Genomic DNA, 144,179 nt, shown 5'->3' with positions numbered 1-144,179 from the left:
CCATGGCCAACAACGCCGTCGCGGTAAAACTCCCAGAGTTTTGGGAAGCACAGGCCGATGTGTGGTTCGTGCAGGCCGAAGCGCAATTTCAGCTTCGAGGCATAATGGCAGACGAGACCCGTTACTACCACGTGGTCGCCGCCCTCGGGCCCGGCACTGCCGCCCGAGTCGTGTCCATCCTGCGGCACCCGCCGGTCGACCACAAGTATGGGGCGCTCAAACGTCTCCTCATCGCCACGTTCGGCCTCACGGAGATCGAACGGGCCAACCGCCTCCTGGACCTTCCCGAACTCGGCGACACACGACCATCCGTGCGGATGAATTATATGCTGTCGCTGCTGGGTGACCAAGCCCCGGATTTCTTATTCGGGTGCTTTTCCTACGCCAGCTACCTCTACAGGTACGCCTCGCACTGGCCGGTTCCAACATAAGGGAACCCCGCGCCCTGGCCGTAGAGGCCGACAAGTTCTTCACGGCTTGTGACACGCGGTCGAGTTACGGTGCTGCCGCCGTGGATCCCGAGGCAGATGCTACAGCGTCCCTCGTGGCCGCTGCCGCACCCCCACCACCACCACCGCCGCCGAGAAAACCGCGGCCGCCGCGGCCACCGCTGCCCCCGCCGCCGCAAGCCGGGTGCTATTTCCATGCCAGGTTCGGCCACAAGGCTCGGACGTGTCGCCCGCCATGCTCTTTTCACAAGTCGGGAAACGACCAGGCGGGCGCTCATTAGCGGCCCTGAGCGTCGGCCATTCCGACAGCCTCCTATTCATTATGGACACCTTGTCCAGGCGCCGTTTCCTCTGCGATACAGGAGCGCAGTTAAGCGTCATCCCCGCCTCCACATCCGACAAGCAAACCGTGGGCCAGGGCCCCGCGTTGCTTGCCGCCAACGGTACACCCATCCGCACATTCAGGAAGCGCTGCCTCTCCCTGCGGTTCAGAGGGCAGCGCTTTCAATGGTTGTTCGTGACCGCCAGCGTGCCAATGGCATTGCTTGGTGCGGACTTCCTATGTGCGAATGGGTTGTTGGTCGACATGAAGCGCAGACGGCTCATCCAGGCCGAAACCTTTAGCTCGCTCGCTTGTTTGCTGAGCGGCTCGTTGAGCGGCTCACTGAGCAGCTCACCGAGCGGCTTGCCAAGCGGCTTGCTGGAGGGTTCCATCCCGGCGAGTTTCGTTTGCACGCTTCCGGCAGCGGACGACTTTACCCGCCTCCTTGCCAGTTTTCCGGTCCTCACACGGCCCACCTTCTCAGCGGTGGCCGTTAAACATGGGGTGGAGCACCACATCCCCACGGTCGGGCTGCCGGTCTATGCCCGGGCACGCCAACTCGAGCCCACGAAGCTTGCGGTGGCGAAAGCGGAGTTCGCCACACTGGAGCGGCTGGGGATCGTGCGGCGCTCCAACAGCGCTTGGGCTTCTCCGCTGCACATCGTGCCAAAGCCCGGCGGGGGATGGCGGCCGTGCGGGGACTACCGCCGGCTCAACGATGCCACCACCCTCGACCGCTACCCGGTCCCACACATTCAGGACTTTTCCGCCCGGTTGGCCAACACGACCGTGTTTTCTAAGGTGGACCTCTTTCGGGGCTACCATCAGGTCCCCGTCCAACCAGACGACGTCCCGGAGACGGCCGTCATCACCCCTTTCGGCCTCTTCAAATTCCTCAGGATGCCCTTCGGGTTGAAGAATGCGGCTCAGGCGTTCCAGTGGCTCATGATAGCGTCTTGCGCGACTTACCTTTCCTGTTTGTCTACCTGGACGACATCCTAGTCACGAGCACGTCCCGGGAGGAGCACCTGCTCCACCTCCGCACGCTTTTCGAATGCCTGGGCCAGCATGGCCTAATCATCAACCCCGCCAAGTGCCGTTTCAGCATCGCCACCATCGACTTCTTGGGGCACCCCATCACAGAGCATGGGGCCGTCCCTTTACCGACCAAGGTGGAGGCGTTCAGGGATTTCCCGTGGCCCCGCACGATCAAGGGGCTCCAGGAGTTCCTGGGCATGGTTAACTTTTACCACCGCTTCGTACCCCAAGTCGCCCAGCTCCTCCGCCCCTTGCACGAGGCCCTTCGGGCCAAGCAGGGGCAAAGGTGACATCGCATGGTCGGAGCCGATGGCCGCGGCGTTTGCGGGCGCAAAGCTGGCTCTGGCCGACGCCACCATGCTGGCGCACCCGGCGCCCGATGCACCGATCACCCGATGCACCGATCGCCCTCACCACCGACGCGTCGGACTACGCGGTGGGTGCGGTGCACGAGCAATGGGTGCGTGGTGCTTGGCAACCGCTGGCGTTTTTCAGCCGGCAGCTTCGCCCGCACGAACGCCGGTACAGCACCTTCGACCGCGAGGTGCTCGGGCTCCACCTGGCGGTCCGACACTTCCACCATCTGCTGGAGGGCCGCCCGTTTACGGCCTTCGTTGACCACAAGCCCCTTGTGTTCGCGATGGCCAAGGTCGCCGAGCCATGGTCGGCACGGCAGCAGCGCCACCTCTCTGCCGTGTCCGAGTACACGACGGACATCTGTCACGTGGCGGGTAAGGACAACCCGGTGGCGGATTGCCTTTCCCAGTCCGTCGTGCACGCGGTCCACCTCGGGGTCGATTATGCCCGGATGGCGAAGGCCCAGACCGCCGACTCCGGCATCCAGGCCTTGCGGACCGCCGTCACGGGCCTCCACGTCACCGAGGTGCCGTTCGACGCCGCGGGCACGGCTCTCCTATGCGACGTCTCCCTCGGCCGGCCTCGCCCCATTGTGCCCGCTGGCTGGCAGCGCCCGGTGTTCGACGCCATCCACGGCCTGTCCCACCCTGGCACGAGGGCATCCCAGAAACTCATCGGGCGAAGTTCGTCTGGCATGGCCTCAGGAAGGACATCCGCGACTGGGCCAGGACGTGCCTCGCGTGCCAGCGTGCAAAGGTCCACTGCCACACCCAGGCACCGTTAGCCCCATTTACAGTGCCCGAGCGGCAGTTCGACCACGTGCACGTCGACTTGGTGGGACCTCTGCCCCCACGCGAGGGTTCACCCACCTCCTCACCATGGTCGACCGCACCACACGGTGGCCGGAGGCCGTTCCATTGATGGCGACGTCTGCGGCTGAGGTGGCGCAAGCCTTTATCGCCACTTGGGTTGCCCGGTTCGGTTCCCCCTCGGACATCTCGTCCGACCGCGGTCCCCAGTTCACCTCGGAGCTCTGGGCCGTGGTGGCGCAAGGACTCAGGGTGAAGCTACACCACACCACGGCCTACCACCCCCAGGCCAATGGCCTGTGCGAGCGCTTTCATCGCTCCATGAAGGCTGCGCTCCAGGCCAGCCTCCGCGACGGCGGCTAGGTCGACAGGCTCCCCTGGGTCCTGCTGGGCCTCAGGACGGCGCCCAAGGACGACCTGCGCGCGTCCTCGGCGGAGCTGGTCTTCGGAGCAACCACTGCGGGTACCGGGTGAATTTATCCCCGACTCCATGGCTCCTTGATCCACGGCGCAACAGCGGTCCGCCCTTCAGGAGACCGCCCGGAGGTTCGCCCTGGTGCCAACGGCACACCACGGTTGCCCGCCTTCCCACGTCGCCCCAGAGCTTCGCACGGCAAAGTACATGTTCATCCTGCACGACGCCCACCGGGCACCGCTACGGCCCTCGTACGACGGGCCCTTCCGCGTGCTGGAGACCGGGGTCAAATTTTTCACGGTCGACATCGGCGGTGCCCCGGATCGCATTTCCGTGGACCGCCTCAAGCCGGCCCACCTCGATCCGGACCACCCCCCGCCAGCAGCTCTGCCTCCGCGTCGGGGCCGCCCCCCGACGGTCGGACCCCCGGCACCCCCGCCAGCAGCTCTGCGTCAAGGCCGCCCCCTGGCGGTCGGACCCCCGGCACCCCCCAGCCCCACCGGCCCGCTACCCCCCAGCCCTGCACCCATCGCCAGGGGGCGTTTCGGCCGGGTCATCCGGCTTCCCCGCAAACGCACCCTTCAGGTGCGTGGGAATTCTGGGGGGGCGCATGTGGTGGGCACAAGGGGTAATAATTCCGCGCACCAGTGGGTGGCGCGAGCGCCCAGGTGGGGACCGATGGTACATGCCCCGCCCTTCGACCGAGCGGCCACGCCCGGGGACTAGGCGTGGCCTCGGCACATATATGCGTGCTCTAAGCTCGAGCCCGCTCAGTGCTGCAGTTCGAGCTTTCGTAATAAAGACTCTTTTGGTTTTATCAAACGCATTGTGGCCTACCTCTTTGGCAAGCAAGTTGTGTGCGCAGCACCACACTTCACACCCCTGTTTGTTTGTTTATTTGTGAACAGAATATCTCAAAAGGTTGTGGACAGATTGGGACGAAACGTGGTGGACAAGTTGGGTATGTGACAAGGAAGAATTGATTCCGTTTTGGTGAAGATTTGAATCCGGATCCAGATCAGAGAATTTTCTAAAGTGATTACCATTGACAGTGACTTCACTATTGAGTGATTGGGCTACAACGATATATAGCACGATATCTCAAAAGGTGGACGGATTTGGACGAAAAGTGGTGGACAGGTTGGGTGTGTAACAGGCATGAATCGATTCGATTTTGGTGACGATCTGAATACGGATCCGGATAGGAGAATTATTTAATTTTTAAAGTGATTCTTCACAATTGAGTGATAGGGCCAAAAACGATATTTGGCATATTTCAAAAAGTTGTGGATGGATTATGACAAAACTAGGTGGATGAGTTGGTTAGGTGATAAGAACAAGCCGATTAGATCTTGGTTCAGGTCCGGATCCCGATCCGACCTATCAGTGGGATACAAAACATAAACTGTTCAGCCTGGCGGAGGTGTGCTCTCTACCGAGTGCCCTTATAGTTTTGTTTAGTTTACTTCTACCACAACTTTATAGGACGTCGGAGCTCTCATCTCACATCACGTGATCATCCCAATTTGTATCTCTGGTAGTGTTCTTAGATTAAGCGAAAAATCTTAGCACCTGCACCCCTCTTGCATGCCAGGAACTCGTGCATTCATCATACGTATGTTCTTTCACACCCAAGCAATTCTTTTTATCAAGCAGTTTATTTAGTACGAATGGAATTAGGGATTATGGTCAACATGTATTATATAGGATTACTAATATTATACAGCATAATCTCCTGAAATTCATTATGTTTTGTCTGTATATTTTTGCTGCAGAAGCGACCAGCAGTGCAACCCCATTGATCACCAGCAATTCTGCAAAATCATCAAATACAACTAATATTCCAAAAGGTGCGTCTCGGTTGTTTCAGAAGGTGGATCTGAGTCCTCTCAGGGTTCACAAAGTATACACCTCCGTTTTGGTGAAGGATCACGATTCATGGACCAAGCTGTGAAGTTTTGTTGTTGTTCTCAAAGTTTTGTTCTGAGGGCTCTTTTTAGGATTGTCTCTGAGCCCCAGACAGATTCCAACTGTTGTTTGCTTGTCATAATATCCCCAGGGATTGGATTTAACATCTCTGTAAGGTTATATGGGGGATATGAACAATCCTGCTTACATGTTCACCAGAAGAGAGTTTGCACCCATGTCGTCGGATATTGTGTGCATTGATGAAGATCAGTCTTGTGTCATTACACAGGCCTTGGTTTTGGTTCAGATTGGGAAGAGCAATCAGTATCCTGTCGACGCTTGTGCTGGTGCTCCTGGCTCTCCACATCTCTGGCTTCACGTGTTTGCGATGTGCTACTTGTTTTCCTGCCAATATTTTGTTTCTTTGGTGGCATGGTTTTTTCATCTATTGAGAAAACATTCGTAGTACGTACTGGTTAATTCTTGCCGATCCGGGCTGTGCCATTCCACCAGCACTCTCCGGGCTGTGCCATTCCACCAGCACTCTCCGGGCTGTGCCATTCCACCAGCACTCTCTGGGCTGTGCCATTCTACCAGCACTCTCGGTGCTGTGCCATTCTACTGTGCCATTCTACCGGCACTGTCCAGGCTGTGCCATTCTACCAGCACTGTCCAGGCTGTGCCATTCTACCAGCACTGTCCGGGCTGCGCCATTCTACCAGCACTCTCCGTGCTGTGCCATTCTACTGTGCCGTTCTACCAGCACTGTCCAGGCTGTGCCATTCTACCAGCACTGTCCGGGCTGTGCCATTCTAACAGCACTGTCTGGGCTGTGCCATTCTACCGGCACTGTGCAGGCTGTGCCATTCTACCAGCACTCTCCGTGCTGTGCCATTCTACTGTGCCGTTCTCCCGGCACTGTCCAGGCTGTGCCATTCTACCAGCACTGTCCAGGCTGTGCCATTCTACCAGCACTGTCCGGTCTGCGCCATTCTACCAGCACTCTCCGTGCTGTGCCATTCTACTGTGCCGTTCTACCGGCACTGTCCAGGCTGTGCCATTCTACCAGCACTGTCTGGGCTGTGCCATTCTAACAGCACTGTCCGGGCTGTGCCATTCTAACAGCACTGTCCGGGCTGTGCCATTCTACCGGCACTGTGCAGGCTGTGCCATTCTACCAGCACTGTCCGGTCTGCGCCATTCTACTGTGCCGTTCTACCGGCACTGTCCAGGCTGTGCCATTCTACCAGCACTGTCCAGGCTGTGCCATTCTACCAGCACTGTCCGGGCTGCGCCATTCTACCAGCACTCTCCGTGCTGTGCCATTCTACTGTGCCATTCTACCGGCACTGTCCAGGCTGTGCCATTCTACCAGCACTGTCCGGGCTGTGCCATTCTAACAGCACTGTCTGGGCTGTGCCATTCTACCGGCACTGTGCAGGCTGTGCCATTCTACCAGCACTCTCCGTGCTGTGCCATTCTACTGTGCCGTTCTACCGGCACTGTCCAGGCTGTGCCATTCTACCAGCACTGTCCGGGCTGTGCCATTCTAACAGCACTGTCCGGGCTGTGCCATTCTACCGGCACTGTGCAGGCTGTGCCATTCTACCAGCACTGTCCGGTCTGCGCCATTCTACTGTGCCGTTCTACCGGCACTGTCCAGGCTGTGCCATTCTACCAGCACTGTCCAGGCTGTGCCATTCTACCAGCACTGTCCGGGCTGCGCCATTCTACCAGCACTCTCCGTGCTGTGCCATTCTACTGTGCCATTCTACCGGCACTGTCCAGGCTGTGCCATTCTACCAGCACTGTCCGGGCTGTGCCATTCTAACAGCACTGTCTGGGCTGTGCCATTCTACCGGCACTGTGCAGGCTGTGCCATTCTACCAGCACTGTCCGGTCTGCGCCATTCTACTGTGCCGTTCTACCGGCACTGTCCAGGCTGTGCCATTCTACCAGCACTGTCCGGGCTGTGCCATTCTACTGTGCCATTCTACCGGCACTGTCCAGGCTGTGCCATTCTACCAGCACTGTCCGGGCTGTGCCATTCTAACAGCACTGTCTGGGCTGTGCCATTCTACCGGCACTGTGCAGGCTGTGCCATTCTACCAGCACTGTCCGGTCTGCGCCATTCTACTGTGCCGTTCTACCGGCACTGTCCAGACATCAACGAACTTAAGGAAAAGGTGGCATCTGGAACCAAAGAGGAAATGGAGTGGCCGTCGGAGACCTCTGGGAACGAGGTTGAGCAAACAGTGCTGGTCCGAAAGAGACTGGTTGAAAAACAACACGGAGACTCGGAGATCCGGAGTTTAATTGGTAAAGCCATTACAGAGGAAGAGTCTGGGAAGATACCTGTTGGTTACTTCATGAAAGGGGAAATACTCAAGAGAAAATGGAGACTACTGGAGGTGCCAGCAAACGATGAGTGGAAGGTTCATTACCAAATTGTGGTGCCACCACCGTACCGGAAGGAGATATTGAGTTTGGCGCATGAGACACGTTTGGCCGGGCACCTTGGAGTGAACAAGACCTGTGACAGAATATTGGTACATTTTTTCTGGCCAGGATTGCGACGTGATGTAGCGGATTTCTGTAAATCTTGCCATTCTTGCCAGCTGGTTGGAAATCCTCATCAGAAAGTCCCATCCGCACCTTTAAAACCAATTCCAGCTTTTGAAGAGTCATTCAGCCGAGTCATTATTGACTGTGTAGGCCCTTTACCTAAAACTAAGGCTGGACATTAGTAGTATTGTTGACCATCATGTGCGCTTCCACAAGGTTCCCAGAGGCAGTGCCTCTTAGAAAAATTACTGCGGCAGTTATTGCGAAGGCCTTGATTACATTTTTCACTTTGGCTGGCCGACCTAAGGTCATATAATCTGTTCAGGCTTCCAATTTCATGTCGACGCTTTTTCAGCAAGTGGTACACCTGTTGGGAGTGGAACAAGTAATATGAAGTACTTACCATCCCGAGAGCCAAGGGGCCTTGGAAAAGTTTCACCAGACATTGAAGAATATGATCAGAACGTATTGTTTTGAATGTGACAAGGATTGGGATGAGGGAATACCCTTATTGTTGTTTGCTACGAGGGAATCTGTTCAGGAGTCATTGGGATTCAGTCCTTTTGAACTTGTGTTTGGACACGCAGTGCAAGGACCATTGAAATTAGTGAAAGAACAGTGGCTACAGGAGGAGTCACAGTCAAGAGTGGTAGAGTATGTGTCAACGGTTAGGCACAGATTGGCAAAGGCTTGTGAAGTTGCAAGAAGAAACTTGAAAGTGACACAGGAAAAAATGAAAGTGAGACGTGACAAGAAATCTCAGATAAGAAATTTCAGTCCTGAGGACCGAGTGTTAGTGTTGCTTCCTGTTCCAGGTCAGCCACTACAAGTGAGGTATTTTGGTCCCTATGCAGTCGAAAGGAGCGTTAATGAAACAGATTACGTGGTGACAACTCCCGACCGACAGAAAAAGCGGCCGCTGTGTCATGTCAACCGACTGAAGAAATATCATGAGAGGAAGCCTGTGGAAGAAATGGTTCCTGTCTCACCTGTCTCACCTGTAGTCGGGGTGCAAGAGAATCCTGAGGTTGAGGCCGGTGTGAAGTTTGATAACATTGATGACCAGGCTTGTCCCAGATTGACGAACACAGAAGTGTTGAGTAATTTAGATGAGAAATTAGGTCATTTGACGAGGGAACAACAAGGACAACTATCCAGCCTAATTTTTGAGTTTGCACATTTGTTCACAGATGTACCTGGTCGTACTGACCTGGTATATCATGATATTGAGGTGGGGGAAGCCACTCCTGTGAAACAACACCCATATCGGATGAACCCTGTGAAGATGGAGTATCTTCGGAAGGAGGTTCAGTATATGTTGGAGAATGACATCATCGAACCAAGCAGCAGTGAATGGAGCTCACCATGTGTGTTGGTTCCAAAACCTGATGGCAGTTTTCGCTGTTGTACGGATTTAAAACGGGTTAATGCAGTGACCAAGACCGACTCATATCCCATCCCGAGGATTGATGACTGTATTGATAGAATAGGCCCAGCTAAATTTGTAACTAAGTTTGACTTGCTGAAGGGTATTGGCAGATTCCTCTTACTGATAGAGCCAAGGAAATCTCGGCTTTAGTCACACCAAATGGGTTGTATCAGTTCAAGGTTCTTCCCTTTGGATTGAAAAACGGGCCTGCTACATTTCAACGGCTGATTAATAAGCTTATTGTAGACCTTGAAGGGGTGGAGGCTTATCTGGATGATGTCATCATCCACACTATGACAATGGAAGATCATATTAAACAAATCCATGCATTTTTCAAGAAACTGACCGAGGCAGGGTTGACCATCAACTTATCTCAGAGTGAGTTTGTAAAGGCACAGGTGGTGTTCCTCGGCCATGTAGTAGGTCAGGGTCAGGTGCAACCGGTGACAGCCAAGATAGAAGCCATTGATCGCTTCCAAGTTCCAAAAGGGAAGAAGGAGCTTATGAGATTCTTGGGTTTGGCTGGTTGGCACCGGCGGTTCTGCAGGAATTTTTCTGATGTGGTAGCCCCTTTAACGAATTTGCTGAGGAAAGAGACCAAATTTGTTTGGGATGACAAATGTCAGGCTGCCTTTGCCCATGTCAAAGCAATATTAATGAGCCCTCCTGTCCTAGCCGCCCCGGATTTTCAAGCACCTTTCAAGTTGGTTGGTTCAACTTTTTCTTTTTTTTTTTTTGTATACTGAATCGAGTCTCGTGAAAGAGCTAACATTTACTTCACAAACAAATCAACCAGACAAACAAAATATATAAAAAGAGGGAGCGGAAAACAAGATGGGGAGAGAAGGGGAAGCACACAAACACAACATTTGAGAGCAGGGAGATGTGCGGAAGGGAGAGGGCTTGGGGGGAGGAGGCGTGGGAAGGGGGGGGGGGGGAGGGAGAAGTATAAAACACAAGGACACCAAGGACTTCCAGGACAGAAGTTGGTATTTCAAAAAAGTGGAATTGGGGTGAAATTAGCGGGGGTCGAAAAGATCAAGGTTTTGGATGGGGGAAGATATGAGATGGTGGTGAACAGCTGTTTTAAAGACCTGGAGGGTGGAGTGGGATTGAAGAGAGTGAGGGAGTTTGTTCCAGAGGCGGGAGAAAAGAGGAATGAAGGAGTGAAGGTGAGCAGAGAGTGTTGATTTTGGCAGTTTGACCATAAGAGGGTTGCAGGCAGATCTTGTGCGACCTGTAGGAATATTTGCGGGACAGAGCCCAGAGAGAGCTGGGGGGGCAAGGCCAGAGAGGAGTCGGTAGAAGACGGAAAGACCACCAACCTGCCTGCGGTGAGTGAGTGAGAGGCCCTTGGAGTTAGCTTCATCGCGGGAGATTCCAATGATTCTGAATGCTTTGGTTTCAACAGCGTGAAGACGAGCTAGGTGTGAGGCAGGAGCACCAGCCCAGAGGGGAGAGCAGTATTCCATTGAGCTGCGGATGAAAGCCTTGTATGTGGTGAGGAGCTCAGGTGTGCCAAGGAAGGACTTCGCACGACGGAGGATGCCCAGTCGGCGACTGGCTTTGGAGGCCAGATTTGAAATGTGGTTTTCCCAGGAAAGATCATGGCAGATAGTGAGACCCAAAAGCTTGAGTGACAGAACTTCTTGGAGAGGATTATTCAGAAAGTGGATGGGAGGGTTGTCCAGTCGGTCTTTTCGGAGAGACATCGTAAGAGTGTGAGATTTGTCAGGATTGAAAGACATGTTCCACTTGTTTGCCCAGTCTGTGATTTTGTCCAGGTCTGCAGAGAGTGAGGAGGCTGCAGACTGCCGATCTGAGGGATGAAGAATGGAGCGACAGAGAGTAGAGTCATTAGCAAAGAGATACAGAGGATTTTCAAGAGAGTCAGAGAGATCATTGATGAAGACCAGAAAAAGCACAGGGCCCAGAACACTGCCTTGTGGAACTCCAGCCTGAACAGGAAGAGGAGATGAGAGAAACCCATTCAGGGCCACACGTTGACTACGACTAGAGAGGAAGTCCGCCAGCCATGCGTGGAGATTTCCATGGATACCAAAAGAGGAGAGTTTGGTGAGCAGAGCGGGGTGCCAGACCGTATCGAAGGCACGTGATATGTCAAGGGAGACTGCTCTAATTTCCTGTTTGGCATTGAGGACCTCCATCCATTGTTGAGAAAGCAGAAGCAGCATGTCCAGAGTAGAGTGTCCAGGTCTGAAACCAAATTGATGATCAGAGATCAAGCCATTGGAGAAGAGGAAAGATTTCATATCTGAAGCAATGATGGATTCCATGACTTTGCTGATAATTGGGAGAAGGCTGATTGATCTGTCGTTGCTGGGATCTGTTTTTGCACCTTTTTTGTGCAAAGCGGTGATGTTGGCAGATTTCCAAGCAGATAGAAGATGACCTTGAGAAAAAGAGAGGGTGAAGAGAACAGAGAGAGGGAGTGAAAGAGCGGAAGAACAGGATTTTAGGACCCGTGGGTTGATGCCGTCAGGTCCAGTTGCAGAATCCGAGTCGAGGGTTGACAGAAACTTTTCCACCTTGTCAGGAGGAAAGGACACAGAGTCCAGGAGCAGCTGGGTACGACTGGGTACGGTGGGTACAGAGAGGGATGGGTTTGGGACACAAGATTTAGAGGCAAACACAGAGTTGAGGCATTCAGCTTTTTCACGTGCTGAGTCAGCCGTGTGGCCATTTGAGGTGAGGGAGGGGATGGAGGGGGAACAAACACCAGAAACAGATTTAACCAGACGCCACCACGATTTGGAAGAGGGAGACAGATAAGAGAGTTCGGTCCTGAGAACGGAGAGATATTGTTTCCTGGCTCTCCTGAGGGTGGACACACACTTGTTTCGGGCTTTGTGAAAGGAAATGAGATTTCCTTCCGTTGGATTTGCTTTCCAGGATACGAAAGCAAGTTGTTTCTGGGCAATAGCCTCACCACAAGATTCCGTGTACCATGGACGGGAGGAAGGGTATGACAACAGAAGACGAGATGGGATAAATCTGTGCATGAGAGAGAGCAGTTTGCTTTGGAAGAATTCCCAGGAAGAATTTATGTCCGAGGCAGTAGAGATGGGAGACCAGTCCAGATGATTGATGGCTGCTTGAAGACCGTGCCAGTTGGCCTGAGTGAAATGCCAGACTCGTCGACGCTGAGGAGGCTCTCTGAGAATGGTCAGAGAGATGTCCACTTTAACAAGCACATGATCAGAAGAGCCAATTGGAGCAGAAGAAGAGCAGCAGACATTTTCGGGGAAGTTAGTCATAACCAAGTCCAGAAGAGAAGATGCTCTGTTGACTGAAATCCGGGTCGGGAAATTGACAGATTGTGTCAGTCCCAGTGAGTCACAGAAGTCCTTTGCTAAAGAGCCATGGCTGGTGAGAGAGGTACCCACACCCAGCCAACTGGCATGGTGACAGTTGAAATCACCACATATGAGGAAGAGAGAGTTGGGATGGGTAGATAGAAGTTGGTCCATATTCTCAGACAGCGAGATGTAGATGGAGTCATCACTGTTTGGTGGACGGTACAACACACATATGAACAAAAGGTGGGAGCGAAGGGGAAGCCGTAGCCAAAGGTATTCCTGGGGGTGAGGTGGAGAGAGGGCAGTGCAGGGCGAGTGAGGAAGAGAGTTTTTTATAAAGATAGCAACCCCACCTCCAGGACGAGGCTCAGGTCTATCATACCAGAGGAGGGAGTAACCTGGGAGAGATACCAAGGAATCAGAGACATCATGAAGGAGGAAAGTTTCTGTTAAGCAGATCACGTCTGGTTTGTCAGAAGCAACCTGTATGGAGAGATCAGACAAGTTTGAGCGAAGGCCCCGGATGTTTGAGGTCCATACTGTTAAGGAAGAGGAAGGGGGAGCATCGGATACAGAACAAGGGGGGGGGGGAGCGGTAGGGTTAGATGTGGAAGAGGAGGAAGAGGTAGGGAGAGCTGTTGAAGGTGTGTCGGAGATTACAGAATAGCTTGGAGAAAGGGAAGAATTGGGCAGACAAAAGGTTTTATGGTGATTGGGAGAGGCGCAGTGAGGTGTTATTTGATGAGGGGGAAGAGCGAGGCAGAAGGTTGAGGGAGATGAAGGTGAAAGTTGGAAGGGGGAAGAAGCGGGGAGGACGCTTTGAGGAGGAGGGGTGAGAGGGGAGTCTAGGAGGGGAGGAGCGAGGGAGAGTCTCGGAGGGGAGGGTGTGGGGGGAGATTTGAAAGGAATGGGTGATTGGGAAGATTTGGAGGGGAGGGGCAAGGGGGAAGATTTGAAAGAGATGGGTGATGGGGATGTTTTGGAGGGGAGGGGCAAGGGGGTAGATTTAGAGGGGAGGGGTGATGGGAAATGGGATTTTCGGGTGATGGGATTTTGAAAAATGTACGATTAATGGGAAACGAACATTTATTGCAAAATGAGTTTCTTGAGACATTCGAGTCAAAAATACGTTTGAGGACGCTGGAGGGAGGATGGAGTGCTGGAGAGTTTACAGAATGAATGAAAGATGCACTATAAGAGATGGAATTTTTTTTTGGGATGAATAGATTTGGTGAGCAAGTCGAAAGCATCCTTTTATAGAAGAAGAAGAAAAAGGTGTTATTGTAGCGACCCATGGGTCCCCCAAAGCTCGAGACCAGCAACATAATCTCCTTGCCCAAGCCGGTGACGTAACCGGCGGACAAACCGCGGCGCCGAGGTTATAATTGTTTACACCTGTCGGTCACATGACCACCAAAGCGTGCCTTGCCTGAGAGACGTGGCTTTGGTTCTGACGTATGCTTTTTGTCTTGGATTATATGTATGCGAACCTGATAAACGGGCTTTCAGAGTTCCCGAGTTGATTATACAATAAACATCTTCTCGGATGAGTTTGTGTCTTGTCCGTCACTTCGTCCGTCTCAAGCAGGAGCGCTGCTCCTTCACTGGTGACCCCGAGTTTACGACACGCGATGGACACGGCAGTGTCCCTCAAGCTGCCCACTTTCTGGGAAGCACATGCCGCCGTCTGGTTCGCTCAGGCGGACTCCCAGTTCGCCCTGCGTGGCATTACGGAGGACACCACGAAATACCATTACGTGGTCGCCGCGCTCGGCTCCGTGACCGCCGCCCGCTGCCTGAGCCTCCTCCAGAGCCCGCCCGCTGACGGCAAGTACGACGCCATCAAGGCACTTCTTCTGGGCGCTTTCGCCCTCTCCCCGGCTGAACGCGCACGACGCCTGCTCGACCTTCCTGAGCTCGGCGATACGCGCCCTTCCGAACGTATGGACTACATGCTCGCCTTGCTCGGCGAGCACCCCTCGGATTTCCTTTTCCGAGAGCTTTTTCTCCGCCAGCTCCCGGCCCAGGTCCGGGTCGCCCTGGCAAGCATGACCATCGCGAACCCCCGCGACCTCGCCAGGGAGGCCGACAAGATCAATTCGGCAAGCCAGCTCGTCGGAGCGGCGAGCCAACTCGTTGGGGTGGCTGCCGGGAGCCCGCCCACCGCCCAGTCAGCGCCCGTGGCGCACTTTCCCGCACGACGCCCGCGACGCAGCTTCGTTCCCGGAGGCCGCCGGGCCGGCGCGACTGGCAGCGGCGACGCCGCGTCGCCCGGTCCCGACGCGTCGACCGGAGCCCCCGCCAGACCCGGCCTGGTGTTATTTCCATGCCAGGTTCGGGCGGCGGGCCTGATCATGTCAACCCCCGTGCACGTTCAGCAAGTCGGGAAACGGTCGGGCCGGCGCTCACTACCAGCCATGAGCGCCGGCCGTTCCGGAAACCTGCTATTCATCGCGGACCAAGCGTCGGGGCGGCGTTTTCTCTGCGACACCGGCGCTCAGCTGAGCGTCATTCCCGCTTCGGCGGAGGACAGGCGGGCCGCCATTTGCGGCCCCTCCTTAATCGCGGCCAACGGCTCCGCCATCCGCACCTTCGGCCCACGCACCGTAGCCGTCCGCTTCGGCAGCCAGCTCTTTCGCTGGGAGTTCCTGACGGCGGACGTCCCCATGGCTTTGCTCGGTGCCGATTTCCTTTGCGCCCATGGGCTGCTGGTCGACGTTAAATGTCGGCGTCTCGTCAACGCCGAAACTTTCAGCTCGCTGGCGTGCGCCTTGAGCCGTTCCGCGCCCACCGAGCTTTCCTGCATCCTCCCGTTGGCAGACGACTTTGCGCGTCTGCTCGCGGAGTTCCCGGCCCTCACGCGACCGACGTTTTTGGCCGTCGCGGTGCGTCACGGCATCGAGCATCATATTCCCACTACGGGCCCGCCGGTGTACGCCCGAGCTCGCCGTCTCGACCCAGCCAAACTCGCTGTCGCCAAGGCCGAGTTCGCCGCGCTGGAGCGCTTCGGCATCGTGCGGCGCTCCGACAACGCCTGGGCCTCGCCACTACACATCGTCCCAAAACCAGGGGGCGGCTGGCGCCCATGTGGCGACTACCGCCGCCTTAACGACACTACCACCCCCAACAGGTATCCGATCCCGCACATCCAAGACTTCTCCGCCCGTCTGGCAGGACGGGTCATGTTTTCAAAAATCGATCTCATACGGGGATATCACCAGGTACCTGTCAGGGCGGCCGACGTCCCTAAAACGGTTGTCATCACACCTTTCGGCCTCTTCGAATTCCTACGGATGCCCTTCAGCCTCAAAAATGTGGCACAGGCGTTCCAGCGCCTGATGGACGGCGTGCTGCGCGACCTGCCGTTCCTCTTCGTTTACCTGGACGACATCCTCGTCGCCAGCACGTCCCGGGCCGAGCACCTCCTCCACCTCCGAACACTGTTCGGGTGCCTCAGCGAGCACGGCCTCATCGTCAACCCGGCCAAATGCCACTTCGGCACGACGGCCGTTGATTTTTTGGGCCACCACATCACCAAGAACGGGGCCGTGCCACTACCGGCCAAAGTCGAGGCCATCGCCGCTTTCCCGCGCCCCCGCTCCGTCAAGGCGCTGCAGGAGTTCCTCGGGATGGTGAACTTTTATCACCGCTTCGTGCCCCGCGCTGCTCAACTCATGCGGCCCCTCTACGAAGCCCTCCGGGGCAAGCCGGCCAAGCACGACATCGTCTGGTCCGCAGCAATGGACGCGGCCTTCCAAAGCTCAAAGCGGGCCCTCGACGACGCAACACTGCTCCCTCACCCGGTGCTCAACGCTCCCATCGCCCTCACCACGGATGCCTCCGACTACGCGGTGGGCGCCGTACATGAGCAATGGGTGAACGGGGTTTGGCAGCCACTCGCTTTTTTCAGCCGGCAGCTCCGGCCGAACGAGCTCAAATATAGCACGTTTGACCGTGAGCTCCTCGGTCTACACCTGGCCATTCGCCATTTCCACCACCTCCTGGAGGGCCGACCCTTCACGGCGTTCGTCAACCACAAGCCGTTGGTTTACGCAATGGCCAAGGTCACGGAGCCGTGGTCGGCCCGCCAACAGCGCCACCTCTCCGCCGTGTCGGAGTTTACCACGGACATCCGGCACGTCGCCGGCAAAAACAACGCCGTGGCCGACTGTCTTTCTCGGGCCAGCGCGAGCGCGGTCCACCTCGGCGTGGACTTCGCGCTTATGGCGGCAGACCAAACCACCGAAACCACGGTGCAAGCCCTCCGGGCGGCGGACACGGGCCTCCGCCTGGCCGACATCCCCTTCGCGGACACTGTCCTGCTCTGCGAAGTCTCCCACGGCCAGCCTCGCCCCATCGTGCCCATTGCCTGGCAACGCCGCATCTTCGCCTCCCTCCATGGCCTTTCCCACCCAGGCCGGAAAGCTTCCCAGAAGCTGGTGTCAGCGCGATTCGTCTGGCACGGCCTTCGACGGGACGTCCGTGATTGGACCAGCACCTGCACAGCCTGCCAACAGGTCAAGGTCCACCGACACACCCAGGCCCCGCTGGCACCTTTCACCGTGCCCGAACGACGTTTCGACCACGTCAACGTGGATCTGGTGGGCCCGCTCCCCCCATCACGGGGGTTCACACACCTGCTCACTATGGTGGACAGGACCACCAGGTGGCCGGAGGCCGTTCCCCTCGTCTCCACCACCACCGCCGACGTGGCGCAGGCTTTCATCGCCACCTGGGTCGCCCGCTTCGGTGCACCGGCGGACATCCCGTCGGACCGCGGACCGCAGTTCACCTCCGAGCTGTGGGGCGCGGTCGCCCGCAACCTGGGCGTCAAGCTCCACCGTACTACGGCCTACCACCCCCAAGCCAACGGGTTGTGCGAGCGATTCCACCGCTCCATGAAGGCCGCGCTCATGGCCTGCCATCAAGACGGCGGTTGGGCCGACCGGCTGCCGTGGGTCCTTTTGGGCCTCCGCACGGCCCCCAAGGAGGACCTCCGGGCATCCACCGCCGAGCTTGTCTACGGCCAGGCGCTACGCGTCCCGGGCGAATTCATGCCCGACGCTACCAGTCCCTGGTCCGCAGCTCACCAGCGCTCGGACCTCCAGGAGGCCGCCCGACGGTTTGCCCCCGTGCCAACATCCCACCACGGTGACCCCCAGTCCTACGTCCCCCCAGCGCTTCGCACAGCGGAGTACGTTTTTGTGCGTCATGACGCACATCGGGGGCCACTCCGGCCGCCGTACGATGGGCCCTTCCGGGTCCTGCGACGGGACGACAAGTCGTTCGTCATCGACATCGGCGGCAGGTCGGACCGGATTGCGGTGGACCGCCTCAAGCCGGCACACGTGGACATCGACCAACCGCCACGGTTGGCCCTTCCGCCGCGGCGAGGCCGCCCCCCGTCCATGGTGCCCCCCACTCGACCGCCCACCACCACACCGGACCCCCCCCCCCCCCCACGACCCGCCAGGGGTCGCTTCGGCCGGGTCATCAGGACCCCCCTCAAATTGACCCTGCCGGTGCAAGTCGATATTGGGGGGACGTGTGTTGCGGCTACCGCTGGGTTTACACAATCGCCTTGCACCTACCAAGGACGCGGAGCGATCACCATGCCGGGCTCGTCCAGGATGCCCGGGCAGGCCCGCGCTCAACTTGCCAGGCCTCGGCCGGGACGCCCGGGCATGCCCGGGCACGCCCGGCCACGCCCGCTCTCGACTTGCCACCCGCGTCCGTGACGCCAGGGCATGCCCGCCCTCGACTTGCCAGGACGCCCGGCCACGCCCCCTCTCGCCTTTCCCGGGCAAACGCTCCGGGATAATGTGTGTATATATATATTGCTGCCCGATAAACGGGCTTTGGAGAGTACCTGAGTTGTTTTGTGACAATAATGAAACTTGGACGAATTCCAGCTTTTTGTCGCGTCCATTCTTCCGATTACGTGGGAGCACAGCTCCTTCAATACTATAACAAAATACTGTGTTAAATCATGATTGTATTGAGATATTATTAAACCAGCTCATTATCCTAATCTGTCCACTTCCGGATTCGGGCGAAGGTTCGTATTGAGTCAATTTCAAAATAATAATTTTATTGAGGAATTTATGAAACCTCCTTCCTACCTTACAATATCCGCTGGGACCCAAAACATTCCACATGGGGTTTGGTGAGGCTAGCCCCAAAAATAAGGGATGGGGAGGCTAGCCCCAATTTGGGGATGAATGGACACTCCTGTTTTATAATATAGAGACCGCTACATTTGTCAAAATTCCCCAACTATGCCAACACTGCTATGAGGGATTTTCATAGTTCTTTAACAATAATAAAATCGACCTGATTTATGAATATGGTGATTAAAACAATTAGATGAACAAAACTAGCATGTGGATTTGACTCTGGATGAACAACTAATGATGAAAATAATGATGAAAAGCCGTTTTTATTTCAGGGACAAACGGTTACGAAACACCAATTTACATTGGGGTGTCGATTTTGGTGCTGATGATTGCTGCAACAGTCTTGGTGGTGGTGAGAACGCAGAGAAAGAAGAGGCCACCGGAGCGATTCAACAGTGAGCCTGGAAATGGCACAATAGAAGGTGAAAAACTACAAAATGGTAAAATATGTGGTGAAATCTGAATTTATTTTACAGTAATAAATCTTGATTGTCATGAAATGAGTTTCTCTATTTTTTATTTGTTTGTTCAACATTACTTCTGGGACTGTGTTCAACGAAGAGATACTTTAGTCACTATTTTGCTTCAGCATTTTTTAGTATTTGGTGGAAGATCATGATGTCCTGAAAAATACTAATAAAGACAGGAATTGATGAGGAAAGTTAATCTTGAATCAGAGATTTTGTTGATTAAGAAGGATTTTACAATCAGATATAGAGCAGGATCACCTTGGCGACAGGGCCATATAGTCAGGTTCACTATGTTTTTTCATTCAAAATTTTTGGAGACTATCAAAATTATACATTTTTGGAATATTCAGAGCATGAGGAATCCAAAAATTAATGTTGGCATTTGCGTAGACACCTTTTGACCTCCTTTAGAGGAGCACATTGAACATGTGCGTGTACAGAGTAGGGTGTGGTGCCAAGCCACCGTGATGTGGCAACGTCTGTTCGACCCACTCAAACATGGCTATTATCAGAATGACCATGGCGAGATACTACCTACCACCACGAAGGTTCCACCTGCACCACAGGCCATTGTAGAGTTGGTCAGATGTCAGTCTAAAGCCCATTGCCCAATCCAGAGGTGTTCATGCAGGAGACACAACTTGGCTTGCACAGACCTTTGTTTGTGTGGAAGTGACTGTGAAAATGACACTCAGGACAGTGATGAAGATCTGTAAAAGCATATTCCTGAACGGTGTAGACCTAGTAGATCCTGTGTATAGGACTTATAGTTCAATCTGATACTAACAAGGCTGCTTTCTTGCTTTATAAACTTATACCTATAACTTCAAAGGACTTGCAATATCATGTATTATGTAATAGTTATATCACAAATATAAAGACAATGGTTTTCAATTACCTTTGTTTGTTGCTTTTCTATAATCCTGAGCACTATTTTGAGGCCTTTATTGGATTCCTTGACCCAGAAAACATAGGATTAGCATATTTAATTAAGTTTCTAGGTTGATTAGAAGCTGACATAGCGCAAAATATGTATTTTATGGCAGCCATTTTGAAAATCCAAAATGGCGGCCATGCAGGTGTCTGTGCAAATACCAACATTGATTATCGGATTCTCCATGCTCTGATGATTCCAAAAATGTACAGGTTTGCTAATCTCCCAAAATTTTGAACGAAATTATATTTGTTAACATAGTGAACCTGATTGATAACCGAAGGCAGATTTTTGAGCAGGACTCGAAAAAATTTCAGTCGGCCAATGAGATACTTTCAAAAGCTTGAAAAATCCAATTATACTCAAAATATATGTTGCTGAATAAATCTCCTTCGTTTGTTCAGACTAGGATAGACTTTATAGATCAGACTAGGTAACAAAAAGCAAAAAGGAAAATATATTCATTAAATGACAAATAAAAATGTTTTAACTGTTTTTTGTTTAAAAGTTATCAAGAGGAGTGGATCATTAAGAAAACCCGAGGCTATAAAATATATACATTCTCAAATCTGGTCAGCAACTATGATGATTGCAATTTTTGCAACACATTAATCACAATGCCCGCATTTGTTTGTAGTTTCTGCGTAATCTCTTTCAAAGGACAATGGGCTTAGATTGTTTAGCCTACACACCAACATAAAAGACAACAGGCTTACATAGAGGACAACATGCCTGCATAGAGGACAACAGGCTTTCATAGAGGACAACAAGCCGGCATAGAGGACAACAGGCCTGCATAAAGGACCACAGGCTTTCATAGACAACAGGCCTGCATATTGACAACAGGCCTGCATAGAGGACAACAGGCCTGCATAGAGGACAACAGGCCTGCATAGAGGACAACAGGCCTGCATAGAGGACAACAGGCCTGCATAGAGGACAACAGGCCGGCATAGAGGACAACAGGCCGACATAGAGGACAACAGGCCTACATAGAGGACAACAGGCCTACATAGAGGACAACAGGCCTACAAAAAGGACAACAGCCTTACATGGAGGACAACAGCCTTACATAGAGAACAACAGCCTTACATAGCGGACAACAGCCTTACATAGAGGACAACAGCCTTACATAGCAGACAACAGGCTTACACGGACTACAACAGGCTTACATGGAGGACAACAGCCTTACATAGAGGACAAGAGGCTTACATAGAGGACAACGGGCCTGCATAGAGGACAACAGGCCTGCATAGAGGACAACAGGCCTGCATAGAGGACAACAGGCCTGCATAGAGGACAACAGGCCTACAAAAAGGACAACAGCCTTACATGGAGGACAACAGCCTTACATGGAGGACAACAGCCTTACATAGCGGACAACAGCCTTACATAGAGGACAACAGCCTTACATAGCAGACAACAGCCTTACATGGAGGACAACAGGCTTACATAGACAACAGGCCTGCATATTGACAACAGGCCTGCATAGAGGACAACAGGCCTGCATAGAGGACAACAGGCCTGCATAGAGGACAACAGGCCTGCATAGAGGACAACAGGCCTGCATAGAGGACAACAGGCCGACATAGAGGACAACAGCCTTACATAGAGGACAACAGCCTTACATAGCAGACAACAGCCTTACATGGAGGACAACAGGCTTACATAGAGGACAACAGGCTTACATAGAGGACAACAGCCTTACATAGAGGACAACAGCCTTACATAGAGGACAACAGGCTTACATAGAGGACAACAGGCTTACATGGAGGAAAACAGGCTTACATGGAGGAAAACAGGCTTACATGGAGGAAAACAGGCTTACATGGAGGAAAACAGGCTTACATGGAGGACTCCCCAAATTTGTCAATTTTTCTGCAAAAATACTTCTGGAATAAGGATGCTTCACACTCTGGAAAGATGATTCACATTTGCCACAAATTACCACCAATTAATGTTTGCTCCTTCCGGATCACCTGATAAATGCCCAATGCTTCTGGTGAAAATTGCTGAAACAGCTCAGAAAGAACGCAGTCCCACAATGCCATGATGATGCACGTGAGTTGATCATCGGAAAACTCAAAATTCCTTTTTTCTCCATTGTCGACACGACATTCATCTAGAGATGCTGTGGAGTTCTCTTACAATACCGGTTCTCTTTTTTCTTACTATCTTACATCTCCAACACCATACAAGTTGAAGAAATGAGTGAAATAAGTCATGACAAGCAGAGCAAGTTGGTGAAATTTTTAACATGTCCAGGGTGTCCATAAAGTCATTTTGCAACTTTTAACTTTTATAACCTTTGATGCACATATAATAGAAACCAACTATAAATAACGCATGAAAGCATAGTTCATTAACTTTTTATTCAATACAGTGCAAAGTTTTAGGTTTCAACCTCACCGCCATCTTTGGTAATATATTGTTCAATCCGATTTTCTAACTTATTGAAAATATTCTCCAGTTGCTGCTGAGTAATTTCATGAATTGCATTTGTGATCGTAGCCCTAAGTTCATCCAAAGAATGTGGTTTTGATCAGTAAACAACAGTTTTACATAGCCCCATAAAATATAGTCCAATGGGGACAGGTCAGGCAAACGAGGTGGCTAAGCATTTGGTCGAAGTAATTGGTCCACATCTACCGATCCACTTGTTTAGGAAGAGATCATTCAAGACCCGTCTCACATTCGAAGCGTCGTGCCAGGGCGCCCAGTCTTTCAGGTAGAAGGTGATGTATGAAATATTTAATCATCGTAGTTCGGGAACCAAATGCGTTGTGGTGGTTGACTTCACCACTGATTTAGAAATTGTCAACTCTTTAAGAAATCCAGAAGAATTGGGGAATTAAAAAACAGCAATAACAACATCATTCTTAAGAACATTAACCTGAACAAAGTTTGATGAATTGTGCTTCCATATGGCATTTATAATTGGTTTCTATCATGTGTGCATCAAAAGTTATAAAAGTTCAAAGTTATACAAGGACTTTATGGACACCCTGTAATTTATTTATTTATTTATTTGGCTTCTCAAGTGAACCATACCAAAGGGTGTCAATAAAAAGAGAGATTAAAAGAAAACAGGCATGTGGAATTCAGCCAAAGAAGATTAGAAGAATGAGAGAAAAAAATGAACAGACTGAATAAGTGAGTAATGTTTTGTTAAAAAATTTTACTTCACACGTAAAGCACAATATAAATGGGAGAATAGAGAAAAATGAAATAAAAAGAGTAAAATAAAACACTGGATGGGAACACAAAGTGCAAAACACCTTTCCTCGAGTTGTAGAGGCATGCAGTCTAGGCCTAAGACAAAGGAAGACAAAAAGTTGACATTTCAGAACAAGGTATTTAAGAATGAGACACGAAGAATGGGATTTTTCAAAAAATTACCCATCACCAAATTTTTTAATGTAAAATTGATGTAAAATACTGTGTGCCAATTTCTCAATGCAGTCTCGAGACCCCTTTTTTACTTTAAAGGGGTGTTCATTATGTTTTACATCCTACAGTTAATTAATCAATTTTAATAATATACTAATAAAGTTCAGAGGTAAGTTTGTACTATATTTCTGAACATTGATATGACCCTGAACATTGAACATTGATATGACCCTGAACATTGAACATTGATATAACATTGATATGACCCTGAACATTGATATGACCCTGAACATTGAACATTGATAAGACCCTGAACATTGAACATTGATATAACATTGATATGACCCTGAACATTGAACATTGATATAACATTGATATGACCCTGAACATTGAACATTGATAAGACCCTGAACATTGAACATTGATAAGACCCTGAACATTGATATAACATTGATATGACCCTGAACATTGAACATTGATATAACATTGATATGACCCTGAACATTGAACATTGATATAACATTGATATGACCCTGAACATTGAACATTGATATGACCCTGAACATTGAACATTGATAAGACCCTGAACATTGAACATTGATATAACATTGATATGACCCTGAACATTGAACATTGATATAACATTGATATGACCCTGAACATTGAACATTGATATAACATTGATATGACCCTGAACATTGAACATTGAACATTGATATAACATTGATATGACCCTGAACATTGAACATTGATATAACATTGCTATGACCCTGAACATTGAACATTGATAAGACCCTGAACATTGAACATTGATATAACATTGATATGCACGTCTTAAATAACCCAAAGTGAAATTCATAGACTGTGAAGTGTTTCGTAGGTTTGACCAAAATTTTGGGTACCCAAGCCTACCCAGAGTTATGGCTTTTCTTGGACAATATTTTCCCCCCATATCCTGAATTTTTGAACCAGTTTCTCACAATGGTTTTCACAAAGGTTTGAATACTTCAACACCAGAATGACTTGAACCCATTGGAACGCAGCCAAATAGTACGATGAGAAAGTGTATCTGTGGTGGACAATTCTACAGTCAATATAAACATTCCCTTTTACTGCAACCTTCTCGAGTATTCTCTGTTGAAGGGTCGCTTGGCTAGTTTCCATGGACAACAACAACGACAAAACAACAACCAATGTCACTGATATTGAAATACCGTACAATGAATGTAGCAGATGAACCATATGTGTTCAATTGTGTTTTCCTTGTGTTCGGTACTCTCTATATTGAAATAATCTGCATCAGTGATACACTCTGGTACATGTAAACTACAGGTGTAAAGTTATTTCCTGACATGCCTGACACACTAATACTGTGATCTTTACCTCCTGTTTTCCAGGCAACCTCGAACCAGATACCGAACTTACGTATGCAAGGTAACCACTTCCCTCTCACTCATTATTTGTGATGTTTTGACCAAAGTTTGAGAACAATCCACTCGTGATGTGGATTGTTCTAAAAAAAAAACAACAACAGATGTTTGTGAATTATTGTATAAAAAGTGAAAAACAAATATTTAAAAGGATATTTACCCAAATGATCATATTTAGGACTGATGAGTCTGGTGTAGCATTGTTGCTTTAGATTTCCCGGACGTCTTCGGCATATTTGACAATCTTATCCAAAGAAAATGTCTTATGTTTTCATTCTACTTTGTATTGTCGATTCTTTCACATGAAAACTTTTCTCATGAGATCACATCTTCCATACTTGAACAGCATCCATTGCTTTTCCAATCTTTCTTCTTCTTTCCGCTTCTCATTCTGGAGATAACCCTGTAGTCTGGTCTGTTAGGGGAAAAATTGTGCAGATTTGTCTACAAGCATGACATTTGGCACACTTGTAGTTTTTGACATGCTGAATTCAAATCTGCCGGGAGCCAAAGCCAATTCTCAATGGGAGCGCCATATTTGACACTTCAAAATGGCCGCCACTCAAAAACTGACTTTTCCGTTACTAGCCAACCAAAAGTCGCATAATTACAATTAAAAGCACTTTTCTAGGGTTTTGGACCTCACTGATTCTAAATCGGATGTCTGTTTGACAGTAGCCTTGACAGGAAATTTAACTTTTTTTTTTTTTTTATGTTTGCCAATTTTTTTAAATTTTAATTTTTTAATTTTAATGTTATTTTATTTATTTTATTTCAGGTGCCTGTCGTTCTCCTGTGGGAATAGAAGAATAGAATAGAAGAATAGAGAATAGAAGTCCTAGCTGTACTGGTGGTGGATGGCAAGGATGGATGCCATCAACTGGGAGCTTTGCTGTGTCTGCCAAGAAGAAAAGGATGAACGGTTGCAGACGCCAACGGAAGAGGGCCTTGCTTCAATTGAGAAAGATCTGAATGGTTTTAAAGCCATTGGTGTCATGCCTTCTTGTTTGAAAGTGTCATGGGCTCAGCTTGATGAGGGCCAGGGCATTGCTAAGACGCTTCAGACACACAATGCCAAATATCACAAAGTTTGCAGAACCTACTGCAGTAACTCTCGCCTGAGAAGGTTCACTGAAAAAGAGGATTCTAGTGACCAAAACTCACCTAAGAAACTACGGTCCAGTTTTGCAGTGTCTTCTGCTCCTCAGAAGTCTCCTTGTTGCATAATATGTGAGGGACAGGACCAAAAGAATCTACGTAAAGTTGAAACATTTAATGTAGACACAAACTTAAAGACCTGGGCTCAGAGCACCAACAATTTCAATCTTCTGGGCAAACTGATTGCCCACGCAGCTGATGCCCACGCTGGTGACACTTACTATCATGTACAGTGTTACTTGCACCTGAGAGACTCAGCTCGTGCTGAGGATCGCAGATCATCTGCAGGTCCTCCTGCCCCTCACTTCAATTCAGTTGCCATTGCGCAAATTGTTGCTTTAGTCGAGGACTCTGACTCAGTCTTCAAACTGTCTGCTTTGCGACAGTTATATAGAACACTTGTGGAGCAACAGGGAATTCCCTGTTCTGATACCAGGGAACCACATGCCACACGGTTCAAGGAGTATCTTCTGAAGCTGCTTCCTGAGTCGACAGAGTTCTCCCAGGGCAAGGAAGTCTATATCTCTAGCAACCAGAACGTTGGAGATCTAATAGCTGAAGCCCATAAGTCCCAGATAGGTCAGGATGATGCTTTGTTGTTGATGTGAGCAGCAGTAATACTTCGGAAATGCTGTCTCCAGAGGCAAGAACCATTTACTGGTTCTTTTGCCTCTGATTCCCTGACATCTCCCATCCCTGGACAGCTGAGAAGCTTCCTCAACATCCTGCTCCAGGGCCCCTCAATCTTGCGTGAACAGAGCAATGAGGAGTTGCAGGCGCAGGTACAAGGCAGGGCAAGAGTTGCAAGCGCCATTGCCCAGCAGATTATTTATAATACCTGCAGTGGTTCACATCATGCCACAAAGTCCAGCAACATCCGTCACAACAAAGAACATGAGACCCCTTTCCCTTTGTACCAGGGCCTCAAGCTGCATGGTGAGGGTAGGCGGAAGAAAGAGATCAATAATGCCAATGCCTTTGGGGTTTCTGTGTCTTACAGTCGTGTCTTGGAGATCAGGTGATCCATGGCACGAGCACACGTCAAACAGTTTGTCCAGGATAGAGTTGTGCTGCCCACAAACATCCGTAGTGGGGTCTCCGTGACCTTTGATGTAGACAACTTGGATAGCAGCAACCAAGGTAACTTCTCCCATGATGAGTTCCATGGGACAGCAATCAGCGTGACAAACCACCTGTCTTGGGACAACCAAGGAGTACAGCGACCCTCTATCGAGCTGGATCCTACAGACACTACTGTACCACAACTTCCTGAATCCTACACAGTGGTTCAGCCAGCTGAATTCTCAAGCAATGATTTGCATGTACCATGTACTCCAGATCTCAATTCTCGGCCATCTCATAATCTGCTACATGGAGCCAAATTCAAGGATGAGTCCTGGATGGCACATGTGTCCACAGTGCTGAAACAGGACACATTGCCAGAAGGTGAAGTCATCACCTGGTCAGGCTACAACTCCCGACTCATGAGTGATGACTCTGCGAAGCCTAAGGCATTGATAGGGGTTCTACCTCTGTTCCCTGACAAAGCAGCCACACCTTCTATGATGAAACATGCAATGCATCTCACAATGCAAGGCACAGAGGCCCTCAACCCTGGTCAACCTCCTGTGCTTGGTGGTGACCAGCCTCTGTATGCCATCGCTAAGCAGCTGCAGTGGTCATTCCCTGACACAATGGGGGAAGATAAGCTGGTCCTGATGATGGGCGCTCTACACATAGAGGACAAAATGCACCAGATGATTGGTAAGTTGCTGCGGGACTCTGGGTTGAGCAACATTCTTACTCAGGCCCAGGTCCTCACATCTGGCCGTGCCCAGTCTGTGCTTCATGAGCATCATATAAAGCGCACTCGCTATGCTCACCAGGTCTCTGTCATGGGTCTGTATCTCGTCAGACAGAAGTCATACTCCAATTACTGCTCTGGTGTTGAGGGACCACCTGAGTCTCTAGAGATCTGGGCTCAAAGGTCCAGAACTCACAATCCCATGTTCATGAAATAAAATAAAAATAAAAAAATTTAAATAAAAAAATTAAAATTTAAAAAAATTGTCAAACATAAAAATAAAAAAAATGTAAAATTTCCTGTCAAGGCTACTGTCAAACAGACATAAGATTTAGAATCAGTGAGGTCCAAAACCCTAGAAAAGTGCTTTTAATTGTAATTATGTGACTTTTGGTTGGCTAGTAACGGAAAAGTCAGTTTTTGAGTGGCGGCCATTTTGAAGTGTCAAATATGGCGCTCCCATTGAGAATTGGCTTTGGCTCCCGGCAGATTTGAATTCAGCAGGTCACAAACTACAAGTGTGCCAAGTTTCATGCTTGTAGACAAATTTGCACAATCCCCCCTTAAAATCCCCCTAACAGACCAGGCTACTGGAGATTAGTGAATAATAATTTGAAGTGCGGTATTCTCGCATATGCCTGGTTACTAGTTGCTCCATTTACAAAGGTGTAGCAATTCACCTGCCATTGATCAGAGCTGGAATTCAGAGCTTTATCATATTAGCTGCTCTTTTCAAAAGTAGTCATGGCATCCCAAACTTCTATAGGTGAATGTTAGCAGTTGAACAGTCTTGCTCGATGAATGACGAAGCTCGGGGCGTGGTCTGCCGGTCACCATAGTTTCCACTCCCTCTCCCCACTCTGGGGGTGTGGCCTTGTTCCTTAGTCAGTTGGTGGGCCGGGGTTATTTGCCTGTCAGTTACGAACCTTTAGAGGCGGGGTTTAATTGTCCCATCGGGAATGTTCGGCACTATGTCGGTTGTTGTGGTCAATGGAGCTGATTGCATGGCTGGCCGAGTGAATGTAAAAACATAAGGGAAAATCACAGGAGGCAATTACATACTGGGAATTATCCTTAAGCCCTATTTAACTAACACAAAACCACCCTCCATATCACCACATAAACACTCTTAAGCTAACTATTTCCCTGCTTTCCCTACATCGACATGGGCTTCCTACTCGCACACGGCCCATGCTAATACTGCACAATCCTATCTGTAATAGGGTATGTCATCACCTACCCAAATGTCATCACCATGCACCAAAAAAACATTTCCTTCTCTGTTCTTATTCGTTGTTCTTATTCGTTTATTCGTTGTTCTTATCCGTTCGTTCGTTCTTCAACCACGTGTTTCTCCCCCATTTCCTCAGATAGTTTTCACTGTTAAACTTTAAAATGTTTAAACTTTCCCCTGAAGTACTGTATTCTGTCGTATAATATAACACCTTTTTCTTCTTCTTCTTTAAAAGGTTGCTTTCGACTTGCTCACCAAATCTATTCATCCCAAAAAAAAATTCCATCTCTTACTCACCTCATCTCTTACTCATCTCTTACTCACAGTGCCTCTTTCATACATTCCCTAAACTCACGTGCACTCCACCCCCGCTCCAGCGTCCTTAAACGTATTTTCAACTCAAAGGTCACAAGAAACTCATTTTGCAATAAATGTTCGTTTCCCATTAATCGTACACTTTCCAAAATGCAATCTCATCCCTTCCCTCCAAATCTTCCCCATCACCCCTCCCCTCCAAAACTTCTCTATCACCCCTCCCCTCCAAATCTTTCCCATCACCCATCCCTTTCAAATCTTCCCCCTTGCCCCTCCCCTCCAAATCCTCCCCATCACCCATCCCTTTCAAATCTCCCCCCTTGCCCCTTCCCTCCTAAACTCCCCCCACACCCTTCCCCTCCAAGACTCCTCCTCGCCCCTCCCCTCCTAGACTCACCCCTCCCCTCCAAATCTCCCATCCCTTTCAAATCCCTCCCCTTGTCCCTTCCCTCCTAAACTCCCCCCTAACCCCTCCCCTTCAAATCTCCCCACGCTCATTTCTTCTCCATTTCCCCCCTCTCACCCTTCCTCCTCAAAGCATCCTCCCCACTTGTTCCCCCTTCCAACTCTCACCTCCATCTCCCCCAACCTTCTGCCTCGCTCTTCCCCCTCCTCAAATAACACCTCATTGTGCCTCACCCAATCACCATCAAACCTTTTGTCCGCCCCATCCTTCCCTTTCTCCGAGCTATTCTGAAATCTCTGACACACTTTCAACAGGTCTCCCTACCTCTTCCTCCTTTTCCACATCTTAACCTACCCCTCCTCCCCCCTGTTCTGAATCCGATGCTCTCCCTTCCTCTTCATTAACGGTATGGACCTCAAACATCCAGGGCCTTCGTTCAAACTTAACTGATCTCTCCATACAGGTTGCTTCTGACAAACCAGACGTCATCTGCTTAACAGAAACTTTCCTCCTTCATGATGTCTCTGATTCCTTAGTATCTCTCCCGGGTTACTCCCTCCTCCGGTATGATAGACCTGAGCCTCGTCCTGGAGGTGGGGTTGCTATCTTTATCAAAAACTCTCTTTCTCACTCGCCCTGCACAGCCCTCTCTCCACCTCACCCCCAGGAATACCTCTGGCTACGGCTTCCCCTTCGCTCCCACCTCTTGTTCATATGTGTGTTGTACCGTCCACCAAACAGTGATGACTCCATCTACATCTCGCTGTCTGATAATATGGACCAACTTCTATATACCCATCCCAACTCTCTTTTCCTCATATGTGGTGATTTCAATTGTCACCATGCCAGTTGGCTGGGTGTGGGTACCACTCTCACCAGCCATGGCTCCTCAGCAAAGGACTTCTGCGACTCACTGGGACTGACACAATCTGTCAATTTCCCAACCCGGATCTCAGTCAACGGAGCATCTTCTCTTCTGGACTTGGTTATGACTAACTTCCCTGAAAATGTCTGCTGCTCTTCTTCTGCTCCAATTGGCTCATCTGATCACGTGCTTGTTAAAGTGGACATCTCTCTGACCATTCTCAGGGAGCCTCCTCAGCGGCGACGAGTCTGGCATTTCACTCAGGCCAACTGGCACGGTCTTCAAGCAGCCATCAATCATCTGGACTGGTCTCCCATCTCTACCACCTCTGACATCAACTCATCCTGGGAATTCTTCCAAAGTAAATTGCTCTCTCGCATGCACAGATTTATCCCATCTCGTCTTCAGTTGTCATACCCTTCCTCCCATCCATGGTACACAGAATCTTGTGGTGAGGCTGTTGCCCAGAAACAACTTGCCTTTGTCTCCTGAAAAGCAAATCCAATGGAAGGAAATCTAATTTCCTTTCACAAAGCCCAAAACAAGTGTGTCCACCCTCAGGAGAGCCAGGAAACAATATCTCTCCATTTTCAAGACCGAACTCTCTTATCTGTCTTCCTCTTCCAAATCCTGGTGGCGTCTCGTCAAATCTGTTTCTGGTGTTTGTTCCCCCTCCATCCCCTCCCTTACCTCAAACGGCTACACAGCTGACTCCACATGTAAAAAAGCTGAATGCCTCAACTCTGTGTTTGCCTCTAAATCTTGTGTCCCAAACCCATCCCTCTCTGTACCCACCGTACCCAGTCATACCCAGCTGCTCCTGGACTCTGTGTCATTTTCTCCTGACAAGGTGGAAAAGTTTCTGTCAACCCTCGACTCTGATTCTGCAACTGGACCTGACGGCATCAGCCCACGGGTCCTAAAATCCTGTTCTTCTGCTCTTTTACTCCCTCTCTCTATTCTCTTCACCCTCTCTTTTGCTCAAGGTCATCTGCCATCTGCTTGGACATCAGCCAACATCACCGCTTTACACAAAAAAGGTGCAAAAACAGATCCTAGCAACTACAGACCAATCAGCCTTCTCCCAATTTTCAGCAAAGTCATGGAATCCATCATTGCTTCGGATATGAAATCTTTCCTCTTCTCCAATGGCTTGATCTCTGATCATCAATTTGGTTTCAGACCAGGTCACTCTACTCTGGACATGCTGCTTCTGCTGTCTCAACAATGGATGGAGGTCCTCAATGCCAAACAGGAAATTAGACCTGTCTCCCTCGACATATCACATGCCTTCGATACGGTCTGGCACCCCGCTCTGCTCACCAAACCCTCCTCCTTTGGTATCCATGGAAATCTCCACGCATGGCTGACGCACTTCCTCTCTAGTCGTAGTCAACGTGTGGCCCTGAATGGGTTTCTCTCATCTCCTCTTCCTATTCAGGCTGTACTTCCCCAAGGCAATGTTCTGGGCCTTGTGCTTTTTCTGGTCTTCATCAATGGATCTCTCCGACTCTCTTGAAAATCCTGTCTATCTCTTTGCTGATGACTCCACTCTCTGCCGCTCCATTCCTCATCCATCAGATTGGCAGTCTGCAGCCTCCTCACTCTCTGCAGACCAGGACAAAATCACAGACTGGGCAAACAAGTGGAACATGTCTTTCAATCCTGACAAATCTCACACTCTTACGATGTCTCTCCGAAAAGACCGACTGGACAACCCTCCCATCCACTTTCTGAATAATCCTCTCCAAGAAGTTCTGTCACTCATGCTTTTGGGTCTCACTATCTGCCATGATCTTTCCTGGGAAAACCACATTTCAAATCTGGCCTCCAAACCCAGTCGCCGACTGGGCATCCTCCGTCGTGCGAAGTCCTTCCTTGGCACACCTGAGCTCCTCACCACATACAAGGCTTTCATCCGCAGCTCAATGGAATACTGCTCTCCCCTCTGGGCTGGTGCTCCTGCCTCACACCTAGCTCGTCTTCACGCTGTTGAAACCAAAGCGTTCAGAATCATTGGAATCTCCCGCAATGAAGCTAACTCCGAGGGCCTTTCACTTACTCACCGCAGGCAGGTTGGTGGTCTTTCTGTCTTCTACCGACTCCTCTCCGGCCTTGCTCCTCCAGCTCTCTCTGGGCACTGTCCCCCAAATATTCCTACAGGTCGCACAAGATCTGCCTGCAACCCTCTTATGGTTAAACTTCCAAAATCAAGACTCTCTGCTCACCTTCACTCCTTCATTCCTCTTTTCTGCCACCTCTGGAACAAACTCCCTCACTCTCTTCAATCCCACTCCTCCCTCCAGGTCTTTAAAACAGCTGTTCACCACCATCTCTTATCTTCCCCCATCCAAAACCTTGATCTTTTCAACCCCCGCTAATTTCACCCCAAATCCACTTTTTTGAAATACCAACTTCTTTCCTGGAAGTCCTTGGTGTCCTTGTGTTTATACTTATCCCACCTCCGCCCCCCCCCCCCTTCCCACGCCGCCTCCCCCCAAGCCCTCTCCCTCCCTAACATTCCCGATGTCCCTGCTCTCAAATGCTGTGTGATTATGTGCTTTCCCTTCCCTCTATATCTTGTCTCCCGCTCCCCTTTTTATATACTTTGTTTGTTTGTCTGTTTGATTTGTTTGTGTGATAAATGTTGGCTCTTTCACGAGCCTCGATTATGTATTCAAAATAATCTATCTATAATGCCAGTAATCTCTGTGTGTCTGTCTGTGACCGCTGTTTCTCGACAACCACGGGTCCGATATACTTGAAACTTGCCAGGTATATTGCTGGGGACCCGAGGATGTGCCTTTTCAAGGTTTCATATTAATCGGACAAGTAGTTAGCGAGCTATGTCCAAAAAACGATTCAACCAATCAGAGAGCAGCGAGCTATCACGTGTGCCGAACGTGGCGAACAGACTCTGCCTCGGACGGCACATTTTAGAGCGTATTCATGTATTTCACGTTGGCAAACTATGTTGGCGTTAAACGATGTTTTAAAACTAATTAAAACTAATTTGCGATTCTTTCGCTTTCCTGCGCGTTTGTGCACGCTATGGCGATTTCTTTACCAAACTCCGCAAGCCGTTCGCTTTGGACCAAACCATTTCATGTAAATAGAGGGGGGGGATTGTCACCGTACTCGCAAGCCGTTCGCTTTGGACCAAACCATTTCATGTAAATAGAGGGGGGGGGGGATTGTCACCGTACTCGCAAGCCGTTCGCTTTGGACCAAACCATTTCATGTAAATAGAGGGGGGGGATTGTCACCGTACTCGCAAGCCGTTCGCTTTGGCTTTGCGAATGGACCAAACCATTTCATGTAAATAGAGGGGGGGGATATAATTTTAGATATATATATAGTACGGGCATGCCCTAGTTTTTAAAAAACCCACAAACATAATAGTACATTATACTAGCTTGAGTACATTATTTATTTGTACATTATTTGAGTACCAGCTTGCTGGGATGAATGATCCCGGTGTGTACCCAGATTTAGAATAGGTACACCGTATCCCTGCGCATCGTAAGAGGCGACTAAGGGTTGGCGTCAGGAAGGGCATCCGGCCATAAAAACATTGCCTCAAAACAGGGAACCATGAGGTCATGGGGCCCGCAAGGCTAACCCCCGCTCTAGCGGGGAAAAATGGCCTCAAAACGATCATTCATTCATTCATACTAGCATGGTATAGTATACATTTAAAGAGGTTGTGCACAACACAAATATAATTTTTTGTGTAAATTTAATTGTTCACTTCCCCTTCCCCTTCACAAAATCTACTTCCTTCCTGTGCTCTGCAGTGTGTATATTCCACCAAGAAATGGAGCACCAGTGGAGAATAAAAAAGGTGAGACAGATTCATAACTATTCATCATTACTTGATAACATTAATTACAGTTCCCTCAATTTTGAAATGGTTTTTTTTTTTTAGCTCACCTGGAACGTAGTTGCAGGGAGCTTAGGCGATGGCGCATCGTCCGTCTGTCAGTCCGTAAACACTTACAACTTCTTATCCGAAACCGCTGATGGGATTGTGGCCAAACGTGGCAAAAATGATATTTGTTGTGTTGCAACTCAAGTTTGTTCACAGCATGAAAAAAATCGGGGTTTAAGGGGGTCTACCAGGGGTCAAAGTAGGTCCAGGTTTGACCCCCCAAAATAGGTATTTGCTTTCTTCTCAGAAACTACACATACAATTCTGATGAAACTTGACCCCAATCTTCCGTTTATCACCTGTGATGTACCAACGTTTGTTCCCGGCATTTAAAAAATCGGGGTCTGGGGTAGTATGTTTTACATCCTCCCCCCCCCCCCTCCCCTTCCCACGCCTCCTGCCCCCAAGCCCTCTCCCTCCCACACTTCTCCCTGCTCTCAAATGTTGTGGTTGTGTGCTTCCCCTTCTCTCCCCTTCTCTCCCCATCTTGTCTTCCGCTCCCTCTTTTTGTATATTTTGTTTGTCTGGTTGATTTGTTTGTGAAATAAATGTTAGCTCTTTCACGAGCCTCGATTCAGTATACAAAAAAAAAAAGAAAAAAAAAGTAGTGTATTGGGGTCCCCCCAAATATGTATTGTTTTGTTTGTTTGTTTAAAGTCTTATGATTACGTTAGTATTATTGTACATGCTGCCCTGTCTTCTAGCAACCATTGAAATTGGTTTAAAATACTGTGAATCTGTTTAAAATACCTTTAGTCGGTGTAGTATAGTGCTTTATTCTACCAGGTGAGCGTCCAGGAGTATTGACCATATTTTAATTCTGCTGTAGCCAATATTTAGCTGGCTATCCTGTCCAACATCTGTTGTGCAATCATTTGAGAAGTTACGTGAAACTTTTCAAGCGTAATACTGTTTTGCTAATTTTTCTTTCATTCAAAATTTTTTGTGTTTTCTTGAAAGATTTTATTTATCTATGAGTTTAACCAGCCTTGCCAATTGATCTTGGACAACCTTGTAGGACATTCACACGAGTCCTCTCTGAGTTTCTATGTCAAGCTTCAATGTGAACCCATGTACTCAAGTTTTGACTCATCTCATTATTATCTTTCTTCTTTTGTTGGCTGAACCCATAATGATTACACTTCTAAAGGTTATTGTGTCAATTGTTTTTTTTCCAGAAGGTGGAATGGATGGCATCTACTCAGTAGTTACGTATGAACCTAAGAGCGAGACAAACCTTTAGTCTGGAGTGAATAAACTTGATCATCAAAGTTTCAAACAATGACATTTCCTCATTTGAATTACTGGGGTTTGCTTGTTGCACTTTGGATCCTCGTTGATCGTAGCACTCTCCTCGAGCCCCTGAAGACCAAATGAATCGGTTGAGTCCTTAAGATAACAGGAACTTGGTGCTACGAGCATATTTTACATTCCATTGTTTATGAATTTAAATATTGGATTTACCTGGTAATCAAAATGTCCTAACTGTCCCATCCGCACACTGCTGTATAATTTGTGTTTAAGGAGTCCCCTTTGGAGAATAATTAAAAGACTACAAACAGATAAGTTGATTTCAGGGTAAAATCTGGACAAAGCACAAACTTTTGCTTGAGCAGTTGCGTGATTTGTGTTCTTCATATTTGAAATATTGAATACAGACAATCATGGCTGTTTGTTGAAGTCTAAAATGAAGGTTGTAATTCCAGATCTTTGACACAAAACACCATAAGACCTTCCTCCATGTTACAGGTATAAATACACATTTTGCAGTAATCTCCTCATAGTTCTTGCATCAGATTGAAACTTGTGCAGAATTATAATCACAAAGAACAGGTCGAACACCTGCACCAACTTTCTCTGGGCAGATATTTTCCTTCGTGGTTAGGAAAAAAACACAACTTCTTGACTCCCACTTATACAGATCAAGGAGCGCACGTGGTGTGACACCTGCATCAAATATCAGGCATTTAAAAATTAAAATTAAGGGTTGTTTTAATGATAATTTCATTATTAATCACTGAGCATATTGTCAAGAAGGAAAATTGCCATACACTTGAGGATGTGCACCTCCTGTATAATTTGTAATAAATAATGTAATATAGAGAATCTCTCATTCGACGTCAGCTGAGCAATTTCTTGAAAAGATCTTCTGTTGCAATTTATTTATTTAACCATCATGTTATGAGGTATAATCGACGTGTAAACAAATTAGAAGCATTAATACTGTTCTGCAAGCTTTTATGTAACTTTGCACGTTTTCCGTCGTGATTTGTGTTCTTCATGCATCAGGTTTATTGATGTCGATTGATAGGAAGAAATCGGTGTTATTGAAGTAGGAAGAATAAATTGTGAAGTTGAATATTCGTTTTGCATTCTGCGCTAAACACTGGACCGTCTGCACCAGTTCTGCAACTGTTCCAATAATACTGTATGTATGAGAGTTTTAAAAGAATAAAGAAGACTGAAAACACAAGAGCATTGCTTTTTATTTATTTTATTTTTTTACAAAATCTTTACGAGTGGAAGAGCTAGGAGACAAATAGCAGAGCAAGTTCATCGTACTCAATTATAATGATTTATACAGTTGGAGGGGTTGGCAGGATGGCCCAGATGTATGGTACACACACTCACCTCTAAGCTTTCCAGCCTGGGTTCAAATCCCAACCGAGCTCATTTAAACTGTCATCCCAGTGTTTCATCGGAAGGGCGATTCATCAATGTATGGGCTGTCCCAATTGTATGTGCAGATGACGTCCTATCAAATTGATAAATCTGTTGTCAGTTTCTTCTCTACTTCATGATAATTTTCTCCTACACTAACCTCCAACGAAGCTAGCGTACGACTTGATAAGAGGACATTTCCAACTACAGGTTTGACGGTCAATAACAAAAACAAGAAGACGTCATGCAGAGCACGATACTTGCAAAATACCCCCCATTTTTCCATTGATACAGCAAATTGTCCATTTCATGAAGATTAAAATTTACAATCTTGATCAAAGCTCGGGTCAACAGGATGAAAAGTGACGATTTTTCAGATGAAAAATGATGATTTTTGAAGGTTGACCTTGAGTTGACTTTTGACCTTTTGACCTCAAAAATAGTTAGTTTCCATATTTAGTGACTCAATGTGGAAATGCTGTTCAATTTTCAAGCCAATCGGATGAAAATTGAGGATATTAAAAATTTGGCCTATGTTGACCTTTTGGCCTATGTTGACCTCAAAAATAGATGGTGGTTGAATTCAGTGACCATATATATAAATCCTCTTAGAAGTTCAAGTCAATCAAATGAAAATTGGTGATTTTAGAAATTTGGCCTATGTTGACCTTTTGTCCTGTGTTTACCAAAAATATAATAAGTGGTTGAATTCAGTGACCAGATATGCAAGTCCTCTTCAAATTTCAAGTCAATCAGATGAAAATTGAGGATTTTAGAAATGTGGCCCATGTTGACCTTTTGACCAATGTTGACATCAATTCATTATACTTGGTAGTTGAACTCAGTGACGAGATATGCAAGTCCTCTTCAAATTTCAAGTCAATTGGATGAAAATTGAGGATTTTAGAAATTTGGCCTATGTTGACCTTTTGGCCTATGTTGACCTTTTGGCCTACGTTCACCTAAAATATAATTTGTGGTTGAATTCAGTGACCAGATATACAAGTCCTCTTCAAATTTCAAGTCAATTGGATGAAAATTGAGGATTTTAGAAATTTGGCCTATGTTGACCTTTTGGCCTATGTTGACCTCAATAATACTTGGTGGTTGAATTCTGTGACCAGATATCCAAGTCCTCTTCAAATTTCAAGTCAATTGGATGAAAATTGAGGATTTTAGAAATTTGGCCGATGTTGACCTAAAAAATAGTTGGTGGTTGAATTCAGTGACCATATATGTAAATCCTCTTAGAATTTCAAGTCAATCAAATGAAAATTGGTGATTTTAGAAATTCGGCCTATGTTGACCTTTTGGCCTATGTTTATCTAAAATATAATTTGTGGTTGAATTCAGTGACCAGATATGCAAGTCCTCTTCAAATTTCAAGTCAATTGGATGAAAATTGAGGATTTTAGAAATGTGGCCTATGTTGACCTTTTGGCCTATGTTGACCTCAAATATAATTGGTGGTTTAATTCAGTGACCACATATGCAAGTCCTCTTCAAATTCCAAGTCAATCGGATGAAAATTGAGGATTTTAGAAATTTGGCCAATGTTGACCTTTTGGCCTATTTTGACCTTTTTGCTGATGTTGACCTTTTTGCCGATGTTGACCTCAAAAATACTTGGTGGTTGAATTCAGTGACCAGATATGCAAGTCCTCTTGAAATTTCAAGTCAATTGGATGAAAATTGAGGATTTTAGAAATTTGGCCTATGTTGACGTTTTGGCCTACGTTGACCTCAAGAATACTTGGTGGTTGAATTCAGTGACCAGATATGCAAGTTCTCTTCAAATTTCAAGTCAATCGGATGAAAATTTAGGATTTTAGAATTTTGGCCTATGTTGACCTTTTGGCCCATGTTTACCTTTTGGCCAATGTTGACCTCAAAAATACTTGCTGGTTGAATTCATTGACCAGATATGCAAGTCCTCTTCAAATTTAAAGCCAATTGGATGATAATTGAGGATTTTAGAAATTTGGCCAATGTTGACCTTTTCACCTTTAGACCTCAAAAATAATTGGTGCTTGAATTGAGTAACCAGATATGCAAATCCTGTTCAAATTTAAAGTCAATGGAATGAAAATTGAGGATTTTAGAAATTTCACCCACGTTGTTGACCATTGGCCTATGTTGACCTATTGGCCTATGTTGACCTATTGGCCTATGTTAAACTCACAAATAATTGGTCGTTGAATTAAGTAACCAGATATGCAAATCCTGTTCAAATTTCAAGTCAATCGGATAAAAATTGATGATTTTAGAAATAGCACAAAGTTGTTGACCTTTGGCACATGTTGACCTTTTGAACTCAAAATCAATAGGCTTCTTCCTTATGACCAACTCAACCATTTGGTGAAGTTTCGTGAAGATCGGTTTAAAATTGTGACCTGTCGGCGAATGGCATACAAATAGACAAAAGACAGAATATCGCACATGACCAACCAATCAATATACTTGAAAAATCTTCGATTTTCACAACAATGTATTCCTGAAAAGAAAATTTTGCAATTATTGTTCTTCCTCAAATGACTGTCATCATGTTCTGTTACAATATAAGCATACTGGTCCATTGTAACGATTTAATCCAAAATGTGTAAAGAATATAAATTGACCAACTGAGGTCTTGTATTAGGGATACTAGAATCCTCCGCTCCCTACGGCAGCCACCAGGGGGATCGTGTTATTATCTTTATGATTATTAACGCTTAATACCATGGCAAAGTATCCACCCGACGGGAGATGTTGTTCCAAGCGTGCAACACGTTTTTCTGACTCATGCCTTTATTTGGGCGGTGTATAGGCAACAGACCGCTGCTTCGATCGCTCCCGAAAAAAAAAACCCAGGTTATATATAAAGTAAAAACATGCGCATTGCTTATGTGCATATAAAATACATTGTGATTATATAGCTAGGATAATTCCAATTGCACCCACTTTACCCCCCAAAGGAAGAAAGTCCAAGATGAGTGAAAAAAAACTTCAGGGTGCCCTCATTAATCCCTGAAAGTTTCAGCTTCCGAGGTCAAATCCTCTCAGAGGAGCTAGTATTTATACACACATACAGATGTTGGACAGAAGACAGTCTAAAACTCTCGTCGCTCATTTGTCATTTGTCTGATTCTTGCAGTATTAAACTAGAACGTCACTCGGTGGAGCGCATACCTCCATCAGGCTGAACCATTTACGTTTTGTATCCGACTGATAGGTCGCATCTGGATCCCACATGAACCAAAATCAAATCAGCTTGTTCTTGTCACACAAGCAACTCGTCCACTAAGTTTTGTCAAACTCTGTCCACAAATTTTTGAGACATCGTGCTATATATCGGTTTTAGCCCCATCACTCAAAGTTGAAGAATCACTTAAAAGTTCACAGAACCAGATCCAGCTCCGGATCTTCATGAAAATCTAATCATTTTGTCCTTTTCACGTACCCAACCTCTCCAACAAATTTCGTCCGAATCTGTACACAACTTTTTGAGATATGTTGTTCACAAAGAAACAAACTGACAGACAGACAGACAGGGGATAAAACATAACCTCCATCCACCTTCGTCCTTCGATGGTGGAGGTGATAAGTATCTGGTAGCATGCACGACCTTTGGCATTATCTAGTACTAGAAATCAGAAGGCATCAAATTAATGATATTCTATAGGGCAGCCAGATGCAGATTTTTCAAAATATGGAGTTGATTTTGTTGCAACTCTTGCATATTGCTTAGCGCATCCTGGTGTTGGCTTAGCGGTTAGGGTGCCGGCTGGGATCCTAGGATCCTGGGTTTGAATCCCAGTCAATCGCTGAATTCACACCAGGAGTGTTGACCCAGCCTGTCATCCCTCTGAGGTCAGCAAATTGAGGACCAGTTCACTGGTAATTCCCTGCGTGTCACAAGAGGTGACTAACAGGGTTGGCGGCAGGAAGGGCATCCGGCTGTAAAACATTGCTTCAAAAAGGGGACCACGGTGCCCAAAAAAGTCCAACCCCTGCTCTGCGGGAAAAAATGGTCTTTTAAGGTGTTTTTTTTTCTTGCATATTGCTTAGCAAAGGTAGTCTTCTCCACAGCTCCCGATCCATATCCTCGATGTTGTCCATGTCAGAATTATGTGATGTCCAGGGAAGAAGATGTAGAACAAGAAGATGTAGTAGATGTAGAACAAGAAGAACAAGAAGATGTAGAACCTTTCCAGGCATGGGTGGTTCTGGAAATGTGGCATGTGGCACCTCTTCCTGCACCAATTGTGTTCCATACTCCAAAATACCTTTCTGGTTTACAAGAAACCCTCTCAACTATTGCAGCAAGGTATTTTGTAGTAAGGAAAACGTTGATAAAACTTTTTGTCCCTCTCCCCTCCGACAAGGTCAGAGACTGGGACATTAAATTTTTCCATCTGACCGACAAACCGTCTGTCCGTGTGACCATCCATGTACTTTTGTGTACGCGATATTTCAAAAACCGTTGACCATTTAGCTTTCATGTTGCAGATATCTATTCCTCATGACATTATCTCAACCTGATTAGATCACAGCTGGGATTGGCTGAATTATTTTGCCATGGCAACTATATCTCAGTTACTTGGCATGTGTACGCATAGGACCTAGAGTATCAGCTCCTTGTATTCTTATGAATGAAACCTATACTTTTCTCCATCGCATTATTATTAGTCCAAGTTGGACTTTGTCTGAAACTGGGGCTTATGGATTGGGACTCATCTATCCGTCCGTGCGAGTGTCCGCAACTATATCTCGGAGATGTATGACTGACTTTGTTCATACTTGGTACAAAGACAATACATGACGGTATAGATATGCACATCATTTGTTTCGCGATGAGATCAAAGATGGCCGACTGGCGGCCATTTTAGTTGAAATAAACCCGCTGTTGAACACGTCCTCAACCATTTCCCGAACATGCATTTACCGATGTTGTTCAAACTTTGCACACAGATAAATGAATGGCGGCTTACATATGCACGTCATTGTTTTTGAGATCAGATCCAAGATGGCCGACTGGTGGCCATTTTGTTACTTAAACGTATCCCCAACCATTTTTCGGACATCCATGGTCCGATTTTCTTCAATCTTGGCACAGAGACAATACGTATGAGATTATACATGTGCAGAAGATATTGTTTTGTAATCTGAGCAAAGATGGCCGACTGGCGGCCTTTAACTCCAAACAGCAAAATTACTAAAACCACGGGGGCTATGACATTTTATGTCTTTTTCTTGTTTTAAAGAAAGTTTTCTGCATAGTTATTTTCGTACAACAAGTCTCCTACTGCTACCTTTAATGGCCGCAATTATTTCCATCTTCCTGTTTGGTCAGCCAGGGAAACATGTTTTCCATGCCCGGCATTCAACTGAACATTGCAGAAATTTCAAATTTTAAGTTCCATGTAGTCTGGAATTTCAACTGGAATTTATCTATAACTCAAAGAGTATGGCACTTGAAGACCTTTGGGGGGGAGAGATTATATAGTAAGACCTTTGGGGGAAGAAAAACTCATGTTAAAGTTAAAATACAGAGCAGATCATTTATTTGAAATCACAAGACAATCAGAAAATCCATGTGTAAAACACAATAGCGAGAATTCGGTCTGGCACTTTGAACACTGGAAAAGTAAAAGGTAACACACAAGTGAAGGAAGAGGTCCACCAACCTTTCAGCTGGTAAATGATATGAATAGCAACCAAATTCAATCTTAAATCCATACCGGCTGGGTGACACAAGTTCTTCAATAATTTGAACGCTTCTGTACCCACCACGGCCAAAAAGAAACTCGCCTTCAGCTCTTCCTCAATCCTGTTCGCCGCCAAAAATGCGTCGCATCTGTCCGTGTCGTCCTCGAACAACTCCGCTTTTTCGTCGAAAGGCGCAATATTCCCTATTACCGCCATATCCTGATTACGCCTTCTCCTGTCTGATCACCTTATGGCTTATATCCTCGTCGCCAGTTTGTAATATACTGAACTAACGCCTTCACGTCGACGTTTCAGTATAGGATCCGGGCCGAGTGAAGGAGACAGACACTGTCGACTGATGCCATTGCAGGACTGCTTTATGATGCGCATGCGCCACCCCTCACTGCGTCATCACGTCGTTCAACACAATACTGCAATGGACACTTGTGGAAGACTAACGATAGTCAATAACGATGTGAGGAGAATGAATCAACACCCTCGAGCTGCCCCTCCCTGCCGTAGGTCTTGATGAGAAATGTCAAACGTGAAAATAACATTGTGTGGGGGATACCCCCATCGAGGCTGGGTTGTTCATAATTCACTGTCACGTTACCAATGGGATTATTGACGGTATGGGTGTTGCGGGCGTTCGGTTATTGGAGCCACGCCCCTTTAAGAGGATCGGGCCGAAGTGACGGGGGGGGGGGGTTATTTAGAGGAGTTCCGGTTTGGTTACGAGAGGTTTCTTGGAATAAAGCAGTCTTGAGCTATTCAAGAAGTTTCAGCCTTTTGTTGCCCGTAACTCATACAGTGGTGACCCCGACGTGATCTTGGACGTTTCCGTAGCTTTCAACGAACATGGCGACAAGCGCAGTTTCGATCAAACTGCCGGAGTTTTGGGAACGACAGGCTACAGTTTGGTTCGCACAAGCTGAGGCCCAATTCGCCATTCGGAGCATTTCCACTGACGACACTAAATATTATTATGTCGTGTCCGCACTCAGCGGCTCCACCGCAACCAGGGTGGTGAGCCTTCTCCAGGATCCTCCGGAGGGCGGCAAGTACGAGACGCTAAAGGCGCTGCTACTTGATACCTTCGAGCTCACTGAGGCTGAGCACGCCCGTCAGCTCCTTTCTCTACCCGGTCTGGGCGACTCCAAGCCGTCAGAGCTGATGGACCAGAATAGCGAGAAAATGAGGGAGGAAATGAGGGCCATATGAGGTCGTTGCGAATATGGAATTTGGCCTCCATATCCGCTTGTAAATATTCCCCTATTTTCTCCAATACTCCCCAACTTTCCCCAATCCCCCATTCCCTAGTCCCATTGCATGTAAACAACAATCAGTAGAGCCGACCTTCCCCTTATTCCCCCATTAAATGTCGTGCCCAGGTCCACCGCACCACACGTAGACAACTTTCGGACATCTTGCTAGTTATTCTTAGTCTATGTCAGTTAAGGCCTCGTTTCCATTAATTATGACTCTTCGTTGCACCAGAATGTGATTATATGGCACCAGTAGTGAGTTTAGGACCTTTCCCATACCTCCTTCCATCTTCTTCAACAACTATAACTACAACAACAGAGGAGATGGGGGCGTCGCGGCGGCGCGGGGGAGGATGCGTCCTCACACCGGCTCGATTAGCGCCATTGACCACGCGCTCCACGGGGTTACCACGGAGGGGCTGGCTGTCAGCTCCTCCTCAAGGGCGGAGCCTGGTAACCCCCCGCACCCAATCAGAAGGGCGGACCGATTCCATCTGGGGCGGCGCTAGCGAGCCGAGGGCGTGTCACTCCCCGCCGGATATACGCGGCCACGTAGCGGACGTGACGTGAGATGCGCCCCCAGCTGAAGAGAAAGAAGGACCTGCGAGCGCTGAGTCAGATGCGCCCCGCCTGAGAAAGAACGTTGCCTGCGATCGCTGAGAGAGAAAGACCCGCCTGAGAAAGAACGTCCCCCCCGAGCGCTGTGACCTCCCCGCATCTTTGGACCGGACTGTACCCTGCCTTGAGCCAAGAGTGCACCTTGAGCCATCGCTACTTGCCTTTCCTTGCCATCAATCCCCGTGTGAGTCAGCCGTTGTCCCGTTTACCTGTCGTCTGTCCGGGGTTAAGATAAGCCTGTGTCTAAGTGCCCATCTTTTCTGTGCTTTACCTCTAGCCCCTGTAATCTAACCTTTTCCGTACGAATATAATTGAGAATCGAAACATTGGTGTCTGTCATTATAATCCAGCCGTGTGTCTTCTTTTTCCTTATTGATCCAGCGTAGCGCGGCTCCGTCAACGTTCGAGTACAATCGGGTAATTTGTGCGGACACGACGGCCATTCCGCTCGGCCCACCTTAACATCAAAGTCGTGTCTGTAACAATTGGTGTCGAGGAGTGAGATTCGGACCCGGGACTAAATTAGTTAGGCCCAAATTTTGGGAGGGAGCGCGTTTACTGCGCTCGACGAAATCGATCCGGAGCGCGGTTACTGCGCTCGACGAAATTATAACGGCGAAATTTTGAATTTGTTTTACGGAATAAAACACGAATTTTGAAAGTCGCGCTATGGCGGATCAAGTCAGCTGGGGTCCGGTAGGGGAGAGTGAAGCAGGGTCGGTCCAGGACCAAATTGAGGGACATGAGGAGAGCGAAGCAGCGAGGGTAGCAGACGCGCAAAATGGCGCCTCGCTGGTCACCGCGCCCGCGACCGAAGTAGCGCCGCCGGTGGATTTGAACTTGTTTTTTATGCAAATGAAGGCCCTTATGGCCCAGAATAGTGAGCGATTGGAGAACCAAATGGGGGTAATGGGGAACCGGATGGATGCTCAGAGTAACCAATTGGGGGTAATGAGGGACGAAGCGAGGGGTACCGGTGAGAAGTTAGACAAGAAAATTGGGAAGTTAGACAATAATTTTGAGGAGTTAGACAAGAAAATTGGGAAGTTAGACAATAATTTTGAGGGGTTAGACAACGGGATAAAAGAGGTGAAAAATGGGTTAATGGGGGTAGAAAACAGAATGGCCGCTCAAGAGAATCAAATGGAAGGGATGCAAAAGGGGTTAGAGGGGGTAGAAAATAGAATGGCTGCCCAGGAGAATCAGATAGAGGGAGTGAAAAATGGGTTAGAGGGGTTAGAAAACAGTATGGAAGGCAAATTGAGGGACATGAGGGACCAAGCGGAAAGGGAAGTTAAACAAATGGAGCAGCAGATAGAGGGGGTCAGAATGGGGGTAGAAACCAAACTGGATGCTCACAGGGAGGAGATGGAGCAGATGAGGGTGGCATCTGGGCAGGAGATGCAAGTGATGGGAGAGCAGATCAGAGGAGGAGTGAGTGAGGAGGTCGGAGGAGTGCGCGAGGAGGTGAGGCACTGTAAGGAGCACATGGAGAAAGAGGTGAGAAAGGGGACTGTAAAGTTACAAGGGGGCATAGAGGTCCTGACGCAGGAGGTGGAACAGCTGACGGAGGGACAAAAAGGACTAACGGAGCAGGTTCAAAGGAACACTGCGGTATTAGGAGGGTTGAAAGCGACACAAAACGACATAAAAAACGACTTGATAGCGACAAAGAGGGAATGTCAGATGGTACGTGAGGGACTGACAACGAGGTTGGACGAGGTGATAGAGGTAATGGAGACGAAGGACCGGCAGGTGAGGACGCACATGGAAACGGTCAAGGTAGCCTTAGAGGACGAGCTTGAGGAGACGTACCGGGGAATAAAAGAGGTGAAGCACAAATTAGAAGAAGTGGAAGAAGGGATGAGCGAAATTAAGAAGCGACGGAGAGGGGATAAGAAAGAGATAAAAGAGGAGATAAAAGAATTGGTCCAAAGTCTGTGTTTGGATCGTGATGATGTGCTCATTAACCGGATGAGGGATTCGCAGGTGATGGAGGAGAAGCGAAGAGGAAGAGGACCCGGTGTAAGTGGTGACCAATATGGTCGTGCGTATGATGCGCCAGGGGATTTAATAAGCTTGGGGGTCGAGATAGACCCGGGTGTTCGTGAGAGGCCGTGGGTGAAGTGTGCGACAGGTCTGGTGTGCGAAAAAGGAGGTGTGCGAGAAAGTCCGACTCTGGGGTGTGTGAGGAAAAAGTGTGTGCCAAGGAGTGAGGGTGCTGGCGAGAGTGAGTCGGTCGTAGCGCGTGTGCGAGGGAGCACATGGAAGCGTGGTGTGGTGAGTGTTACAGAGGGTGTGACGGGAGAGTGTGCGCAGGAGTGTGCGCGAGAAAGGTGTGTGACGGACAGGTGCATGAGGAAGGAGTGCGCTGTCAGAAGTAAGGAAGAGTGTCCACCTGGGGTGAGTGTTACAGAGGGTGTAACGGGAGAGTGTGCGCGAGAAAGGTGTGTGACGGACAGGTGCATGGGGAAAGAGTGTGCTGTCAAGAGTAAGGGTGAGTGCGCTGGCAAGAATGGAGGTGAGAGTATTGAGAGTGACAAGGAGAGTGAGTTGGTTGTGACAGGTGAGCGAGGATGTACACCTGGGATGGCAGGATGCACACCTGGAATGGTAGAGCGTGAGTGGGAATGCACGCTGGAGTTGGTGGTGAGGCACATGGTTGGGTGTGCGAATGAGGGCACACCTGTGATTGTCACAGAGGAGGTGACCGAGGAGGGGGCTCGAAGAGGTGTATTGGTGAGGTGTGCGAGCAACGAATGTGTGCCAAAGTGTTCGGTGGTCAGGTGTGTGACCAAGGCTGTGAGTGGAATGGGTGTACCTGGGTGTGTAAGGAAAGGTACGAGGAGCATGGGCACGGCTGGATGTGTGAGCAAGGAACGGGCTGCGGGGTGTAAGCATGCAGGTGAAGCATCGACGTTACACGGGTTAGAGGTTAGAGCGACTTTTAGCCGAAGCGGGCCCTCGGTGCGTGCCGGGCCTCGCTTTGAACGGCCGCGTCCAGGCTCCACTAGGTGGAGCGGGCAGCTGGATAGGAAGGGTCGTCATGGCGACCACGTTTTGTGGAGACGTGCCGGCAGGTCGAGATCGGGACATTGGATGGCTCCACGCCGAGGGGGTGCGTGGGATCTCGGCCCGGGTAAGCCCCCGTCCCTGTCCCGAATGCCGGACGCATCCAGCCGCAGGCACAAAACAACCAGCATCCATTGCTTGGCTTTACGAAGCCGGGCTTTGGACAGGAATTGGCGCACCGAGAGGCAGTAGTGAGTAGACTGGGTAATGAGGTTAGTGTTTTGGCCCCAAAATTAGAGAAAAACAAAATTTGATGATTGGCAAGGGATTGGCAGTAGTGATTGGCAGATGATGGGTAGGGATTGGCAAATTTTTGATTTGTTGAAATTTGATGTGCAAAATTGGTAGTGAGAGACCCCCGATGTGGTGGGATGGCATCCCTGCCACCTTTCCCATGAGGGGGGCAAAGGAGCAATAGTTTATGGGGTGTATGGCAGTGAAAACTAGCCCGGGTGGGTTAGGTTATATTGATAGGGCCCTAGAAGATGACATTAGGTGACGTTAAGATTAGTTAGTGACTGATACCTGTAGTGGGGACGCAGGTAGATTAGTGTGGATGATAATGACGTGGGAGCGTAATAGTTTAAAGGGACGACTGGGAAGCGCAAGTTTCAGAAGGGAGTAGTTAGCTGAGATGATGCCGTGTGTGTGAGGATGGAACAGGTGTGATTGCACAGGTGTGCAACTGGACAGGTGTGTGGAGCAGTGTATGAGTAGTGAGTGTGTGGATCAGCGCGAATGCGCTTGGGGAGAGAAGGGTGCAGGTGGCACCAAGTGTGAGAGCACAGGTGTGCAAGTACAGGTGTGTGGAGAGAGTTGGAGTAAGTGGTACGGAGTGGTGTGCATGGTGCGAAGGTGTGGATGGGAGAAGAGTGGACCCCTTTCACGAGTACCCGGGGCGGGTAGTGTAAGTGTTAGGTAGAGGGTGCAGGTAAATTGTGGTTGGATATTGGCATTTGTGGTGCGGTTGCAGAATGGTATTGTGGATGGGTGCATTAGTGTTGTGGAAATGGCTGGGCGTGTAGCCTGTTAGTGTGTGTAGTTGGTTGGGCACTCCACCACTGTGAGGATGTCGGCCAGGTGAGGCCGCAGGTGGGCTCTGGGAGCCGGTAGTTGTGGATGGGGCCCGAGGATCCGGAGGATGGACCCGGGTAGCCCAGTGCCAGAGAGGGCACCGAGTGGGGAGAGCGCCAGAGGGCCTTCCCCAGGTAGTTAGGTTAGGGTAAGGAGCAGGTAAGCTCGGAGGCAACTGCAGTGGTGGAGGTGTGCAGGTGGGTAGACCCACTGGGAGAGGTACACGCCGCAGCCCAGAAATTGTGCGAGGGCACCGGGAGATGAATCGGGGGAGTGAGACCCCAAATTGAAGAGCACCACAGTTTGGCCAATGGGAATTGGTTTTTAGAACCCATAGTGTAAGAGGGCCAATGGTTTGGCCGGAGAAAGACCCCGGGTAGTGTAAAGTTGTTAAAGTCATTTAGGAAATAGTTAGGATTAATGAACCTGTCGCACCATACGCAGCCACTTACCTGTGGTGATGATGATGACTCCACACCTGTGTTTTCTTTGTTTTGTGTTGCAGGAAGTAAGAATTGTTGTGAGGATTTGTGAGACGCATCACGACGTGGATGAGACATTGGGGTGATTCCATCTCTCCCTCCCTAGGAGGGACTGATGATGAATTGGTAATGGCAAATTTTGATGTGCAGTTGGAGATGGCAAATTTTGATGAGAGTTGAAAATGGCAAATTTGATTGGTTAGGAGGGAGAGAAGACGAATTTGGTTTATGGGAGGAACGGGGAAGACAGTAGGGATGTTTGTTGATTTGTAAAGTAGATGTTTATGGGTAGTGTTGTGTTTTGTGGATACAGTAAGGGGTAAGGGAGGGGCCATGTAGGTTACCTGGTGGGGGGGGGGGCGTACGATAGGAACGTACCTGTCTCACCTGGTTCCCATGTGCCCCCAGTGTGCGTTACCTTATACTGCGTGCACTTTTGCGCCCTTACCACCTTACTCACTTGTTTCTTCTTTTGTCTCCCACCTCCGAGGATCTGGCTTTGGGGTAGAGAGAGAGGAGAGAGAGGTGCTGGCTGCGCAGTTGTGGGCCTGCACTTTCGCTGTTTGCTGCCGGGATCGATACACCATATGGACCGCAATGTTTGTGGCCACCCACAATGGACCGCAGTTCGTTTGCGGCCAAGCACCACCCGGGGATGGACCTATGGGTCAACGTGGCACCTATGCCATACAGGTGAACCACTTTTAGTTAACACCAAGTGCACCACAAGAAGAGCAAGAGACACCTGCAGGGTTAGGGGTTGTCGAATTTATTTTTATTCCAATGAACAATGGTGACTGCACCGATTGGTGGTGGGGTGGTGCTTTTGATGCTCGGGAAGGGTGCTCTGCACGTTATTAAAGGCCGTCGGCCACAGAGCACTCGTGGGTTGGTGTATCGATGCTGGCAAGCGCGCTCTCTCTATGTATAACATCTGCATGTGTTCCTCCAAAGACAGGTCCTGGATCGTAGTGTAGATATCAGCGTAATCTTGTAAATAATGCTCCCTACCGGCTGTATGTTTAGTTTGAGAATTCTTTCCGGATTCGGTTATCCTGTGGGTGTGTTTCTGTGAGGAGAAGGGTGCAACGTCGCAGGGGGACATATTTACTCATTCGTGAATATCTGTAAAACTGTCGCACTCAGGGTAGAGTTAATAGTAGAGGGAACTACATTGCGTGCCACACTAAAGTAGGTAAAAATTTATCGGGTCGGGACGCCCCGAGGGTAGAGAAGGGTGCAATGTTGCGAATATGGAATTTGGCCTCCATATCCGCTTGTAAATATTCCCCTATTTTCTCCAATACTCCCCAACTTTCCCCAATCCCCCATTCCCTAGTCCCATTGCATGTAAACAACAATCAGTAGAGCCGACCTTCCCCTTATTCCCCCATTAAATGTCGTGCCCAGGTCCACCGCACCACACGTAGACAACTTTCGGACATCTTGCTAGTTATTCTTAGTCTATGTCAGTTAAGGCCTCGTTTCCATTAATTATGACTCTTCGTTGCACCAGAATGTGATTATATGGCACCAGTAGTGAGTTTAGGACCTTTACCATACCTCCTTCCATCTTCTTCAACAACTATAACTACAACAACAGAGGAGATGGGGGCGTCGCGGCGGCGCGGGGGAGGATGCGTCCTCACACCGGCTCGATTAGCGCCATTGACCACGCGCTCCACGGGGTTACCACGGAGGGGCTGGCTGTCAGCTCCTCCTCAAGGGCGGAGCCTGGTAACCCCCCGCACCCAATCAGAAGGGCGGACCGATTCCATCTGGGGCGGCGCTAGCGAGCCGAGGGCGTGTCACTCCCCGCCGGATATACGCGGCCACGTAGCGGACGTGACGTGAGATGCGCCCCCAGCTGAAGAGAAAGAAGGACCTGCGAGCGCTGAGTCAGATGCGCCCCGCCTGAGAAAGAACGTTGCCTGCGATCGCTGAGAGAGAAAGACCCGCCTGAGAAAGAACGTCCCCCCCGAGCGCTGTGACCTCCCCGCATCTTTGGACCGGACTGTACCCTGCCTTGAGCCAAGAGTGCACCTTGAGCCATCGCTACTTGCCTTTCCTTGCCATCAATCCCCGTGTGAGTCAGCCGTTGTCCCGTTTACCTGTCGTCTGTCCGGGGTTAAGATAAGCCTGTGTCTAAGTGCCCATCTTTTCTGTGCTTTACCTCTAGCCCCTGTAATCTAACCTTTTCCGTACGAATATAATTGAGAATCGAAACATTGGTGTCTGTCATTATAATCCAGCCGTGTGTCTTCTTTTTCCTTATTGATCCAGCGTAGCGCGGCTCCGTCAACGTTCGAGTACAATCGGGTAATTTGTGCGGACACGACGGCCATTCCGCTCGGCCCACCTTAACATCAAAGTCGTGTCTGTAACAATATTATTATGTCGTGTCCGCACTCAGCGGCTCCACCGCAACCAGGGTGGTGAGCCTTCTCCAGGATCCTCCGGAGGGCGGCAAGTACGAGACGCTAAAGGCGCTGCTACTTGATACCTTCGAGCTCACTGAGGCTGAGCACGCCCGTCAGCTCCTTTCTCTACCCGGTCTGGGCGACTCCAAGCCGTCAGAGCTGATGGACCACATGTTGTCTCTCCTGGGCAGCCACCGACCATGTTTGCTCTTCAGGTAGCTGCTCCTGCAGCAGCTGCCAGGACAGGTACGGTCAGCCTTGGCCAACTCGCCGAGCCTCCTCTGTCTACATCGGTGCCTGGCAGCCGCTTGCCTTTTTTAGCCGGCAGCTCCACCCTAACAAACGAAAGTACAGTACCTTCGATCGCGAGCTCCTAGGCCTCTACCTAGCTGTCCGACACTTCCGTTACCTGTTGGAAGCCCGCCTGGTCATGGCGTTTGTGGACCACAAACCCCTGGTTTTTGCCATGGCCAAGGTCTCGGAGCCGTGGTCTGCCCATCAACAACGCCATCTCTCCTGCGTTTCCGAGTTCACGCCGGACATCCAACATGTCGCTGGGAAGGATAACACTGTCGCTGATTACAACGGGATTAAAGATAACAATGTCGCGGATAACAAGGATCCAGCAAAATCTGGCTTTTCAACATAAGATTGTGAATCAAAAAAAGACGGGTGAAACAAACTCCTATTGAACTTTTTCGCAATTGTTAATGCACACTTCCGCATCCGCAAGATGGCGGCCTCCATGGAGCGATTTGGTGCGTCAAAGCTTCGAAATTCTCAAAGGATTCTGCAAAATCTGGCTTTTCAACATAAGATTGTGAATCAAAAAAAGACGGGTGAAACAAACTCCTATTGAACTTTTTCGCAATTGTTTATGCATACCTCCGAATCCGCAAGATGGCGGCCTCCATGGAGCGATTTGGTGCGTCAAAGCTTCGAAATTCTCAAAGTATCCTGCAAAATCTGGCTTTTCAACATAAGATTGTGAATCAAAAAAAGACGGGTGAAACAAACTCCTATTGAACTTTTTCGCAATTGTTAATGCATACTTCCGCATCCGCAAGATGGCGGCCTCCATGGAGCGATTTGGTGCGTCAAAGCTTCGAAATTCTCAAAGTATCCTGCAAAATCTGGCTTTTCAACATAAGATTGTGAATCAAAAAAAGACGGGTGAAACAAACTCCTATTGAACTTTTTGGCAATTGTTAATGCATACTTCCGCATCCGCAAGATGGCGACCTCCATGGTGTGATTTGGTGCGTCAAAGCTTCGAAATTCTCAAAGGATCCAGCAACATCTGGCTTTTCATCATAATACGTATACGTTCATTCACAACACCGGCTTCGCCGGCTACAAACTTTCTCGCAATTTTTTATGCATACCTCCGCATCCGCAAGATGGCGGCCTACATTGAGCGATTTGGTGGGTCAAAGCTTCGAAATTCTCAAGGGATCCAGCAAAATCTGGCTTTTCAACATAATACGTATGCGTTGATTCACAACACCGGCTTCGCCGGCTATTAGTACCCGACTGCAAAGCCGCAATGAGCCGGCGAAGCCAAGGCCTCTTGCCACTATTTTACCCATCACTATGGCATCAGTAGGTGAGGTAGTTGGTAGTAGGTAGGTGTAGTAGGTACCGTACCTAGTTCAAAATGACACCATTTGCATTCTGGATGAGATTAAAATTGACTTCTTGATTAATTCGGTGAATTCCGTCTCAACTTCGGATATTTCCGGCCGTGAAAAACTATCCCCAACGGCCGCGAGATTTCTAAAAAATAATTCTTCGTCAATTTTAGAATATTTGACGCCGTTTTCAGCCTCCGAAATGTGCTAAAAAGCTTTTTTGAAATATTTTTTCAAATGCTCGAATCTCATTGGTTCCGGTGTTTGGTGACGATTTTCGTTGAAGATAACCAGGGCCCGTGTGGGCCCGGGGAACAAGGTTGGTCTTAAAGTATTTTAATTACAAATTAGAGGTGCATAAGATTGTGAATCAAAAAAAGACGGGTGAAACAAACTCATATTGAACCTTTTTTCAATTTGTTATGCATAGTTCCGCATCCGCAAGATGGCGGCCTCCATTGAGCGATTTGGTGCATCAAAGCTTGGAATTCTCAAGGGATCCAGCAAAATCTGGCTTTTCAACATAATACGTACGCGTTTATTCACAACACCGGCTTCGCCGGCTATTATTACGAAAATGATACTACTGAAACGCTACACACCTGTATTAACAAACCTGGGCTTAATTTGTCCAAAGCGGTCCGAAGATGAAGCATTACGCCTATAAGGCCTATACGTACCGTATAAGGCCTATAGGTACCGTATTGTTGGAAGAGATGTAACGCCGATGCTTTCAATATTTGATGATCATTTTAACAATCGGTTTGTTTGTGTTTCACACTGAATGAAAAATGTAGAGGTAGAGCATGGCGATTGTAATATACGACCGGTTCGACGGTATGTTCGGCATGAACGAAATTGGAATCAAAATGGCGATGCGTGGAGAGTCAGCCGCGTAATGACATCAGACGTAATCACATCACCCTGACAAGATCCTCAGCTCTGATTGGTATACATTTGAGGGGATTGGTATACATACATACATACATACATACATAACATATGGACGGACAAACACTGTTCTAGATGGCTTTGGCGGTTGCCTTATGGGCTACGCTGTAAAAAAAACTCAAAGGAAATTGGGCTGGACACTTAACAAGAAGAACATGAAAAAGAGCAATCAGAGATTGCAAACCCTCGCCAGGATGTATTTTCAGTGGTCTTTAAGGCTTTTGTGTTAAAAAAAAAATGGCGGCCGAACCACGTGGCCGATGACGTCATCATTATTATTTTTTTCTCCACTGATTTTTCCTAGATTATGCTCAAGAAATTTCATCTTAATAGGACGACGTTTTCTACTTGTCGAATTATGACGTCATAATAGAGGCACCTATGACGTCATCATTAACATCTTTTATTCCCCATGGAGAGGTCTTTACAATGAGCCATGTCTCAATTTTCTCTATTCAGCGCTTTCGGAGATATGGAGGTGCAAAGTTTTTCGGTTTTTCAAAGATGGCGGCCGAACCACGTGACCTATAACGTCATAATTATATATTTTTAAATTATACAGGTGGAGTTGCACCTATGGTGAAAATTTCATGTCATTCGGACAAACGGTTGCAGAGAAAATCACATTTATTCTTTGCGGACAAACAGACAAACAAACAGACAAACAAACGGACTCAAATGCAATACCCTCTCCTCTGGCGAGGGTGACAAACAACCAGTGGAAAACAGGAATTACAAACTGGCCACCAATGAAGGCCCTGTAGTAGCTCAAATTTCAGATGGAGGGGATTAAATTGAGAATTTACTGGAGAATAAAGGGATCAAATTGCATTGAATATAACAGAATAGACCATGGTGAGGAAGGCCTTCCTTCTGCAGTGGATTGAGTTGATGGTCTAGATGTACACACACTCGCCTCTCAGCCATCTATGTTGAGTTTGAATCCTGACCCAGCTATAAACTGTCATCTCAGCGTTTCACAGGCAGAGTGATTCACCAACGTGTCCGCCAACGGAGGTCCCTCGGATGCCAGCATTCGTTGATGGACGTTAAAGATCCCATGGTATCCTTAGCGAAGAGTATGTGAGCTATCACCAGCAATATCCAACAATGGGCAAATTCCATATTCCTGCCCTAACCAGCAGAGGGCACTGCATTAGCAGCACACCTGCACCTTCAGCCAATGATGCTACCCCGCAGCCTTGTGCTACATATGAACGAAGAAGAAGTAGACCTATCAAGCCAACTGAAGTCATATGACATAAATTTTTCAAGAAAATATTACCAACATAATTTTATTTATTAAATAAGAATTAAATGTTAAATTGAGAAAATTTGATGTTGAGGATTTTTCTAGATTCCACATGATTTGGTTGATCATGCTCCAACTGTCACGAGGTTTCTCTGACAATGAAACATTTACAGGTGAATATAATCCTAGGTTTGCATTGGATGGAGGTGCATAAAATTAATATTAATGTGCATGAAAGACAATGAATGAACAAAACAATTGTCCAAGATTATGTGATCAAAGTTAATAACATCAGAAATGGATGAAATAGAGACAAAGATGAACCATATATGTTGTTTATAGGATCATATTACCACAAGTTGCTTGAACCAATTCACTTTAATGGTGACTCCATAGATGGCTGAACAAATTCACGAGCCTCCTCTGTCTACAAAGTATGTACGCACATATTTAGCTTGTGCGTTCATTTACTTTTGAGTGATCACTTTGTTGAGGATAAAGTTGGAATTTTATTCAAGTCCTTGCAGTAAAAGCGATGACATAAATATAATTGCACAGTATGCAACCTGTAAATTGATAAGCAAAATATACATTTTTAGTATAGTACAATGCCAACATTAAATTGCTGTAATAAAATACAATTCAATCGAATAATCTAGTTTAAATAGTCTACAAATAGATACTCAATTGCATTAAACCGATGATTTTTATTCTTCTGTTATGTGTCTTCATCTTTTTTTCATTTCGATTCTCATTACCTGTCAGAACAGAAACACAATCATTTATATTCCCTCTTACATTTTGACTTAGTCAACGAAAATATTGTGTTCATTGTTCACGTGAGATCAGCGAAAGACATTTCATAGATAGATCATGGATAAACGTTTGTACTTCATTCATAGATCGATCTCGAATCCAAATCTGTATCCTCCCAAATGTTTTGCTTCCCCTACTCGAAAAAACACAGTAATGCTGCCAATTTTATATCACATCAAATCATTTGGGTAATATGTGTGATGAAAATTATTTATTGGAATACTTTTATTGCATTGTATCAATATTATACAAACAAGAAGAGAAAGACATAAAATGTCATGGCCCACGTGGTTTTATCTTTGGTCGGATTACAAAACTAAATCTTCTGCATATGTATACTCTCGTGTATTGTCTTTATACCAAGTTTGAACAAAATTTGTCCATGCAAATCAAGAAATGGTTGGGGACATGTTTAAGTAACAAAATGGGCGCCAGTCGGCCATCTTGGATCTGATCTCGATAAAGAATGACGTGCATTTGTAAGCCATCACTCATTATCTGTGTGCCAAGTTTGAACAACATCGGCAGATGCATGTCCGAGAAATGCTTGCGGACGTGTTCAACATCGGGGTTTTTTATGACTAAAATGGCCGCCAGTCGGCCATCTTTGATCGCATTGCATAACATAATTATGTGCGTATGTGTACCAACATGTATTATCTCTGTGCCAAATATTAACAAAATCGGCTCATACATGTCCAATATATGGTTGCGGACGGACGAATGGACGGACAGACAGACAAGACAGATGGATGAGACCCAATCCACAAGCCCCCGTTTCTGACTAAGTCCAACGGAGGCTAATAAAGGTAAATCTCTCTATGTTTCCTATCTCCTCTCTCACCGCTTCATGCAGAGTCGCCAAACTTCTTCGGCGTACTTTTAAATGTTTTGGAATTCTGCGTATGGCAACTGAATTTATTTAAACTCCTCCATTTATTATATTTAACCCAGTCAAAAGTAGATTTTTGTCAGAGCATTTGCCATATCGGATGACGAGGCATTAGTAAAGCAAGGCATTCCAGTGGGCAGTGATTCCGGTGGCATTTCAGCGTAGGATTGCTGTTGTTCTGGGGTCCTCCCATCCTATCAGATACCATACTATACTATCACCTTTTCTTGACGGGTACATCAGCTTATTATAAAATATTTTTAAAAGACAAACTGACAGCTTCCTCTTCACAGTACTTGTCTAATGACAAATTCGAAAATAATTTCCTCAAATAATCTGGATTGATTTCCTGAAAATTTCCTGAATTTCAATTGAGATTTATCAAAACAACCTCAACCCCAGCGCACATCTTCTCTGATGCATATCTCTCCCATCAGTGTTTAGTAATGCAGGGACTTGGATAAAATGGTCATTAATTGATGAGAAGTCTTGAGTATTTGATATGGATTGGTAAACTGAAGTGTGAAATTTTAGAATAGCATGTGGAAATGTGTGGCCATAAGTGCATGTGAAATAACATTCACATGTGGAGTAAAGAATGTGGGCTGTGCTCGAACAAAATAATGTAAACAAGCCCATGTCAAGTTACTTGTGGAATTTAAGTTACCGGACCAAAAACCGCACAATAGTCCACGGAGCGCCATTTATATTTATATTTACATTGCCCTCCATAAGTATTGGAACAGTGAAGTCAAATTTGTCATAATTTTTATAAACTCAAAACTTTTGATTTGAGATCAAAAGATGAATATGAGGCAAGAGTACAAAAGGTCAGCTTTTATTTCTTGGTATTTCTATCCATACATGTTTTATCATTGTAGAACAATAGCACTTTGCATGTTCAGTCCCCCTGTTTCAGGTAAGCATAAGTATTGGAACAGATTAACTTAAAGTAAGTTAAAGTAGTATATAATAGTTTGTATTTGTTGGCATATTCCTTGCATGCAATAACTGCATTGAGACTGTAACGTAGAGACATCACCAAACTCTTGGTATCTTCCTTTTAGATGCTTTGCCGTTCTTTACTGCAGCCATTTTCAGTTGGTGTTTTGGGGGTTTTCCGACTTTAATCTTTCCTTCAGGAAGTGAAATGAATGCTCTATTGGGTTTAATCAGGAGATTGACTTGGTCAGTCCAAAACCTTCCATTTATTTTTTTTACCCTTGATGAACTCCTTGGTTGCATTGTCAGTGTGTTTTGGGTCATTGTCTTGCTGCATAGTGAAGCGCCGCCCAATGAGTTTAGAGGAATTTTCTTCGACATACAGTAGGCAGACAAAATGTTTCTCTACACTTCCGAATTCATTCTGCTGCTGCCATCATTAGTTCCATCATCAATAAAGATGAGTGAGCCAGTCCCAGAGGCAACCATGCAGGCCCAAGCCATGACACTACCTCCACCATGCTTCACAGATGATGTAGTATGCTTTGGATCAAAGGGAGTTCTTTCCTTTCTCCACACCTTTACCTTTCCATCGCTTTAGTAAAGGTTTATCTTGGTCTCATATGTCCATAAAACTTTGTTCCAGAACTCACTGGCTGACCTATGTACTTGTTGGCAAATTATAATCTGGCCTATTTTAGTTCTGATTAGAGGTTTGCATCTTGCATTGTAGCCTTTGTAATTCTGCTGTCAAAGTCTTCTGCGTACGGTAGATTGTGATACTTTTACCCTTGCACTCTGGAACGTATTAGTGATGTCACTGACAGGTGTTTAAAGGTTTTTCTTCACATTTTACCCCTGCACTCTGGAACGTATTAGTGATGTCACTGACCGTTGTTTTAAGGTTTTTCTTCACATTTTACCCCTGCACTCTGGAACGTATTAGTGATGTCACTGACAGGTGCTTAAAGGTTTTTCTTCACATTTTACCCCTGCACTCTGGAACGTATTAGTGATGTCACTGACTGTTGTTTTAAGGTTTTTCTTCACAGCTCTGATGATGTTTCTGTCATCAACTGCAGTTTTCTTTGGCCGACCTGACCGTTGTCTATTGCTAAGTACACTAGTGGTTTCTTTCTTTTTCAAGATATTGCAAATTGGTGTATTTGCTATGCCCAAAATTTGTGCTGTAGTTCTAATTTAATTATTCTGCTCTTTCAGCTTCCACATTGCTTGTTTTTCTTTTGTAGACAGTTCTATGGTCTTCATGTTGGTTTATGCCTACTGACTCCAAAGGCAAAAGGAAAGGCTAAAACCAAGACTAAAGATTCACAGCTCTTTTATGTGTGAACAATCAATGCAACAAGAAACACCTGAGCAACAAGAAATACCTGTCAGTCATTTGTTCAATATTTATGCTTTCCTAAAAATGGGGGGCTTAACATAAAAAAGTGCTATTGTTCTACAATGGTAAAACATATATGTATCGAAATACCATTAAATAAAAGCCGACCTTCTGTACTCTTGTCTCATATTCATCTTTTGATCTCAAATCCAAATTACTCTGTCACAGAACATCGGTGCTGCCGAAGCAGTTTCTGGCAATGGTTATACTGGGTGGTTCGATCGGCCCAACATACTTTTACCTTTTTCATCATTGCATCTGTTATACCAAAGCACCATAGTATGATTTTATAGAACATTTAAATTGTAAATAAGTATAATAAAATGTAAATAATATGCATGACGTTACAAAATGCAAATTGACAAAATGTAATTAAATGATCTACACTCTAGAGTCTAGAGCATTGCCACAGTGATTTAATTCTATAACCTCTGACTTGAAATCTTCTAAACTGAAACAGCACAGAAATGTGAAGTTGAAAAATTTGGCGAAGAACAAAGAATTTATATTTAAATTTATATTTGTTTGGCTGTGCAAATTTATATTTAAATTCAGAAATAGAAATTCTCTTTTTATGAATCATAACCAGTGTTTGTTAATTTATTTTACCGCGTGTTAAATTTCAAACGTGTAACCACACGTTTTTCAGGTTTTTTATCCATCTTGTGGATGCTTCCATGAGTAAATATGTGTTCGTTTCCATTTACTATTTGTCAAAGTTTCACATGTCATGATTCTTCCAAGCATGATAAAACCTCGTGTGGAATTTTACATGGATGGTCACCCGAGTAAATATTAACTGTGCTATACAGCTCAAATTTCAGAATTTCTCATTGCCTTTTGAAGTCTAAAAAGTGATTGTGATGAAGAGAGCATGAGAGACAGGGCAACAGATAATAATATCACCGGCTCATCCGAGGCCTCATGATGACGTCAGAGTAGATCCCTTCTTCGCTAGACATTTGGAAAGCCGGACACGTGCGTGGTGTGTTAATTGCTGCTTGGTTTTCTGGCAAACAAGGTGGCATCACTTTATCTGTTGTCATTTCACAAAACGAATAGCAGTAAATGGCACTTTGTAGCATATTTTTTAAATACCAAAGTATGTAAATGATGCTATAATAATGTAAAATATAAATAATAATCATCATCATCATCATCATCATACAGTTTAACCTCGTAAAGGCACATTCTCAAAAATTCAGCTCGTAAAGCGTTGACAATGAAACATTGGGATGATTACATGGTTTGTGGCAACCCATGTTACTTTGTCATAATACCTGTAGACTAGACGGATTTCTGAGAAATGTGAATGTTAGGTGCATGTTTGGGTAAAAGTTGGGAACCTCACTTTTTAACATAATTAGGGTATGCTGAATTCGATTAACCTGGTTCCCAAGCCGAATTTTAAGTTTTTGACCTTCTAATTAGCATAAAACAAAATGGCCGCCAAATTGCCATTTTTGGACAATTTCTTTTAACAAGCATTTATATATCATGTATATGCATGCAGCTCTTTCACTTTAACTTTACAACTTTTACCCCAAAATGCACCTAGAAGCTTATACATGGCCTTTTTCATAAATCCGTCTCGTCTATATTATGGTTGGCAACGTATTGAAAGAGACATTCAAACTGATATTGAAATTGGACACCATAAAATGGAAAATGGTTTTAATAAGACAATGTTTCATACAACCAGTTATTCTAAAATTAAGTATACAGTCATGTGAAAAAGTAAGTACACCCCATGTAAAGTTTTGACTTTTTCAACATATTTCAACATACAGCTATTTGATCTTCATTTCAACAATATTGATAGATAAAGGTGATATAATATAACAAATATCATGAAACATTTACATTTCGTAGTCCATTGTATAATTTAAATAAACATAAATGCAAATTTCGCATGTGGAAAAAGTAAGTACACCCCTACATTTATCACTACTTCAAATACCTAAAATTAGAATCAGGTGCACCAGCTCGGGTGCAAATGATTAGAACATCGTTCGAGAGGATCTTGGAGGAACCTGTCTTATTTCAACCTCAGGCATTTCGTTTGGTTTGCTCTTTTTTGTTGAAGTGTGCTGCGTCACCATGCCTAGATCAAAAGAGCTCTCTGAGGCCTTCAGAAAGAAGGTTATAGATGCCTACGAGTCTGGGAAGGGATTTAAAAAGATCTCCAAACAATTTGAAATCAATCATTCGACTGTCCGGAAGACCATCTACAAGTGGAGAAGATTTCAATCAACTGCCAACTTGTTCAGGCCAGGCCGCCCCAGCAAGTTCAGCCCGAGAGCAGACCGCAAGATGCTGAAAGAGGTCTCTACGGATCCCAGAATGTCATCACACAACCTACAGGTAGCTCTTGCCACTGTTGATGTCAAAGTGCACGAGTCTACCATTAGAAAGAGGCTGCACAAATTTGATCTACATGGGAGGTGTGCCAGGAGGAAACCTTTGCTGTCCAGAAAGAACATCAGGGCAAGACTAAAGTTTGCCAATGAACACAGAGGCAAAGACCAGCACTTCTGGAACAATGTGCTCTGGACAGATGAGTCAAAGGTAGAGCTATTTGGCCACAGTACCAGAAGACATGTTTGGCGAAAACCAAAGACAGCATTTGACCACAAGAACCTGATACCAACTGTAAAGCATGGTGGTGGAAATATTATGGTTTGGGGCAGCTTTGCTGCATCAGGGCCTGGGCAGCTCACCATCATAGAATCCACTATGAATTCTTCATTGTACCAGAGGGTGCTTGAGGATAATGTGAGGCCATCTGTCGGAAAGTTGAAGCTCAACCGAAGGTGGACCTTGCAACATGACAATGACCCTAAACATACCAGTAAATCCACCAAGGAATGGCTGAAAAGAAAGAAATGGAGGGTTCTGGAATGGCCAAGTCAATGCCTGGATCTAAATCCCATCGAGATGTTGTGGGGGGATTTGAAACGAGCTGTGCATGCAAGAAACCCCTCAAACATCGCACAGCTGAAAGAATTCTGCATGGAGGAGTGGGCAAAAATTTCTCCCAGTCGGTCAGAGAATGGTGGACAGTTATAAGAAACGCCTACTTGAGGTTGTTTCTGCCAAAGGGGGCAATACCACCTATTAGAGCCAAGGGTGTAGTTACTTCTTCCACATGCGAAATTTGCATTTATGTTTATTTAAATTACTAGGGCATGCCCGTACTATATCTATATCTAAAATTATATCCCCCCCTCTATTTACATGAAATGGTTTGGTCCATGAAATGTTTTGGTCCATTCGCAACGCCAAAGCGAACGGCGAACGCTTTACATGAAATGGTTTGGTTCATGAAATGTTTTGGTCCATTCGCAACGCCAAAGCGAACGGCGAACGGCTTGCGAGTACAGTGACAATCCCCCCGGGGTTTTAATTAGTTTTAAAACGGAGCTTGGCAACCGCTGGCGTTCTTTAGCCGGCAGCTTCGCCCGCCCGAACGCCGTTACAGTACCTTCGACCGCGAGTTGCTCGGACTTCACTTGGCGGTCAGGCACTTCCGCCATCTGCTCGTGCGAGTACAGTGACAATCCCCCCCCCCCCCTCTATTTACATGAAATGGTTTTTATTAGTTTTAAAACATAGTTTAACGCCAACATAGCGCCAACATAGTTTGCAAACGTGAAATAAATGAATACGCTCTCAAATGTGCCATCCGAGGCAGAGTGTGTCCGCCACGTTCGGCACACGCGATAGCTCGCTGCTCTCTGATTGGTTGAATCGTTTTTTGGACATAGCTCGGTAAGTAATTGTCCGATTAATATGAAACCTTGAAAAGGCACATCCTCGGGTCCCCAGCAATATACCTGGCAAGTTTAAAGTATATCGGACCCGTGGTTGTCGAGAAACAGCGGTCACAGACAAACAAACGTACAAACGTACAAACGTACAAACAAACACACAGAGATTACTGGAATTATAGATAGATACAATGGACTACAAAATGTAAATGTTTCATGATATTCGTTATATTATATCACCTTTATCAATATTGTTGAAATGAAGATCAAATCACTGTATGTTGAAATATGTTGAAAAAGTCAAAACTTTACATGGGGTGTACTTACCTTTTCACGTGACTGTACATGGCCATGAAGCACATACATTCAGGAATGTCACACATGTTGTTTTGCCAAACTACATCAAATTCATACAAGGGGTCTGATCATCACTCTGTTGCTGTAAGTGCACACTGCACATTGACGTGCACCTCAACTCTGAATAGCGACATTTGCAGCTTCGAGTCTCGCATTGCTTCTGGCATGCACAACATATCATCTCGAGGCAACTTTCTGGGATTGGACCCAGTGAGATCAGAATAGGCTCCAGTCCTGAATCACCACGTTCCTTCCCATTTCCACAGATGAAAAAAGGCCATGTATAAGCTTCTAGGTGCATTTTGGGGTAAAAGTTGTAAAGTTAAAGTAAAAGAGCTGCATGTATATACATGATATCTAAATGCTTGTTCAAAGAAATTGTCCAAAAACTCACAATTCGGCTTGGGAACCGGGTTAATCGAATTCAGCATACCCTAATTATGTTAAAAAGTGAGGTTCCCAACTTTTATCCAAAAATGAACCTAGAAGCTTATACATGGCCTTTTTCCATAAATCCGTCTAGTCTACTGTGCCATATTGAAATCATAAGTAAGGCTGACTTTGTACATGTGACATACACATTTAATCTGATGTCCTATTTATTCACGTAAACACAAAGTGCTCAAACATACGTTATTATGATAGAGTCTGCCACGGCCATTGATTTACAAATAGTAGTATGTGAGAATGTATTTGCAGTTGGAGAGCCTTACTATGGTAAGGATCAAGCTTCCAATTCTTGATGATTAAGAGCAGGCCCCTGAAGATAGAAATTAGGGCTATAACACCTGCCAGGCCTAAAATGAATCCGATGAAAACCAGAAATGGTGAGATTGGCGTTGGCTTGAACGTTGATGCTGTAGGCACAGAAGAGAGAGAGTGAGGCAGAACAAGAGAGCATCATTTTGTATCTCACAAAATTTTTATTTACATCTTTACAAAGCAGAACATTAGTTCTAAGGGAGTCAAGAAAGTATGTTTGGAGTCTACAAATGTGCAGGCTACCATAATTAGTGACGGAGGCCACAGGTGAACAATATGCTTATGATAATTCTCAGATTATAATAAATACAAGAAAGAAGCTTTTACAATTTTCAATAAAATATAAAATCTTTGTATATGTTAAAAGAATAGCGGAAGTCAAAGCGGAAGCGGAAGCTTTGTATAGCGGAAGTCAAAGAGGTAAGCGTTGGGAGAATCATTTTTGCCACAAAACATAACAGTTGAATATGACATCATTGTGATTGCTTATTGAATGGAAACGTGAGATATCTGATATTTTTATGGACAGCATAAGTGTGGGAAACGGAAAGTGCCAAAAAATACCTTTGTCTTTTATGTTGCTATTGGAAATTGTAGTTGTCACTTCTGTAAATTGATCTGTAACACAACATATCAATCATAATAATCATTGTGTCCACTCCTGTAGAAGCCCATTAGTTTGAGTTTAGACAAAGTATGATAAACCTCATTTAAACCTAAATATACATGGTATACGCCAACATCCATGGATCACTAACATAGCCTCACTATTGCCTTTTGCAGCCTCACGATGAAATTATTGGAACGGAACAGTGGATTTTCCAATATTGTCTTTTTGTTCAAAATAACAGCATATTGTAATGAAGACAAACATTATGAAACACTTTCTCTTAATTCCAAAATGTCTTCTCAAGAGAATATGTTTTCATCCACAATCACCATAACCAGGACAAACAATAACTTCATACATTACTAGCAGAAGTACCCGGCATTGCACCTCTATATCTCCAAAAGCGCTGCTTAGAAAAAATTGAGACATGGCTCATTGTAAAGAACTCTCCACAGGGAATAAAATATGTTAATGATGATGTCATAGGCACCTCCATTATTACGTCATAATTCAACAAGTGCAAAACTTCATCTGATCAAGATTAAATTTATTGAGCGTCATCTCGGGATAAATTAATTGGTGGATAAAAAAAATAATGATGATGACGTCATCGCTCACGTGGTTCAGCCGCCATATTGGTTTTAACACAAAAGCCTTAAAACCCACCAAAAACAAATCTGGTGAGGGTCCACAATCTCTGATTGCTCTTTCTTATTAATGTTATTATTATTACTAGTGAGATACCCATGCGACGCACAGGTGGGAGGCCAGAAGCAAACAGGCAATGCAGATACGGTGAATGCTAAAGCATGAAACCAATAAATTCCACATTCCTGTAGCACCCTCAGTCGCACGTCAGACATGGACAGCAAGTTCGTGAAGGACTTCCATGAAAAACGTACCCGCTCGCAAACAAACGGTTACGTTCACGTATAGAAACATCGATCGTGGGTCCATGGCGAATCTGCATATGGTGATCGCAAAGTTCACGTTTAGACAACATAACTTCACGTTTAGACAACATAATTCCAAACAACATAACTCCAATCACAAATTAATCACAAATAAACTTTTAACAACATTAATGTTTCCTTCATTGTAAAAACTACCAAGTCAACAGTTTAAAGGATTTTGAGCCAATAGGTGTTACGGCCTTTGCAAGATCGATGGAGACAGCGATCTGTTAGTGTATACACCACCCAAGTAGCTATGTGGAATTCTCTCATGTAGAGATTAAACTCACGTCATTTGAACTTTGGCCGAGGCCATTATTTACTTTTAATGATGTTTATATACGAATCAAAAAGAAGATAATTGGTTTTGGTCATCCTTTCCGCATATCTCGTGGGATTGTGAGTTGGAGAGACGACCGTGATGGCGGGGAGGGGATTGGTATTCTCTCAAGCAGGGATTCAACCCATGTCCTTATAAAAGGTATTTGGCCGGGGTTACCGAGTCCGATCGGTGCAGCCGTTTGTGCGGCACCCGGGAAAATAACGTTATGCGGGAGTCCAAACCTGAAAATGCTGGAGGCCAAAGCTGAAATTGGAAAAACAATATAGCCCATTTTACTCCCAGGGGTCCCAGGATTACCCACCCAAAATATTGTTGCGATCGGTTCAGCCGTTTTTGCGGTACCTTCGAACGGACAGACAGACGGATGGACAGACAGACAGACAGACGGACGGACATTTGGTGAATTATAGTAAGATTACGAAAACGGTACTACTGTATTAGGAAACCTGGGCTAATTTATCCGAAGCGGCTTGAAGGTGAAGCATGAAGGCATGAAGCGTAAGGCCTATATGTAATGTGTCTTTTGAAGACACGTTTTTGATATTTGGTCATTTTAACAATCGGTTTGTTTGTGTTTCACACTGAATGAAAAACGTAAAGATAGAGCATGGCGATTGTGATATATGACAGGTTCGACGATAAGTTTGGCCTGATCGGCATAGAAATCACATTGGCGGTGTGTGGAGTCAGCTGTCGTATGCCGTAATGACATCACAGATGTAATCACATCACATCACTCCTGTCATGTGACCATATCCTCAGCTCTGATTGGTGTACGTTTGTTAGGGACATGCATGCATACATACATACATACATACATACATACATACATACATCCAAACTGTTCTAGATGGCTTTGCCTTATGGGCTACGCCATAAAAAAGCAGAGCTACTTCTCGTACTGTATTCTTTAAAATCTCAAATATAAAGATGTATTTATAAGTCATTTTAATTGAAGTATATTCCAGCTGAGTATATTCAGCGAATCCACATCCCAGGTTAACCCCACATAACTTACCAACCACCTCCAGCCTGGTTCCTCCACCACAATCTCCATATGTTCCATAACGTGATCTGATCTTGATAACACAGAAATAATCTCCAGAGTCGTTCACGTTGAGCTGGAAAATCTCCAGAGTGAATCTTCTTCTTCTCAGGTTCGAATGTTCTTGTATTTCATGAACAGTTTGATTCGCACGGTTAATGTATTCCACTGACGCAGATTTTCCAGAGAAAACTGTTTTCCCTGTGAAGCTGTTGGGACAGTGTTTGTACCAGTACACGATGGGATCATCTGTAATGTACACGATGTGATTATCTGTGTAACTGCTCTTCATGGAGACGTCACAGTGGAACTCGGCCCGTCCGTTCACAATGGCGGTGGTTGTGGTTGTTGGTTGGGACACAGAGAGATTGACAGATGATGGTGGTGACCTCTCCGTGCAACCACAATGTTCCAGTTCCAGCGTCTCTGAGACGGAGCACAAAGAGGAAGAGGGACATTATTAGTCTGCTGGTGTATGTGGGATGACAAATGGCATGGGTTTTGATGCATACACAACCATATGACACATACATGACTAAGCACTGTACAGTATTCGTGGCCCTGAAATAAAATACATTTATGGCTGTTTGTGCCCAGCGAGATCATCAAAACTTACTCTGTCTGATATTTTATTTCCTCGGCGTTGCATCGCTCGGCGCTGCCATCTTTTTCAGAATCCCACTGTTACTCCGCCTTCAAAGCGCATGGGAAATTTGATTGGTTGAGACAGTGTGTGAAATTTTGCCCAAGTACAGCTGAACAGGAGGTTTTTGGAAATGCAAACTTTGCGATTTGTGTTCCACAGTGTTTAAATACATGATTCAATCGAAATAAATAAACATTTTAAAGGTTGTAGAAAAAACAGAAAATAAACCATTGAATCTGAAGTTTACAGCTGCTGATGCATTTTCTCTTCGTTCATTATTTCCTCTTGTCCCACTTGGGACACTGACATAGCGCATAAAATCGTTTCCATTGAATTTGGTTCCAAGCGAGCTCTTTCGCTCTGCTCCATGATGGTTTCCTATCATCAAAGGCTTCTTTGAAGGTACTCCTCAGTCTTTTTTGGCCTTCCTCTCTTTATCTTCCTACCAGGTGGAATACATTAAATGGTGAATCTTTCAGGTCGCTTCTGGGATAGTCGTAGGGCATGATCTGCCAAACTCAGACATCTCTCTGTCACGATAACACTCAGGCGCCATAGTCCACTCTGTGCCAACACATCCTCACTGGTAATGTGGTCTCTCCAGGTGATGGATCTCGAGCTGGTGGAGACATAGCTGATGAAGGATGTCCAGCATATGAGCTTCTTTGTCGCCACTGAAAACATTTTTCAATTTTCTCTTGAACTTTTTTCAATTCTTTCTTCAAGTGAGGTTGTAGTTCACTTGTCCCATTGCTTTACTCATTCTAATCCTCTAATTTATGTGCCTTCCTAACTCCGAGGATGTTCCCACGGAAAACTGAGCAATGGTATTGGTGTGTAATCCTGTGGAGATCGAAGCTTGTGGAGCGCTCGCCAAGTGGATTAAAGGGGAACCCAAACCCTCAGACCACCTCGACTCTAATCTATCCCTTGATACCCTACAAAATAGATATGATGTGTCTTTTTTCAAACTTGCAATTTATAAAGTTGGTAATTTTGCAATTAAAAGTCGAAATCTTCTCCACAAATAGCCGAGACGTCACACCATGAAGTCGACTGATACTTCCATATTGTTTACGAGTTGCATCGCGGTACGATTCAACTCAAATGTACGACTCATATGCCGGGTCGATGCCTTGGTGGTTGTAGTAATATAAACCAAGACAGTTTCATGCTACAGCAATGGCTGAAAGATCTGAGGGTTTCCAGAAATTGGACGAGGTTTGTCGGAATCCCCAAGTGTCGATCGGGCCTACAAAATGTTCGCGTTTGTGCTCGGAACATTTTACAGAGCACCGTTACGAAACAACAGAGATAGTCAGGTCTTTTCGTTATCTGCCACAATTGAGAGAGGTTGACACCCTCATGATTAAGCGGAAGAAACAGCCGTCACTCAAAACTGTAAGACCATCCAGCACCACTTCCCCCTCCAAAATCCATCATTAACCATCACCCTAGCGAACAATGCCCATGACCACCCCACACCTGCGCCACTCCACCATCCTCCACAATCCCCCTTTAACCATCACCCCCACAATATCCACCACCATCCCATCCCCACCCCTGTGCAATCCCCATCAACCGTCACCCTACATAACAATACCCACAAACACTGTAACATACTGCTTTATTAACCAAAGGCCATGTGGCATGCTCTTGCTAGATCTCTGTCAATCGTGTTCGAGCTGGACGGAATATAAACAGGGGGTTTTTTGTTGTTTTTTTTGTATCCAGAATCGAGACTCGTGTAAGAGCTAACACATTGAACATGAAAATATGCACAGACACATAAAACATGCAATGAAGGGGGAGGGCTGGGGGAGGAGGGAGGGGTACACGGTATAATGCAAATGAACACTTCTAGGAATTTCAGGAAAGAAGATGGGGATTTAAAGAGGCGGATTTGGGGTGAATTAATGGGGGTAGAAAAGATCAAGGTTTTGGATGTGGGAAGACAAGATATGGTGGTGAACAGCTGTTTTAAAGACCTGGAGGGATGAGTGGGTTTGAAGAGAGTGAGGGAGTTTGTTCCAGAGGCAGGAGAAAAGAGGAATGAAAGAGTGAAGGTGAGCAGAGAGTCTTGATTTTGGCAGTTTCACCAGAAGAGGTTTGCTGGCAGATCTTGTGCGACCTGAAGGAATATTTGGGGGGCAAAGCACAGACAGAACTGGGGGAGCAAGGCCGGAGAGGAGTCGGTAGAAGATAGAAAGACCACCATCCTGCCTGCAGTGAGAGAGAGAAAGGCCCTCAGAATCAGCTTCATCGTGGGGGATTCCAATGATTCTGAATTCTTTGGTTTCAACAGCATGAAGCCGAGCTAGGTGTGAGGCAGGAGCACCGGCCAGAGGGGGGAACAGTATTCCATTGAGCTGCAGATGAAAGCTTTGTATGTGGTGAGGAGCTCAGAAGTGCCAAGGAAGGACTTCAAACGACGGAGGATGCCCAGTCGGTGACTGGCTTTGGAGGCCAGCTTGGAAATGTGGTTTTCCCAGGAAAGATCGTGGCAGATAGTGAGACCCAAAAGCTTGAGTGACAGAACTTCTTGGAGAGGATTGTTCAGAAAGTAGATGGGAGGGTTTTCCAGACGGTCTTTCCGGAGAGACAAAGTGAGAGTGTGAGATTTGTCAGGATTGAAAGAGATGATCCACTTGTTTGACCAGTTTGTGATATTGTCCAGGTCTGCAGAGAGGGAAGAGGCTGCTGCCTGCCAAACATGACGGAATACAAAGGAATACTCTATGTGCTGAAGGAATACAAAAATACAAACATGTGCTGTGTCGTGCCTGCGCCATGTTTCTTCTGGAGTAAAAGAACTGATTTATCAATTAATACAAAATCCCTGATAAACAGGCAATTGAACAGAAAAACAAAACCTACCAATCAATCTCTTTTTTGTGTGTGTACAAGATCGAGGCTCGTGTAAGAGCTAACATTAATGACAAAAGACAAAATAAAGGGAGTGGGAGACAAGATGGGGAGAGAGGGGGAAGCACACAAGTACAGCATTTGAGAGCAGGGACATCGGGACAGGCGTTTTCATCTTTACTACGAACATAACATCGCCATCTTCACTAACACCATATCCGTCTGAATTGCTCGCACAAGGCTCGAAACGATAAGGCTCCATAATTCCCCTGAAAGTGTTTCCATCACTAATTTTGTCTCCAACAGTTTCTACACAATCCCACTCATCAGTTTCGACATACTGAGAACATTTAGAGTTGCTAATGATGGTGGAATCAATATCGGAATCCAAGCTTGATATGCACTGTTCTCTATGTAAAACTGACGTTTGGATCAAGGTGAGTTCGTGTGACGTCATGGGTAAAATGAAGACTGGTGTTGTCTTAACGGTTAAGGTGGCTTGTTTCAGTCTTGAGTTCAAGCCCCAGTTGTGCCATTGAATGAACACCAGGTGGGTTGATTCACCCTGTCATCTATCTATAATTCCAGTAATCTCTGTACGTTTGTACGTTTGTACGTTTGTACGTTTGTTTGTCTGTGACCGCTGTTTCTCGACAACCACGGGTCCGATATACTTTTAACTTGCCAGGTATATTGCTGGGGACCCGAGGATGTGCCTTTTCAAGGTTTGAAATTAATCGGACAAGTACTTACCGAGCTATGGCGATTTAGCCGTTCGCCGTTCGCTTTGGCGTTGCGAATGGACCAAACCATTGCATGTAAATAGAGGGGGGGGTTCTGTGGTCGTTGCGAATGGACCAAACCATTCATGTAAATAGAGGGGGGGGGTTCTGTGGTCGTTACTGCCACGTGGTTTCAAAGTTTTTTTTTGCTGTTGTTGTTTGCACGCATGTTTTTTTGCACCCACGTACGGGCACGCCCTAGGATGTTTACACACACACACCCCTACACAAATTTTTTTTTTTTTTTTTTTTTTGGCAAGGAACGGGCACCCACGTACGGGCACGTCCTAGCTTATATATAGTACGGGCATGCCCTAGTCTATCTATAATTCCAGTAATCTCTGTCTGTCTGTCTGTACGTCTGTACGTTTGTCTGTGACCGCTGTTTCTCGACAACCACGGGTCCGATATACTTTTAACTTGCCAGGTATATTGCTGGGGACCCGAGGATGTGCCTTTTCAAGGTTTCATATTAATCGGACAATTACTTACCGAGCTATGTCCAAAAAACGATTCAACCAATCAGAGAGCAGCGAACGATCGCGTGTGCCGAACGTGGAGGACACACTCTGCCTCGGATGGCACATTTGAGAGCGTATTCATTTATTTCACGTTTGCAAACTATGTTGGCGTTAAACTATGTTTTAAAACTAATAAAACCGAATTTGCGATTCATTCGCTTTCCTGCGCGTTTGTGCACGCGATGGCGATTTCTTTACCAAACTCCGGAAGCCGTTCGCTTTGGACCAAACCATTGCATGTAAATAGAGGGGGGGGATTGTCACCGTACTCGCAAGCCGTTCGCTTTGGACCAAACCATTTCATGTAAATAGAGGGGGGGGGGTTCTGTGGTCGTTCGCTTTGGCTTTGCGAATGGACCAAACCATTCATGTAAATAGAGGGGGGGGTTCTGTGGTCGTTCGCTTTGGCTTTGCGAATGGACCAAACCATTCATGTAAATAGAGGGGGGGGGTTCTGTGGTCGTTGCGAATGGACCAAACCATTCACATCGAATCATCGAATCACATCGAATGGACCAAACCGTTCGCTTTGGACCAAACCATTGCATGTAAATAGAGGGGGGGGTTCTGTGGTCGTTGCGAATGGACCAAACCATTTCATGTAAATAGAGGGGGGGGGGGGGATATAATTTTAGATATATATATAGTACGGGCATTGGCAAGGAACGGGCACCCACGTACGGGCAATGCCCTAGTAGATATAGTACGGGCAATGCCCTAGTCCTTCCAATGTTGGCAAAATGAGCAGCAGCTAGCTGGTAAGGGGGAATTGCATTAGCGGCACAGCAGTACCTCTGGAAAATGATGCACCAAGCAGCCACGGGCTGCATACGCATAGATAAATAAAAAAATTGGCAAAATCGATAATCGACACACTGGGGCTTTTGGCAACACACAAATTGGCAAAAAAAAAAAAAAAAAGCCTTCATATTAGATTAATAATTTTCAATGTTTTCAGAAAACCATTTTGCGTTTGGGTGTCTAACTGTCTAATTGACTTTAAGCACTCAATCACATACTCCAATGAAACAGTTGAAGGACACATTGTTTACTTTATCACCTTAACATTGTCTTGAATGTCAATTTGTAATTTTATTTTCAAAAACGATGTGATAAACGTCAAGTCAAGTAAAACGCTTGCCACTTCAAACCTCTGGCTGTAAAATTTTACCTCAAGCACCAGAGGTAGATGGAGGTTATGTTTTCACACCTGTCTGTCTGTGTTTGTGGACAGGATATCTCAAAAAGTTGTGGATGGATTGAGAACAAAAATTGGTGGAAAGGTTGGGTGTGTGAGAAGGATAGAATAATTAGATGTTGGTGAAGATCCGGATCCAGATTCGGATACAATAATTTTTAAAGTGATTCTTCACCATTGAGAGATACGGCAAAAAAACGATATACAGGAGCATGATCTAAATATCTATAAAGCTCAGTTGACCTTTTGCTCCACGAAATAACAGCGAAACGGAGTTGAGTAAAAGGGTGAAAATTCAACAGATGCTGTGATAAATAACTACTTCTGTCGGTTTGAATGTTTGAAAGAGAATAGACGTCTGGATGAATTTTTGTATTAAATTTAAATCCCGATATATATATATATATATATATATATATATATATATATATATTTATATATATATATATATATATATATATATATATATATATATATATATATATATATATATATATATACATATATATATATATATACATATACATATATATATATATATATATATATATATATATATATATATACATATATATATATATATATATATATATATATATATATATATATATATATATATATATATATATATATTGTTGCGGATATGCGATTTGCATCCATCCATATCCGCTTGTAAATATTCCCCTATTTCCTCAATACTTCCCAACTCTCCCCAATCCCCCATTCCCTAGTCCCATTTTCTGTAAACAACACTCTGTAGACCCGACCTCCCCCTATTTCCCCCATTAAATGTCGCATCCAGGTCCACCGCATCTCAGGTAGACAACGATAGGACATCTTGCTAGTTATTCTTAGTCTATGTCAGTTAAGGTTTCGTTTCCATTAATTCTGACCCTTCGTTGCACCAGAATGTGATTGTATGGCACCGTTAGGAAGTTTAGGACCTCCCAATACCTCCCCGCAGCTCTTCCTCACAGTTCTCTTCAACAACAACAACAACAACAACGAGCGCAGGGAGTGCGCGTCCTCACTCCGGCTTGGTAGGAGTGGTGGGAGGACACCAGGCCTTCCCAACGAGCCGCCATCGGACATGTGCTCGACGGGGTTACCAAACAGGGGCTCCCTGTCGGCTCCTCGTCAAGGGCGGAGCCCGGTAACCCCCGCACCCAATGGAAGCGGCGGACCGGCCCCAGTTGGGGCGGAACCAACCAGCCGAGGGCGTGTCACTCCCCGCTGAGCATGCGCAGTGAGAGAGAGGTGACGTCAGAGATGCGCGTCGAGCTTGGAGCAAGCAAGACCACCTCCGAGCGCTGTGAGACCTCCCTGCATCTTGAACCGTGCTTTATCCTGTCCCCGAGCCAAGGTGCACCTTGTGCCAGCGACCTACCTGTCCATTCCTGCCATCAATCCCCGTGTGAGTCTACCTTGTCCGTTTGTCCGTGGTCTGTCTGGGAATAGATAAGACTGTATTTAAGTGCCCATCTCTTCTGTGTCTTTACCTCACTCTGCCTTGTAATCTACCCCCTTTTCTCCACCACTGTAATTATACCCTCCTCCGGAGGTTTTGAGAACTGTACCCCCCTTGCGTCGTTTCATCTTTCCCAGTCGTCGTGTCCTTTCTATCATTGATTTAGCATAGCGCGATTGGCCAACGTCTGGGTGAATCGGGTGAGTCGGGAAGAAACGGGGAACAACTGTTCGGCCGCGGTTACCTCCGCTCGGTAAATAACATCCAATCCGCGGACCATAACAACTGGTGTCAGGGAGTGAGATACGAGGCCCGAACCAAATTTTTAAAACAGCTAGACAAAATTTGGTCGAAATTACAAAGTACCGAAATTGCTTTTGTTTTACAAAAACCCGAATTTTGAAAGTCGCGCTATGGGAGATCAAGACGGCTGGGTTCCGGTAGAGGAGAGTGAGGCAGGGTCGATCCAGGGCCAAATTGAGGGACATGAGGAGAGCGAAGCAGTGAGGGCGGCAGGTTCGCAAAATGGCGGCGCTAGGCATGGGGAAGAGGAGCGCGAACAACAGGTCGGCGCCGCGCAGGGGATTGCCGTAGCTGTACCCGTGCCGCCGATGGACATGCAAGTCCTCATGGCGCAAATAGGGGCCCTGTTGGCCCAGAATAGCGAGAAATTGAGGGAGGACATGGGGTCCAATAGCGAGAAATTGAGGGAGGACATGGGGGCCCAGATCGGAGGGTTAGGGAGTAGAATAGAGGGATTAGGAAACAAATTTGAGGGACTAGACAACAAATTTGAGGGATTAGACAATAGATTAGGGGAAATACAGGAGGGGTTAACGGGGGTAGAAAACAGAATGGCCGCTCAAGAGAATCAAATGGATGGGATGAAAAAGGGGTTAGAGGGGTTAGAAAACAGTATGGAAGGCAAATTGAGGGACATGAGGGACCAAGCGGAAAGGGAAGTTAAACAAATGGGGCAGCAGATAGAGGGGGTCAGAATGGGGGTAGAAACTAAATTGGATGCTCACAGGGAGGAAATGGAGCAGATGAGGGTGGCATCTGGGCAGGAGATGCAAGTGATGGGAGGGGAGATCAGAAGAGGTGTGAGTGAGGAGGTCGGAGGAGTGCGCGAGGAGGTGAGGCACTGTGAGGAGCGCATGGAGAAGGAGGTGAGAAAAGGGACTGTAAAATTGCAAGGTGGTATAGAGGAGTTGACGCTGGGAGTAGAACAGCTGACAGTGGGACAAAAGGAGTTGGGGGACCAGGTAAAGAAGAACACAGCGGTAATAGAGGGTTTAAAATCGACACAGAAGGAGATGAAAAAGGACGTAGGGGTAATTAAAAAAGAGTGTCAGACGGTACATGAGGACCTGACGAGGAAAATGAACAAGGTGGTAGAGGTGATGGAGGTTAAAGAGTGGGAGGTGCGGGAGCACATAGAAAAAAATAAGGTGGAGTTAGAGGAAGAACTTAAGGGGGCGCACGAGGAGATGAAGGAGGTGAAGCAGAAATTAGAAGAAGTGGAAGAAGGGGTGAGCGAAATTAAGAAGTGACGGAGAGAGGATAAGAAAGAGATAAAAGAGGAAGTAAAAGAATTGGTCCAAAGTCTGTGTTCGGATCGTGATGATGTGCTCATTAACCGGATGAGGGATTCGCAAGTGATGGAGGAGAAGCGAAGAGAAAGAGGACCCGGTGTAAGTGGTGACCAATATGGTCGTGCGTATGATGCGCCAGGTGGTTTAATAAACTTGGGGGTCGAGATGGACCCGGATGTTCGTGAGAGGCCAAGAGTGAGGTGTATGGCTGGTCCGGAGTGTATGGAACGAGGGTGCGAGCGAGAGGGTCCGGTGATAGGAGAGGTGCGAGGTGTGAGTGAGCAAGGTTGTGGTGGTATGGAATGGGTAGCGGGTTGCGGAAGCGTGACCCATGCATCGACACCAACAGGGGTAGTTTTTAGAGGGACAGGGGAGGCACGGGAGCCCCCTGGGGGTAATGTACTGTGGGAGCCCGGCCGGTTCAGCCCCGCGCTGACCCCGCAAGGGGCGACGCACGGGGTCCGGCAGGCGGGCAACGACTCGCATACGAGGTGGTCCCACAAGGTCCCACTCGCGCCGTATGACGGCAAGAGTGATCTACGAGCGTACCTGGCGCAGTTTGACTGTGTGTGTAAGGGCAACGGGTGGGGTGAGGACGAAGGTGGAGTACACCTGGTGGCCGCGTTGCGCGGCGCCGCGGCGGAGGTGCTGACGGCATTACCACCAGGTGCTCTCACCCTGCCAGCCCTCCGCGACGCCCTAATTAATCGATTCGGCATTGAACAGCAGAGCGAGCTTGTTAAAGCTCAGCTCGCGCTGCGAAAACGCAAGCCCCAGGAAGCCATCGGGGAACTTGCCCACGACATTCGCCGCGCAGTGGGGATCGCACATGCTAACATGGCAGCGGATTCCCGGGAAAGCCTGGCGCTGGACCATTTTATCCAGGCCCTCCCGGATATTGAGCTCTGGCAACAGCTCGCCATGTGGTGCCCGCAGACTCTGAGCCAGGTGGCTGACGCTGCAGCCCGTTGGGAAGCAGCGAGGCCCCTGGCCCGGGGGAGCGAGCGTCACGCAGTGGCGGTCCGCCAGGTGGGACCCCCGATGGAGGGAGGACCCCTTAGGGGTCCGCCCCCGACGTGAGTCCTGACCTGGCGGGCATGGTCCGGAGGCTGGTGGACCAGCGCCTGGCGGGACCTGGACCATGGCAGGCGGCCCCGGAGGTGGCCCGCGGTGGACCACGAGCGGGTAATCCAATTCGGACCTTCAGGGGGGGGAATTTGGAATTCCGGAGACAAGCACCTTATCAGGTGAGGTGCTATACTTGCAACCGTCTGGGTCACTTGGCGCGGCACTGTCGAGCCACGTGCCGGGATCATCCCCGGCGGTTGAGGTCCTTAACTCCGCCCAGGGGGGAGCGGGTTAGCCGACCCCAGACACCCCCCCCCCCCCCCCCCCGCCAGCCCCCAGGAAACTAGAAGGTTAGTAGGAGACTTAGGAGTAGGAGTAGATTAGTAGGAGTAGGTTAGTAGGAGTAGGTTAGTAGGAGAAGATTTAAGTAGGAGACTTGGTACCTGTAGTGGGGACGTAGTAGCTTAGTGTTTGATAATGACGTGGGAGCGCTGAGTGTAAGGGAAGACGGAGGAGCGCGAGTTTTAGAAGGGAGTAGACAGAGCAGATGATGCAGTGTGAATGGAAGTGCTGGTGAGCAGCTTCAAATGAGGCATTGGTGAGGCAATGCTCCGAGGTGTGTGTGAGTGTACAAGTGATGAATGAGAGAGCATTGCGGATGAGTGTCATGGTGAGTAGTGAGTGTTGTGGATCAGCGCGAATGCGCTTGGGGGAGAGAAGGGTGCAGGCGGCACCAAGTATGAGAGCACAGGTGTGCAAGTACAGGTGTGTGGAATATATGGAGCAGAGAATGAGTGGTGTGGAGAGAGTTGGAGTAAGTGGTACGGAGAGGTGTGCGTGGTGCGAAGGTGTGGATGGGGGAAGAGTGGACCCTTTTCACGAGTACCCGGGGAGGGTAGTTTAAAGAATAGTTAGAAGGTATAGGTAAATTGTGGTTGGATATTGGCATTTGTGGTGCGGTTGCAGAATGGTATTGTGGATGGGTGCATTGGTGTGGTGAAATTGGCTGGTCGTGTGGCCTGTTAGTATGAGTGTGAATGGTTGGGCACTCCGCCACTGTTAGATGCCGGCCAGGTGAGGCCGCAGGTGGGCTCTGGGAGCCGTTAGTGTCAGTGGGTGCCTGAGGATCCCGGGTGTGGATCGGGCAGCCCGTGCCAGAGAGGGCACCGAGGGGGTGAGAGTGCGAGAGGGCCTTCCCCAGTTAGTTAGGTTAGGGTGAGGAGCAGGTGAGCTCGGTAGGCAACAACAGTGGTGGAGGTGTGCAGGTGGGTGGACCAGCTGGGAGCGTCACACGACCCAGCCACCGAAATTGTGCGGGAGCACCGAGTGTTGAATCGGGGAGTGAGACCCAAATTGATGGTGTGCACCACAGATGGTCAATGGGATTTTGGTTCTTCGAACCACATAGAGTAATGAGGGCCAATGGTTTGGCAGGAGAAAGACCCCGGGTAATGTAACGTTGTTAAAGTCATTTAGGAAATAGTTAGGATTGATGAACCTGTCGCACCATACGCAGCCACTTACCTGAGGTGATGATGATGACTCCACACCTGTGTTTTCTTTGTTTTGTGTTGCAGGAAGTGAGAATTGCTGTTTGGATTTGTGAGACGCATCACGACGTGGATGAGACATTGGGGTGATTCCATCTCTCCCTCCTTAGGAGGGACTGATGATGAATTGGTGATGGCAAATTGTGATGTTGAGTTGGAGATGGCAAATTTTGATGAGAGTTGGAAATGGCAAATTTGATTGGTTAGGGGGGAGAGAAGACGAATTTGGTTTATGGGAGGAACGGGGAAGACAGTAGGGACGTTTGTTGATGTGTAAAGTAGATGTTTATGGGTAGTGCTGTGTTTTGTGGATACAGTAAGGGGTAAGGGAGGGGCAATGTAGGTTACCTGGTGGGGGGGGGGGGTACGGTAGGAACGTACCTGTCTCACCTGGTTCCCATGTGCCCCCAGTGTGCATTACCTTATATTGCATGCACTTTTGCGCCCTTACCACCTTACTCACCTGTCTTCTTTTGTCTCCCACCTCCGAGGATCTGGCTTTGGGGCAGAGAGAGAGGAGAGAGAGGTGCTGGCTCCGCAGTTGTGGGGCTGTACTTCCGCTGCTTGCTGCCTGGATCGATACACCATATGGACCGCAATTTTTGTGGCCGCCCACAATGGACCGCAGTTCTTTTGCGGTCAAGCACCACCCATTGATGGACCTCTGGGTCAACGTGGCACCTATGCCATACAGGTGAACCACTTTTAGTTGGCCCCCCCTGACGGCCACAATTAAGAAATGGACGTGGTTGGCGCCTTTCCTTATTTCTAAAGAAGCCAGAAGGCCAAGTGCACTCCATGAAGGCAAGACCAGCGGCAGAACATCGGCCGGCTGCGACACCACCGGTGACCATGGACACTTGATTGTGCATTTTTTTATTGAACACTTTATTGGTGCACCGGATGGTGCTGACTGTGCATAATGGGGTGGTGCTTTTGGTGCTTGGAAGGGGTGCTCTGCACATTATTAAAGGCCATAGGGCCACAGGGCACTCGTGGGTTGGTGTATCGATGCTGGCATGCGTGCTCTCCCTATGCATAACATCTGCATGTGTTCCTCAAAGAACAGGTCCTGGATCGTAGTGTAAATATCAGTGTAGTCTTGTATAAATGATGCTCCCTACCGGCTGTATGTTTAGTTTGAGGATGCTTTCCGCGATTCGGTTATCCTGTGGGTGTGTTTCTGTTAGGAGAAGGGTGCAATGTCACAGGGGGACATATTTACTCATTTGTGAACATCTGTAAAACTGTCGCACTCAGGGTTGAGTTAATAGTAGAGGGAACTAAATCTGAGTGCCACACTAAAGTAGGTAAAAATTTATCGGGTCGGGACGCCCTGAGGTCGAGAAGGGTGCCGTGTTGCGGATATGGGATTTGCATCCATCCATATCCGCTTGTAAATATTTCCTCAATACTTCCCAACTCTCCCAAATCCCCCATTCCCTAGTCCCATTTTCTGTAAACAACACTCTGTAGACCCGACCTCCCCCTATTTCCCCCATTAAATGTCGCATCCAGGTCCACCGCATCTCAGGTAGACAACGATAGGACATCTTGCTAGTTATTCTTAGTCTATGTCAGTTAAGGTTTCGTTTCCATTAATTCTGACCCTTCGTTGCACCAGAATGTGATTGTATGGCACCGTTAGGAAGTTTAGGACCTCCCAATACCTCCCCGCAGCTCTTCCTCACAGTTCTCTTCAACAACAACAACAACAACAACAACGAGCGCAGGGAGTGCGCGTCCTCACTCCGGCTTGGTAGGAGTGGTGGGAGGACACCAGGCCTTCCCAACGAGCCGCCATCGGACATGTGCTCGACGGGGTTACCAAACAGGGGCTCCCTGTCGGCTCCTCGTCAAGGGCGGAGCCCGGTAACCCCCGCACCCAATGGAAGCGGCGGACCGGCCCCAGTTGGGGCGGAACCAACCAGCCGAGGGCGTGTCACTCCCCGCTGAGCATGCGCAGTGAGAGAGAGGTGACGTCAGAGATGCGCGCCGAGCTTGGAGCAAGCAAGACCACTTCTGAGCGCTGTGAGACCTCCCTGCATCTTGAACCGTGCTTTATCCTGTCCCCGAGCCAAGGTGCACCTTGTGCCAGCGACCTACCTGTCCATTCCGGCCATCAATCCCCGTGTGAGTCTACCTTGTCCGTTTGTCCGTGGTCTGTCAGGGTATAGATAAGACTGTATTTAAGTGCCCATCTCTTCTGTGTCTTTACCTCACTCTGCCTTGTAATCTACCCCCTTTTCTCCACCACTGTAATTATACCCTCCTCCGGAGGTCTTGAGAACTGTACCCCCCTTGCGTCGTTTCATCTTTCCCAGTCGTCGTGTCCTTTCTATCATTGATTTGGCATAGCGCGATTTTGCCAACGTCTGGGTGAATCGGGTGAGTCGGGAAGAAACGGGGAACAACTGTTCGGCCGCGGTTACCTCCGCTCGGTAAATAACATCCAATCCGCGGACCGTAACAATATATATATATATATATATATATACATATATATATATCTATATATATATATATATATATATATATATATATATATATATATATATATATATATATATATATATATATATATATACATACATATATATATATATATATATATATATATATATATATATATATATATATATATAAATATATATATGTATGTATACATAGGTTGCGAGAGGACGCTGGCGTTGCATATTCGCCGCTTCTCCGACTGGATGGATGTACAGGGTCTGCTTCTACCTTTCTGACCTGACATCTCACACCTGTCCTGCCTTTTCACACCCGCACGTGCCGCGTGTTCTCCGGCTGGATAACGGAATCTGCTTTTGATGGTACGGAATACGGAATTCGAAAGGCCCGCTCCCGTTGATTGTGGCCGTGGCCTTGTTTGCCGGTGGCCTTGTGGCCTTGTTTGCCGCTGTGGTCTTGATTAGCGGCTGCAGTCGTTTGCCGCTGCGTTTGCCGCTGCGTTTGCCGCTGCGTTTGCCGCTTTGCCTCCTCGACCTTGGCCTCGTACTCGTCCCTTCGCTCCTGCCTGGCATGGCTCTGAAGTACTCCGCCGCAAGGCTTCTTCTGCTCAATACCCGCTCCACCCCATCATGCATCTCTGCCATCAAATCAAATGGACTCCTCCGACGACCCAGGTACATTCACCGTGGCTCCGGTCGCAAGTTTGTTTATTTGCAATCAGGTCACTCCATCCCCGTCCTCTGGTCGGCTCAGCGCACTCTCACTCTTCGTCCCAGCGCACCTGGTCACAGCAACCCACACGATCGCACCTCTTGCCTACGAACCCTGGCTAAATCACCTGAATTCATCCCTGCTGTTCAAAACAACATCAAGCTCACCCTGTTCAACACCCGGTCCCTCAACAATAAATGCCTCATCCTGAACGAATACATCCTGGATAACAAACTGGACTTTCTCTGTCTCACCGAAACCTGGCAACAACCTCTGGACTACTACACACTCAACCTCACCACACCCAATGGATATTCCTACGTCAATAAACCACGCTCGGAGGGCCGAGGTGGTGGAATTGCCGTTATCCACCGTCAAGACATCAAGACCAACCTCATCTCCATCTCATCTGCTCCATCATTTGAACACCTGGCTTTAAAACTCTCTGGTCACACGCAGTCAGTCATGGCTGTCGTCTACCGCCCTCCCAAACCACACCCATCATTCCTGTCTGACTTCTCCTACTTTCTGACCCAGCTATGTTCCCTCTCCCCCTCAATCCTCCTCCTTGGTGATTTCAATATCCACATGGACTCCACTGACTCCACAATAACCACTGACTTCACTGATTTACTCACCTGCTTTAACCTCACTCAACATGTCGACTTTCCTACCCATATCCATGGTCACATTTTGGACCTTGTCTGCTCCACTGGATTAAATTTGCACCATCTCTATGGCTCCGACCTCACCCTCTCTGACCACTTAGCCATCACTCTGACCATCAACATCCCCGCCCCAACACCAAGGCATTATCGCACAATCAACTTCCGTAAGCTAAACGCTCTTTCACCTACCTCATTCTCATCCACCCTCTCTGAAAAAATGTCCACTTCTCCCTTCATTGACCTCCACACCCCTTCCGACCTCACTGACTACTACAACCACACTCTCTCCTCCTGCCTTGACCAGCTTGCGCCTGTAAAAACCAAAACAGTTTCTTTCACCCATTCTGCTCCCTGGTTTACCCCTGAACTCCACCTGATGAAAACTCGTGCTCGCCAACTTGAAAGACTCCGCAATAAAACGGGTCTCACAGTTCACTCCCAAGCCTACAAGGACCACATACAACACTACAAAGATGCCCTCTCCCGCGCCCGCTCTGCCTACTACTCTCAAATTATCCACTCTGGCTCCGGAAACCCAAAAGCACTCTTCTCGACAATAAACAAACTCCTCCGCCCCCTGAACACCACCACCCAGTCATTCACAGTAGACAACTGCATCTCCTTCCTCTCTTTCTTCCAACGCAAAATTGACAACATCTACAACAGCTTGACCACCGCCGCACCCGCTCCCCCTCCAACCACCTGCCCCCCCTTGTCCTGCCATCCCCTGTCTCGGTTCTCCCCAATCTCTCCTACTGACCTCTCTGAACTCCTCATAGGAATGAAAACTGCCACCTGCACTCTTGACCCCATCCCCTCCAGCTTTGTCAAAGCCTCCCTCCCTGCTCTCTCTCCACTTATCATTGCAACAATAAACTCCTCCCTGTCTACAGGCATCGTCCCACCTTCCCTCAAAATTGCTGCTGTTACCCCCATTCTAAAAAAACCTGGTCTAAACCCTGACACCCTAAACAACTTCAGACCCATCTCCAACCTACCCTTTCTGTCAAAAGTTTTGGAACGCGCTGTAGCCACTCAACTCAAACATCATCTCTCTGCCAATAACTTGTATGAAACATTCCAATCCGGATTCCGCTCCAACCACAGTACTGAAACTGCTCTCCTCAAAATCACCAACGACCTTCTCCTCTCCTCTGACGCTGGCAACCTCAACATTCTCGTCCTCCTCGACCTCAGCGCTGCCTTTGACACCATCGATCACACTATCCTCCTCACCCGACTTGAATCCACCTTTAACGTCACCGGCACTGCCCTCTCTTGGATTAAATCATACCTCTCTGACAGATGCCAGTTCATCTCCATCAATAACTGCAAATCCCCCACTGCTCCCCTCCCCCAAGGTGTCCCCCAAGGTTCAGTTCTTGGCCCCCTCCTCTTCATCCTTTACCTGTCCCCGCTCGGTCACTTAATCCGCCGTCATGGTCTCCAATTCCACTGCTTCGCCGATGACATCCAGCTTTTCATCTCCACCAAGTCCGTCTCCACCGACACCCACTCTATCCTGACAAACTGCATCACTGAAATAAAATCCTGGCTTCAAATCAACTTCCTCAAGCTTAACTGTGATAAATCTGAAATAATCATCATTGGCCCAAAAACGCTCACAAAATCCACCCATAACTTTGCCCTCAACATCGACGGTATCCCAGTATCCACCTCCCCTCACATCCGGAATCTTGGCGTCATCTTTGACCAAACCCTTTCCTTCGACAAATACACTAAACAGATCACAAAGTCAGCCTTCTTTCACCTGAAAAACATTGCCCGTCTCCGCTCATCCCTCTCCTCCACGGCTGCAGAAACCCTCATCCACGCCTTCATCACCTCCCGTCTGGACTACTGCAATAGCCTCCTCTATGGTTCACCCTCAAAAATCACCAATAAACTCCAATACATTCAGAACTCCGCTGCCCGTCTACTCACTCATTCCCGGACCCGTGACTACATCACCCCCGTCCTTTACAAGCTTCACTGGCTCCCCATCCCCCAGAGAATCCAGTACAAAATCCTCCTCTTGACATACAAAGCCCTCCATAACCTGGCCCCATCCTACCTGGCTGACCTCCTCTCCAGACACACTCCCACCCGCAACCTCCGCTCTGCTGGTACCAACCTCCTGACCCCCTCCATCCGGACCAAATTCAGATCCTGGGGGGACAGGGCCTTCTCCATCGCTGCTCCCACCCTCTGGAACTCACTACCTCACACCATCAGAGACTCCTCCTCACTCACCACATTCAAAACATCACTAAAGACCCACCTGTTCAACGCTGCATTCAACATTCAACCCACAGCATTTAACCCCTGACTATCTCTTCTCCTTCTCCCTCCTTTTGCTTTAAATATTTCCCTATTGATTCTTGTCTTGTCTTTTTGATTCTTGTCTTATATATATGCCGTATATCGCTGCTGTTTGTTTTCTTGATTCTTGTCTTTTTGCAATTGTTGTTTTCATGTATTGTTATGCATTATGTTTTCCACTCTGTCAAAGCGCCTTTGGGCTTCTGGAAAAGCGCTATACAAAATAAATGAATTATTATTATTATTATATATATATATATATATATATATATATATATATATATATATATATATATATATATATAGATATGTATGTATGTATATATATATATATATATATATATATATATATATATATATATATATATATATATATACATATACATATATATGTGGCGGACACATTGTCAATGGGCAATAATTCCACGCACCAGTGGGTGGGCGAGTGTCCGGGCGTGGAAGCGCGGCTCGGGCCACGCCCGGAGCGAAGGCATCACGAGCCGCAAGGTGGAACTGAGGACATGCCCCACCTTTCGGCCGACCGGCCACGCCCGGGGGCAAGGCGTGGCCTCGGGACATATATGCGGGCTCGATAGTCGAGCCCGCCCAGTGCTTACGTGTGAGCTGTTAATAAAGCGTTTCAGTTTGTACAACGCGCTGTGGCCTACCTTCTTGGCAAACGAATCGTGTGTGCACAGCACCACACTGGTGACCCCGACCGGTTCAGCCATAGCTGACCCCTGAACGCGCCATGGCTACCAACGCTGTCGCCGTCAAACTCCCGGAGTTCTGGGAAGCGCAAGCCGACGTTTGGTTTGTGCAGGCCGAAGCTCAATTCCAGCTCCGGGGCATCACGGTGGACGAGACCATGTACTACCACGTGGTCGCCGCCCTCGGGCGCGGCACTGCCGCAGGCGTCGTGTCCATCCTTCGGCACCCGCCGGGCGACCACAAGTACGCGGCGCTCAAACGTCTCCTCCTCGCCACGTTCGGGCTCACGGAGGTCAAACGCGCCGACCGCCTCCTGGACCTTTCCGCCCTCGGCGACACACGACCGTCCGTTCGGATGGATTTTATGCTGTCCCTTCTTGGAGACCAGCGTCCGGATTTCCTGTTCTGAGCGCTTTTCCTCTGCCAGCTACCTGTGCAAGTGCGGCTCGCACTGGCCGGTTCGCAATTAACGGAACCCCGCGCCCTGGCCGGAGAGGCCGACAAATTTTTCGCGGCCTGCGACACGTGGTCGGTGTACAGTGCTGCCGTAGTGGATCCTGGTGCGGAGGCTACAGTGCCCCCTGCTTTCCTCGTGGCCGCTGCTACGCCCTGCCCACTACCGCCGCCGCCACCACCACCGCCGCCGGCACGGCCGTCGCGGCCGCCACCACCGCAAACCTGGTGCTACTATCATGCCAGGTTCGGCCGCAAGGCTAGAACGTGCCACACGCCGTGTTCTTTTGACGGGTCGGGAAACGACCGGGTCGGCGCTCACTTGTGGCCATGAGCGTCGGCCATTCCGGCAGCCTCCTGTTCATCACAGACACATCGTCTGGTCGTAGTTTTCTGTGCGACACGGGAGCGCAGGTAAGCGTCCTCCCTGCCTCCGCGTCCGACAAGCAAGCCGCGGGCCGGGGCCCCACCTTGCTTGCCGCCAACGGAACACCCATCCGCACATTCGGGAAGCGTTGCTTCTCACTGCGGTTCGGAGGGCAGCGCTTCCAATGGTCTTTCGTCACCGCCAGCGTGCCAATGGCCCTGCTCGGTGCGGACTTCCTTTATGCGCATGGGCTGTTGGTGGACGTTAAGCGTCGACGTCTCGTCCAGGCCGAAGCCTTCAGCTCGCTCGCTTGTTCGCTGAGCGGCTCATTGAGCAGCTTGCTGAGCGGCTCACCGAGCGGCTTGCCAAGCGGCTTGCTGAATGGTTCCGTCCCGGCGAGGTTAGTCTGTACGCTTCCGGCAGCGGACGAGTTTACCCGCCTCCTCGCCAGTTTCCCGGCACTCACGCGGCCCACCTTTTCAGCGGTGGCCGTCAAACACAGGGTGGAGCACTATATCCCCACCGTCGGACCACCAGTCTACGCCCGGGCGCGCCGCCTTGACCCCACGAAGCTCGCCGTGGCGAAAGCGGCGTTCGCCACACTGGAGCGGCTGGGCATCGTACGGCGCTTCAACAGCGCATGGGCCTCTCCTCTGCACATTGTGCCCAAGCCCGGCGGCGGATGGCGGCCGTGCGGTGACTACCACCGGCTCAACGACGCCACCACCCCGACCGCTACCCGGTCCCGCATATTCAGGACTTTTCCACCCGGTTGGCAAACACGACCGTTTTCTCCAAGGTGGACCTCATCCGGGGCTACCACCAGGTCCCCGTACAACTGGACGACATACCAAAGACGGCCGTCATCACCCCTTTCGGCCTCTTTGAGTTCCTGCGGATGCCTTTTGGGTTGGAAAATGCGGCCCAAGCGTTCCAGCGGCTCAGCGACAGCGTCTTGCGCGACTTACCTTTCATCTACATCTACCTGGACGACATCCTAGTCGCGAGTGCATCCTGGGAGGAGCACCTGCTCCACCTCCGCATGCTCTTCGAACGCATGGGCCAGCATGGCCTGATAATCAACCCCACGAAGTGCCGTTTTGGCGTCACCGCCATCGACTACTTGGGGCACCGCATCACCAGGCACGGGGCCATCCCTTTACCGGCCAAGGTGGAGGCGGTCCGGAGTTTCCCGCGCCCCCGCACGATCAAGGGGCTCCAGGAATTCCTGGGCATGGTGAATTTTTATCACCGCTGCGTGCCCCGCGTCGCCCAGCTCCTGCGCCCCCTGCACGAGGCCCTCCGGGGGAAGCCGGGCAAAGGTGACATCGCCTGGACGGAGCCGATGGCCGCAGCGTTTGCGGGCACAAAGCTGGCCTTGGCCAACGCCACCATGCTGGCGCACCTGGCGCCCGATGCACCAATCGCCCTCACCACCGACGCGTCGGACTACGCGGTGGGCGCGGTGCACGAGCAGTGGGTGAGTGGTGCTTTGCAGCCGCTGGCGTTTTTTAGCCGGCAGCTTCGCCCGCACGAACGCCGCTACAGCACCTTCGACCACGAGCTGCTCGGGCTCCACTTGGCGGTCCGACACTTCCGCAATCTGCTCGAGGGCCACCCATTCACGGCTTTCGTCGATCACAAGCCCCTTGTTTTCGCGATGGCCAAGGTCGCTGAGCCATGGTCATCCCGGCAGCAACGTCACCTCTCTGCCGTGTCCGAGTACACGACGGACATCCGTCACGTCGCGGGTAAGGACAACCCAGTGGCGGATTGCCTTTCCCGGTTCGTCACACACGCGGTCCACCTCGGGATTGACTATGCCCGGATGGCGGAGGACCAGACCGCCGACCCCGACGTCCAGGCCTCCGAGTCACCGAGGTGCCGTTCGACGTCGCGGGCACTGCCCTCTTGTGTGATGTCTCCCTCGGCCGGCCTCGCCCCATCGTGCCCGCAGGTTGGCAGCGCCCGGTTTTTTGACACCATCCACGGCCTGTCCCACCCAGGCACGAAGGCCTCCCAGAAGCTCGTCGCGGTGAAGTTCGTCTGGCATGGCCTCAGGAAGAACGTCCGTGACTGGGCCAGGACGTGCCTCGCGTGCCAGCGCGCAAAGGTCCACCGCCACACCCAGGCCCCGTTGGCCCCGTTTACGGTGCCCGAGCATCGGTTCGACCACGTCCACGTTGACTTGGTGGGACCTCTGCCCCCCTCGCGGGGTTTCACCCACCTCCTCACCATGGTGGACCGCACCACCCGGTGGCCGGAGGCCGTGCCATTGGCGGCGACGGCTGCGGCTGACATCGCGCAAGCCTTCATCGCCACGTGGGTTGCCTGGTTCGGTGCCCCCTCGGACATCTTGTCCAACCGCGGCCCCCAGTTCACCTCGGAGCTCTGGGGAGCGGTGGCACAAGGGCTCGGCGTCAAGCTGCACCGCACCACGGCCTACCACCCCCAGGCCAACGGCCTGTGCGAGCGCTTTCATTGCTCAATGAAGGCCGTGCTCCGGGCCAGCCTCCACGACGGCAGCTGGGCCGATAGGCTCCCCTGGGTCCTGCTGGGCCTCAGGACGGCGCCCAAGGACGACCTGCACGCGTCCTCGGCGGAGCTGGTCTTCGGACAACCGCTGCGGGTACCAGGCGAATTTATCCCCGACTCCACGGCTCCTTGGTCCACGGCACAACAGCGCTCCGCCCTGCAGGAGACCGCCAAGAGGTTCGCCCCGGTGCCGACGGCACACCACGGTTGCCCGTCCTCCCACGTCGCCACGGAGCTTCGCACGGCGGAGTATGTTTTTGTCCGGCACGACGCCCTCCGTGCACCACTGCGGCCCCCGTACGACGGGCCCTTCCACGTGCTGGAGACCGGGGACAAACATTTCACCGTGGACGTCGGCGGTACTCCGGATCGTATCTCCGTGGACCGCCTCAAGCCGGCCCACCTCAATCTGGACCACCTCCCGCAAGCAGCTCTGCCTCCACGTCGATGCCGCCCTCTGGCGGTCAGACCCCCGGCACCCCCAGCCCCACCGTCCCGCTACCCCCCAGCCCTGCACGCATCGCCAGAGGGCGTTTCGGCCGGGTCATTCAGTTTCCCCGCAAGCTCACCCTTCAGGTGCGTGGGAATTCTGGGGGGGCGCGTGTGGCGGACACATTGTCAATGGACAATAATTCCACGCACCAGTGGGTGGCGCGAGCGTCCGGGCGTGGAAGCGCGGCTCGGGCCACGCCTGGAGCGAAGGCGTCACGAGGCGCAAGGTGGAACTGAGGACATGCCCCGCCTTTCGGCCGACCGGCCACGCCCGGGGGCAAGGCGTGGCCTCGGGACATATATGCGGGCTCGATAGTCGAGCCCGCCCAGTGCTTACGTGCGAGCTGTTAATAAAGCGTTTCAGTTTGTACAACGCGTTGTGGCCTATCTTCTTGGCAAACGAATTGTGTGTGCACAGCACCACATATATACAGTATAAAGGCGAGTTGTCTGTGTGTCTGCGTTTTATTCAGAGATGGCTGAACGGATCTTCATCAAACTTTCAGAGCTTCATCAGTGAGTGCCTGGAAGTGTTCTCGGCAAACAAACAAACAAAAAAATTGAAGAAAAAAAAGTTAGTTTTTTTGGAGTTAAAAAAATTAATAAATAAAAATCGCTCGATCGTGCCAAAGCCTTTTTAAATGAATGACAGTTATATACAAGTACACATTCGCATAAATAAATACAAAACAATTACAAGACACTTGAATACACATAAATCAAACAATTCCGGAAGTGGGTTCGAATGGGCATCCTCCGTCGTGCAAAGTCCCTCCTTGGCACACCTGAGCTCCTCACCACATACAAGGCTTTCATCCGCAGCTCAATGGAATACTGTTTCCTCCTCTGGGCCGGTGCTCCTGCCTTACACCTAGCTCGGCTTCACGCTGTTGAAACGAAAGCTTTCAGAATCATTGGAATCTCATGCAATGAAGCTAACTCCGAGGGCCTTTCACTTACTCACCGCAGGCAGGTTGGTGGTCTTCCTGTCTTCTACCGACTCCTCTCCGGCCTTGCTCCTCCAACTCTCTCTGTGCTCTGTCCCCCAAATATTCCTACAGGTCGCACTAGATCTGCCAGCAACCCTCTTATGGTTAAGCTGCCAAAATCTAGACTCTATGCTCACCTTCACTCTTTCATTCCCCTTTTCTCCCGCCTCTGGAACAAACTCCCCCACTCCCTTCAATCCCACTCCTCCCTCCAAGTCTTTAAAACAGCTGTTCACCACCATCTCTTATCTTCCCCCATCCAAAACCTTGATCTTTTCTACCCCCACTAATTCACCCCAGATACACTTTTTGGAAATTCCAACTTCTTTCCTGGAAGTCCTTGCAGTGTCCATATGTTTTATACCTCTCCCACCTCCCCCCAAGTCCTCTCCCTCCCACAGTTCTCTCGATGTCCCTGCTCTCAAATGTTGTGTTTGTGTCCTTCCCCCTCTCTCTCCATCTTGTCTACCGCTCCCCTTATTTTGTGTTTTACATGTCGGTTTGACTTTTTGTGTGATTAATGTTAGCTCGTTCACGCGCCTCGATCTTGTATACAAAAAAAAAAAAGTGTACGTATTTGGTAGTATGGCTTCCTCTTCTTCCTGATCGGCATCACACTTAACTCAGAAACGTGAGCCACATTCACTCAGAAACGTGAGCCACATTCACTCAGAAATGTGAGCCACATTCACTCAGAAACGTGAGCCACTCCCCTTCCTCTCCTGCCTTCCCACTCCCCTCCCTTTCTCCCCCCCCCCCCTCTCCCCACTCTTCCCACCTCTCCTCCCCTTCCCCCCTCCCCTCCCCTTTAAGATATAAATTCTCTGTAAAAGAGCTTCCACTTCTAACTGCTCCACTTCCCCCTCCCCTCACACTCCCCCTCTCCCTCTCCCTCTTCCCCTCGCCCTCGCCCTCCCCCTCCCTCCCCCTTTAAGATATAAATTCTCCGTAAAAGAGCTGCCACTTCTGACTGCTCCTTCTGACTGCTCCACTGTGGGATGGAAGAGACACGAAGCGGTTAACTTCACGAACACAAGGGTTTATTCCGAAACCCAACCAAGAACACAACAATAAAAATGTAACAATTATGATTTATAAGAAAATAAGGCACAGAATGAAAACAACGAAAATAAAGCTGAGGTAAAATGCTGCAGTGAGGTACCTTCATACAAACACAAACACAAGCACAGGGTAAGGTAAGAAAATAAAAGTCCCTCTCCGGCACTTAGCTGGCCCAAAATGGATAATTTGGATGGTCAGCAGTTGACGAAGCCCGGAGCCACCCATGCAGGAAGCTCAGCAAAATTGTCGATGACGTCGAACGCCGAAAGCGTTTGCTATCGAGGCTGGTGGCGAGCACGTACACGGCCCTCTTTCCTTTCTCCTCCGTTTCGGGAAGGACGGTGCAGCCTCCAGCCTCCTGAGGAGCCAGCAGTCAAAGCTACCTCACGATCGCCACACAAAACGCTCTCCTCCAATGACACAAAAAATAGCGGAGCTTCATGCTCGCGCTTTCCCTCCAGACGAACCAATCGCGAAGCTTCTTCTTCAAGTTCACCTGGCGCTCTCTCTCGCTCCAGAAGAACCAATTGTGCCATGCCTCTCCTGGGCGGGTCTTTGCCGTATGTGTCCATGGAGCATGAGTACTAGCCGACTGCTGTTTTAAATGTTAGGGATGGCCACAGAGGGTATCACAAACAGGAGAATTTATCCTTAAAACCTACTACTAATTACCACAGTATCATCCCTCATATGATAACATTTAAACACAACTTTAAGCTACATTTTCCCTACTTAGTACATTAAAATGCTCCTACACATCACATGGTCCATGCTATTTCCTATTCAACCCTACCTTTCCTATGGTATTCTTTTACTTACCTCCATAAATGTAACGGTATTTTAAAATTATTACTCCTCCAGGTCTTTAAAACAGCTGTTCACCACCATCTCTTATCTTCCCCATCCATATCTTCCCCCAATGTACTAAAAATTAAAAATTACTTACCCCAAAACGTTATTCTAGGTTATTATATTTCCTTTTAGAGACACACATGTAGTGGGTGGGGGTAATATGGACCCCGGGGGAATATGGACCCCACTGAATTTCCCATGATGCACTGCATCAAGCCTCGTCTCCATATCATGGGATAAACAAGTATGGCCGACCAGCAAGTGACCAACTGCAGTTGATTCAAACTCTTTAATGACGGTAAGTGCAAACTTCCAAAAGTTTTCATCTCAAATTTTACAATTCATAAGCATGCAGTACTGTGTATGTACATGTAGTCACTAGCTTGTTTGATGAGTGGTGTCCCTGGCTGAGTACACGTGAGACCTGTCTGCAGCACCACTGTGTGTAGAAAACTCCATCCCAGCCCATATGTACTGGGCATGCTGACATGATCGAGAGGCATGGTGTGGGGAATATGGACCCTTTGGTAGTGTGTAATATGGACCCATGTCCATATTCCCCACGGTCGATGTCCATATACCCCACACAGGAAGCTAATAGAATAAGTCCACAAAACAGCATGTTCACTGTCAAAATTTGAATCAAATAAATTTTTCTGCACCGAAATATGTGACTAAGCAAAACTAGGCATGGTCCAAGTAGCCGTCAAGTATCGGCTGTTTGTTAACAGCCGATAACATGTACACTTGATTCTGTTTAAAAATCCGACAGTGACTATGCACTGTCGGAGATTTACGCGCCCCGAAAAAGTGTTATCAACACATCCTCTCCTTCTAAAAGACGTTTGATCGTGGAACATCAAGAACAAGAGAGAAGGGCATTGAAGAAAGGGCCAACACGCGAGAAGCAGAATCTTATATCCCCAACTAATTTGAAAGCGAAAAAAGGCAACAGACCACGAACAAAGCGCGGTCCTCCAGTTCGAAAGCAGGTTACCAAGTCTGCCAAGCAACACAGAAAAGGACCTGAAAACTGCATGAGTAATGTCTACTGCATATATTGCAATGAGTTATTTGTTGATCCACCTGAATTTTCTTGGATCCAATGCAGTGAATGCAAGCAATGGGCCCACGAAAACGAAACTGACTATGAGGGTATCGGTGCTTTCGTCTGTGACGAGTGTCGCTAAGGTTGTTGTTCACTGAAAATTCCGAAAGTAACATTTGTCCCAGGGAACATTTGTCGAAAATAAACTAGACTTACCACATTGAGGTAATATGGACCCGAGGTCCATATGACCCCATAGGGGAGTCCACATTCCCCACGTTGTTTGGCATATGGACACTGATGGCATATTTTTATTTGTCCCCTCAATCATATCTTTGATTTTATTCAACCCAAACTGCACGGGGATGTAGTCTGTCTGGTTGTCTAAATAAACCATTATTTGGAAATATTCCTTGTCTATTTGTATAGTCTCTTTCGGGACTTTGGCTTAGGGGGTCCATATTACCCCCACCTACCCTACATATGAACAGCCAAAGGCTGTTCCAGATGGCATTGCCCCACGGGCTACTCCGCAAAATGTTGTGGATGGATGAAACTTGGTGGACCAGTTAAGTGTGTGACAAGGACGAATTGATTCAATTTTGGTGATGATTCAAATCCGGATCAGATAATTTTTTAAACGATTCTTCACCAGAGTGATCGGGCTAAAACTGATAAGGATGTCTAAAGTATTGCCATCCTCATGTTCGCGGTCCGCAATTTTGCGTATCTGTGCTTATCTTTTAGATACCCGTTCTCTCCGTCCGCACCGATACTCCCACGTATCCGCGGGAAATTGATCCACTCCCACCTTAAACTTGCTCAATTTTCAAAAGTTTTAATCAAACCTTTTTTTAAATCACTTTTAATGAGGATGCAACATAACAAAAGAAACAGTATAAAGGAACAAAATAATCTTTCTGAAGAAAATGAAGAAGGGTGATAGACCCTGTTGAAGAAGAAGAAACTCATATTCATTTCCATCGTTCTGTTGAATGGTGGATTCTTATTGGAGACCACCTTGTAACCTCTGCCAGGCCACTCCACACACAGCAAAACACATTAAGGAAGACAGCGTGGTCATTTCTTCACTAAGACTAGATCAAGTTATAGTAGACGTGAGGGAACTGTTGGCTGCTGGGAGATCGATCACAACACTGTACTGTCCAGGCACTCCAAGTAGAAAGCCTTCTTGTCGATAGTAAATGCTACTTATTTGATCTAATTTTTACTCATTGATTCTTATTTTTCGATTTAAATGCCTTTTAAAAATGTTTTATTGGTTAACGGGTTAACGTGTGGTTTTCGTTAACGGGCTAAAAAGGAAAGGGATGTTACGACCTGGCCCCTGCATGAAGGGTACTGCCTATTGCTCCGGAGATCCTAATCGATGTGCTCGGGAGGCCGATACATTCCCCATGGGCGGGTCGCACCGTATGAGCAGTCAGAAGTGACCGAGCGAAGTAACCATCCAAATGCTGATGCAATTTTATTTCAACGGCATTTTCCCGTCTGTTATTTCGGGCGGTTTTTTTGCGGAGTAGTCCGTGGGACTGACCATGCCGCGATTTAAACAAAATATATATATCTCGGCATTTTCCCGTCTGTTATTTCGGGCGGTGTATGACTGACCATGCCGCGATTTAAAAAATATATATCTCAATGGACTTGAAGTTACAGGCCTTTGAGAATTCATTTCGTTCTATAAAGGGCAACTTTCATCGGATTTTCTTCACGTTTTTTTTCAACCGAGTCTAAAACTATGTTAGCGACTGTGAAAAATGAAATGATATATCGAATTTGATTTGAAATAAAACTGTGTGAGAGAGGAAGACACCACAGGCCTACAAAACAGGCCTCAAAGCTATGCGAGTTAATAAAATGGTGGATATTTGTTTATATGAAGCCTCTCCCAAAATGGGTGGAGCTATGGTTCCCAGAATGGGTGGAGCTTCGAGGTTTTGTCTTCTCTGCAAGAACAACAAGAAGAAGAAGAACAAGAAGAAGAAGAAGAACAACAACAACAACAACAGCAGAGGGCACTCTATGAGCAGCGTCTGCGACACGGCTAAAAATCACTTAAAATTTCTACTGGCCGGATCCGAATCCGGATCTTCACCAAAATCTAATCATTTCGTTCTTGTCACATACACTACCTCTCTGCCAAATTTCGTCTGAATTTGCAACTTTTTGAGATATCTTCTTCAAAGACAAACAAACAGACAGAGGTGAAAATATAACCTCCATCCACCTTTGGTGGTGAAGGTAATCACATCCGGATGTAGATGTATATATCTGTGGATAGCGGAGGAGTGAGTAGCTTAGTGATGCAATGCAATAGCATAAGAACAAACTGTTTTTGAAATCCTGAGCATGCTGGTTTGGAATAGAGTAGGGAGTTGTACTGTATGGTCAGACCCCAATGCTGCTCTCCCTTTTGAGCACAGCTTCAGTGTGGGCTGAAGGAGAGAGGTGGGGGTAGTGTTGTGGGAATGTTATATTTTTTCTATACATGGTCTAGTCTCGTGGAAGAGCTAGAACACAGGACATATCAGGACATCATCAACATCATTCGACATAGGCATAAGCCCGTGGTCGCCTCCTCAAATTAGACAACACCGGAACCACTAGATCAGGACACAACATCACAAAGGGAACACCAGGACAAAGAGGATACGCCAATAGCATGGCTGAAGGAGAAGGTAGACGGAGACTGACAACCAGGGCATACAGGTAACGATGAAGGTTAGGAGAGAGCACAAGGGGTGGACAAGATGGATACGTAAGCAAAATTTGGGATGGGTGGGGGAGGTTTTTACAGGTGTAGAAAAGATCATGGCCTTGGATGGGGGATGGTGGTGAACACCTGTCTTGAAGACCAGGACGGAACAATGAGATTAAAGACAGTGTGGAAGGTGGTTCCACGGGAAGGAAGAAAGAGGAATAAATAGGTGGAGGTGTGCATTGATTCTGCATTTAGGCCGTCTCACTAGGAGGAGGTTGCTGGTGGACCACATGCATCCTGCAGTTACTTGGGGTGAGAGTGGGGGAGGGACAGAGCATGGAGCGGGCAGAGAGTGTAAGACCAGAAATAAGGGGAAAGAAGACAGAGACCACTGACCTATCAGAGATGGCGAAATGATAGGCCCATCGACTAAGCTTCATCACGAGTGATTCCAATGATCTTGAAAGCCTTGGTTTCCATGGTGTCAACCCGAGCAAGATTTGCGGTAGGGGAGCCAGCACAGATGGGAGAGCAGCACTCCAACAAGTTGTGGATGAAAGCCTTGTAGGTGGATCGGAGCTCAAGTATGTCAAGGAAGGATGTTGTACAACGATGGATGCCCAGACGGTGTCTAGCGTTGTAGACCAACTTCAAAACGTGGTTAGATCAAGAGAGATCATGACTGATAGTGAGACCAACGAGTTTGAGTGACTGAACCTCTTCGAGACGGTTGTTGAGAAAGTAGATGGGACGGTTTTCCAGACAGTATTTTCAGAGAGACATAGTGAGACTGTGTTATTTCTCAGGATTGAAAGACATGTTCCACTTGTTTGCCCAGTTTGTGATTTTGTCCAGGTCACAGAGAGTGAAGAGGCTGCTGCCTGCTGATCATAGGGTTGAGATATGGAGCGGCAGAGGGTGGAGTCATCAGCAATGACATAAAGAGGATTTTCCAGATAGTCAGTGAGATCTTTGATGAATATTAGGAACATGATTGGGACTAGAACACTGCCTTGGGATAATCTAGCCTTGACAAACAGAGGAGAAGAAAGGGATCTGTTGAGAGCCACACATTGGCTTTGAGAGTGGAGGAAGTCAGTAATCCAAGAGTGGAGTTGGACTTCATTGGATTCCATAGGCAGACAGTTTGGAGAGAAAGGCAGGATGCCAGACTGTATCGAGAGCTCGAGATATGTTCAGAGAGACAGTCCTGATCTCATGACTAATATTGAGGCCCTACATCCATTGTTGAGAGAGTATAAGCAGCATGTCCATGGTAGAGTGACCAGGTCTAAATGTGAGTTGATGATCTGAAATGAGACTGTTGGAGAAAAATAATTATTTCATGTCAACTGCGAGGATGGATTCCATGACTTTGATGATTATTTGAAGAAAGCTAATTGATCTGTAGTTGAGGGGCTCAGTTTTTGCACATTTTTTAATCTAATGCTGTGATGTTGGCTGATTTCCAAGCAGATGGAAGATGCCCAATGGTAAATGGCAGAGTGAAAAGGGCAGAGCAAGGACGTGCAAGAGCAGTAGAGCAGGTTTTTCAGACACGCGAGTTGAAGCCGTCCAGTCCAGTTGCAGAGTCACAGTCGAGAGTTGCCAAAAACTTTTCCACCTCTTATGTGCAAAAGACAGAATCCAGGAGCAGTTGGGTATGAATGGGAAGGGTTGGTACGGAGAGAGAGAGAGAGCGAGAGGGGTTAGTGACACAAGATTTTGAAGCAAACACAGAATTGAGGCATTCAATCCACTCACGAGCAAAGACGTCTGTGGTGCCATTTGAAGTGAGGGAAGGGATGGAATGGGAGCATACACCAGAGACAGACTTGACAAGGTACCACCCAGGTTTTAATAAAAGGGGACCAGTTTGAAAGTTCCATCTTGAGATTGGACAGATTTTGTTTCCAAGCTCTCCTGAGGGTAGACATACTCTTGTTGTGGCTTTGTGGAATGGTCTGTTCCCTTCAGTTGGATTTGCCTTCCAGGAGAAGAATGCAGGTTGTTTTAAAGCAACTGCCTCACCACAGGAATATCAAGAGCGGAAGGATGGGTAGGATAACTGAATACGAGATGGGATGAATCTGTGCACAAGAGAGAGCAGCTTTCTGTGGAAGAATTCCTTGTCTGAATTAATGTGAGGGGTTGTAGATATAGGAGACCAGTCCTCAAGTGTGATGGCTGCCTTGATCCTTATGGGTTAATAGAACTCTTTAGTCGAACAATGTTTATTGTTTCACAATTTGTTTAGATAAGCATGAGGTACTATTTGTGTAATAGATACGTGTTGCATAAGTGCAACTGAGATGTTTATTTTGCCTGCCATTCTGTTTTGTCTTCTCCAATTCAGATCTCTGGCTGTATTGTACACCGCTGTTTTCCTATTCCATCCCCAGGCGCTGCATGATGCCATAGCCGGGCACCGAAAGGGGCCCAGTGATGACACGCGCTGAAAGGGAGTACTCAGTTTTCACTCTGGTTTCTTGTTTGTTTGTTTGTTTTTGTCTGGGCGATATCTCTTTTAGCTAGGAAGCTGAATTTTCGGCACAATAGTGAGAAAGTGCTTTGACAAAAACGGTACTTTGTTTTTGATTAATCAATTAATTGATTAATTACTTAATTATTATCAATTAATTAAGAACTTATTTATTTTCTTTCTCATCTGGGGCAATATCTCAGGCACCTTTAGAGCTAGGAAGCTGATATTTGGACACGACAATGACCAAGTGATTTGGCTGTAAAGGATATTTTGGATTTATTGATTAATCAATTAATCGATTAATTATTTAATGATTAGTCAATTAATCAGTTAATTATTTAATTTTTCGATTAATGACTTGTTAAATTAATTTTCAAAAAGTTACAGCTTCGGATGAAACACTAGTGGTTGAGGTATGCCATTAACCAATTGATTTAAAAAATATTTTACGATTATTGTTTATTGATTTTAATTATGCAATTAATCAATCAATTAATTGCTCACCTCTTCCTCCCAATACAGTCTCTATGTGCTGCACGGCGGTATCGCTGGGCGCCGAAGCCGAAGGCACCCCAGCAATGCCGCGCTGGGGGATGTTATTTATTTATTTGGCATGGGGTCGGTGTTCTTTGAATGTATCTGTACTTGTATTTTATTGTTATTTTCCTCCGTTTATGTGTCTTTATAAAGTGCAGACGAGAGCTTTGCAGTTCAAGTCATGAAAATGTGCAGGTGCGGAGAATCTGCATTGAAGTAGTCTGCCATTAACGTCACCGCAAGAGCTCACGCAGCCTGGCACAGGGTGCGATCGGCAGTTATGACAAGTGCAGTTTCGGTTAACAAGCTTAAAAAGAGAGGGAGCGACACAGAGAGGCACAGTTGGGACGCAGCTGCGTTTGAGAGAGACATAAAAGCCAAAAACATTCCCGAGCTGACCCATACAAAAGGTGAATAAAATGGGGCGGTTAATGTAGTAGCAGTAGTAGTAGTAGTAGTAGTAGTAGTGTCGGTAGTAGTAGTCGTAATAGTCCCACATTAACTTTTATTTGCATTCATGTCTTTGTGCCTCTGTGCTTTTTGTCATATCTCTCTGCAAAACCAAATTAGGCCTAACCTGACCCGAAGCAAAATCGATATCAATGTAAAGGGGTATTCGTGGGTGAATGCTGCTTTGAAAGCAAGTGCTTAGAGATGCATCTAGAAAAAGCAGAGCTACATCTATTACTGTAATCTTTACAATCTGAAAAATTAAGATTCTTTTTCAGTCATTTTAATTGAAGTTATGTTATACAAGCTGTGTATGTTGAGCGAATCCACATCCCCGCTTAACTCTACATAACTTACCAACCACCTCCAGCCTGGTTCCTCCACCACAATCTCCATATGCTCCATAACGTGATCTGATCTTGATAACACAGAAATAATCTCCGGAGTCGTTCACGTTGAGCTGGAAAATCCCCAGAGTGAATCTTCTTCTTCTCAGGTTCGAATGTTCTTGTATTTCATGAACAGTTTGATTCGCACGGTTAATGTATTCCTCTGATGCAGATTTTCCAGAGAAAACTGCTTTTCGTGTGAAGCTGTTGGGACAGTGTTTGTACCAGTACACGATGGGATTATCTGTAATGTACACGATGTGATCATCTGTGTAACTGCTCTTCATGGAGACGTCACAGTGGAACTCGGCCCGTCCGTTCACAATGTCAATGATTGTGGTTGTTGGTTGGGACACAGAGAGATTGACAGATGATGGTGGTGACCTCTCCATGCAACCACAATGTTCCTGTTCCAGCGTCTCTGAGACGGAGCACAAAGAGGAAGAGGGACGTTATTAGTCTGCTGGTGTATGTTGGATGACAAATGGCATTGGTTTTGATATATACACAACCAAGGGCATATGAGGTGGGGGATCACAGGGAGTCAAATGGTTAGGATTACACAATATCGTGAGATGATAAAATATCGCGAGATGACAGAAAGGTTGCCACTTGTCTATGATGTGAAAACTCACGGGAATCAAGGGAAGCGCAAAGGGCCCTCCTCTTTATTGCAACTTAAACATGAGAACTGAAAATTAGTTTCTCAGCTTCTACTGGACGAAATTGGCTGCGAATTGCACAAGTAAATACTTTGTACGTTGAGGTAATAGGTTCCAAAGTTCAGGAACATCCGTTTCCGCATTCTTGAGTTTTATTAAGAAAACCCTCGAATCAACGTTGGTGTCTGTCCGTCCGTCCGTCCGACCGTCCACCCGCCCGAAATGTGTTGGCGCCCATATCTCAAAGGCTATACATTGAAACTAGCTGAAACTTGGAATATACATCGGCCAATACGTCAAATTAATGGCTTTCGAAACAAATTCCACCTAAATCCCATAGTTTTTGCTTGGCTCATAGGGGCAAAGCCCAAAAAGTTGGACATAGAAAAATTTGACTCCGGTAGTAATCGATATAAAATGAAGTTGCATGAATGAAATGAAGTGAAGTTGAAATGAAGTTGCATAAATAAAATGAAGGAAGAATGAAAAAGGCACAAAAACAATGATGGCAAAAAAAAAATTCTTTGTCCAGGATTGGATCGATACTGTATTTCATGACGAGCAATGGGAGAGATGACTTACAGTATCAGGCAGAACCCCCATACAGACTGCAGCAAATAGGTTGGTTTTTAATTAATGTACGTGATGTCTCCAAGTACAGGAGCCAGATGCTCCAAGACGGCCGCCATATCGAGACCAATAACTAAATTTGTATCAATTATTTTTAAATGAATTTTTCACATAATAAATGGGGAACATTTGTCTATAAGTGCTGCAAATTACAAGTAAATCGGTTCACGCAACACAGAGTTATTCAAAAACAAAATAGTATGTCGTATGTGAATCACCCTGTATTTTTTCATCCGTTGTTGTGATGGCCACTTTCTAAATCTAAATGAAGGACATTCTTGGGAAAAATGCCAGGGGCATAGAAAACGCCCCATAATATGGTATGTGCCATGTGGCATAGTATAGGAAAGAAGGGACATTCCATAGCTTGTAGAAAATGTCGAACAATAGAAAATAATGGACATTCAAAAAATCTCGTGTGCATGCTGGACTACCCTTGTGTTCTTAGGAGGAACCAAGTAATGCTCGAGAAAAGTTTATATAAAGGGGCGCCAATTTGATTCACACACCTGCATGAAGAAGTAAATATATTTTATTTGCCGCATGTAGGGCACCCCTTTTTTATTTTACAACATTACATATTATTTCTTCATTACTTCATTAACATAGTGGAATATTTAACTCTCTTTCCCATGCCATTTACCAACTTCACCTACTCCCACCTCATCATAACCTTCAACCTACCTTCGCAACGTTTTCTTTCAACCGATCCACAATTTCGCTAGCAGTGAGATATGTCTTGCAAGAACAATTATCCAAACTACCTTCAGGTCCCCATTCACAACCTCATGAGATATGTCCTATGGAATCTCCTTGGAATTGCTACTCTCAAGTGATTTTGCGTAGTCTAATTATGCTGATAGATGATCCTCAATTAATTATAGATATAACGTTGAAATTACATAACATCGAAACAACATTAAATTCACAATATCCTGATATTCATTCATCCCAACCCCCTCTCCCCCCCCCCCCCGACCCCTCCCTCACCTCCACTCCCCAAAGGGTTTTTTCCGTCTTGGGCAAAATACGTGTTAAGATGTATAACTAAATAGAACGGAACTCGATAGAGCACATACCTCCACCAGGCTGAACAGTTTTTGTTTTTTTATCCCATTAATAGGCCGGATTTGGATTCGGACCTGAACCAAAATATAATCGGCTTGCTCTTGTCATCTAACCAACTCGTCCACCACGTTTAGTCATAACTCGTCCTTAACTTTTTTTAAATCAGATCTTCACCAAAATCGAATCGATTCTTCCTTGTCTCACACACACAACCTCTCCACAAAGTTTCGTCCAAATCCGCCAACAACTTTTTGAGATAACCTGCTATGTATCGTTTTTTGCCCGATCTCCTAATGGTGAAGAATCACTTTAAAATTTCTGCTAGCCACATCCGAATCCAGATTTTCAGCAAAATTTAATAATGTCGTCCTTGTCACATATGCTGCCTCTCTGCCAAATTTCGTCCGAATCCGTCCACAACTTTTTGAGAAATTGTGTTCACAAACAAACAGACAGACAGACAGGGGTGAAAACATAAAATCCATCCACCTTTGGTGGTGGAGGTAATAACACTCATGATAATAGCATTATATTAATGGTATTACAAAACAAAATTGAAAGTCACTACCGCTGTTTAACACTAAACTGAAAGGGAGGAAACCCAAAGTGTGTTCAGTTACCGAGCAACTAACTCGTGTTTCCTAAGCCAACTGTTCCTCATCAACAGTTTCAAATGAAGTGCTTGCTCGAATGCTTAAACCACTTGGAGTGCTCCACAAGAAACTTAGTAACTGAACACACCCCTGATGTTCTTGAGGCCCATCCCTATAGCTACTGTAATCTACAGTCACGTGAAAAAGTAAGTACACCCCAGGTAAAGTTTGGACTTTTTCAACATATTTCAACATACAGCCATTTGATCTTCATTTCAACAATATTGATAAATAAAGGTGATATAATATAACAAATATCATGAAACATTTACATTTTGTAGTCCATTGTATAATTTAAATAAACATAAATGCAAATTTCGCAGGTGGAAAAAGTAAGTACACCCTTGGCTCTTATAGGTGGTATTGCCCCCCAAGTAGGCGTTTCTTTTAACTGTCTACCAGTCTCTGACATCGACTGGGAGAATTTTTTGCCCACTCCTCCATGCAGAATTCTTTCAGCTGTGCAATGTTTGAGGGGTTTCTTGCATGCACAGCTTCTTTCAACCCCCCCCCCCCCCCCCCCCCCACAACATCTCGATGGGATTTAGATCCGGGCTTTGACTTGGCCGTTCCAGAACCATCCATTTCTTTCTTTTCAGCCATTACTTGGTGGATTTACTGGTATGTTTAGGGTCATTGCCATGTTGCAAGGTCCACCTTCGGTTGAGCTTCAACTTTCCGACAGATGGCCTCACATTATCCTCAAGCACCCGCTGGTACAATGAAGAATTCATAGTGGATTCTATGATGGTGAGCTGCCCAGGCCCTGATGCAGCAAAGCTGCCCCAACCCATAATATTTCCACCACCATGCTTTACAGTTGGTATCAGGTTCTTGTGGTCAAATGCTGTCTTTGGTTTTCGCCAAACATGTGTTCTGGTACTGTGGCCAAATAGCTCTACCTTTGACTCATCTGTCCAGAGCACATTGTTCCAGAATTGCTGGTCTTTGCCTAGGTGTTCATTGGCAAACTTTTGTCTTGCCCTGATGTTCTTTCTGGACAGCAAAGGTTTCCTCCTGGCACACCTCCCATGTAGATCAAATTTGTGCAGCCTCTTTCTAACGGTAGACTCGTGCACTTTGACATCAACAGTGGCAAGAGCTACCTGTAGGTCCCATGATGACATTCTGGGGTTCTTAGAGACTTCTTTCAGCATATTGCGGTCTGCTCTCGGGCTGAACTTGCTGGGGCGGCCTGGCCTGAACAAGTTGGCAGTTGCTTGGAATCTTCTCCACTTGTAGATGATCTTCCAGACAGTCGAATGATTGATTTCAAATTGTTTGGAGATCTTTTTAAATCCCTTCCCAGACTCGTAGGCATCTATAACCTTCTTTCTGAAGGCCTCAGAGAGGTCTTTTGATCTAGGCAAGGTGACGCCGCACACTTCAACAACAAAGAGCAAACCAAACTGAATGTCTGAGGTTTAAATAAGACAGGTTCCTCCAAGATCCTCTCTATCGATGTTCTAATCATTTGCACCTGAGCTGGTGCACCTGATTCTAATTTTAGGTATTTGAAGTAGTGATAAATGTTGGGGTGTACTTACTTTTTCCACATGCGAAATTTGCATTTATGTTTATTTAAATTATACAATGGACTACAAAATGTAAATGTTTCATGATATTTGTTATATTATATCACCTTTATCTATCAATATTGTTGAAATGAAGATCAAATAGCTGTATGTTGAAATATGTTGAAAAAGTCAAAACTCTTCATGGGGTGTATTTACTTTTTCACGTGACTGTATATACCCCAAAGAGGAATAACTTTTCCTTCTGTTCCCATAGGGAACCAGTGAACTATTATATAAAAATTGATAAATCATCTTTTTCAGTTATCAGTATTGGTCAGTATAATTAGAGGGGGGAGGGGACACACCAGCAATGACTTCTGATCCTTTTTGTGATTTTCATTTCTGATTAATGTTGTTTCTCAGAAATAGCGTAAACTATCACACATTGAGGGAGGAAAAGTATCGGTCAGCAACATTTCCTGCCTGATCAGCAACAGTCGATATTTCTCAGTAACGATCGGTGTTGGTCAGTAATTAGTAGGAAAGACTCTTTCATCTTGAGCATCTACTGAGTCCAAAGCACGTGTTTTGTTTTGAACCTGGTGAATCTGTAGGAGAGACTATTTTTTGTCCCACTCATATACTGGTGTTGCAAGCCTATTCATTTTATACAAATACGATTTAAATACCTTTATTCTGACAATATGGGACTTTCAAAATGATGTTTGAATGCTAATGAGGCATTTCGCGCATGCGCTGTGTGCGTTTTCAGTGACGAAATGTCTGTCCTGAATTGTCTGGTTGAAAATTCGATGTTTGTTTATTCTTTGCGGGTCACTCTGGATTGATCTTAATGTTGGAAAGGAGAAGGGTGACAAGACAACAATTCTCAACATGGGTTGTAACACTTGGATGACCTGAATGAGATCTCTGCGTGAAATGTCCAGTCTGATGATACCTTGACAGTGCCCTAGAAATAGCATTACGATGAACATTGTAATGAGAAGCAATGGCAGACAGAGTCATTCGCCGCTACCCCCCTTGAAACATCCTGATAGCATGAGCCATCTCATTTGATGTTAATGATACCTAGCCATTCTTAAACTGAGTTAGAATGAGTGTCCAATTTATAGAAGGAATTGACGAGGATTATGAGCAGACAAGGGTTATGCATGCACTTTTTTTGTTTGTATACAAAGTCAAGACTCATAGAAGAGCTAAAACATATAATGGACCAGAACACAATAGATCAACAAAAACATAGTGGAAATGGGGGAAACACACCAACAGCAAGGGGAGGGACATTTGGAAGCAGAATGGGCATGCGAAAGGATGAGATCAAAGAGTGGGGGAGGAGGACACTGGGTGAAAACAAGGTGGATACAAGCTCAAACACAGCCAGAAGAGGAATGGAGTAAATGGGAATGAAACAGAAATTGTAAAAAAGCAAAAAAAGAGGTTGAGAGTGAGGGAGAGGTGGGGGGTCGGGGGGGGGAAGAGGAGTGAGGAGTCAAAAACATAACAACCTGGAAAGTTAGGGGTGGGCTTTGGAAGGGATAATGAGGGTAGAAAATATAACGAGTATGGATAGGGGGTGACCAGCCATCTTGAAGTCCTGGAGGGTAAGATGCAATGAACAGACTGAGGGAGTTGGTTCCATGTGTGAGATAAAAAGAGGAACAAAATGAGTGGATGTGAGCAGTGAGCCTGATTTTCAAAGTTACACCAAAAGTGTATTATTAGCAGAAAATGTACATCCTGCGGGGAGAAAGAGCAATGAAGAGGTAGAGGGTGCATGACCAGAAATGATATGGAAGCCACTGACCCGTCTATGACATAAGAGTAAGAGTAAGTCCCAGAGACACATCTTAAATGCGGGAGATTACAATGATTTGGAGGGTCTTGGTTTCCAAAGCATCAATAAGTGCAAGGTGTGAGGCAGGAGCAGTACTCCATCGAACTGGGGATGAAGGCCTCTTAAGCTGTAAAATGTCGTATTTGCCAAGGAAAGACTGCACGACAAAGAATGGTGAGTCAGTGGCTTGCATTGTTGGCCAACTTGGTGATTTGGCCACGAAAGATCATGGCCAATGGTTAGGCCCAAAAGTTTGAGTGCCTGAACTTCTTCAAGATGTTTCTTAAGGAAATGCATTGGAGGGTTCGCCAGATGGTTCTTTCAGAGAGACAGAGCGAGAGTGTGAAATTTGTCAGGATTGAAAGACATCTTCCAATTGTTGGGCCAGCTTGTGATTCATTCATGGTCTGTAAAGAGAGAAGAGGCTTCTGCCTGACTATCTGAAGGATGGGAGATATTACAGAAGAGGATAGAGTCATTTGCAAAGACAGAGGATTTCAGAAAGGTCAGAAAGGTTGTTAATGAAGATTAGGAACAGGACTGGGCTGAAGACACTGCAATGGGACACTCCATCCTAGACTGGGAGAGGATCCTGTTGAGAGCTACATTCTCACTACAAGAGTGAAGAGTCAGTAAACCATTAGAGGAGGTGGCTTTGGATGTCATAAGCAAAAAGTGCAGAAAGCAAGAAGGGAAGCAGGTGTACCAGGCTGTATCAAATGCTCAAGATATGTCTCGAGCGACAACCCTGATCTCATGTCTGGGGGAAGGGATGGAGAGAGGGGGATGTACACGAGCGACACACTTGACAAGGTGATGGTGTCACCAGTTCTTTGAGGAAGTAGCCAAGTTTGAAAGTTCAGCTTTTAAGTTGACCATGTTCTGTGGGAGTTGAGGTTTACACGTGAGTTTCACATTTCTTCCACAAACCTCTGATTTCCAGGATTGTAACATTACATGGTGCACGGCCAACTTCCTGATCGAGTTTCTTTCCTCAATAGCCATAGTTTCCAGACACATAACTCAGACATTTCTGAACTGTGAATCCATATTTTATTTTGCAGTTTAAAAGTTGTTGCTCAATTTTATTGAGAAGAGCATCGATGAAGCCAATATTGATGGACATCCTATAGGTAGAATTTTTTTTTCTTATCTGAAGAATAAATATTGTCGTGTACTTCCCCTCGGTGAATACCGGGGATTCACGGATAGCAAATCGAGCGTTATTTGAAGGCGTTGTTCAAACACAAACTCACGATATATGCACGGGAGGACGGGAGAGGAAGAAGAAGAAGCGGGAGTTTTACCTGATGCGATCCCCAGGCAGTCTTCAAACCTGCAGGGAATTAAACTCACGAACACGGATTTTGAATGTACAAGAATAACACGGCTTTATTTCCGGACCCCGAGAACAAAGAACGCGATGGTAAATAAATATGATCCTAAATCGGAGCGCTCCCACACAGGACGTAACCAACAGACGAAGGATGATATATCAAAAAGAACCGTTGTGTTTTGTGTGGTGCGAGCTTATCTCTGTCAGCAGTGTGTGTCCTCGTCGCCAACTCGAGCATGCAGTCTGGACATGGCGCTGGTGTTGGCAGGAGCTGCTCGCCTGTTGACACGAAACAGGCCTCGATGTCCTCACACGCCGCAGCGTTCGTGCTCTCGTCCACGCGCCGCCTCTCCCGCCAGCTGTTTCAATCCCAGATGCCAAACGAACAGGGGAATGAGGAGACGAGGCCGGCACGCAACCACTTGCGCCGAGGTCCAGAACACAGATCATCCACACACACACACACTCGTAGGCAGGCTCCAGAGCAAGAGGCAGTCCAACAACGAGATGAACCAGAACAAGAAGGGGCAAAATGCCAGCTTGCGAGTCGTTTTATCAGCCGTCTCATGACGTCAGCTCTCTCTCCACGCCAATCAGTGCATCGCTTCTTGCCCTCCCCTCACATCTCTCAATCCGAGGGAAGCTTCTTGCCCCTCCCTTGACCAATCACGAGCTCTTCCTTACTCTGCCAATCAGCGGCCTGCTTCTTACTCGCCCTGCCTCGATCTCCCCATCAAACCTTCGACCAATCGCAAGGTGGGCGTGGCCTCAGCCTGCCTGAGCAATGTTTGTCTTCAAGTCGGGGTAATGCATGGGTGCTTTCTGTCTGTTCTTCCGGTCAGTTCCATTGTTATTGTGGCGGAGGGGAATTAATTAGTGTGTGCGCCAATGGGTCTAACTAATGTCTATGGTGCGTTGCCATACAGTGTAGTAAGTTCAGGACTCTCCTTCAATCAAGTTGTTTATTAAAGACGATACCAAGCTCCCACAGAACACACGGCCATCGTGAGCCGCCAGCAACCACCGAAGCCACGCCCCCAGACGTCACTATGCAGTACGTAGTACCAATTAGAGTCCCTGTATAAAGAGAGTTGCGCCATGCGCTGACCCGAGATTTCTGGTCACGTGATTTCGTGGCGCCATTTTGTGTCTAACTTCACCGTGCGTGAACGTCAGCTTGGTACGGGAATGTTGTTTATTGCCAAACAAAATGACTGGTTGTTCTGCTTTTGGTTGTTCAAACCAATCTGGGAAATATAAGATGTATAGATTTCCAAGTGATAAAGTCAGAAGACAAATTTGGGAAGCGAAAGTCAGACGAAAGAGCTGGAAAGCGATCGACTCCTCGAGACTCTGCCAGGTAGGCCCACGCCGCTTGATGATCGATGTTCAAAAGCAATTCTATCTGCTCGGTTTTTTTTTGGTTGTCTGTCCGTTGAAAACCCTTTTAAAGGGAAGTGATTTGTGTTTGTTTATAATCTTCAAGGAGCTGCCCAAAAATGCATTTCCGTGGGAAGAACCCTGCTCAATTTTTTTCGGGTAGTCCTAGCAGACCGCATATTGTCATTGATTGATGAAATGTCCCGGTACAGTGACATTGCCTGGTCTGCGGTTGGGTAGTCTGCGGGCAATGTCACTGTACTTTTTCAGAGGGAATTAATTTTGATTTTATAGGGGTGGGAAACCCATGGTCCGTTTTGTTTTCAGTTGTCTGTCCGTCCATTCAAAACTTATTCCGAGGCAAGTTATTTTTTTGGTTTAAAATCTTTAGCCTAATCGGCAATCATAAAAGCAATTTTAGGGGGGGACCTGCTCAATTTTTTTGCGGGTTGTGCAGCCATCCATACGTCCAAAATTTGACGAGTTATTGTTTGCTTTGTACAGTGCTCATGCGTCTTGTGGCATATTTGCTCAAATATTTCCCACCCCGGGATTTATGGCCAAATTGTAGTGATGGAAGATTTTGCACATTGGACAATCCCTATATATTTAACCTGGTGACAGCTATCGTTCCCAAAACATACAATATTTCTAGGTGATTAATGCAGTAAAACAGGTGTATTTGTGTACCCACATTTAAAACTGGCTCAACTTTCAAAAGCTGTTATCCCTGTTTGATATCAATATACATGTGGTCGATAGAGCTAGCGATTTGTCTGGCCATCTTCCGGAAGATTGTCCATGTGATTTTCTGTTGTGGAAGTACTAGTACATGACAGCTCATTAAAATTAAACTGTGTTGTGTTAGAATAAAAATTTCAATAAATAAATACATCAAGGACACTCATTGTATGATTGCAGGAACATTTCGATGTGAATCCGTTTGAGAGGGGGCGAGCTGATGACAAAAAGAGGTTGAAGTGCTCTGCAGTTCCAACAATATTTAGCTACCGGAAACCCGTGAAGCTGCGCAACTCCCCCAAGAAGCGTGGACCGTCCAGAACTGAGAGACTACATCTACCAAACTTGTCCGACCACACCTACTCCACTCATGAACGTATTGACTCCTCAAATGAATCTCAATGTAAGAATTGTTTTATTCATTACAAAATCATGGCAGGACATGTTCAATCAATGACATATTTTAAACGATTACAAAATGACAGGCATGTGCTTGTCTATATTTGTATAGCTCTTTGAACTATAATTGTACGTTCAGATTATGATGACTATCTTCCTGTTGCCATTTTCTTTTTACATTATTCTAAATATTTTGCAAAATAAAATTGTAAAAAAATTGTGTAGTGATGTGTAGTAACGGAGCTGATGGTGTCTCACTTGTGAGGAGTGAACAGAGTAGTGATGAGTCTCACTTGTGAAGAGTGAACGGAGTAGTGATGAGTCTCACTTGTGAGGAGTGAACGGAGTAGTGATGAGTCTCACTTGTGAGGAGTGAACGGAGTAGTGATGAGTTTCACTTGTGAGGAGTGAACGTAGTGGGATGAAGTGTTGGTCTGGTCAGAGTGTTGTATTACGGGCAGAGTTTTCTTACGGTCTGAATGTATGAATCATGTTCTGTACTGAATGTATGAACCAAGTTTTGTGCTGAATGTTTACTGTGTTGGCCTCATCGTGTTCCTGGTGAAATTAAACAAGTTATGGTGAATACGACGTCTTATCTGTGCTTTTCCATATCTGTTCGACTAGACGAACCGTGCACACTGCAGGTATTTTTAAAAGTTTTTTCTCTGTTTAATTACGGCTTGGCGCAGTCGAAAATTAAGTGTTAATTAAGTCGCCAGCTCTGAAACATATTAATCGATCAGGCAATATCCATCAGAGTTCTGGGCAAGGGTGTAGTAATAAATGAACGTTTCAATCTTACTAGATGCCGATGACGTTTTCCTTATGTCAGAGACAGAAGCTGACTTGCAGCTTGTTAAATCATTACAATGGAAATTGAATATAAATGTCGATAAAACTAAAGTTGTACACTATAGAAATATGGCAATACCACGTACAGAATTTGTTTTAAGTGTGTTAGACTATATGTCGGCTGGAAGTCCTACACCGGAATTGCTCTCGGCACCCTTTAAAAAATATTGGATATGCCCACACTCCTTTCTAAAAGTTATTAAAATTCAGAGAACGACAGCATTGGTTTGTCTTACTTATAATGTTAGCTCTTATATGCAGTGTTGGCTTGTAATATGCATTGCCATACCACTTTTAATATCACCACACAGCTCTTTTTCACGGCAATAGCTGAGTTTTTGACAAAACAAATATCACCTGTATGTAATAATAAGACTAAATATGTGTAGTAAAATTTTTTATAGCAGGTTTAGAATATATCACCCCATATCGCGAATGTACATGTATATCTAATCTGACACACTTAGACACAAAATGGCGTCCAAATTTGAGTTGACACAACTCTCTATATACAGGGACTCTAGTACCAATCACAACATCTCCCTTTCATTGAAATTATTATGTTTGTATGCAACAAAACACTTCTAAACTAAATCAAAATAATAAACACAATCAGACACAACTTGAACCACACATAGATGGGATCTGGGGTTACTGTTATAACTCTTAACCAAAATGTAATTACTGCTCAGTATGATTAGCTAAAACACTGAATCATTCAAACACAGAAAACACAGAATCATTCCAATGTCTGCAATTTCAATCAACGGATTGTATCTGCACCAACATTACAAGGGCTGATTTCTGATGGTCGTTATTCACCATCACAATATCTCAATGGTTTTTGAATCACACGGCATGATCTGGTCGAGTACAGAGAGTTGTCCGGCCTTGTTGTCTCAGCACTCTTGTCATCCTTGGAGCTGGAGCAGCCGTTAGTTTCCATTGCTGAAGCGTCATTGTTGAAATGTACGCGTCGACCAGTTGGTATACTTTGATGTGTTGGTTGGATCGGTTCGTCCTTCCAATTGGCGCCACAATCGGGTGGATAAAGTTCACGCAAGTGTGCCCTGGTTCTCGAAGACACGTCCCGTTAGGCATCTGTACTATATAAGAGCGGAATTCGTTACAGCCACAACTTTCCCGGGGTACCATTGGTTCGTGTCCTTGTTCAGAATCCGAACCCGATGTCCAATAGCCAAATCAGGTAGTTCTGGCCCAGCCGTTCTGTTGTATTGATTCGCCATCCGGTCTCCACGTTCCTTCAATCGTTCCTGAATTTCCTGATGCCTTTGTTGTGCAGGAACCAACAGACAACTTGGTAGGTTGGTGTGTATGGGCCGGTTGAACAGCATTTCGCTTGGACTTGGGAGGTGGGAATCTACAGGTGTGCACCTCAGGTATTGCAGTGCAATATCTATATCATTCCCTGATCTAATATACGTTTTGATCATGTTCTTCACTGTTTGAACTTGTCTCTCAACCAATCCATTAGTGAGTGGATACCTCGGCGATGTTGTCGTGTGTTTTACATTCCATTTGGTACACATATCACGGTATGGCTTACCCACATATTGAGGTCCATTGTCCGATATGATCTCCAGAGGTGGGCCGAACATACTGAAACATTCAGATGTGACCTTGGCTACTGCATTGCTCGTCGTGTATTCCATTCTCTTCACAACTGGGTACTTGGTGTAATAATCTGTCACCAAGAGGTAGGTCTGCCCGTGTAGCTCACACGTATCACTGGCTACCTTTGTCCATGGTACCGCTGGTATCTCATGAGCTATCATAGCCTTACGCCTTTGTTCTGGTTGTGTAGTAAGTTCATGACTCTACTTCAATCAAGTCGTTTATTAAAGACGATACCAAGCTCTCACAGAACACACCGCCATCATGACGAGCCGCCAGCAACCACCGAAGCCACGCCCCCAGGCGTCAGTACGCAGTACATAGTACCAATCACAACATGCGGGACACAGATATGATCACAGGTTTGACACACCGGGGAATTACCACAATCCCTATTCTATCTAACACAACGATCATCCTCATATGATCACAAAGATACATTTAATCCAACATACGGGCTAGACAGGTCATGTACTTATTTACTTCGAGATGGTTCAGTCTTCTTCATGACAACCGGAGCATGATACCTATGCAGATCTACCTAACTCTATATATCCCCTTACCCCAAAATTCATAACAATATATTTAATATTCATTAATTCATTTAATATTAAGAAATTAAATGGTAAATCTGGCACACATGACATGTCTCAAATCGTTCAGATTGATAAACCTATGAAGACATGCCTTTTCATACTCGGCTCTTTTGTATCTTTCTTGATGAACCATTTTGTTTACCTCTGTGAGAAGTATTGCAGTCTAAATAGTAATTATATGGAAAGAAATTCCTCCCGTTTCACGCTACTTAACTTTGTGGAACCTGTTAGTTTAGCAATAGCACACAGAGTGGAAAAAGTTAAGTAGCAGCTCGAAGAAAAACCAAGTCAGACCAGCAATGGAAAAAGCATCAGTTTGGTTGAAAACCACAGAAGACTCGATCCACACTTTCAGCTCTTCCACTAGTTGGCCTTTAAAATGGATGATTAAACGATCGTCAGGCCAATGTATTTTTTCTCGTTATTATTTTGTTATATATATGTACTTGCTTTTTAATTATTATTTATTAATAATCCATCCCATACTGAATTGGGAAAGGAAAGAAATGTCTTAACTTTGTAAAATTTTATAATTTAATAAATCTGGACTTACTCGTCAGTAAAGCAAACGTTACTTTGAATATGGCAGATGTTGAAGTGAAGAAGAAGCTTGAGAATTGCCATGTGACCTCCACCACCGGTGGTAGGGTGAGCTGGTCTGTAGACCAATTCGGGAGTCACATGACAGTTACAGATGGTGTGGAAGACTTCTTATAGCCTTGTCCCACGCACATTACGGATGAAATCGCCAACCGCCCCTTTTCTTGAGAGATGGCGATTCAGATCTTTCCCGAATGGATTCCTTTACAACTCGAGCAAACCACTTTTTTTCTTTGTCTAAGATGATCACTTGACTGTTATCAAAGCTGTGACCCTGCAGGTTCAAGTGTGTATCTGTAGCAGAGTTCAAGGTAAGCTGGACGAGGATGTTGGTTCATACCGTCCTGAAGGGTTTTCCGAGTTTCTCCTATGTAGATCTCATCATTTGATTCCGGATCTTGTCCATAATGGGAAATAACTAGCTGCGCAGAATTTGTAGAAGGATCTTCTCACTTTCTCAGATAGCCCAGCCACATACGGAATGGTCACTCGTGTCATATTTTCTTTACCTGCGTCCTGTTGTTGTTTACCAGATGTGATGTTGTTTTTGCTACTTCCTGCTTTTGGAAAAGACCATCTGGGGTAACTACACTTACTGGGAACACTCATGGTGTTTCTCCTTCTCACATAATTTCCCCTCCTGTGTGGTCGGAATAGTGTCTGCACGACGGAAAATAGTGTGAATGAGAGATAATTTATGGAGTGGATGGTGTGAATCATAACGGCAAATAATAGTGGTTGGTACACTACTCACAATAGGTTAGGGATATTGGCAGGTTCTTCGGTGTGGTTGATTTTGTGTATTAATTATGTTGAAAAAAGTTGTAGGTCCTAATTCTATGGTTATTAATATGTGAAAAAACACAGCATTCTTGGTGGACGGGTTGGGTGTGTGATAAGGACTAATTTATTTAATTTTGGTGAAGATTCAGATCCGGACCCGACAATTCACGTTTTGAGATCTGCTCACAGTGCCTGGTGTTGGCTTAGCGGTTAGGGTGCCGGCTTGGGGGCTTGGGATCATAGGATCCTGGGTTCGTAATCCCGGTCAATCGCTGACACGACAAAATGTTTTTCAATACCCCAACCCTAACCTCTATAAAAAAAATAAACTCACTCCCACAATATCCCTAACTTATTGTGAGTAGTGTACGTACACCACATCAGCTTTACCGGCATCGGTAAGTTCAGCTTTTTTTCAATTGTAAACTCTTACTGTTTTTGTTCGACTGGATGAATAATAACAACCTGCATCGATTTGTCTTGTTAAGTTGTTTGTTTCAAATCTGTGACTTTAGAAGAGAAGAAGAAGAAAGAAAAAAATAAGAAAGAGGAAGAACCACTTTCAGAGGCCATTTTCCCCACAGAGCAGGGGTTGGTCCTTTTTTGGGCACCGTGGTCTCCTTTTTTTGGGCACCGTGGTCCCCTTTTTGGGGCACCGTGGTCCCCATTTATGGGCACCTTGGTCCCCTTTTTGAAGCAATGTTTTATGGCCGGATGCTCTTCCTGCCGCCAACCCTGTTAGTCACCTCTTGCGACACACAGGGAACTACCAGTGAACTGGTACTCAATTTGCCGACCTCGGAAGGATGGACAGGCTGAGTCAACCAGCCTGGTGTTAATTCAGCGATTGACCGGGATTACGAAGAACCCAGGATCCTATGATCCCAAGCCCTCAAGCCGGCACCCTAACCGCTAAGCCAACACCAGGCACTGTGAGCAGGAGATCTCAAAACGTGAAGTTGGTGAAGATCTGGATTCAGATGCTATAATTGTTTAAGTGATTCCTCATCATTGAGAGACAGGGCCGAAAACAGTTTTTCAAACGATATCTCAAAAATTATGTACGGATTCGGACGAAACTTGGTGGACGGGTTGGGTGTGTGATAAGGACTAATTGATTTAATTTTGGTGAAGATTCAGATCCGGACCCGACAATTTTTTAATTACCCTGCGCACATGAAGCAAAAGGCAGGGTTAAGTAATTGGTGCATGTCCGTCTGTCTTCTCAGTTTATGATCGTCAGTTTATGATCGAGGAACAACTTATTTAAATCAGATGTTATATTTTGAACATGAATAGGAAGACAAGTTATTTGTTTTACCGGACTTTGGCTCTGAATTCGCCCCGACCGCACATGCGCAGAGAGGAGTGAGATGATATTTTTTTTACTCACGTCTGCCTCTCTGGCACTCAAACAAAATTGAAAATCATTCCAAACATGAAACTTCGTATTTTTAAGGATATCATAATGGACACAAGCAACAGGCACGAATAATTAATGTAATGTGTTAAATATGGCGGTGTAATCGACGCAGAATTTTTATATTTTTACCCCTTTAAATCTCCTTAACCCCTTATTCAAATTGAATTATATATTTGAACTCAAATCGCCTTCATAATACTTCCAAGAACCTCCAGTTTTTGCATTAATTTGATCAATTTGATTTTGCAAAAAAAAAAAAAAGGTTCATTAGGGTGGTGTATAAGTGTGATGTTCAGGAATGCTTCTGGACTACTTCAATAGCACTAAACTTTCGGATCTTCTTTTTCCATTGATTGTTAAAATTAATATCTAATGAAAATTCAAGCGAAATTGAAATAATTGTGCTGGGTATCGTGTTCTATGAACTCCCTATAGTTGTTTTCAAGTGATTCTTCACCAATGAGTGATGGGACCAAAAACGATATGAATGATCATCGTTTTAAGGCCATTTTCCCAACTAGAGCAGGGGTTAGCCTTGCGGGCCCATGACAATCATGGTTCCCTGTTTGAGGAAACGTTTTATGGCCAGATGCCCTTCCTGACGCCAACCCTTAGTCGCCTCTTACGATGCACAGGGATATGGTGTACCTATTCTAAATTGGGGAACACACCGGATCATTCATCCCAGCAAGCTGGTACTCAATTTGCCAACCTTGGAAGGATGACAGGCTGAGTCAACTCCCCTGGTGCGATATTCAGCGATCGACCGGGATTCAAACTCAGGATCCCAAGCCAGCACCCTAACCGCTAAGCCAACACCCTAACCGCTAAGCCAACACCCTAACCGCTAAGCCAACACCAGGCTTGGTTGTTGGAATATATAGAATCCCCTTGGTCTGGGTATATATAGAAGGATATTTCAAAAAGTTGTGGATGACTTATGACAAAACTAGGTGGATGAGTTGGTTCGGTGACAAGAACAAGCCGATTCGATTTGGGTTCAGGTCCGAATTGGCATCCGGCCTATCAGTGGGATACAAAACGTAAACTGTTCAGCACCAGGTGGATGTATATGCTCTCTACCGAGTACGGTTGTAGTTGAATGTTTTATAGTTTACAGGAGGGAGGGTATATGAAGAACAGCTCTTGAAAAAAGATTGATCAAGTTAGCAAATCAGAATTGTGTTTTTCATTAAATAAAAAATATGGGAAATCTTCAAATGAAACAATTCATGTTTGATTAAAAATCATCAATAGTGGACTTGAAATTGAACTCAAGGATAAAATTACTGCTACTTTGTTCATCAAGTGCATTTCGTAAACTAAAATGACTATTGCCCAAGTTGGCACAGCAACGGATTCATCGTAAACTTATGTAGAGAAAACAAAAAGACAGGTCAGAATGAAGTTCTTCAGACTATTACTTATGCCCTCTCATCCTTAATTACAAGTCAAACTTTGAGAGTGCATTGAGATGAAAAACTCACCATGACATAGTAGCGTAATTAGACCCAGAATGGCTGCATGATGGAGCAAGGTAGGGCACTGCAGACCCATGGTGGTGGTCAGACACATTGTGGGCACTCGTCACCCGTGCTTGACGCTGGGAAAACAAGCAATGTGATGCAGAGCTGATAAGCTTTCCGAAAGCCTGGAAGTGGATGGCTGATACTTTGGTGGTTTTGCTTGCGGACAGAAAGGTGGGGGTGCACAGAATAGAGGTTGTTGAGTGTACATAGTGAGTTTATGAGAATACAGAGTTGTTCCGTTCATGAAAAAAAGCATTTTTCTTGTGCAACCATTGAACACTCTGAGTGGTGGTGTAGCTTTTGTTATTATAACGGTGTCGTTTTTGTTATTTATAATGGTCATTCATAACGACACTGCTTCTGATAATTAACAAAGTAAAGAAGAAGATGCTCTGAGCCTCAGTTAATCGATATTGCAAGGATGTGTCACTGGAGACCTCCGATGAATATGAACTTTCCCACCGTACCTGCTTTATCAGGCGTCTGCCATATCATCCTCAACCTCAAACAAAATGGAGCCCCATCTGGAGGAAGGGGGAAGATATAATCAAATTGTACCAAACCAGATAAGAAACCAGAAAAACTATAAACAGCGAAATTACAAAGTGAGTATAATGTTCTTTACCACCAGAGATCCTTCGTTTCTTTCAAATAGTCTTTAGCAATCACCTCCAGGATCCAGCACAGCACATCAATCCTCCATCTGACTTCCTCCTCCTCCTCCTCCTCCTCCTTCTCCTCTAGCTGCTCATTCGCTCCTGCCTCCTTCACTCCTCCCCTTATTCCTTCCAATAAATCCTTCGATCATTTAATCTCCCTTCCAAAATAACACCATAATCCCTCTCCCAGATGCTTTTACGCGTAGCCCATCGGACAAAGCCGTCTAGAACAGTGTTTGTCCGTATGTATGTATGTATGTATGTTGTATATATGTATGTATGTATATATGTCCCCTCAAACGTATACCAATCAGAGCTGAGGATCTGGTCACATGACAGGGTGATGTGATTACGTCTGATGTAATTACGGCGGTACGGCGGCTGACTCTCCACACACCGCCATTTTGATATTTATGCCATTCATGCTGAACATATTGTTATGTAGATCTGCATAGGTAGGTACTCGACTGTCGTGATAGGGAATCTACCTGTAATAAGTTTTGTGTGTAGCCGTATGTCGGAATAAGTTGTATCTGTGTCCCTGCCACGAGGGGGCGGGGCATGCTAATTAATACAGGGATTATGGGTAAAATTCCCTTGTGTGTCGTTCCTTCTGTGAGCAATCCAGTGTCCCTTATGGCAATGCACTCATATACATTAGATAGATCCCTTAGTGCACACATTAATTAATTCCCCTCTGCCACAATAAGACTTCCAGGAAGAACAGGCAGGAATCCAGATCGGGGCACTGCCGATGGGGCCACAGCCAGCCACATCACCAGCTGGCATAGCAACAAACATTGTGCAAGGCAAGTAATAGCCATGCCCAGGGAACGTGTGATTGGCTGGGGTGAGAAGCTGGGCACTGATTGGTGAAAGGAAGGTGGAAGGAAGCGGCACACTGATTGGCCACCATCTGCGGACACCTTGGCCAATCAGTGCGGAAGGCACGAACATTCGGCCAATCAGTGCGGAAGGTGCAAAACCACTACTTAGAAGCAGGTCATTGATTTGAGGGAAAGGGCCGGTGACGTCAGAAGGCAGGAAAAGACCACAAAGAAGTGAGGGACTGATTGGTAACATGAGAGAGCTGACGTCAGTCCACGAGGGACAAAATGACACGCTCGGGGCATTCTGGGTTCTTCTTCCTGGCGTCGTCTTCCCTGCGTTTTTCCCTGCGTTCTGCCCTATGTTCTGCCCTGCTTTCTGCCCTGCGTTCTGCCCTGCGTTCTTCCCTGGTTCTTCCGTGGTCGTCTTCCCTAGGTTCTTCGCGGGCTCTTGGTGCTTGGTGATTGGTCTTGGTGCTCTTGGTGCTTGGTGATTGGTCTTGGTGCTTGGTGCTTGGAGCGAGGCTTGGTACTTGGAGCGAGGCTTGGTGCTGCGAGCAGGTGGGACCTCGCGTGCGACCAATGGGTGGGTTAGATGCCGGTGAGGCCTAGCGGCGCACGAACGAGGTGGATTGTGGCCTTCCTCCCGCCAACACCGGAGTGCGTGCTTGGACTGGATGATCGCTGCCAAGGTGCCAATCGAGCTGAGTGCACAATAATTTACACATTTACTTTCCTTCCTTTTATATTCCCATTTGTTTGTCTTTGAAGTGAAGTGTGGGAGCTCTCCCTTGGAGGGGTTTAGTGATTATCGGCGCGTTATTTTCCTGTCCCGATATTTATTGTAAATAAATCCTTGTATTATTTTCTCTTTCATTCCAAATCCCGTGTTCGTGTGAGATTAATTTGCAGGGTTGAAGGCTGCTCGGATCGCATCAGGTAAGAGCTCACCGCTTCTTCCTCTTCCTTCTTCCTCCCGTGCTGCCTAGTCAAATCCGTAATTGATCGTCGCCTCCATTAAGTTCGTTTGGCCATCCGCGAGCCCACGGTATTAACCGAGGGATTCGCGTGACAATATCGTCGAACCTGTCATATATCACAATCGCCATGCTCTACCTTTACGTTTTTCATTCAGTGTGAAACACAAACAAAACGATTGTTAAAATGACCATCAAATATAAAAAGCATCGACGTTACGGCTCTTCCAACAAAACGGTACGTACCTAACCCTTGTGGGATATAATCTAGATTACAGTATATCTCCCCTCAGTTCTGTAAGTAAAACTTACCTCACGGATGTCGGGATTCCTCCAAATTTATTTACTTAATGTTATAAACAGCATTAGCGACTGTTTAAAAAGCTAATCATGTGTGTTTGTGGTTTATAATATTTTACAAGCCCGGCTACGCCGCTGTTAGACTTTTGGTCTTGTTTTTTTTAAACATGAAGAATCAAACAACCACATGTAGCCTGTGTGACCAATCATTAGTCCTCATCAGAGATAATTACATTGGTTCCGCCCCTTTTGCTTTATAAGCTACCTGTGCAGGCATATCGGGGGACACATTTCTCTGACTTGATTAGAGAAAACAACACCGACAGGGAGTCCAAGGTGTCCAGGTTCCAGTTCCAGATCCAGCACAGAGACATCCTCAATGACTGGAGTCCCGAAAATTCCCCTCTAAATCTGGACTTCTCCCTCTGGGAACTTAGGCAAGCGGTTCATAAATCTAGGAACAGTGCCCCGAGCCCCGACCTATTGACCTTTCATATGTTCAAGAAGATGGAAGACAGGGTGTTGGGTGTGTTTCTCGGCCTATTCAATCGAGTTTGGTTTTTAGGAGAACTTCCTCAAGAGTGGAAACACTCAATAGTCGTCCCGATCCTTAAAGCAGGGAAAATCCTCATTCAATGCTTGCTAGAAGACAGGGCAGCATGTAGAATCATACCAACATAATCATAAGACTTTAAATATATATATATATATATATATATTCGGGGGCAACCCTCCCCCTCCCCCTCCCCCTCCCCCAACCCCGTATACCTCCTCAGACCCCAATTTTTTGAATGCCATGAACAAACATTGGTACATCATAGGTTATGAAGGTTGTGGTGAAGTTTCATCGGAATTGTTTGTGTAGTTTCTGAGAAGAAAGCAAATTCCCATTTTGGGGGGTCAAACCTGGATCCACTTTGACCCCGGTAAACCCCCTTAGACCCCTATTTTTTTTCTCTATTCCGTGATCAAACTTTAGTCACAATACAACAAATATCATTTGTGCCAAGTTTGGTCACAATCCCATCAGCGGTTTCGGAGAAGAGGTTTCAAGTGTTTATGGACGAATGGACTGACAGACGGACGACTCGCCATTGCATAAGCTCCCCTGAACTTGGTTCCAGGTGAGCTAAAAATTGGAGTAATTATTTACTGTAACATATCAATACAATACTCAGTGATTACGATGATGCGCACTACTGCAAGTGGACCACACTAACAATGTATCATGGATAGAACCACCTTTCGAGGCTATTTTTTCCCTGCACGGCAGGGGTTGACCTATTTCGGGCACCGTGGTCCCATTTTTGAAGCAATGTTTTACAGCCGGATGCCCTTCCTGCCAACGACCCAACGACCCAGTAAGTCACCTTTTGCAACACACAGGGACTTACCAGTGAACTGGTACTCAATTTGCCAACCTCAGAAGGATGACAGGCTGAGTCAACCCCCCTGGCGTTAATTCAGCAATCGACCGGGATTCAAATCCAAGATCCGAGGATCCAAAGCCAGCACCCTAACCACTAACCCAACATCAGACATCAATGTATCAAGTATCATGTAAGAAATTAGAAGGAACATCGTTGGCAAGCAAACCTCTCGTTGTAGAAGACCCTGACCATTGTAGAGACAGCAGAAGCAGCATGTCCAGATTAGAGTGACCTGGTCTGATACCAAATTGATGATCAGAGATCAAACCATTGGAGAAGAGGAAGGATTTGATATCCGAAGCAATGATGGATTCCATGACTTTGCTGATAATTTGGAGCAGGCTGATTGGTCTGTAGTTGCAAGGATCTGTTTTTGCACATTTTTTGTGTAAAGCAGTGATGTTGGCTGATTTCCAAGATGCTGGCAGATGACCTTGAGCAAAAGAGAGGGTGAAAAGAACAGAGTGAGATAGAGCGGCCGAGCAGGATTTTAGGACCCATGGGCTGATGCCCTCTGGTCCAGTTGCAAAATCAGAGTCCAGGTTTGACAAAAACTTCTCCACCTTGTCAGGAGAGAAGGACACAGAGTCCAGGAGCAGTTGGGTTCGACTGGGTAAGGTGGGAATAGAGAGACATGGGTTTGGGACACAAGATTTTGAGGCAAACACAGAGTTGAGGAATTCGGCTTTGTCACGTGCGGTGTCAACTGTGTAGCCATTTGAGGTAAGGGAGGGGATGGAGGGGGAACAAACACCAGAAACGGATTTGACCAGAAGCCACCAGGATTCGGAGGAAGGAGACAGGTTTGAGAGTTCATTCTTGAGTGTGGAGAGATAGTGCTTCCTGGCACTCCTGAGGGTAGACACACACTTGTTCCGAGCTTGGTGGAAGGAACTGAGATTACCTTCAGTTGGATTTGCCTTCCAAGAGGCAAAGGCATGTTGTTTCAGGGCAACTGCCTCACCACAAGATTCAGTGTACCATGGACGGGAGGAAGGGTAAGACAACTGAAGACTAAATGGGATAAATCTGTGCATAAGAGAGAGAGCAGTTTGCTTTGGAAGAATTCCCAGGAAAAATTGATGCCAGAGGCAGTAGAGATGGGAGACCACTCCAGATGATTGATGGCTGCTTGCAGACCATGCCAGTCAGCCTGAGTGAAATGGCAGACTCGTCGGCGCTGAGGAGGCTCTCTGAGAATGGCCAGAGAGAAGTCCTTTTTAACAAGGTTAGGGTAAGATGAAGGGTGAGAGGGGGAGGTAGGGAGAGCTGTTGATAGTGTATCAGAGAATGCAGAAGAGTTAGGAGAAAGGGAAGGATGAGGAGGACAAAATGTTTGATGGTGATGTGATGAGGCACAATGAAGGGTTGTTTGAAGGGGTGGGGCAGAGCAATGTAGAAGGTTGGATGAGGTGGACGTATGAGCTAGAAGGGAGACAAAGTGGGGAGGAGGCAGCTTTGCGGAGGAGGGGGAGAGGGGAGAATTGGAGAAAGATGGTAGGGGGGTAGATTTGAAGGGGAGAGGTTAGGGGCGAGTTTGGAAGGGTAGGGGCGAGGGGGGAGAATTGAAAGGGAGGAGTGAGGGGGGAGTTTAGGAGGGGAGGTGTGAGGTGGAAGTTTAGAAAGTGGATGATGAATGAAAAACGAACATTTATTACAAACTGGGTTTGTTGTGATATTCAAGTCAGAGATCCGGCTAAAAACGATGGAGGAGGGGTGGAATGAAGGAGAGTTTAGAGAATGTAGAAAGGAAGGATTGTAAGAGATTGAATTTTTTTTTGAAGTGGAATGTATTGAAGAGGAAATTGAAAAAAGCCTTTTAGATGGGAAGAAAAACAGCGTGTTGTAATAAACCACTGAATAAAACACTGCAGGGGAAAGTTTAAACATATTTAAATAATATATAAACAAAACCATAAAAAATAATCTGGGAAAAGTCCCTATGTGAGGACGTGGATTTGAGAACGAAGGAGAAAGGGTTGAATGAGTATGGAGGAAGCTAGAGTTGGAGAGGTGGAAGAAAAAGGAGATAAAGGGGGTAGGGCATAAGGCGAGACAAGGGGGCAAGAGAACAAGCACGTGTCCACGAGAAGAGAAAGAATTAATAAAGGAATTTCTATTTTATTTTTGGATTTAAAATGTTAGACAAAGGGTAAGATGCTCGTGGGAGGTATGGGGAGAAAAGAAAATCAAAGAAACAAGCAATTACAGCGAAGGAATATGAATGAATGAATGATCTCTTTTTTTTAATGCCATTTTCCCCACTAGAGCGGGGGTTAGCCTTGCGGGCCCCATGACAATCATGGTTCTCTGTTTGAGGCAATGTTTTTATGGCCGGATGCCCTTCCTGGCGCCAACCCTTGGTTGCCTCTTACGATGCGCAGAGATATGGTGTACCTATTCTAAGCTGTGGTACACACCGGGATCATTCATCCCAGCAAGCTGGTACTCAATTTGTTGACCTCGGAAGGATGACAGGCTGAGTTAACCCCCCTGGCGTTAATTCAGTGATCGATCGGGATTCGAACCCAGGATCCTAGGATCCCAAGCCGGCACCCTAACCGCTAAGCCAACACCAGGCAAATACAGCGAAGGAAAGAACTTAAATTCAATAAACACCGACGGGGGGAGTGAAGCCTAGACAGACCTGGCCGCGCACGCAGTGTGAACAAAAAACGACTAATTGCACACAAGTTTGCAATAATTTCAAAACCAAAACTAACTAGAAACACACAATAACACATACGCAATAAAATAACTAGTGGAAATTTGACAAAGACACGAATGGGAAAATACTCAAACTTAGATGCCGTGGAGAGGTTGAAGCAAGCCTCTTCACTTGAGGGACCGGAAGCCAAAGACCGATAAAATCATTAAAAAATTATTTCTCGGAAACAGCTGCATGGAAAAATTTCAAACTTAGCACATTGTCAAGTACTCCCAATGGGGAACAAAAGCATGATAATGGTGACATCATAGGCGAATTGGTATACCAGCCAAAAATGTTTATATAAAAAAATCCCTTCTCTGAAACTGCTTCACCGATCGATGTGAAACCTGTCATGGCTGGTGAAAATGTGATACTTGAAAACAGCTGAAGGGATTTAAATCAAACTTGTTTATTTTTAGGACAGTGAACGAGGGCATCTACCCATTGTGGGGCTATGAGTAGGCATATTGGCGACACTGTCACATTGTTCTAGTTTTTAATGCCGTGAACAAACTTTGGTACATCACGAGTGGTGAAGGTTGTGGTCAAGTTTCATAGAAATAGTGTGTGTAGTTTCAGAGAAGAAAGCAAGGGGGAAAGATGGGGGAAGGGGAGGGGAGGGGGAGGCAGGGGAGGAAGGGAAGTGGCTCACGTTTCTGAGTGAACGTCGCTCACGTTTCTGAGTGAATGTGGCTCACGTTTCTGAATGAATGTGGCTCACGTTTCTGAGTTAAGTGTAATGCCGATCAGGAAGAAGAAGAGGCTGTACTAACAAATTCGTACACTTCCGGAATTATTTGATTTATTTGTATTCAAATGTCTGGTAATTGTTTTGTATTTTTTATGCGAATGTGTACTTGTATATAACTGTCATTCATTTAAAAAGGCTTCGGCACGATCGAGCAATTTATTTTTTTTAATTCCAAAAAAACGAACTTTCTTTTTCAATTTTTTGTTGTTGTTGTTGTTTGCCTAAAACACTCCCAGGCACTCACTGATGAACCTCTGAGAGTTTGATGAAGATCCGTTCAGCCATCTCTGAATAAAACGCGGACACACACACACAGACAACTCGCGTTTATATCTGTATAAATCGGGATTTAAATTTAATTCAGAAATTGATCCAGACGTCTATTCTCTTTCAAACATTCAAACCGACAGAAGTAGTTATTTATCACAGCATCTGTTGAATTTTCACCCTTTTACTCAACTCCGTTTCGCTGTTACAGTCACGTGAAAAAGTAAGTACACCCCATGTAAAGTTTTGACTTTTTCAACATATTTCAACATACAGCTATTTGATCTTCATTTCAACAATATTGATAGATAAAGGTGATATAATATAACAAATATCATGAAACATTTACATTTTGTAGTCCATTGTATAATTTAAATAAACATAAATACAAATTTCGCATGTGGAAAAATTAAGTACACCCTCACATTTATCACTACTTCAAATACCTAAAATTAGAATCAGGTGCATCAGCTCAGGTGCAAATGATTAGAACATCGTTAGAGAGGATCTTGGAGGAACCTGACTTATTTAAACCTCGGACATTTCGTTTGGTTTGCTCTTTGTTGTTGAAGTGTGCGGCGCCACCATGCCCAGATCAAAAGAGCTCTCTGAGGCCTTCAGAAAGAAGGTTATAGATGCCTACGAGTCTGGGAATGGATTTAAAAAGATCTCCAAACAATTTGAAATCAATCATTCAACTGTGCGGGGGAGATCATCTACAAGTGGAGAAGATTCCAAACAACTGCCAACTTGTTCAGGCCAGGCCACCCCAGCAAGTTCAGCCCGAGAGCAGACCGCAAGATGCTGAAAGAAGTCTCTAAGAACCCCAGAATGTCATCACGGGACCTACAGGTAGCTCTTCCCACTGTTGATGTCAAAGTGCACGAGTTTACCATTAGGAAGAGGCTGCACAAATTTGATCTACATGGGAGGTGTGCCAGGAGGAAACCTTTGCTGTCCAGAAAGAACATCAGGGCAAGAATAAAGTTTGCCAATGAACACCTAGGCAAAGAGCAGCACTTCTGGAACAATGTGCTCTGGACAGATGAGTCAAAGGTAGAGCTGTTTGGCACAGTACCAGAAGACATGTTTGGCGAAAACCAAAGACAGCATTTGATTGACCACAAGAACCTGATACCAACTGTATAGCATGGTGGTGGAAACTTTATGGTTTGGGGCAACTTTGCTGCATCACGGCCTGGGCAGCTCCCCATCATATAATCCACAATGAATTATTCATTGTACCAGAGGGTGCTTGAGGATAATGTGAGGCCATCTGTCGGAAAGTTGAAGCTCAACCGAAGGTGGACCTTACAACATGACAATGACCCTAAACATACCAGTAAATCCACCAAAGAATGGCTGAAAAGAAAGAAATGGAGAGTTCTGGAATGGCCAAGTCAAAGCCCGGATCTAAATCCCATCGAGATGTTGTGGGGGATTTGAAACGAGCTGTGCATGCAAGAAACCCCTCAAACATCGCACAGCTGAAAGAATTCTGCATGGAGGAGTGGGCAAAAGTTTCTCCCAGTCGATGTCAGAAACTGGTAGACAGTTATAAGAAACGCCAACTTGAGGTTGTTTCTGCCAAAGGGGGCAATACCACCTATTAGAGCCAAGGGTATACTTACTTTTTCCACATGCCAAATTTGCATTTATGTTTATTTAAATTATACAATGGACTACAAAATGTAAATGTTTCATGATGTTTGTTGTATTATATCACCTTTATCTATCAATATTGTTGAAATGAAGATCAAATCGCTGTATGTTGAAATATGTTGAAAAAGTCAAAACTTTACATGGGGTGTACTTACTTTTTCACGTGACTGTATTTGGTGGAGCAAAAAGTCAACTGAGCTTTATAGATATTTATATTAGATTAGATATATTATATCACTTTTCGCCTGATCTCTCAATGGTGAAGAATCACTTAAAATTTTAAAATAATTCTCACCTGAATCCATATTCAGATCTTCACCAAAATAGAAATCGATTCAGTCTTGAGACATACCCAACCTGTCCACCAAGTTTCCTCCGAAGCCATCCATAACTTTTTGGGATATCCTGCTTTATATCGTTTTGGCTGTATCTCCCAATGGTGAAGAATCACTTTAAAAATTCTACTATCTGGATCTTCACCAGGATCGATTCTTCCTTGTCACACACACCTGTCCAACAAGTTTCGTCCAAATCCATCCATAACTTTTGAGATATCCTGCAATGTATAGTTTTGGCCCTATCTCCCAATGGTGAAGAATCACTGAAGAAAGTAAATAATTCTCATATCCGAATCCATATTCAGATCTTCACCAACATCCAATCGTCCTTGTCACACACCCAACCGGTCCACCAAGTTTCGTCCAAGTCCGTCCACAACTTTTTGAGATAACCTGCTTTGTATCGTTTTTGGCCCTATCTCCCAATGGTGAAGAATCACTTTTAAAATTCTAGTAGCCAGATCCGAATCCGGATCTTCACCAAAATGTAATCCTTTCGTGCATGTCACATACGCTACATCCAAAATTTCGTCACTATCCGTCCACAACTTTGGGAGATATTTTATTCCCAAACAAACAAGAAGGCATCATGCAGAGCATGATACTTGCAAAATTCATCCCCTCCCCACTACACGCGCCCCCCCAAAAAAGGATGCCATTGGTCAATCAAATTGTCCATTTCATCCAGATGAAAATTAACGATCTCGATCAAAGCTCGGGTCAATAGGATGAAAAGTGACAATTTTTCAAATGAAAATGGATGATTTTAGAAGTTTGACCTTGAGTTGACCTTTTGACCTCAAATATTTGGTTTTCCAATTTCGTGACTCATTATACAAATGCTGTTCAATTTTCAAGTCATTCGGATTAAAAATGGCGATTTTAGAAATTTGGCCTCCAAATGACCTTTGACCTTTGACCTCAAATCAATAGTCTTCTCAATTGTGACGACCTCTACAACTTGGTGAAGTTTCGTGATGATATGTTTGGAATTGTGACCTGTGACCAGTGACAATCAGACAAACAGACAGAATAACAAGAAGACGTCATGCATAGCATGATACTTGCAAAATCCGCCCCCCCCCCCCCAAAAGTTTTCCATTGATACAGAAAATTGTCCATTTCATGAAGATTAAAATTTACAATTTTGATCAAAGCTCGGGTCAACAGGATGAAAAGTGATGATTTTTCAGATGAAAAATGATGATTTTAGAAGTTTGACCTTGAGCTGACCTTTGACCTTTTGACCTCTTAAATCGTTGGTTTCCCAATTCAGTGAGGCAATGCACAAATGCTATTCTATTTTCAAGCCAATCGGATGAAAATTGATGATTTTGGAAGTTTGACCTAGAGTTGACCTTTGACCTTTTGACCTCACAAATAGTTGGTTTTCCTATTTATTGACACAATGTGCAAATGCTGTTCAATTTCCAAGTCAATCGGATGAAAATTGATGGTTTTTCAGATGAAAATTGATTTATTTGGGAAGTTTGACCTTCAGTTGACCTTTGACCTTTTGACTTCAAAAATAGTTAGTTTCCTAATTCAGTGAGGCAATATGGAAATGCTGTTCAATTTTCAAGTCAATCGGATGAAAATTGATGGTTTTTCAGATGAAAAGTGATGATTTTGGAAGTTTGACCTTGAGTTGACCTTTGACCTTTTCACCTCAAAAATAGTATGTTTCCCAATTTAGTGACTCGATATGCAAATGCTCTTCAATTTTGAAGTCAATCGGTTGAGAATTGACTGCTTTTTGGATGAAAATTGATGACTTTTAAAATTTGACCTTGAGTTGACCTTTAACCTTTTGACCTCAAAAATAGTTCATTTCCCAATTTATTGGCTCAATACACAAATGTTATTCAATTTTCAAGTCAATCGGATTTAAAATGGCGATTTTAGAAATTTGACCTCCAGATGATCTTTGACCTCAAAATCAATAGGCTTCTCAATTGGGACGACCTATACAACTTGGTGAAGTTTCGTGACGATCTGTTTAGAATTGTGACCTGTAGACCAGTGATAAACAAACAGACAAACACAGAATAACAAACGCAACCGGCCAATATACAGTACTTTTAAAATGTTCGATTTTGCAAGTAACAAGATTGGAGATTGGATGCGCAAGATTGGAGGTCACGTCTTCTCGAAGCTGTCAATGCGCTCATGCTTTCAAAGTTAAGTAATTTTTCACAATTGTGTTTTTGTCGAAACTATATCTATCTTTCAGTGTGTGCACCTATAGTGTGTCTTTAGTAAGATTCTCGGTGTTAATTTTTCATACCTGCATACAAAATTGTCGGTTAATTCGTGTCGCGTATTCTGAGACCTAGTAGGCTACCGTGTCTGACCTTTTCTCTCAGCGGTTCGTCGATTGCGCTGCAATTAGTTTCGTTCTCTGTTTTGTCCCAGTCTTTCACCCCATAATTCCTTGTTTAAAATCTCAACTCGAAAAAAAAAAAACACCCCAAAATTTTTTTCCTTCTCTGTTCTTATTTGTTTATTCGTTGTTCTTATTTGTTCGTTCATTCTTCGATCACGTTGTTCGTGATAACGTGATCACTTTGTTAAAAATGTTTAAACTTTCCACTGAAGAACTGTAATCTTTCGTATATTATAACACCTTTTTCTTCTTCTTCTATAAAAGGATGCTTTCGACTTGCTCACCAAATCTATTCATTCCAAAAAAAAATTCCATCTCTTACCGTTCCTTTTTTCTACATTCCCGAAACTCTCCTGCACTCCACCCCTCCTTCAGCGTCCTCAAACGTATTTTTGACTCTAAGGTCTCAGGAAACTCATTTTGCAATAAATGTTCGTTTCCCATTAATCGTACACTTTTCAAAATCAAATCTCACCCCTCCCCTCCAAATCTTCCCCATCACCCCTTCCCTCCAAAACTTCCCCATCACCCCTCCCATCCAAAACTTCCCCATCACCCCTCCCCTCCAAATCTACCCCCTTGCCCCTCCCCTCCAAATCTTCCCCATCACCCATCCCTTTCAAATATTCCCCCTTGCCCCTCCCCTCCAAATCTTCCCCATCACCCCTTCCCTCCAAAACTTCCCCATCACCCCTCCCCTCCAAATCTACCCCCTTGCCCCTCCCCTCCAAATCGTCCCCATCACCCATCTCTTTCAAATCTTTCCCCTTGCCCCTCCCCACCAAATCTTCCCCATCACCCATCCCTTTCAAATCTCCCCCCTTGCCCCTTCCCTCCTAAACTCCCCCCACACCCCTCCCCTCCGAGACTCTCCCTCGCTCCTCCCCTCCTATACTCCCCTCTCACCCCTCCTCGTCAAAGTGTCCTCCCCGCTTCTTCCCCCTTCCAACTTTCACCTTCATCTCCCCCAACCTTCGGCCTCGCTCTTCCCCCTCCTCAAATAACACCTCACTGTGCCTCACCCAATCACCATCAAACCTTTTGTCCGCCCCATTCTTCCCTTGCTCCAAGCTATTCTGAAATCTCTGACACATCTTCAACAGCTCTCCCTACCTCTTCCTCCTCTTGCACATCTTACCCTACCCTCCCCCCCCCCCCCCCTGTTCTGTATCCGATGCTCCCCATTCCTCTTCATCAACGGTATGGACCTGAAACATCCGGGGCCTTCGCTCAAACTGGACTGATCTCTCCATACAGGTTGCTTCTGACAAACCAGACGTGATCTGCTTAACAGAAACTTTCCTCCTTCATGATGTCTCTGATTCCTTGGTATCTCTCCCAGGTTACTCCCTCCTCCGGTATAATAGACCTGAGCCTCGTCCTGGAGGTGGGGTTGCTATCTTTATAAAAAAACTCTCTTCCTCACTCGCCCTGCACTGCCCTCTCTCCACCTCACCCCCAGGAATACCTTTGGCTACGGCTTCCCCTTCCCTCCCACCTTTTGTTCATATGTGTGTTGTACCGTCCACCAAACAGTGATGACTCCATCTACATCTCACTGTCTGATAATATGGACCAACTTCTATCTACCCATCCCAACTCTCTCTTCCTCATTTGTGGTGATTTCAATTGTCACCATGCCAGTTGGCTGGGTGTGGGTACCTTTCTCACCAGCTATGGCTCTTCAGCAAAGGACTTCTGCGACTCACTGGGACTGACACAATCTGTGAATTTCCCGACCCGGATCTCAGTCAACGAAGCATCTTCTCTTCTGGACTTGGTTATGACTAACTTCCCTGAAAATGTCTGCTGCTCTTCTTCTGCTCCAATCGGCTCATCTGATCATGTGCTTATTAAAGTGGACATCTCTCTGACCATTCTCAGAGAGCCTCCTCAGCGTCGACGAGTCTGGCATTTCACTCAGGCCAACTGGCACGGTCTTCAAGCAGCCATCAATCATCTGGACTAGTCTCCCATCTCTGCCGTCTCTGACATCAACTCATCCTCGGAATTATTCCAAAGTAAATTGCTCTCTCTCATGCCAGATTTATCCCATCTCGTCTTCAGTTGTCTTACCCTTCCTCCGGTCCATGGTACATGGAATCTTGTGGTGAGGCTGTTGCCCAGAAACAACTTGCTTTCGTCTCCTGGAAAGCAAATCCAACGGAAGGAAATCTTATTTCCTTTCACAAAGCCCAAAACAAGTGTGTGTCCACCCTCAGGAGAGCCAGGAAACAATATCTCTCCGTTCTCAAGACCGAACTCTCTTATCTGTCTCCCTCTTCCAAATCCTGGTGGCATCTGGTCAAATCAGTTTCTGGTGTTTGTTCCCCCTCCATCCCCTCCCTCACCTCAAATGGCTACACGGCTAACTCCGCACGTGAAAAAGCTGAATGCCTCAACTCTGTGTTTGCCTCTAAATCTTGTGTCCCAAACCCATCCCTCTCTGTACCCACCGTACCCAGTCATACCCAGCTGCTCCTGGACTCTGTGTCCTTTCCTCCTGACAAGGTGGAAAAGTTTCTGTCAACCCTCGACTCTGATTCTGCAACTGGACCTGACGGCATCAGCCCACGGGTCCTAAAATCCTATTCTTCCGCTCTTTCACTCCCTCTCTCTGTTCTCTTCACCCTCTCTTTTGCTCAAGGTCATCTGCCATCTGTTTGGAAATCAGTCAACATCACTGCTTTGCACAAAAAGGTGCAAAAACAGATCCTAGCAACTACAGACCAATCAGCCTTCTCCCAATTATCAGCAAAGTCATGGAATCCATCATTGCTTCAGATATGAAATCTTTCCTCTTCTCCAATGGCTTGATCTCGGATCATCAATTTGGTTTCAGACCTGGTCACTCTAATCTGGACATGCTGCTTCTGCTTTCTCAACAAAGGATGGAGGTCCTCAATGCCAAACAGGAAATTAGAGCTGTCGCCCTTGACATATCACGTGCCTTCAATACGGTCTGGCACCCCGCTCTGCTCACCAAACTCTCCTCCTTTGGTATCCATGGAAATCTCCACGCATGGCTGGCGGACTTCCTCTCTAGTCGTAGTCAACGTGTGGCCCTGAATGGGTTTCTCTCATCTCCTCTTCCTGTTCAGGCTGGAGTTCCCCAAGGCAGTATCCTGGGCCCTGTGCAGTGTTCTGGGCCCTTCTCTGGTCTTCATCAATGATCTCTCTGACTCTCTTGAAAATCCTCTCTGTCTCTTTGCTGATGACTCTACTCTCTGCCTCTCCATTCCCCATCCCTCAGATCGGCAATCTGCAGCCTCCTCACTCTCTGCAGACCTGGACAAAATCACAGACTGGGCAAACAAGTCGAACATGTGTTTCAATCCGGACAAATCTCACACTCTTATGATGTCTCTCCGAAAAGACTGACTGGACAACCCTCCCATCCACTTTCTGAATAATCCTCTCCAAGAAGTTCTGTCACTCAAGCTTTTGGGTCTCACTATCTGCCATGATCTTTCCTGGGAAAACCACATTTCAAAACTGGCCTCCAAAGCCAGTCGCCGACTTGGCATCCTCCATCGTGCGAAGTCCTTCCTTGGCACACCTGAGCTCCTCAACACATACAAGGCTTTCGTCCGCAGCTCAATGGAATACTGCTCTCCCCTCTGGGCTGGTGCTCCTGCCTCACATCTAGCTCGTCTTCACGCTGTTGAAACCAAAGCGTTCAGAATCATTGTAATCTCCCGCGATGAAGCTAACTCCAAGGGCCTTTCACTCACTCACCGCAGGCAGGTTGGTGGTCTTTCCGTCTTCTACCGACTCCACTCTGGCCTTGCCCCCCCCCCCCCCCCCCCAGCTCTCTCTGGGCTCTGTCTCCCAAATATTCCTACAGGTCGCACAAGATCTGCCTGCAACCCTCTTATGGTTAAACTGCCAAAATCAAGACTCTCTGCTCACCTTCACTCCTTCATTCCTCTTTTCTCCCTCTTTTCTCCCGCTTTTCTCCCACGAACAAACTCCCTCACTCTCTTCAATCCCACTCCACCCTCCAGGTCTTTAAAACAGCTGTTCACCACCGTCTCTTATCTTCCCCCATCCAAAACCTTGATCTTTTCTACCCCCGCTAATTTCACCCCAAATCCACTTTTTTGACATCCCAAGTTCTGTCCTGGAAGTCCTTGGTGTCCTTGTGTTTTATACTTCTCCCACCCCGCCCCCCTCCTTCCCACGCCGCCCCCCCCAAGCCCTCCACTTCCCACACATCTCCCTGCTCTCAAATGTTGTGTTTGTGTGCTTCCCCTTCTCTCCCCATCTTGTCTTCTGGTCCCTCTTTTTATATATTTTGTTTGTCTGGTTGATTTGTTTGTGAAATAAATGTTAGCTCTTTCACGAGCCTCGATTCAGTATACAGAAAAAAAAAAAAAAAAAAAAAAAACGGGTGAAAACATAACCTCCATCCACCTTTGGTGGCGGAGGTAATAAAAGGAAAAGACAACACAATTCTGGAACCTGAAGTGGCATCGCAGAATTTATTTGTATAACAATTTATGCAATTTGATTACCCAGCTTCCAACTAAAAGTTTGTCATACGTCAAGTGGTAAAATATTTTTCGGAAACTTCTCAGCACTTATGGCAGCCCTTATTTACAACCAAATTATACCAACTACCAAGCTTGTATTTACCATCACTACCCCAGACAGTAATAATTTATAATTATTACCAAGTTCACCTGAGTCCTGCTCGGGTGCAGAGTTGCGTGCTTAAGCCCCTGTCACACCTTGACGATTTAGCCAGCGTATGCCGACGTATCAAAATTGAGTGCTGGTGTGAGTCATATGCTGGCATACGTCGACAAATTTTGTGCATGCACGAAATTTGTCGACGAGCTCGGCGTACTACGACGTATGCCAGCGTGCTCTTAACGTAGCTAAATTTTTCATACATCGGCATACGCTGGCTAAAACGTCAAGGTGTGACAGCGGCTTTACCTTTGACCTGTCAAGTCTAAGTTTGACTCCCACGCTGAATATCGACGAGTCGACGTTGCATCACAAAGAGTGACATTCCTTGGACGAACGTTAAGCCGGGTGTCCTGTCTGCTCGCATTAGTTGGTTGATGTTAAATCGCAAAGTGTCTTCTGGAAAGAGTAGATGCACCCAGAATAATCAAACTCCTGCTGAAATAGGCTCCAGTTGAACTACCTAAGGACTGGGCAGTCAGTTCGTGAATGACATGGGTCAACAACGTTCTGCAGCAGACCCTTCAGGAAAGTGGGAAATGTGATTTATAGCATGATATTTCAAAAAGTTGTGGATGGATTATGACAAAATTAGGTGAATGAGTTGGGTATGTGACAAAAACAAGCAGATTCGATTTTGGCTCGGGTCAGAATCCAGATCCGACCTATCAGTGGGTTTGCGCTCTACCGCGTGTTGTAGTTTAGATTGTGCTGAAGGAATAAATATAAGATAACCTGTGAACAATTTGTTGTTGTTGTTGAAATCAATATGTGAAAAATATGGATTCTGCTATTTCCTTGTGCCTCATCTGTTCTCGTTGCCAAAAAGAACCACGAAAAGTTTACGCTGCGTTAACAATTTTGCTGAACTTTAAACAAGTTTGGCATCAGTGCTCTTGTGGTCCCTTGGAGGAAAAGTAAGTTAGGAGTGGAGATTAGAACTTGTGGGTTTGCAAGTTATTCTGGTTATAGTTAAAGATGAGAGATAATTATACAATGTACTAACAACTCGGTTTTTTTTTCTGTTTTCTTTTGTGTACTTGGTCGAGGTTCGTATAAGAGCTAACACGTTGAGCACACAATAAAGGAAGTGGGAGACAAGAGGGGGAGAGAGAGGGAAGTGCAACACCAGTAGAGAACAGGTACAGCAGGAGATTGGTGGAAGGGAAAGGGCTGGGGTGGAGTACATGGAATAAACAAGATAGACACAACAAGGACTTTCAGGAAAAAAAAAAAACAGGGAATTTGAAGGAGGTGGAAGGATTTGAGGTGGATTAACGGGGGTAGAAAAGATCAAGGTTTTGGATGGGGGAAGATAAGAGATGGTGGTGAACAGCTGTTTTAAAGACCTGGAGGGAGGAGTGGGATTGAAGACAGTGAGGGAGTTTGTTCCAGAGGCGGGAGAAAAGAGGAATGAAAGAGTGAAGGTGAGCAGAGAGTCTTGATTTTGGCAGTTTCACCAGAAGAGGGTTACTGGCAGATCTTGTGTCCTGCAGGAATATTTGGGGGACAGAGAAGTAGAAGGTTGTAGTTAAAGATAAGAGATAATTATACAATGCACTAACACCTCAAAATACTCCAAAAACCATGGCAGCTTCTATGTTCCCCTTTCAAAAAAAAAACAAGTACAAAAAGTTTTAATTAAAACAAAAGCCGCGTCGATGTTACACAATGCCTAGATGCAGCTGTGCCTATAACGTCGATGTTATAGGCACAGGACATTCCTATTGATTCGATTACTTGATGTTATTTTTGTGCAAAGTGACTACCCCACACTACCCTACGACTATATCTCGGCAATTTCCCGTGTGTGGCGACGAATTTTTAATATATCTCGGCATTTTCCCGTCTGTTATTTCAGGCGGTGTATGACTGACCATGTCGCGATTTAAAAAAGATATATCTCGGCAATTTCCCGTGTGTGGCGACGAATTTTTAATATATCTCGGCATTTTCCCGTCTGTTATTTCAGGCGGTGTATGACTGACCATGCCGCGATTTAAAATATATATATCTCGGCAATTTCCCGTATGTGGCGACACGTGAACGAAGCTATGCTCCTCTCTCCACATTATTGTGACGACGTATAAATTAAATATTTCATCGTGACGATTGTCATCAAATGGACGAATTTTTAATATATCTCGGCATTTTCCCGTCTGTTATTTCGGGCGGTGTATGACTGACCATGCCGCGATTTAAACAAAATATATATATCTCGGCATTTTCCCGTCTGTTATTTCGGGCGGTGTATGACTGACCATGCCGCGATTTTAAAAAAATATATCTCAATGGACTTGAAGTTACAGGCCTTTGAGAATTCATTTCGTTCTATAAAGGGCAACTTTCATCGGATTTTCTTCCCGTTTTTTTTCAACTGAGTCTAAAACGATGTTAGCGACTGTGAAAAATGAAATGATATATCGAATTTGATTTGAAATAAAACTGTGTGAGAGAGGAAGACACCACGGGCCTACAAAACAGGCCTCAAAGCTATGCGAGTTAATAAAATGGTGGATATTTGTTTATATGAAGCCTCTCCCAAAATGGGTGGAGCTATGGTTCCCAGAATGGGTGGAGCTTTGAGGTTTTGTCTTCTCTGCAAGAACAAGAACAAGAGGAAGAAGAACAAGAAGAACAACAACAACAGCAGAGGGCACTCTATTAGCAGCGTCTGCGACGCGGCTAAAAAAAGAAGAAAAAAAAGAGAGCCAGACCAGCCACATATTGAATCCAGAATTCGACCATCCCACCTATATTCAATCCACAACTACACGACCTCACCTGTTGAATGCACTGCCACATGACCCCCACCCCCTATGGAATCTACAACAAGGCAATCACACCTATTGAGTTGTCAATCAGGTGAACACCCCCACCTCACCTTTCCCTCCACCCATTGATTCCACAACCAAGTGTTCCAACCTGTTGAATCCAAAACCACGTGATCCCACCTGATTGAATCCACAACCAGGCAATCCTACCTGGTGAATCAAAACCAGTCCAGACAGGTTAAAGGTAAACGAGCTACATCAGAAAGGCCCTGCATGTATATTCGACAAAACATATTGAATATTTTTTCAGCAATTGCGCTGAATGTGCGTAACCTGGAAGGAAATGTGTGTAATAACATTTGGGGGACGAGGGGGGAGTGTTCAGTTGCCAAGTTTCTTGTGGAGACCTCGCCAAGTGGGTTATGGACGAGCAAGCACTCCATTCAGACCCGTTGATGATGAACGGCTGGCTTGGCAAGCGCTTGCAAGCTGCTTGGTAACTGAACACACCCCGGGGGGGAGGGGGGGGGGGGGGGTTTCCTCCCTTTCAGTTTCGTGTTAAACAGCAGTAGCGACTGTTTCAAAAGGTAATCATGCATGTTTGTGGTTTATAATATTTTTTACATCTGGTAGAGGCAGGTGAACCCACAAAAATAGCATAAGCTATTTATATACGTTAGCACTACATTTGTTCAAGTAGGAAAAAATATTATTTGTAATAATATTATTTTGTAATAACATTAATATTATGTTATTATTATTATTACCTCCGCCACCAAAGGTGGATGGAGGTTGTTTTCACCCCTGCCTGTCTGTTTGTCCATTTGTCTTTGTTTGTTTGTTTGTGAACAAAATATCTCGAAGTTGTGGACGGATTCGGACGAAATTTGGCAGAGACGTAGCGTATGTGACAAGGACTAAATGATTCGATTTTGGTGAAGATCTGGATTCGGATCCGGCTACTACAATTTTTTAAGTGATTTTTCACCATTTGGAGATGGGGCTAAAAAGATACATAGCAGGATATCTCATCAATTATGGACGGATTTGGACGAAACTTATTGGGCAGGTTGTGTGTGTGACGAGGTAGAATCGATTCGATTTTGGTGAAGATCAGAATATGGATTCCGATACGAGAATTATTTAATATTTAAGTGATTATTCACTATTGAGAGATCGGGTGAAAGCGATATATAACATGATGTTAAAAAAAGTTATGGACGAGTTGTGACTAAACTAGGTGGACGAGGTGATCAGGTGACAAGAACAAGCCGATTCGCTTTTCGTTCAGGTCCGACTCTAGATCCCAGACCATCAGTGGGATACAAAAGTAAACTGTTCACCAGGCGGAGGTATGCGCTCTACCGAGTGCCCTTCTAGTTACGTTTGTTATTAACTCAACTGGACTATGTCCAGCTGAGTTTTTGCGACACCCAGTGTCCGTCGTCCGTCTGTCGTCTGTAAACAATTCGACGTCTACGCTCTAAAAGTCACAAATATTGATTAAATTTGATGAAACTTGTTATGCAGCATCTTTAAGACATAAACTAGTTTGGGATTGCATGTGGGCGTTGCACGCCCAAAAATGGGCGCGTCGTCCGTCTATCGGCTGGCTGTCTGTCTGTCTGTCGTCTGTAAACAATTCGACGTCTACGCTCTAAAAGTCACAAATATTGATAAAATTTGATGAAACTTGTTATGCAGCATCTTTAAGACATAAACTAGTTTGGGATTGCATGTGGGCGTTGCAGCCCAAAAATGGGCGCGTCGTCCGTCTATCGGCTGTCTGTCTGTCCGTCTGTCGTCTGTAAACAATTCGACGTCTACGCTCTAAAAGTCACAAATATTGATCAAATTTGATGAAACTTGTTATGCAGCATCTTTAAGACATAATCTAGTTTGGGATTGCATTTGGGATTTGCCCGCCCAAAAATGGGCGCGTCGTCCGTCTGTCGGCTGGCTGTCTGTCTGTCTGTCGTCTGTAAACAATTCGACGTCTACGCTCTAAAAGTCACAAATATTGATTAAATTTGATGAAACTTGTTATGCAGCATCTTTAAGACATAAACTAGTTTGGGATTGCATGTGGGCGTTGCACGCCCAAAAATGGGCGCGTCGTCCGTCTATCGGCTGTCTGTCTGTCTGTCGTCTGTAAACAATTCGACGTCTACGCTCTAAAAGTCACAAATATTGATAAAATTTGATGAAACTTGTTATGCAGCATCTTTAAGACATAAACTAGTTTGGGATTGCATGTGGGCGTTGCAGCCCAAAAATGGGCACGTCGTCCGTCTATCGGCTGTCTGTCTGTCTGTCTGTCGTCTGTAAACAATTCGACGTCTACGCTCTAAAAGTCACAAATATTGATAAAATTTGATGAAACTTCTTATGCAGCATCTTTAAGACATAAACTAGTTTGGGATTGCATGTGGGCGTTGCAGCCCAAAAATGGGCGCGTCGTCCGTCTATCGGCTGTCTGTCTGTCTGTCTGTCATCTGTAAACAATTCGACGTCTACGCTCTAAAAGTCACAAATATTGATTAAATTTGATGAAACTTGTTATGCAGCATCTTTAAGACATAAACTAGTTTAGGATTGCATGTGGGCGTTGCACGCCCAAAAATGGGCGCGTCGTCCGTCTATCGGCTGTCTGTCTGTCTGTCGTCTGTAAACAATTTGACGTCTACGCTCTAAAAGTCACAAATATTGATCAAATTTGATGAAACTTGTTATGCAGCATCTTTAAGACATAAGCTAGTTTGGGATTGCATGTGGGCGTTGCACGCCCAAAAATGGGCGCGTCGTCCGTCTATCGGCTGTCTGTCTGTCTGTCGTCTGTAAACAACTCGACGTCTACGCTCTAAAAGTCACAAATATTGATCAAATTTGATGAAACTTGTTATGCAGCATCTTTAAGACATAAACTAGTTTGGGATTGCATGTGGGCGTTGCACGCCCAAAAATGGGCGCGTCGTCCGTCTATCGGCTGTCTGTCTGTCTGTCGTCTGTAAACAATTCGACGTCTACGCTCTAAAAGTCACAAATATTGATCAAATTTGATGAAACTTGTTATGCAGCATCTTTAGGACATAAACTAGTTTGGGATTGCATGTGGGCGTTGCAGCCCAAAAATGGGTGCGTCGTCCGTCTATCGGCTGTCTGTCTGTCCGTCTGTCGTCTGTAAACAATTCGACGTCTACGCTCTAAAAGTCACAAATATTGATCAAATTTGATGAAACTTGTTATGCAGCATCTTTAAGACATAATCTAGTTTGGGATTGCATTTGGGCTTTGCCCGCCCAAAAATGGGCGCGTCGTCCGTCTATCGGCTGGCTGTCTGTCTGTCTGTCGTCTGTAAACAATTCGACGTCTACGCTCTAAAAGTCACAAATATTGATAAAATTTGATGAAACTTGTTATGCAGCATCTTTAAGACATAAACTAGTTTGGGATTGCATGTGGGCGTTGCAGCCCAAAAATGGGCGCGTCGTCCGTCTATCGGCTGGCTGTCTGTCTGTCTGTCGTCTGTAAACAATTCGACGTCTACGCTCTAAAAGTCACAAATATTGATCAAATTTGATGAAACTTGTTATGCAGCATCTTTAAGACATAAACTAGTTTGGGATTGCATGTGGGCGTTGCACGCCCAAAAATGGGCGCGTCGTCCGTCTATCGGCTGTCTGTCTGTCTGTCGTCTGTAAACAATTCGACGTCTACGCTCTAAAAGTCACAAATATTGATAAAATTTGATGAAACTTGTTATGCAGCATCTTTAAGACATAAACTAGTTTGGGATTGCATGTGGGCATTGCAGCCCAAAAATGGGCGCGTCGTCCGTCTATCGGCTGTCTGTCTGTCTGTCTGTCGTCTGTAAACAATTCGACGTCTATGCTCTAAAAGTCACAAATATTGATAAAATTTGATGAAACTTGTTATGCAGCATCTTTAAGACATAAACTAGTTTGGGATTGCATGTGGGCGTTGCAGCCCAAAAATGGGCGCGTCGTCCGTCTATCGGCTGTCTGTCTGTCTGTCTGTCGTCTGTAAACAATTCGACGTCTACGCTCTAAAAGTCACAAATATTGATTAAATTTGATGAAACTTGTTATGCAGCATCTTTAAGACATAAACTAATTTAGGATTGCATGTGGGCGTTGCAGCCCAAAAATGGGCGCGTCGTCCGTCTATCGGCTGTCTGTCTGTCTGTCTGTCGTCTGTAAACAATTCGACGTCTACGCTCTAAAAGTCACAAATATTGATAAAATTTGATGAAACTTGTTATGCAGCATCTTTAAGACATAAACTAGTTTGGGATTGCATGTGAGCGTTGCAGCCCAAAAATGGGCGCGTCGTCCGTCTATCGGCTGTCTGTCTGTCTGTCTGTCGTCTGTAAACAATTCGACGTCTACGCTCTAAAAGTCACAAATATTGATTAAATTTGATGAAACTTGTTATGCAGCATCTTTAAGACATAAACTAATTTAGGATTGCATGTGGGCGTTGCACGCCCAAAAATGGGCGCGTCGTCCGTCTATCGGCTGTCTGTCTGTCTGTCGTCTGTAAACAATTCGACGTCTACGCTCTAAAAGTCACAAATATTGATTAAATTTGATTAAACTTGTTATGCAGCATCTTTAAGACATAAACCAGTTTGGGATTGCATTTGGGCTTTGCCCACCCAAAAATGGGCGCGGCAGGGCGGCCATATTGAAAAATCAATATTTGTCAATCTGGTACTTCCTAATGTAGCTAGAAGGCTGAAACTTGGTGTGTAGACAGTATGTAACAAACCTCAACACATATATGACGGGTATATATACCGGTGACGTTATAGGTCACGTGACATGGCGGCCATATTGGATTTCATGAATACCTTTAAAATGCATCTCCGCCTTCATTTTTTGATCAATTGAGTTGAAACTTTGACCACTTATAGTATATCACTTGTTCGGATGTATATCCTAATTAAGACGTCACAGGGCACATGACATGGCGGCCATATTGGATTTGATGAAAACATTTAAAATGCATCTCTGCCTTCATTTTACGATCGATTGAGGTGAAACTTTGACCACGTATAGTATGGCACTTGATTGGATGCATATCATAATGATGACATCATAGGTCATGTGACCTGGTGGCCATATTGGCCATATGCTAACCATATTGATATAGACCAGTTGAGTTCAGGTTCCCTGGAACCTCTCTAGTTAGAAGCGGCCTTGGAAAAATGTCATGATAAAGCCATCTTAACACTGGTATACACGTAAACACGCAACACCATTGGTGGGGAAAACCCACTTGAGGGTTGGGGGGGAAATGAATGCGCTACAACCTTCATAGTGTGACCCTTAGTCATCCTATAAAGTTTGGTCGAGATTTGATAAGTAACGATCGATGTATCGCGATCAAAAATCGTCAGACAGACAGACACCAAATTGTGGATTTTAGTACGACGATTCTCAGGAAAGACTTGAGTGTAATTTTTCTTCATTTAGGGGGATTTTGGGTGGCACAGGTGGGTTTTACTACAGTTGGCATCCATATTCCATCTGAAGTTGTCTTAAAGACATTAAGAGTCAAACAAAAGCGTGGACTGGAATGATATATGTAGTCCAGGTGATGTGCAGCAGACAGATTCACCTTTACCTGAATGGTGTTTATGAGGCAGTTTAGATGTGCACCAATAATCTCATAACCTGCTAATTGCCTAATTCACCTGAGACAACCTCAATTCCAGGAAGTTAAAATCCAACCCTTTAATGTACTACCATCTTCATCCAGGTTTAAAAGCCGTGGACATTGGGACGCCATCTTTTTTTCATCACCACTAGGCCATCGCATTCATGTGCAGCTCAAACCGGTTTTTGGAAGACACTTTTATAGTTTTGATGTGAATTATGAAAATCCCCATGGGGTAATGTTTCCCATGTGGGGTTTAACCCCAGGATTGGTTAATCAGTTAAACGTGACATGTACTCAAAAGGAAGCAAGTGTTGTTTTATTGTGCTTGGGGAAGGTCGATTACAGAAGATCAGGTTACATG

General features: G+C 46.1%; 3 protein-coding genes across 4 annotated transcripts in view; 1 reads left to right on the top strand and 2 right to left on the bottom strand.

The window, feature by feature from the left end:
- The window catches only part of LOC137423441 (uncharacterized), a 419,740-nt gene extending 382,542 nt beyond the window's left edge, over positions 1 to 37,198 (top strand). The window contains exons 5-9 of the mRNA XM_068110625.2: positions 5,166 to 5,240; positions 19,061 to 19,210; positions 24,980 to 25,016; positions 34,592 to 34,638; positions 35,904 to 37,198. Of these exons, the coding sequence (XP_067966726.2) occupies positions 5,166 to 5,240; positions 19,061 to 19,210; positions 24,980 to 25,016; positions 34,592 to 34,638; positions 35,904 to 35,968 (374 nt within the window). The 3' untranslated portion in view covers positions 35,969 to 37,198. The remainder of the gene's footprint in view (positions 1 to 5,165; positions 5,241 to 19,060; positions 19,211 to 24,979; positions 25,017 to 34,591; positions 34,639 to 35,903) is intronic.
- A 17,998-nt stretch (positions 37,199 to 55,196) lies between these two features.
- On the bottom strand, positions 55,197 to 119,075 carry LOC144890564 (uncharacterized). Of its 2 annotated transcripts, XM_078771160.1 has the most exons (9): positions 118,983 to 119,075; positions 118,825 to 118,881; positions 118,316 to 118,431; positions 100,664 to 101,116; positions 67,708 to 68,160; positions 65,348 to 65,401; positions 64,735 to 64,878; positions 60,801 to 60,903; positions 55,197 to 56,597 (listed from the first exon to the last, which is right to left on the bottom strand). In XM_078771160.1, exons 3-9 carry the CDS (start codon positions 118,401 to 118,403, stop codon positions 56,594 to 56,596), a joined length of 1,299 nt encoding a protein of 432 aa, XP_078627286.1. In that variant the 5' UTR covers positions 118,404 to 118,431; positions 118,825 to 118,881; positions 118,983 to 119,075; the 3' UTR covers positions 55,197 to 56,593. The 2 variants fall into 2 exon arrangements, with proteins under 2 accessions (XP_078627286.1, XP_078627285.1); XM_078771159.1 differs by lacking the exon at positions 55,197 to 56,597 and having other exon boundaries at positions 60,797 to 60,903; positions 118,983 to 119,072.
- Positions 119,076 to 144,119: 25,044 nt separating this feature from the next.
- Positions 144,120 to 144,179, bottom strand: part of LOC144889715 (uncharacterized) — a 14,351-nt gene continuing 14,291 nt past the window's right edge. Inside the window, exon 3 of the mRNA XM_078770899.1 lies at positions 144,120 to 144,179. This exon is cut by the window's right edge and continues 480 nt beyond it. The gene's annotated coding sequence lies outside the window, so the exon portion shown is untranslated.

Source organism: Myxine glutinosa, chromosome 1, assembly GCF_964187855.1.
Source record: "Myxine glutinosa chromosome 1, kmMyxGlut1.1, whole genome shotgun sequence".
NCBI lineage: Eukaryota > Metazoa > Chordata > Myxini > Myxiniformes > Myxinidae > Myxine > Myxine glutinosa.
This window is presented reverse-complemented; position numbering and strand designations above follow the sequence as displayed.

Coding starts and splice junctions, on each gene's coding strand:
- LOC144890564 (XM_078771160.1), bottom strand. CDS start 118,403: ATGTGTCTGACCACCACCATGGGTCTGCAGTGCCCTACCTTGCTCCAT. Junction 64,879..65,347: donor TAGCAACATAAAAGACAAAG/GTATTTTTTGGC, acceptor CTGTGCCTACAG/CATCAACGTTCAAGCCAACG. Junction 60,904..64,734: donor GAAGCTTGATCCTTACCATA/GTAAGGCTCTCC, acceptor CTTGTTTGCCAG/AAAACCAAGCAGCAATTAAC.